General features: G+C 37.6%; 1 protein-coding gene, 2 long non-coding RNA genes and 1 other non-coding gene across 9 annotated transcripts in view; 3 read left to right on the forward strand and 1 right to left on the reverse strand.

Moving 5' to 3' along the window:
- Nucleotides 1-6,175, forward strand: part of WDR72 (WD repeat domain 72) — a 201,282-nt gene extending 195,107 nt beyond the window's left edge. Inside the window, exon 21 of one of the 3 annotated variants that reach the window (XM_039888999.1) lies at nucleotides 1-1,236. This exon is cut by the window's left edge and continues 1,031 nt beyond it. Coding sequence is in view for 1 of the 3 variants with exons in the window: in XM_039888998.1 (XP_039744932.1) it covers nucleotides 3,856-3,911 (56 nt within the window). In the remaining 2 variants the exon portion in view is untranslated. Of the gene's footprint in view, nucleotides 1,237-3,855 lie in introns of those variants that run through there. The other 2 variants (XM_039888995.1, XM_039888998.1) reach the window with 2 other exon arrangements.
- Nucleotides 6,176-37,084: 30,909 nt separating this feature from the next.
- Nucleotides 37,085-96,298, reverse strand: LOC120623078 (uncharacterized). Its single transcript, XR_005658677.1, has 5 exons — nucleotides 96,053-96,298; nucleotides 95,712-95,906; nucleotides 48,721-48,838; nucleotides 43,178-43,260; nucleotides 37,085-38,097 (listed from the first exon to the last, which is right to left on the reverse strand). It is a non-coding gene; the product is annotated as an uncharacterized LOC120623078 (long non-coding RNA).
- Nucleotides 95,832-104,690, forward strand: LOC120623077 (uncharacterized). Of its 4 annotated transcripts, XR_005658674.1 has the most exons (5): nucleotides 95,832-96,143; nucleotides 100,500-100,625; nucleotides 101,603-101,730; nucleotides 103,863-104,024; nucleotides 104,340-104,690. It is a non-coding gene; the product is annotated as an uncharacterized LOC120623077 (long non-coding RNA). The 4 variants fall into 4 exon arrangements; XR_005658675.1 differs by lacking the exon at nucleotides 104,340-104,690 and having other exon boundaries at nucleotides 101,641-101,730; nucleotides 103,863-104,313; XR_005658673.1 differs by lacking the exon at nucleotides 104,340-104,690 and having other exon boundaries at nucleotides 95,834-96,143; nucleotides 103,863-104,313.
- A 9,833-nt stretch (nucleotides 104,691-114,523) lies between these two features.
- On the forward strand, nucleotides 114,524-114,642 carry LOC120581005 (5S ribosomal RNA). The gene has a single exon (XR_005647135.1). It is a non-coding gene; the product is annotated as a 5S ribosomal RNA (ribosomal RNA).
- Nucleotides 114,643-144,179: the final 29,537 nt, after the last annotated feature.

A 144,179-nucleotide genomic window follows, 5' to 3' on the forward strand; every position in this document is an offset into this window, starting at 1 on the left:
AACAAAACAGAAAGTTTAATTAGAAAATATAAGTGCTGATATGGAATCTTAACTTAAAAAGTGAGTACTGTTCTATGCATCGGACATCATTAAACTGGTAATAAAGAATGAATTACTCTGGCTTTTTCCTCTGTCCATTCCTGCATTTTAAGACATCTTGCCTTATAGGCCTAGAAACCTCTGGAGAGTTCACTACTGGTCTCACTGCCTTCCACTGAGAATTTGTGGCTTGGTTGTCATGGAGACATCGTATTTCTCCAAGAATTGCTCATATTGATCCGTGGCCAGGCGTAAATGGCCAAGCGAGTGTGAGGAATAAAGGGGGCTGGGCAGTCCTATAAAATGACCAGGGCTTGTGGGTTGGAAATAAGCTCATAGCAAACACTTAGGTAAAAAGAAAGAAGCAGTTTTATTTTGTTTCAGGATTTCTTTCTGCACTTTGGGCCATTGTCTTCTTTCACTATGAACTGAAAGAAACTTGTTAGTCACTTGTCATGTCAGATCTTTGGTGCTTGTCCTGACACAGCTGTCAGCCTTCCAGCTCTGTGCAGTTCAGGGACACACAACAAAGAGGCAATGACATGAATTATTTATTGCTCCTTGTGTGGATAAAATTCTGTGATAAGAAATTAAGACACTTCTGACAGAGGTCCTTGTTTAGTAAGAAAGATTTCGATGAGAGAATGCATTTTTTGAAGTAAGAGCATCTGAGAAGCAAAATTCTTAAAACTGAACATGAAGATACATGAAATTGGTGGCATAGAGGGACTCTCCTGAACTGCGGAAATATGAGTATCTACTTCTCAGTGTCCAAAAATTAACTTCGAAATATCAAGTCATTCAAATGTAGGGGCTCCAAAACTAGAAACATTATTTTGGCAGTTGTTACCTCAATTTACCACATAGGAGTGATGTTTCTCTGGAAAATATGTTTAACTACCTTTGTTAGAATAAAAAACAAATTTTGAAGTTTTTAAATGATAAGCTTTGGGAAGATGTCTTCAAACCAAAAGAGGTGCTTCAGTAGCTAGGTTAAACTTGCATTAGTGTATTCATTATTCCTTGTATAGAAGGAAGTGCATTTAAATCATGAATGCATCATTCTTACCATTTTCACCTGGAATATTATCACTCATTTAAAATTCCTTTTAACATTTTCATGTACGTGCAAAATCCCCCATTTACAAAGTTGAATGTGGTCAGTCTTCTAGCTTTAATGGATATTGACCTTACATGGTTTTATCTATGCAATCCTAAATGACTAATATATTTATTACATCATTTTTAATGAATAGTCCAGTTGTTTGAACAGCATATAGAAAATAAAAACAAAAAATTATTTTCCCATTCAAGGACAGTTTAAGAATATTGTCTCATATATTCTTCTTTGCAAATAAAGTCTTTTCTTTGTAAATCCACTAAACATCATTCTACCTTAGCTCCTTTATCTTCATCTTGCTAATACAACTCACTTGCATATGCAAAGGGCAAAGGAGCATTGAATCACCGAAAAACTAAAATAGCTTTTTAAAAAGGTGAGGTTGGAGGTTTTCAAACATTGATATAACATTTTTAAATGTCATTGATAAAATCAAATTTTTAGAAATGATATAAAACAGTAAGATTGACTTCACAAATTGATTATATTTGAATACAGTGGATTTTGAACTCCATCTGTAGAGTGTGTTTATTTTTTCATTGACATCACTGCTCTCCAGCACTGAATTGACTGGAATGACCCATTTGTAAATGGCTGGAGTGTGCATATAGGTCACAGTTTGGAGGCCTGGTGCCGTGGTTGTTCACCTCGTCTCTAGAGCACTCTACCTTTATGCATCATGCCACTGTGATCTCTTTATTGGTTCAAGCTGTATATACCCAGGTGAGTGCCTGCAGTCCATTAAGGTTAGCAGAGCAACTTTAGACTGTAGCATTCTTGTTACTCTGACCCTGCTCATGAACCCGGAGGTCTTGTCTGATAGGTTAAGGTCTCCCTCAGCCGTGTCTTTTCTTTGGAATAATTCATTAGCAAAGAGTTTTGCCTCACAGGTGAATCCCAGATTGAAGTTTCTAGCTTAGATTCTCTGAAGTCTACTTGTTTCTTCACTGGCATTTATACATTCCTGAAACCTGTGGGAATAACTTTGATGTCTAGTAATAGAAGCACTGAGACAACATCATGAACTTGCAGTTCTCTTTTTTGAGATTTTAGGGCCATTAGACTTTCTTTCTTCGGCTCTTTAAGGCCTGGTCACTTCTGAATCTGAAGGATGCTATCACAAAAATAGTTCAGTTTCATCTTTTGCTGGTTCACTTCTTGTTAACTATTTCAGGCAGTGATTAAAATTCAATGTTTCTTGCCCCTCATCTTTGCGCTCATGATGATAAAAAGTTTAGCATGACATTCACAGTTTTTACCCAAGTGTTAATGAGAGACCTTCAGTTTCAGTCACCTTATTGGCTTGTAAAATTAAGAATTTTACTTCCTAGTGCACTAGGGACAGTACACTTAAATATAGCTCGAGCTGAAAATAGTAGTGACAAGAAAGAGCTTGAAAGTACAAAAAAAAGGCATTCAGATAAGCATTTTCACATCTTTCTGAAGTAGTTTATAATCAGTATGCTTTCTATCCTTAATAGAACATTTTAGTGGTTTTTATATAGCACCTTATGTGTGTAGTTCTATGTACAGCATTGTCAATCAATATTGCATTTACATGAATCTGATGAACAAAACTAGGTTTCTCACAGTTTCCAGAGGGATACTACATTGTGAAAAGCCAAGGTGGATTTTTTTTCTTTTACTATTCTGGCTCATGAATCACCAGCAAAAATCAGGTAACAGAAAGTAGGACAGATTCAGGACTGGAGTGTTGGAGATGGCTGATGATGATGCATGAAGCAGAAAAAATGTGGAATGTGTGAGCAGCCCATCAATCATGGCCATAGAGAACACACTTCTTATGGTTAGTGCTAAAAAAAAAAAAAATGTTCTAGAAGTAAGAAAAATTTCAGTGGTAAAAAACATACAAGCTCCTTTTCCTAGTTGTGTTTAACTATATCGATATTTTTCAAAATTTACCCAAAGGGAAAAATTTAAGCATCAACCTCATAACTTTTAAAATATGTAAAATTATAGACTAATACATTATTGTATATATTGTATATGGCATACAATATTGGATATTGTTTAATTAAACCAAATAATCAGCTTTTTGAGTTTTTGCCAGTGGAAGTGGAAGTTACTATGCATGGTCACATAATTAATAGAAATGTGTTTAGAAGTCGTTACCTAAGGCACAATGCTCCAACTAGTTTGATAGTCAAATTAATTTAAAGCAAGTGATATGTTTTTAGCCTACAATAACAATGACCCAAGTAGTTTGAGAAATATTTTTTTTTCATTCTATCAATCAAGCCATATTTCAACTAACATTTAAACATTTGACCCTAAAACTGCAGTTGTGGGTTTTTCTAAAAATAATTCAGCTCCTTGAAATTTATGGAAATTTACTCATTTAAAACCCAGTTCATCTCATTGAAAACTTTCATCTTTCTTGGCAGTGAAAAAAAAAAAACATATTAATAATGTGCGCAATTAAAATATTTTTACTTGGGGTCTGGTTTATAAGACAGTATTTTTATTATATTAACGTATTTTACTTCAGGATAGAAAAGAAATGTAGAAATGAATAGGTAATTCCTTCCTTCTTTTCTTTTTTCTTTCTTTATTTCTTGTCTCATTCCTTTTTTCCTCTTTTCCTCTCTTCTTCCCTTCCTTTCTCCTTTCCTCCATTTTTTTTTTCATCTTCTTTATTTCATCATATAACCCAAGATAATGTATTTTCTTTCTAGGTAAGCCAAGACCTCATTCATGGATGGCAAAGATGTGCTTCTGCAAGCTGTGCTAAATGCAATATTATCTGTAGGAACTGGATTTGGATAAATAAGGAAACCAAAAACATGTCATTTGTTTATCATTGTATATAAGCTATGTTGTTATTGATCAAGACATTAGGTAGTAGTAGATTTGCTAATACTTTAGCCAGAGTACATGAAAGTGTAATCACTGATCAAAAATATCCAAACTTATCCAATTGTATAAAATCATTGTCTAAATCATCCTATATTTCTGTTTCTTACTTTTCTTTTCATAATTCGAGCAAGGAATGGTAGCCTACAGAAGCAAATTTAACACCATTTTAGATTTTCTTCTATCTTTTCAGTTCCTGAATTATATAATAAACAACATTAAAACCACCTTGCTTTTAAACAATATAACACAATGCTTTTAATTTTAATATTGTTTCAGTGTATTTAATCTAAAACTTTACCAAATTTATTCGATTTGTTAGGATAGGACATTTTGTTTTAGTAGATACTTTAATTCAGATCAATCACCCTGCAGTAAATCTGATCCCTAAGGATGAAATGTTGTCAACAAATAGCTAGTTCCATTTAGTCGTCGATTAGCCCAAATAAGTGATACACAATATAACTGAGACCGATCTTGTGAGTCAAGTTAATTCAGACTTCTAATAACATAGAGGCTAATGTCTTTAGCTAAAGGATGATCTTGTTGGACATGTAGTTGTGAACTAGGAAAGGGGTATCTACTTATAGCACAGCACAATTGATCCTTATGAAGCATAAATTCTTATAGTTCTCTTCCCAGAAAGAAGTGTGGCTTACAGGAATTCTTAAACTAAAATATGTGAAGCAATGTAAATAGGAACAGACATAAAGTGCCCATCTATTAAGGTCTTTAGTTACCTGATTTATTTGCTGATTTATCTTGTACAATTCCTGGATTTACAGAAAATTATCAAAGATTATTAGTTTGTGTATAAATACAAATGTTGCTTAGTCCATAGAAAAATGGAAATACAAATTTAAATATATGATATCTATATCTACCTATCTGTCTAATAGGGAAGTTCCAGTCACTTCAATTCAACAAACATTTTGGGGACACCAGCATTAACTCTTGTTCTGGGATGTAGTGGTCCAGGATACGGGAGATTAGAGAATAGAAATAGCATGGTCTGTACCCTTAAGAAGCTTATAATTAATGATTGATGTGAATGAATATACCAGAAAATAAACATAAAATGTGTGTGACTCCTTTAAAATAGATGAAAATGTGTGCCCTTTCTTTCCTCTCAGACATGATACCATTGCTTGTAATAACTTTTGAGCTGTATTTCACGAACAATAACACTGATAATATGAATAATCATGGAAAATTATCATCCCTCGAAAATCGACATAAATGCTTTGGAAATAGTCAATCACTATTTGGAACAGGTTTCAAAATAAAGGAATGTAGCAAGCTAGGCAATGGAACACAATCTCTTGCATGCTGTGTACTGGCTCTGAAGGCCATTACAAGAAGGACTCCCAAAAACATCTTTAATGATGGCAATATCAAATAAATTCATGTCCTCTCAAGGGGCAATTTTAATAGTTAAAACTTATTTGGATGCTCACATTTTAGTGTTATATAAAAATAAGCTTTATTTATGTAGCTATGTCCTATTATTCCTTTTTCAAAGGAGAATAAAAATAAGTTTAAACCATTGCCATATTTAGCATTTTTGTAGGTCTAAGAAAACCAATACTGAATCTTTGATAAATATTTTATGATGTCACTACCTATAGGAAATTAGAATTAGCATAACCCTGTCATTACTAAATGAGATTTTCAAGATATTTTTGCTGAAATTTAATAATGCATATATATGACTAATTGAAATCTTTTATTAATATAAATTCTGGAGTCCAACACCATTAAGTATTAAAACTTTTAATTCCTAAAATGAGTTTTAGAAATGTACATTTAAGTAATGTTTCCCAATATCCAGTGCAAGTGTGTTTATGACACAAATCTACTAGTCTGTTTAAAAATGATTTCTTTATATTGACTTATATTCAACATGTTTCAGTAATTTCTTTTGTAAAGAGAACTTTAAAGAGCAAGTTGCCACACAATTAATTGGATCAACCACTTACCCTAACCACTTGGTGCTACAGCTAGAAAGTCAAAACTGACTGCCTCTTGATTACATGTTTGTCCTTCTGATGGCCTAGCCTTAAGTAACAAGTGGAAAAATCGTATTAGTAAATGAATGTGTTCGTATCCAGTCTTCCTTGTCATTCTAATAAATAATTCATTAAAAAATTATCTTGTGGGATTTTTTTTTGGCAATAATCTTGATTATATTAATGATTATATATTTTCTTACAAGGAATATCATATCTTCAAATTTATAAGTGGGGATTCTGTTATTCATTGTGGAGTTACGTACTGGCTATATTGCAATGGAAAGAATCTGGGAGAATGTAGGTTTAAGAGCCAAGGCCTCATTGCCATGTGTCTAGGCAGCATGTCCTTAACTGTGCTTCTCAAAACCTTGCTTCCCCATCCGTGTCGAGCACTCCTTCACAGGGTTTGTGTAAAGGCAGTCCACAAGACGGTTTATGAAAGCAATCTGAACACTGTAAAGCACTTCAAATATAAGGTAAAATTTGTAGTATTATAAACATAACTAGAGAGGTAGCCTCAGGCCTGAAACATTCTGTTGCTCTTTTAAAAAGTAAGTTAAGGCTAACTTTGAACATGTCACAATTAGGAAAATTATAGGAAAACACTTTGCTAAATATTAACATTCTATCCCAAGATGGTAGCATTTTAGGGTAATTTTTATTTCCTTATGTATTTTTCTCCAATGTTCTGTATTAAAAACCTTTTATAATTATTGAAGTGAACATTTTAGAAAATATAGTGTTTCTCTTCAATCTTGAGAGGGCACATTATAATAATTGAATTTTTAAAAATCAAGTTTTATGCCATGTGTTTAAAGGCCGAGAATACATTAATGCAATTGATTTTAAAGTCTTAGTTTCGCAGAACGGACTCATTCATGTAATTTTTAAATTTTTATATTGCATATACTTTGATTATGCAGTAATTTTAAAACAGTACTGTATACCCTTTGATTCTCCACAAAATGTTTTACATGTAAAGTGCCCGAAGTCATGTCTAATTACGTAAGAAAGTCATCGCTTTGTAAATGTGCACATAGTTAGCATTGTAAAATATCTTCAGAATTAACTGTGACCAAAAAAGTTGCAGAGTTAGAACTTTCTTGAGTAGACATCTTTCTGGTGAAGGTACGTGGCTTCACATACGGTGGTTTCCAGACCGCTCTGCTGCAATTCTGTCAACAAGGACTCTACAGATGGCATAGAGGAGAAAAACATAAACCAGAAAGGAACTAAGTCTTTCAGTAAAAGCATGCCACTTAAAACTCCCAGTCAACCTGTGACCCCTGAAAAACAATATGCGTCATTATATCTCATTGGCAGGACAGGAGTTGGGGGGGGGCCTATACTGGCACAACTCTGGCACAACTCTCACTCTTGCCCTCATTCCAAACTTCTCAGATCCCACCTTTATTTAAATTTTTGATACCATGGATTTTTTTTGCATTAATCTGATTTTCATAACTTTTATTAAAATATATTTGTATTCAAATATATTTGTCTTGATTACTGAGAATTTTTGCCGTCCCTAGTCTTGGGCCCTAACTATTAAGTCTGGGATAAAGTCACCTTTATCCTGGAAAGCATACTGCAGGTAAATAGACTGTGACAAGTGCATCATTATGAGCATGATTATAGTTATACAAATGGTGAGAAATAATTATTTTAATACGCTGTGAAAACTAAAGTCATAGACCATTGAAAATGTTTGAAATGGCTTATTTCTATTGGTGTACAAGGGAAATGGGCATATACGGTTCTTCCTTTTGACATTGTTTCACCAAATGCCTTTTTTTTCATTGCACAAAACATGTTTTCCTATCATCAATTTTAGGAATCCATTCTGTCTTCAACACACTACTAATTGGAAAGGTAGCAGTGACTTTTTTTATTCAAGGATTCAAGTTTTTTAAAAACCAGTACACGTTCAGTACAACATTGTGCTTAAATCTGCCAAGTGCAAAATGCCTGCAAAATGTCAGTAGTCATAACATTATGCAACAGCAATAATTGGTTGGTACAGAACCTATCATTTATTCACTTAACAATTATTTTAATTGCTATTATCTGTAAAGTCATCAATCAGCTTTTCAATCTTGCATGTGCGTTTTCTAGGGAGAAGGTGTTTTCACACAGCCTCAGTAACTGAGCATCGTGCCCTCAAGATGCCATCTCAGATAAAAGGACAGACTATGATATGTTCTTGACACATCACATTTCCTTTAGACTTTTAAAGTGATTTCTTGGTAATTCTACAGTGTCAACTGTATTTCCTATCAGAATTAACCTCTCATCTATATCAAAAAAAAATTTACATTTATGTTATCTCCATTTGCATCAATGTATGGTTATAATCAACTGAGGAAACCTTTAATTTTTTCTTTTGTATTTTAGAGACTGCCAAGAAAAAAAAAGGTGGGGAGGGCAAAACAAAACAAAAAACTAGCACACTGGTATTCAGAGCCTTTATCCTCTCTCCCTGAGACAGTCATAGCCACAGGATCAAGTTGCGCTTGGGATTGTTTTTATAAGGAAGATTTCTTTGGATCAGCCTCTATTTCAAATAATCAGTGTATTTCTACTAACCCAAGCAAAACCAGTTAGTCCAATTTCTGCAAAGATTTGAGTTAGGAAGTGAGGCGAAAACTACAAATACTACCAGCATTTCAATTGTCATTGGGATAGTCAAATAAACAAATTCGGAGATTTCTAAAGTATATTTTCATAGAAAGTATACTGCAGCCGATGCCTGTCCAGAAAGGTGCTGGGTTTTGTTTGTAGTCCTTGCCATGTAGGTGGCAGCAACACTCAAGGCTAGAAATTTTCTTTCATGTTCTCTTAGCTCTAGTCCAAAGCATATTCTTACTAGAAGCCTTTGTGGAAGAGAAAAGGTTTAAACTGTAGAGACAAATTTCTCTATGTCCTCACATATCTCTAAAGCACTATTTTAAGGTTGAGCTAAAGCAGTTCCCATAATGTGAAAACGTTCATCATTTTCCTTAATACAGAAGTCATATTCTGCTCTCGTACATGTTGGTAGTATTAGGTTTCCGTTTCTTTATTTACTAGGACCTGACTTCTTCACCATCATCTCTCAGGTTAAAGGCTTTCTCTGAAGAAAAAAGAAGAAAACTGCTTTATTCCACTATTTCCTAAACTTTCCTGGAAAAGAGTAAAAATCTGTCCCTTTATTCTTTATAAACACCTAAGAAGCCAGGTATTTAGTAAATGTGAACAGATTTTTCTTTAGTCTTCCAAATGAAGCCATTTTCTCTGATTGTCCTAACTAGAGGTGACTGCATTCAAGTTAGTTCTGTGTGTAAATCTAATGAAGTCCAAGCAGAGACGCCCAGGGCACCTGGAAGTGGGGCCAGGAGACAAACAGGTCGTGTGCTCTAACGCTGAGGTTGTTGAGCCATTTGGTGGCTGTAGATCGCTCTCTTAGAAAGCTAGTGGCTCCTGAACCCAGGCAGAAATGAAACCAGGAAGCCTACCTTTATGTAAATAATTTCGTTCTTCCTTAGTGTTGGAAACTGATGAGCAGTAAGCTTTTCGTCAGTTCCTGGCAATTAAACAAGCAGCTTTTATGAAGGAATCTTCAGTGTGTTCTTTTTATATTGGGTTGGTTATTCTATCCAAAATACCTAGAGAATATTCACAATTCCAGGCACAGGTAAAGAGGAGAACAACTTCCCAGGTTGTGAGGAGATCATTGAATGGTTTTGGGAAGGTGAGGAGAGGGTTCTTTATCAAATATCATAATTTTTACTGCTCCTCACTTCTTTTGTCCTTCACACCCTTGATGACTTTTCTCTAATATTTATGTAGTTTGATGCAAGTATTTTGCATCGTAGCAGTCACTGAAGATGGAATCTAAGTACCGGCATTGTGCCTTAGCTCCTTCACTTTATTACTCACCATTTTGACATTAGAAAATAGTTTTATATAATACCCTGAACATCAGTTTTCCCCTCTATACATTAGGACTAATAATTCCAACTTCGCAAGCACCATATGCATGTACCCTTATTATTAAATATAATATTAAAAATAATTGAAATTACTGCACATACCCAAAATACCTGATTAGAATCTTAATTATGGACAACGGTAATGGTACTCCAGCATTTGAGCAAACTTTTTACTCAGATTGGAGAGAGCAGTTTGGCATAAACAAGCTAAATAGGTTTATTTAATAAAAGTTTCTGCTTTTAAAATGTTTCATTTAATTGAGTACTCCCAGGATCAAAGGCTTGTTTCAGAGTTTTCAACAGTTTATTTAAAGGTCAAGGCTTTCCCCAGCTCAGTGGGTAATAATAAATAGTAAATAGTTTTTTTTTCTGGGTCCTGAAAGATAATCCTTTGGAAATGTTTTGTGTTTCAGATCAGAACAGGCTACAATCCATCTAAGGGTGTACAAAATGACAGGTAGATTTATTGTTGACTTCAATTAATCTTCTTATTGTGGTATTATGATGAAACTATAGCTTTATGTGAAGGTGCTGAAAGACACCAAAACAAAACACATAAGTCCTTCTAAAGAAGTATCCCCCAAACTTAGAGTCAATGAGTTCCTGAGAGACTGTGTGTAAAACAAACAGTGTATATCAAATTCTACCTTCCTAGTGAGGATGGCATGCGTTAGAAATGTTTTCCTATTAGGCAAAAATCTAAAAAAGTATGAACTAAGAAAATGGGAGTCAAGGAAGGGTTAAAGTAGGGACTGACAGCTGCATCAGGGGCATCAAATACCTGGAGAACGATGCTCATCCTCATTTTTATTTTACTAAATCTTGGTAAAATGTCTCATGAGAACTCCGTCTCTGCTTTTGTTCCCTTCTGTCCCCTCTGGCTAAGTGGAAAGAAAGATTTTGATCAGGAAGCAGAAGCAGAAGAAGAAGGAGGAGGAGGAAGAGAAGGAGAGAAGGAGGAGGAGGGAAAGGAGGAGAAGGGAAAGGACAATGACAACAACTATGAGGACTTTCAACTGAAGTGGCAAATTAGAAACATATTCACCTCCACCCTCTCCTGCAATAATGGGATAAAAGACATAACCCTAGAAGAAAAATAGAGAATGGGAAAATGAATAAGAACGGCAAATTTTTTAAAATGAGAAAGCAAATAAAAGTCATAGGGATCATGCCAAGAAGTGAACTGATCGGTGTTGCAGAGCTCCTTAAGGCTCAGAAATTGGAGTCAACTGTGATCTCTTAAAGTAAGGGTACAGGTGTGACTGAAACAGGAAAACTATTTAGAAGAAACAGTTAATATCGTTGATTTTCACTTTCCTTTCCCTCTCCAGCTGACATCTGGAGAGTCCATCCCTGGACAGGTTGAATAGGAGGGATTCTGGACTCAGAACACAAGAACTACATGAAAGTGGGAACATAATCTTGAAAACAAAGGGTAGATAAAAATCTGCACACTGATGGCCACACTCCCAGGCCAGCTCCCTTCTGCTTTTCTTCCCAAATGTGGATAACCATTCTTATTTGCCTGGACAAGAGATGATTCTTTTCTGATAAAATAACCAGCCTGAGGCCAACAAGCACATGAAAAGATGCTCAACATCACTAATCATTAGGGAAATGCATATTAAAACTACAACGAGAAATCACCTCACACCCATTAGGATGGCTACTATCAAAAAAAAAAAATCACAAGTGTTGATGAGAATGTCAAGAAATTGGAACCCTTGTGCACTGTTGATGGGAATGTAAAACAGTGCAGGTGTTATGGAAAACAGTAGGGTGATGCTTCAAAAAATGCAAAATAGAATTATAATCCAGCAATTCCACTTCTGGGTATATATCCAAAAGAACATCTCAAAGCAGGATCTCGAAGATCATAGCGACATTATTCACAATAATCAAAAGATGGAAGAAACCCAAGTGCCTATGAATAGGTGAATGGATAAACAAAATGTGGTGTATACATAAATGGAAAATTATTTAGCCTTAAAAAGAAAGAAAATTCTGACACATGCTATGACATAGATGAAACTTGAAGAAATTATGCTAAGTAAAATAAACTAATCACAAAATGACAAATACTTCAGGATTCCACTTATAAGAGGAACCTAGAGTAATCACATTCACAGAGACAAAAAGTAGAATGGTAGTTACCAGAAAGTGGGAAAGGGGGAGGAACAGGCGGAATGAGGAGTTGTTGTTTAATGGGTATGAAGTTTCAGTTTTGCAAGATGAAAGAATCTGGAGATTGGTTGCACAGCAATGTGAATATACTTAACACTAGTGAGCTCTATGCCTAAAAATGGTTAAGATGGTAAATTTTATGTTAGGTATATTTTGCCACAATTAAACTCTTTTTTAATTCAGCCTGAGAAAAAGATCTATAGTCGATGACCACTCAGGCTCCTCCAATGAAACATCGTAGCCACATAACCGAGTGGAGAAGCCCTGCACTCTAGTCTCCGCTCATGAGTACAAAATGTTTTATGTGGCTCTAGTTGGAAAGCCAAAGATCACCAGAGATGTGAAGAAAGTTTTCAAAATAAAAGACAGAGATAAAAATAAACAAGTAGAAGAAGATAATAAAAAACGTGTGGTGTTACAAGAAAATTCTAAAACATCTATAATTAATATAAGAGATAAGAGAAGAAATTACCTTCAAGAAACAAAAATTAGAGGCTATATAAAAGAACAGTCACAAAGTTAAAAATATATGATAGCATTCATTTATTCAATTCAACAATTTTTTTCAATTTCTACTTCAAATTTTTTTTTCAATTTCTACCATGTGCCAGGCCCTGTTTAGCCATCGAGAATTCAACAGTAAGCAAAACATATACACATACATTCAAAATCTAGCGATATCTTTTTCCAAAAAAAAGTTTAAAAGATATAATTAAGAAAGTCTCCCAGAAAGCAGAAAATAGGAGAGATAATAAGAAAATTTAAAGATTCTATTAGAGAATGTTCAATACTAATAAATAATATTAATAAGAGTTTCGGAAAGAGTAAACCGAGGTAAGAAAATTATGTAAAATAGAATTGAGCAAACTTTAAGAGCGATGAAAACAAATTTTAGATTTAAAGAACCCTGGTATGATCAAAGAACTTTATGAAAAAGACCTATACCAAGGCACATTCTAGTAAAAGTTCAGAACACTAGAGACAAAGAGATGATCTTAAAAACTTTAGAAAGGGGAAGGGAACGATTGCCCAGTGTGGCTGGCAGGAAATCAGAATGGCATTTGACTTCTCAATTACAATGAAGGATGATAGAAGAAAATGGGGCAATGACTTAAATATCCTAATGAAAACCATTTCCTCTCTGGAAGTCTATACTTAGCCAATCTTTCTCTTGTACTCGTCCTCATAAAACCACTGGAAAGTATGATCTACTTTTAAGATGCAGAAAACCAAGAAAGAGCAGCACATACAACACCAGGAAAGTAGGAAAATTCCCCCAGAGGATGGTGAAGACAGATTGCATGTCCTCTGCTGTGTGCAGGCCTCAAATCAACCAGGTCAGTTGTAGCAAAAAGTAGAAGATTTCAGTAGGGAGATCACCAGGATAACACTGAAACTAGTAGATTACCTAATAAGTCTGACTGTACTGAGAATAATTTCAGAATTCTATCGCTGGGCTCGGTAATGAATAAGTGACCGGTATTATGTATGACAGAAAACTAAGCAAATGAAAAGAGAGAGAAGAAATGTAATCATAGTGTATTATACGGTGCAACTGTGAATAACACAATTAATAATTATTACAAAGTAATTATTACTCTAACTAAAAAAGATAACATAAGTATCAGGAGGATGAAGGAATTGTGTGAGGGGAGTAGAGATTGGCAAAAATGAAATCTAAATCATTCGCTGTAAGTCAATAGAATACAAGATATATATGTGTATAGATAGATCGATGATTGATAGACAGATAGACAGACAGATAGAGAGAAAGGAATCACTAAAACTAAGAACTCAATTAACCTGAAACTGTGAGTAAATTCTGACTTTACGAATTTTGTTATAGCAAGTGTCAGAATATTAAATTTATCTACAAAAAGAGTTAACTGGAATCTTTGAGTATCTCACTTCTGTTTGCCCGTATATGGTCCTATCCTTGCATCTCTCTGGTTGTTAGGATCATAACTCAAGAAATTATCTGTGTCATATGGTTCCTCTGAACTCCACAGTGATGTCACCCATTTGGTGCTGTCCTACCACAGTTGGGCGTAATCCAGTCTGCTGAGTAATTTTTCAGGCATGGCTTCCAGGCAGGGGATTTGCCTGTACATCTGGCCACAGTTGTTAATGATCCTCTTTTATAATATGATTAAAGAGTGTAATGTGTGATTAATGAGGGTGAGATAGTGAAGCTAAACAGCTGAAAATATTCTTTAGTTATTCATAAGGTTTTTTTTTTGGAAAGCATCTAAGGTTATTGGTCAAAAATATTCTAGGCCTGCACATCTGTCCAGTAGACTAGGAAGCCACTACACCTATGCTTCTCAAAATTTACCAAAGTATTCTTAGAAGAAAAGCAAAATAGAACACAAAAGTGACCTCAAAATAGCAGTATAATGCAGCAGCCAAAATTGATGGTCATTTTCAACCCTCCATTTTTTAGATGTCTTTGGCTCTATATACTTTCCCATCTATCCCCATGCTATAGAACTTACTATCATTGCATCAACAGCTAACCTGCATGGTGGAGTTCAGTAGGTAAAGTGTTGTGCTTTGTTGGAGCCCTCAATGTGCTGTGTGTCCATAGTGCTCCCATGCACACAAGGGGTTTTGAGCAGAGAAATGGCCTTTTGAGTTAGAAAAGCTTACTGGAATGAACTTCTTGGCCAGAATATCAAGGTTCTTTCATGCATCATATCAAAGTTCTTCTATGGTGTTTCTTGATCAGAAAAACAACTTAAGGATGATTTCAATTTTTTCAACAAAATTGCTAGCTCAGTTGTCTAAGGCAGAGGTTTCTCAGCTTTGGCACTATTAACATTTTGGGCTGGATAATTATTTGGGAGAAGGATGTCCTGTGTATTGTAGGATATTTAGTAGCATCTCTGACCCCTACCACCAAATGTCAGTAACAGTCCCCTGTACTTTCTTCCAGTTATGACAACTCTAAATGTCTCCAGACATTGCTAAATGGGGACAAATTTGCCCCTAGTCAAGAAACACTAGTCTAATGCAAGAGTCTGCATAAATTTCCAAGCAAACATTTATAAAGTTTATATTGCTTTATTTATTTTAGAATTATACCTTCTAGTCTGATTTCAACATAAAGTTTATTTGGGTTAAATTTACATCTACTGAGAGACTAAGAGAAAGTAATCACTATTTTTTTCCATTCTTTTTTTAATGCTTACTTCCTTCTTGAACTCTTAGAGGTTGATGCCTCCAAATCACGTGTCCCTCATACACATCTTCATGTCAAGCTCCAAACCCCAAAATTCACCTGTCAAATCATCATCCCCCTAAACATCCCTTAGGATCCTGAAGCCAATATGTTCCACACTGAACTCATTCCCTACTTCCACAGATTTCTTCGTTCCTCACTCCTAGTGTATAATTTATCTCCAAATATTGTCTATTGATTTCCTAAACATCTGTCCTCTTGGGATCCCCACTGTCACTTCCTCAGTTCCGATTCATATCCCATTCAAATCACCACAGGAGCCTCCTGACTAATCCTTCCACCTCCAGTCCATTGTCCACACTCATTGCCCATGCTAACTCAGTAAAACATAATTCTCATGCTTTCGCTCCCTTGAATATAGTCCAAAACTCCTTAAGCTGGGCTTGTGAAACCCTTCGTATAATATCCATTGCTTTCTATCATCTTACAATAATAAATTAGTGAGGATTATATTTGCTGCTAGAATAAAGATACTATAAGAACTTGAATAAGAAATTAAATATATAAATTATTGAAACTTCATATACCCTGTTGTATTCACGTAATGGTTTGTGTGTAGGGTAATGGATTCCAAGATGTATGTTCCTGAAGTTTAGGTGCCTTTTGAATTAGGAAAGGCAAATTTCAGTACACAGTCTAATATATGCCAAAAACTCAATCTTATTTTCTCTGTAAATGAATTTAATTTATATTTTTTATTTTTCTCCTCATTTTTCCAGGTAGAATAAACAATCTCAACTGGTTCAGACTTCTTTTTTCTCCTATGTTACATCTAAATTTTGAGAGCTTAGGTAGATGACCACAGTTTTTTAGCGCAAAGTAAGACACTTTCCAGAGTGAGAAGGAACACTGTTAAACAATTATGCATGAGGCAACCGATATAATCAGGAATATCCCAGGCTAAGGAGGTAATTAATGTCAGTCTAGTAGTAGAGGGGTATAGGTGTCTGAGGAATATTCAGTCATCATCTGTATATACTAGATAGACAGACAATATTATATCCAGATACACAGTGTCCAGAGAGAGAAAATATTCTGCCTCATTTCTGTGTGATCTTTGGTCATCTGTCCATATAGATCTCAGCTGCTTCCATGTCTTTTCCAGCAATAGGCATCTCTAGTCTGACTCATTTTCACGTCTTTCCAAGCCCTGATGAGGTGGCAAAAAAATATTTGAATCTCCTGCACTTCATGAATATGGATATAGCTGTCTCAGGCATTTCTACTCAACCACATCGGAGTCATGATCTATGCTGGAACATTCTATGGGTCTTTCAAGACTCTTGAGCTCCACACAGAAATCGAGATAGAGCTCTCTACTGTTGTTGAATTCTGTATTCTATCTCAGGTTTCTATTCTGTACCTGACTCCTAACTAGGAAACAGATGGTGGAAGAGACACAAGATTGCTTTTTAGAAATCTACCTATATCTAAATTATCTGTCTTCTCTTTGTCCTTCCTAAGTAATCTTTACTCCTTCTGCAATAAGACAGCCTGACTTGTCTATTTGCTCAGATTTTTATTTGTTACATAAACATTATACTCTGGTATTATAGAGCTAAGAATTTTAAAATGCAAAGGTGTGTTTTGCTCATGTATCTCATTATCTTTCCCCTAAGACAATAAAGTTACTGACATTAAAGGAAGGAAGTAAAAGGTATAAGAAACTACATAAAGCAGTACAATCTAAATTCCTGATAAGCATAACAACATATTAATTTTTTCATCTATTGAAAGCAAATTAATTCTAAAGTAGAAGTTGTGGAAGTTGTGATGGTTAATATTATATGTCAACATGGCTAGGCGATGGTGACCAGTTGTTTGGTCAAACATCAGTCTATGTATTGCTGTAAATGTATTTTTTTTAGCTATGTTTAACATTTAAATCAAGAGAGTTTGAGTAAAGCTGGTTACCCTCCATAATGTGGATAAGCACCATTTAATCAGGTGAAGGCCTTAAGAGCAAAGACTGAGGTTTCCTGAAGTAGAAGGAATTCTCCTCAAGACTGCAACATAGGAACCCTGCCTGAGTTACCAGCCTGTTGTCTTTTCCTAAAGATTTCAGTAAAGAAGAAAAAAAAAGTAGATTTCAATACTAGGTTAAAAAAAAAAAAAGCAAAGTTAATTTTAATAGTGTATTTTACTTAACCCTATGTATTTGAAATATCATTTCAACATGAAGCAATATATAATAATTGATGAGATGTTTTATATTCTTTTTTTATACTAAGTCTTCAAAACTCTATACATATTTTATACTTATAGTATATTTCAATATGGACTAACTACATGTGACTAATGGCTGATATATTGGACAGTATAAATCTAGGCTAAAATGTGTTGTGAGAGAGAAGGAGGAATTTCTGTGCATTATAGTGCACTTATAGATTATTAGAACGGGGAAATATATTTGAAGTTTAAGCTTTTGATCTGACTCCCTCATTACATGAATAGAAAATCTAAAACTAAAATGATTCTCATGAAATCATTCAGTTTATCGGAGTAGCAAAATCAAGAGAGCAATCCAATATTTATCATTTTCATACTTAGCCTTTAAAAAAGTCACATAAAAATTATAAAGAACAATATATTAGATAGACTATAATATGGAGACTTCAAGGAATCAAATACTCCAATCAAATGGATTTAAACAATAACATAAATAATCTGTTATCTAACATAACGAGATTCCCAGGTCGATTGCTGCAGAAGCTCAATAGGCTCATCAGAAGTCCCAGTTCTTTTCATCCTTCTGTTGTGCCATTCTTTACATGTTAGTTTTCCCTCACGGGGCCCTTCATGGTTGTAAGGTGACTGTGTCAATTCCAGACAAAACCTCCAGCAGGAAAGATGTGCAGAGGAAGAAAGGAGGTCTCTTATTATGCCTGGAGGAAATCTTTTCCAGAAGCTGCCAAGCAGCAGAATTCCTCTCTTATCTCGATGTCTAGGACTGGGAGACACCTCTGTTCCTAATCCAATCACCAACAAGGTACATAGGATTACCAGTATTATCTTAGATTAATCATTCGAGAGTAAAAGAGAACCAACCACAAAAGTTACCACACCTATGATTAAAAGCAATAACTGAAAACCAATTGTAGTTAAAATACAATAACATCCATAACCCCAGAATTCTATAAAAAGCTACCTTTTATTAGTCTTAAACTCCACTTGGGTTTAATAAACTCACAGCTCAATAAATATGCACAAAATGATCCAACTGATATCGTGTTCCTAATATCAAAATTTGACCAAAACTCCCAAATTAGAAGACAGAAAGCTCTCACAATGTTAAAACAGAGATTCGACAAGTCTTTATTAAAGGCTTACCATGCAGCAGTCTATGTGGGGTCTGGTCACTGCTACATACATTGTATTTGATTCTCATGACCGCCTGTGAAATTACTGTTAAAATCTTATCCATTTAGCCTGAGTCTCAGAGAAGTTAATAATTTCCTCAAGGTCACACATCTTTGAGGTTATATAGAGTCCAATTTCAAATCCAAGTTTTTGACTCTAAGCCCAGTGCTATTTCTATTCTATTAATTGACTATTACACTAGTAAATTTTGTCAGCCTAGAAACTTAGGTTAGGAGACAATACAGAAGTTATAGTCTTTCCTTTTCTAATTTTTATAAACTTCATGAAAATTTAACCTGAAGAGAGTCCATAAATAAGTCCTAAATAGAGTAGAATTACAGGGGAAACATTGTGTAAAGCAGAGGCTGGCAAACTACAGCCCAGATGCTGCCTGGTTTGTAAATCAAGTTTTATTGGAACACAGTCATGTGTTTACATGTTGTCTATGTTTGCTTTCTCTCTACAAGGGCAGTACTGAGTAATTGCAATAGAAATACTATGGCATGCTAAGCTGAAAATATTTACTATCTAGTCCCGTATAGAAAATGTCCTAGCCCCTCATATAACGGCAGGCTCTTAGAATTTGAAATCTAGAGACCTGAATTTGAAACTCTTGAGCATGCCTTTTAACTTCTTTGAATTTAGTTTCCTTTAAAAAGTAGGCATCATGTCTAATTCAAGAAATTTTGAGAATTATGTCAGCTAATATATATGATAATGGCTTGTAATTGAAAAGTTGTAGCCAGTGCATGTAATATGAAGAGTAGTTTTGTCAAGTCTCAGAGAGTAAGAAAAAGAAAAATCTCGTTTATCTGTCATACTGAGGTTTTCCTAACACTAGAGTGGAAATCTAAGTTGTAGCCAAACTGGGATGTTTTGCTTTCCAAGATAGGGCTATTTGCTCAGCTGAACAATAGCTTCTTGTGAAGAATTCAATGACATCAGAATAAGGTGATGGGCATATCTCTCTAGTGGCTTCTTACAGATGCTTGATGAATAGATAGAAAGCCAGTGAACACAGGTAAGCAGCACAATTGGCCAATCCAACTAACTCAGGGCCAGATGATTGTCCTAAAAGAAGATTTTTGTAATTGGATTGAAAACATAAAGATATTACATTATATCACATTTTCTACCAATAAAATGTGCACATTTCCAGTTATAATGGTTGCACTGTCAGAATAGTATGTTATGAGTTTTAAAAGCAAAAATAATATGCTCTAGTAATTTTAAAAAATTTCTTGTGGTCTATTTTATGCTGCATTCATTGGAAATTTCTTGACCTTGCTGTTGACCTTGACTACAGTTAAAAAAAAAAAATAGTTGTCTCCCTATTTTAAGCTTTGTCAGCAAATATATTCCTTTCTTGTTCTAGGCCACTCTGGAGAGAAAAAAAAAAAAACTGATAAAATATAGAGCAAAGTATAGCAAAAAGGGCCACTTACACTGCTATTCTGACTGCTATTACCAGCAATAACTATCATCTCTGAGCTGTTCAGCAGTGAGTCCACACCAATAAGTGGAAACATTTTTTATAAGTGCTGTGTAGTAATATCTGTCATGTATATAGCACCTTTTATCTGTAAGAATCCCAAAATGCCATGTGGAGTATTCTGGGATCACCTCATCTGTGAAAGAAATATAGTAGTCTCTGCAGTGCAAAGTGGCAACCCTTTCATACATGTAATATTCCACAGTCTTGGTATTCTTGGGGAGAAGGCAAGAGTAAATATGTTTTACTCTTTTAGGCCCTCCAGAACCTAAATAACTTACGCTCTACTTTTATATGTACAACCTGTGGACACAAAAGATAAACTTTTCCAATTCTTTCTGCTTTAGTGGGAAGGCCAATTGTTGAGCAACTGTCAGGACTTGAAGAAATCTTACCTAAGTGCTGATTTGTTCTGACTGCTCCTTATTTATAGAAGATTTTGTGGAAATTAATTAAAACACAATAAGAGTAGAAATGCCTTTGAAATCTGACCCTTTTCTGATACTTGGTTCTGCTACTTTCTAGCTGTAGATTTGGGGCAGGTTTCTTAATTTCTCTCAGCCTCATTTTAAAAAGGGGAGATGCTAATACCTACTCCAAAATTAGCAGTCAGGATAATGTAGGCACAAAATAAATGTTTTTCTTTATTTCCACAATGTATGGTCCATAGGAAACAATCCATATTCATTGATTAAATCAATGAGAGGGTTACTGAGTGCAGGTTCCATTATTTCTTAATAGAGAAGTTAACTTTAGTAATGGTAATGCTATGAATAAGGAGTCAGGAATTTGATTTAATAATCTTTGGGTGTGTCAGTTACTTGATGCCTCAAATTAACCCTGTCTACTAAAAGGAAAAAATAATATCCCCTAATCTCTTCGCTAAAGACTCAGGATAAATTGAATAGTGTTTGTAATATGGCTCCGTTTCCTTGGAAATGGTGCCATATAAAGATAATGCAACATTACTCTGGTTGTGATTGTTGACCAAGACCAGATTAGAAGGAAAAAACTGGCTGGAAGAAAAAGATTCAGAAAAGTTATATATTAAAGTCGACAAATGAAAAGGTATACAAACGCTATCTTAAAATCATCCCTCATCACTCTTCCACCCCTCATTGCAAGAGTTCAGAGTAATGTAGAAAACCAACGGAGGGTAAGCCACCTGGTTTTTCTAGACTACATAGTATATTAATTTAGCAAATATATATTAAGAACCTACCATGCACAAAGTATGAAAATATTCCATTCTCAGGTCAAACTAAAAGACACTCAGTTCAACTGGTATTCTTTGATATCTACTATGGGCTAAACATCATGCTTAGTTTCAGCACTAATGAGCTGGAAAGATGAAAAAACTTCATCCTCCAAGAAAATGGTGCACAGAGATAGATAAAGCTATGTCATAGAAAACAAGATGCAAAATGTATAACACAACTATAAAAGGCATGAGTTTGGGAGTCAGCTAATTGTTAAACAAAACAGCTTTACCATTTACTAGTTAGTTATTTTTTTCTAAATTCTATTTTCTTATTACTTAATCCAGAGATATTTTAAGCACAGAATGAGTTCATGTGTGAAAATGCTTATAAAAGACCTAGCCTAAGGTATTCGCTCAATGTATATTAACTGTAAAATGTTTTATTTTTATTTTTATTTAGTAATAATTAGGAGTAAAAATTGATTTTGAATAGTGATTCTTACCTGGGGATGATTTTGCCCCCAAGGAACATTTGGTGATAATATATTTTTTGGTTGTAAAATTTGGGGGCTACAGAGCAGGGAAGACAACTATCTAGTAGGTAGAGATTGGCCAGGGATGCTGTTAAACATCTTGCCATAAACAGAACAGCCTCCCACAACAAAGAATTATCCAGCCCAAAATGTCAATAGTTCCAAAGCTAGGGAACCCTGACTTAGAGAAAAGTATCTAGCTGGCTAGCTCTTTACTCTTTCATCCATCTATCAATTAATAAAAATTGGTTTTGAATCAGCTAAACTAATTCAATTGCTGTTAGGTTGATTGAGAATAAAAAGTAAACTATACTTCTAAACTGAAGTTCGGAACAGAAGTGAATCTTACAGGGTGAGAACAGAACATAGAATCCAGAAAAAAATCTTGGTACTGCTGATAATCAAAAATCGAAGTCCATTATTGTTAAGGCATTAAACATAGAAACCAGGGTATTGCTATTGGAAAGCATAACAATATTAATGATACTTGCTACTCCATCAATGAATGGAGAATAGAAGAAGAGAAAAAAAAAGCAGTCAAACTGAGGCCACTAAGGCCAGTGAAACTCACATGGAGAGTGATGTGTTTAAAACCCAGCCTCAGGATCCTGCTGCTTTACTAAAGGGAAAATAAGAAAACCTGAAGGACTATAGAAAGGATTTCTGGTCTGTCTCCTGGGGAAATGGGCTTCTGTTCAAGTAAATAACTCCTTTGTGATATGGAGGCTGAGAAAGAGAAAGATGTGAAAATACAATCAGTCTCCCATGGGGCAGATGGTAGGTAGAGAAACTATGAGACAACTGGTAGCCAAATATCTGGTCCTGGGAAGGCAGGAAGGCAGGAAGCAGAAAGGCAGGAAGCCCCAGGGAAGCAGCCAGGAGCTGAAGGGAGCCCAGTGGAGTCTATCTAACCTGGAAGAGTGAATGCACAGGGAGGGGACAGAATCAGTGAATTGTGTTTTATGTGATGCAGAGAAGAAAGTTGCAGAAAAAAAAGGGAAGCTAAGGTGAGGAGTGTTAGACAAAGAGGAAGTGACCTATCTTAGAATGATTTGTGGTCAGAGCCAAGAACCCCAGTAATATAAACAGACATTAAATAAACGTAGAGATAATTTCGAAGTGTACTTAGAATACACACAGAAGAGGAAAAATCATTTCATCCATTCAAGACAGCGGTACTGAGACACTCCCCAAAATATTTCAACACAGAGACTTTTTACCCATTCACTGTGCTTTTGGAAAGTCAGTAGTCAGACTTAGCAGGTTTGATAATAATTAGTTTTCATATTCACATTTCATAAGAATCTTCAAATGCAGCAAATATTGAGCTTAAACAAGTTACAGTACTTACAGTTGGGGGTACAGTGGGATAGGGTACAGTGTTGGTGGTGGCATAGAGTAGGGCATAGGGAGACAGGTATAAATATCTATTGAACTTCAAGGTACAATAAAGTTAATATTTTAAGTAAAAATAAGACACTGAATCAAGAGAAGAAAAGTTAAATATAACTAAAGGAACTATGGAAAGTATCATAAAGAAGATGACATTTGAACTGAACCTATATCCTCTTATATGATGAAGATATTCTCAAGCAAACCTATTTTTGATTATAGCTTAGTCTAAGCACCTTTCCAAGTTAATAAGTACAACATGAATAGGGCCTGAATTCACAATCTAGAATTCAGAAAAAAGAAGTACCATCAGTATAGCATAAAGTTAACCAAATTGGACAAATCCAGCAACTATTTTGATAGAGTCTACCTCAAGAGAAGAAAATGTCAGGGCAAGGAGTTACTACAAAGATGAGTGCGAATGGGCACTCATGACCTTTCTTCATCAGAGACTCCATTAGCTACCTACCTGGCTCCCCGTTAGAAGAAGCCAAAGAGGCTACTAGCAGTTAAGTCTTTAGCAACCCAGAGCAAGGGAGGAGAAAGAAAAGCTGTACAAAGCCTCTACAACACTTGCAATCTGGGGAAACTTAATGTAGAGGCAAACAAGCCCTCATGCCTAAAGGTCTTATTTTATTTCATAAATTGTGACTTAATTAATTCTCCTTGTAAAGATTCTGAGTCATTGAGAAAGACTTAACTATTCGGCAGTAATTTCTATTTAATAGCTAGGGTAATATGTAATATATTTTAGAAAAACAGTTAAAAGAGACTCTGGTTTGCAGTTCTACACGTAAAGAGCTTGAAGTTGCCACTTTGTCCTAACAACAAGTTAAAAGTAGAACGGATTATATCTATAGACTCATTAAAAACTGAAAAGCAAAGAATAAATACTGAAAACAAAACAAAGCAAAACAAAACCAGAACAGAATATCCAAGGACTATGGGACAACAACAAAAGGTATAACATGTACATAATGGTACTACTAGAAGAAGAAAGAGTGAAAAGAACAGAGGAAATATTTGAAAAAATAAGGACTGAGAATTTTCTCAAATTAATGTCAGACAACAAACGACAGATCCGGAAGCTTAGAGAACACCAAGATGGACGAATGACAAAAAAAACTACACCTAAGCATATTATTGTCAAGTTACAGAAAATCAAAAATAAACAAAAATTCTAAAAGAAACCAGAGGAAAATAGCACATTACCTAGAGAGGAACAAAGATAAGAAAGATGCAAAAATCCTCAATAAAATATTAGCAAATTACATCCGAGAAAATATAAAAAGAATTATACACCACAACCAAAGGGGATTTATTCTAAATATGCAAGGCTAGTTCCACATTTGAAAATCAACTAATGTAATGCATCATAGCAATAGACTAAAAAAGAAAAATTACATGATCATATCAATAGATGAAGAAAAAATGCATTTGGAAAATCCAACAGCCGTTCATGATTAAAATCCTCAGTCAACAAGGAATAGAGGGGAACTTTCTCAACTTGATAAAGAATATCTACAAAAATCTACAGTTAACATCATACTTAAATGTGAAAACTTGAAGCTTTTCCATTAAGATCAGGCACAAGGCAAGAATGTTCCCTCTTACCACTCCTTTTCAACTTCATACTGGAAGTTCTTACTAATGCAATAAGACAAAAAAAGGAAGTAAAAAGTACAGATTGAGAAGGCAGACATACAACTAGTTTTGTTTGCATATGACATGATCATCTCTGTAGACAATGTGAAAAAAGTTGAAAAAAAACCCCAAAGCTTATGGAATTAATAAGCAATTTCAGCAAAATTGAGGGATACAAGGTTGATGTATAAAAGTAAATTGCTTTCCTATATACCAGCAATGAATGAGTGGAATTTGAAACTAAATTTTGATACCATTTACATTAGCACCCCAAAATATGAAATATTTAGGTATAAATCTAACAAAATATGTATAAAATTTATCTGAGGAAAGCTACAAAACTTTGATGAACAATATCAAAGAACTAAATAAAAGGAAAGAATATTCTATGTTTATGGATAGGAAGAGTCAATGTTGTCAAGATATCAAGTCTTCTCAACTTGATCTATAGGTTAATGCGATCTCAATCAAAATCCCAGCAAGTTATTTTTATGAATATTGAAAAACTGATTCTAAAGTTGATATGAAGAGGCAAAAGACTCAAAATAGCCAACACAATATTGAAGGAGAAGAACAAATTTAGAGGACTGACACTACCAAACTTCAAGACTCACTATAAAGCTACAATAATCAAGACTGTGGTATTGGTGAAAGAGTAGACAAATACATCAATGAGACAGAATAGAGAGTACAGAAACAGACCCTTATAGATATAGCCAACCAATCTTGTAAAGGAGCAAAGACAATAAATGGAGCAAAGATAGTTTTCTCAACAAATGATGCTGGAACTGGACATTCACATGCAAAAACAATTAATCTAAGCATAGACTTTACACCCTTCACAAAAATTAACTTGAACTAGATTGTAGACCTAAATGTAAAATGTAGACTTATAAAACTCCTAGCAGTTAGCATAGGAGAAAATCTAGGTGATTTTGGATATGATAATGCCTTCTTAGATACTACACCAAAGATTTGAGCCATGAAAGAAATAATTGATAAGCTGGATTTCGTTAAAATTAAAAACTCCTGCTCTGTGAAAGACAACATCAAAAGATTGAGAAAGCAAGCCACAAATTGGGAGAAAATATTTGTAAAAGACACATTTGATAAAGGACATTTATCCAAAACATTCAAAGAACTCTTAAACTCAAAAATAAGAAAACAAACAACCTGATTAAAAATGATCCAAAGACTTCAACATCAAAAAAGATATACAGATGGCAAAAAAAAAAAAAAAAAAAAAAAAAAAAAGTACTTCGCATTGTATGTCTTCAGGGAAATGAAAATTAAAACAATGATAAGATACCACTGTGTATCTATTAGAATTGCCAAAATGGAACACTAATAACACAAAATACTGGTAAGGATGTGGAGCAACAGAAACTCTCATTTTTTGCTAGTGGAAATACAAAGTAATAGTCACTTTGGAAGACACTTTGGTGGTTTCTTACAAAAATTAAACATACTTTTACTATACTACCTAAGAGTCACACTCCTGGTTATTTATCAAAGCTGTTGAAATTGATGGACACAAAAAACTTTACGTAGACATTTATAGCAGCTTTATTCATAATTGCCAAAACTTGGAAGCAATCAGGAAGTCCTTCCATAGGTAAATGGGTAAATAAACTGTAGTACACCTAGGCAATGGAATGTTATTTAGCACTACAAAGAAATGAGCTATCAAGCCATAAAAAGACATGGCAGAAACTTAAGTGCGTATTACTAAGTGAAAGAAGCCAAGAGGAAAAGGCTACATACCATATGACTCCAACTATATGACATTCTTTTTAAAAAAAAATTTTATTTTTCATTTAGAGTTGACATTCTGTATTACTTCATATTATATTATGTTTTTGAAAAGGCAAAAATTTAGCGATAAAAAGATCAGTGGTTGTGGGTGGGGGAGCAGAGATTAACAGGCAGAGATTTTTAGGACAGTAAAAATACTCTATGATATTACAATGATGGACGCATGTCATTACATATTGTCCAGATTCATAGACTGTACAACACCAAGAATGAACCCTAGGGTAAACTATGGACTTTGGGTGATTATGATGTGTCAATGTAGGTTCATTGATTGTAACAAATATACCACTCTGGTGGCCTTGTTGATAATGGGGGGAGGCTGTGCATGACTGGGAGCAGGGGGTATGTGGGAAATCGCTATATCTTCCTCTCAATTTTGTTCAAAACCTAAAACTGCTCCAAATAAAAGTATTTAAAAAATAGGCAAAGGAGACATTTTTGACATTTACCAGGCTAAAGGCTAGATATGAAATTAGCTCATTAAAAACAAATCATAGCTGAAATTCTGAATAAAGAAGAAAAATTAGTGGTACAACTAATATCTGGAAATAAAATATATTATAAAATATCAATAATTAAAATAGTGTGGTATTGACTTAGGAATAGGTAAATGGATCAATGGAATAGAACAAATTTCTGAAAGAAAACCCAAGTATATAGAGAAATTTAAAATACGATAATGAGGACACCTCAAATCAGGGAGGTAAAGATGAACATTTATTTTAATAAAGTGTGTAGAACCACTGGGTAGTCATTTGGAAAAGATACATTATCTATGCCTCATGTTGCATACCAGTGTAGTCCAAACGTATCAGTTTTAAATGTAAAAATGAAACCATAAATGTATTTATAGAAGACATGTGTGAATTCTTTCATAAACTGAGTAGGAAACTCTGACTTGTATGGCAAACAAAAGAAAAGCCAAAAGTAAAATTTAAACAAATTACAAACAAGGAAAAACATTTGCAACTCTTAGAAATTGGAGTGGGGTTGGGGTGTGGAGAATAACAACCCAACAGAAATAGGGTTACAAAATACAAATAGAGATCACGGAAAAAGAAATACAAATGGTCCTTTAACCTATGAAACAAAAGCAGAATTTCACTCAGAGAGATTACACTGACACACTCTCTCTCAACTATAATATGGCAAAAATTCTAAAATTTCTCACAACACAGACTCTTGGCCAGACTGTAAATAAGAGGTGCTCTCCAGTAATGTTGCTGAGAGCACAAAATAGTGCATCTACGAAAAAAAGTATCCACCAAATTTGGCAACATCTCCCAAAATTACAGAAGCATTTACCTATTGACCCAGAAATCCTACTTTGGAGACTTTCACTCCAGAATTATTTGAAATAAGAAAAGACCGTGCAAGAAAGGGAAGAAAATAAAACAAATGTCCCTATTTCCTTGTTTTTAAATAAAGCAACACTAAAAGTTTGAGCAAAATAAAAATGGTCAGAGGAGGTGGGAAAGAGTGAAATTTTTTAGTGTGTACCTTTTCATGTCATTTTTATGTTATAAATGTATTTATCATTCAAAAACAAAAATTCATTTCTAGACTATTGCAATGTTCTTTTTAATCTGCCCAGTCTGCTGCCATTCTAACCATTTTCAAAGTATTTTTAATGAAAACATAAACCTGACTATGTCAGATTTTCTCATTGTCTTCAGGAGCAAACTCCCAACTTCATATATGGCATATAAGACCCTTCCTGATTTGTTCTCTCGTGTATCGGTGTCTACCTAGTTTCTTTTCTTCCTCTAGAGGGCCCCTATTCATTTTTAACATTCAGCTTTGAGCATCCTTCTTCTTTCTCCCATGCTGGGTTTGTATTTCTCAGTCACAGCGTATATCACATTCTGTTTCTTTTTCTTTCCTTCTGTGGCTTGAGTTCCTGGAGGGAAACGTAGTGCATCTTAGCCCTCAATGTTTGGCACATAGTAGGTAGTAAGTATTTACTGGGAGGGTGGGTGGGCAGAGTAGACAGAGAGTCAGTTATTAAGTTACTGTCTATCAGCTCCACACCCATCTTCCTCTACCGGGTTTTGCTTCCGTGCTGGACAGAAAAATGAAAACTACTTTTAAGCTTCGCCGGAGGCTCCTTATTAGGTGCGTCCAAGAGGGGGCGCCAGAGGGACACCTCAAGGCTGCTGGGTGGGGAGAAGGGACTTGCTCCTGCCTTCCTGTGGTTTACTGTTCTTCTCAGTGGCACCTCAGCCTCATTTCTTCATCCCAGTAAGCTATCTGTTTGTTCCAGTAGCAGCAGCTGAATCCTGTTGGTAGTTTTTCCTGCGCTTGAAAAACCAGCTACATAACACTAAAATCCCCCAGCTGGGTAGTGCCCCTTCCTCAGAGGCCTGACTTTCACTCCAAAGGCCCTTCCTCCAAGCTTCCGAGTTGGAATAACTATAACCTTTTACCTTGTTTCCCTCAACGCAAGGCTTGAAGCTGCCTCTTTCAGTTGCTACCTCCAAAATACCTCAGAGTTCTCTTTTGCCTTGCAGGTCTTCAAAATGTAATTGACAAATCTTTCCATCAAATCCTCTCTGTTAAAATAGATGGTATGGCTTTTGTCTCTTGTCTGGTGCCTGAGTGAAGCTGCGGTGTGCCCACCCTCAGCATCCACACCTGTTCTGGGTGTGACCTCGATAAATGAGTCCCAGCATCATCTCTCAGTTATATGCTACCTTCACGAAATTCTCCATGTATTAAGCTGACGGTGTCTCCATATGGGCATTAGTGGAAAGGAGAACCAGCTTTCAGCAGTTTTATGCATGGCTTTTGTTCCTTGCCTTCTACTGTGTTGTTCCAGGTCATCTCAAAGGACCCACACACATTTTGTTTTAATTCAAGTGTCCAAAGTACTCTCTGCTCTTGCCCATTTTACTTGCTTCCTCTAGGTGCCCTGTGTTCCACAAAATCCTTGCAGTTTTTGAAAATTTTTCTTCTATGTTAACAGCCATAGCAGAGAGACAATAATAACATTACCTATAATTTATCAAGTATTTAGAATAAACCACAAAAGTGAGAGCTCCTCCTTTAATCCTGAAAACAATCTTATTTTATAGGTGAGGAAGCTGAGACACAGAGGTATAATCATTTGCTCAGAGTCATGGATTTGGCCCCAGGCAGACTGACCTATTTCTTTCTTAATGACCATCAGAGTGATATTAACTGGGGAACATTTCTGTTGTTTTTCAAAAGGTGATGGGGCTATGAGGTTTTAACTAGAATTACATTAGGTGTATTGTGTATGTAGCATGTATATAAGCTCTAGATTTTGAGGGGTATAAATATATAGAATTCGAGAAAGAAAAAATTCATCTGTGAGGCTTTTCTGCAGCATTGTATAACCAGAGGTCAAGAGTGGGGGAAGGGCAGCACCGTCATAGAAAAAATATATATAACTGCCCATTTCTCTTGGCAGTACCTGTATGATCGCTGGCTCCTTGGCATTAATCACATGTCAGAAATTACCTTTCCCACACCTGACACTCCTACCTTGACAATTTTTGCCTCCTTGCTCATGAGTGATGGGAAGATGGTTAGACCCAATCCATCATGCATTTTGATCAGACTGTCATCCCTGGGTGACTCACATCTCCTGGCTGGGACTAGGTCCCAAAGATGTCAGCCTCAAAGTGATATCTTGTGATGGTTGGGTAGATGGTTCTGGGAACAGATTGATGGCAGTCAGGGTTTGCTGTATGTAAGTACCAGGTTGCCTGCTGTGACACATGAGCTGTGTGCTCATATAAAAGTACAGCACAAAGACGATGCTGGCCCAGGCCTACATCTTAGCATAAGGATGAGCCTAATTGGATAGGTGCTCAGCTGTGCTTCATCTGGGGTCAAGGACGGGTCAGAGGACAGAATTCTAAACCAGTAAGAAGGCAGAGTTTCTATGTTTTCTGAACAAATGGCTCAGAATACTTATTGTTATCAACTTTGGAAATGAAAGAATTGAAAGTATAAGAGAAGGTTTACGGGGCTCTGAAGACCAAACAACCCCAAAGTAGAAAGATTGAGAGAGTGAAATCATGAAGATCTAAGAGTGGTCTCTGCTTTCAGAAGAAATAATAATTTATAGTTAGCAATATACTCTCTGAGTAATCTCATAATTCAAGGTTCTTAAAATCCTTCTCCAATGGGGAAAGCCCAAAGTCTTTTTTTAAAAACCGTTTTACAGTGTCCCTGATTTTTTATCAACATTAGATGCTGCTGCCTCTCCTTTCTGACATGTTCTCATTATCATCTATCACTTAATAACCTAGACCCAGCTAAAATTTCTTCTCCAGTCCTAAATCCTTACTGAGCTTTCTTACTCAAATCTAGTTTGTACTTTTGGTCTTTATTATATAATTCATGAACTGTATTTTCATAATGTACCTTAATGGGTATGTTTTATAAAAACAGGAGTTTTTATAAACCTGTCATCTACGTATATAGTCATGTTCATATCACTCCCGCCCCCCAGTTGATTAGGAGGCTTTTGAGATTACGGATTATCTTATTTTTGGGGGGGGGTTTCTCTAGTATTTAGCACTAGTGTATGTTCTTGGAATGTGCATTGACTGATGATATTTATACTTTTGTCCTCTGATGCGACCTAGCACAGGGCTAGGTACCTAGAAGCTAAGTAAGCTACTGACAGGTTCAGGCAGGGACTGATGTCTTGTTTAGAACTATGTCAGCAAGTCTTCCACAGGGCACATTCTGCACCTATTTCTGGATCTACAGATGCCATTTCTATTCTTGAGGTCACAGAATCCAATAAATTGAAAATATTTCTTGAGCCTCCCTCAGTAAACTCTTTGCAGTTGAAATGGTATCTGTTTCAAATGCCACTTAAAAAGCCAATAATAATATGAGAGCTTGATCCTGACAGCAGAAAAATGTGTTAACTTTCCTGGCGTGCTGTTTTACTGTAATCTTCAGTGAATTTCACTCTCTTTTTCTTTACTACCTCTACTTCAGACTCTTTCATCTGGGGAGTCATTTCTTTGGAATATTGCCCAGGTTAACGAGGGACTCCCTTTCCTGTTTGGCTCCTAATGTTGTCCTAACCTGAATGCATACATACCTTCTTACTTTTCTAATCCTTACCCCCAATCTTTTCTTCACTCATTCTGTTTACTCCCTCACTGGTTCACTCATACATTCATTCAATGTTTATTAAATACCAGCAGTAGCCACTGACCCTCCTAGCTTTACTCTTTACTAGCTATGTGACTTTGGCTTTCTCTGTGACTCAGTTTGCTCATCCATATAATAGAGAGAATAACAGTGGCTGCCTTATAGAGTTATTGTAAAAATTAAATAGTGTGTTTGTGTGTATTTGTTGTATTTGTTTGTATATGTAGCACTTAGAATAATACCTGGTACATTCTAAGGATTTATTATTTTTATCTTTAGAGAGAATGGCGCCAAATGCATTGAAAAGGAAATTCTAATTCTCCAGAACATCATTTTTTCCCCCTTGAATCCAACATGTATGACAACAATAGATGAATATTTCCCAAATACAAGTGTTAACACATTGCTCTCTCACAAAGCTTCTTGGGCAGCAAAAGGAATAGAATGTTATGGTGGAGGGCTGGCTGATGTGAAAATCCAAAGAGCTCAGCATAAACTCGGTTTCCATGGAAAACTTGCTCATTTATTGATCTGCTAAACTGTCCATCGTCAGATAATTTACAAGTACCTCTGTCTGTGATCATGATTCCCTGCTGGGTTATAGGAATGGAAAATCTGAGATTCAAAAGGATGTAAAGAGACAAAATAATAATTGCTTCTCGGACTTTTAGCTAAGATCAAGTGCAGAGACAAAATAAAAACGTCAAAAAAATGAGTAGATGTTGAGCCAGCATTCTCCAAACTGAATCCTGACAAATTCTTGCAATAGTACATAGGGAGAGAAGAGTCAGTGGTGAAAACATTTGGAAAACCTTAAATTTAGCAGGTTAGCATTCCCTAGTGCTGCCATCCTGTTCCAGGTTTTGAATCGTCTCTTGTGGATTGCTACTATAACCACCCTCCTGAACTCCCTAGCTCTTACTTTCTTTCCCTTTCTGTTCTGACCTTTTCATTCTTGCCAGAGGAATCTTTCTAAGACATAGAATGATCACACCACTCCCTTGTTTAAAACTTGGTGGTTCCTCATTACCGAAAGCATAGAATCTAAATTTCTTAGCATGGTTTACAAAGCTCTTCAGGACATGGGTGGGCCACGAACTGTGTTTCCAATTTCCCCTCCAACGTCCCTCTCCAAATCACCCTGCATTCTGTTCACACCAGAGGTTTGTTCTCCCTTGACATTCCATGGACGCCTGTCACCTTTGCTCATACTATTTTCTCTGCCTGGAATGATGTATTCATGTTCATATGCACGAACTCATTTAATCCTCACAACAGCACTGAGGTACATACCGTTATCCCGTTTAACAGTTGAATACACTGAGGTGAAGAGTTGTTAAATAAATTGGTAGTGGTGACACAAGTCATAACTTAATTGTTTCGATCACAGACAGTGTAGCTCTGGAGTCAATGCCTTGAAGCCTTGGGCTTTCCTGCCTCTGAGTTGACAGAGAAAGATAAACTCCTACTGATCCAGCTCAAATTAAACTTCTTTCTGACCAAATGTACACTCTCTTCCTCCTCCCTGAAGAATAAATAAATTACACTGTTACGTTTTCTCCTACCAAGTAAATACATACAATATTATGCAAACACATAGAACTCTTAGTGTTTTCAATTGCAATGCTGTTTTTAGTTGTTTGCCCCACAGGACTGTGAGTTCTTTAGGAACAGAGACGCTTCACAAACATTCTGACATCCATCTCTAGCCTAACAGCCAGGCACAACACCTGGTTCATGTGAGGTACTTAAATCTTTATAGAGGGGAATTAAAATGAATCTGTTTGAAGGTAATAAGAGGCTATGGTGACAGCTTGGTTATGATTTCTGTCCAATAGTTCCCAGACACACAACTGATAAATGCAAACCCCTTGTCAAAAATGACAGTGTCTGCTAAGCTATGTGTTGCAAGCATACAGTTTCTGAACTGTAATTGTCGCAGCAGGGTTTAAATGGAATTCGAAGTACTTTTGAGAGAGTCCACCTTAGTCAAGAACTTCTTCCCCTGATATGGCTTTGGAAAAATCAATGTGGCTTCCTGTCCGAGATTTTTTGGTCACCTCTAACAGATGTAGGTGTTCTTAGTATGCAGTGGCTCTTTCACAGTTCTTTCAATATCAGAATCAATGCAAGCCCTAGATCTGGCTCCCACTCAGCATTTTATGTCACCTGAAGACCTCATCTCACACATTTGACATTTATTGAGCACTTCTTTTGCACTAGGCCCTGGGCTCAGGCCAAGGATACAAAAGTGTACAAGACATGGCTATTGTCATAAAAGAGTTCATAGTCTCATAGGAGGTGGGCAAGGAAGTCAATATTATGATATGTCATATTGTGGAGCCACGTGACAGACTCCTTAGAGGACAGGAAGGGATCTCAAACCCTGTGGGGATTAAAGGGCTTTCGGAGTAGCTTTGTAGGGGAGGTGATACTTGGGTTGGGACTTTAAGGTAGTAGGAATTAGTCAGAAGAGAGGGAACCTCAATTGTATTGTGAATTCTAGCTCCATCTATCTCTTGCATGCATCCATTGTCATCCTTTTACTGGTCTTTCAGAATAGTCTTCTAAGTAACTGTTCTACTTACTTTTTCTCTTGTCTTTCTCTAATTCATTTATCATAAGGATTCCAGAGCAATCTTATATAAATATAAATGGAGCCATGTTACAACTTTGCTTAAATCCAAATAGTAATTTCTCATTGCACTTGGAATAAAACTCTGTGCTATAAGCTACAAGACCCTGCTTGATCGGACATCTGGCTACCCCTTCGTCTTCACCTCATGCTATGTCCCTCACACTATACTTCAGCTGCATTGGCCTTTATTCAATTCATTGAACCTGAGAAAGTCTTTCACACTTTAAAACTTGCATGTGTTGTTTCCTCTGTCTGGACTTCTTGGCCCCAGGTCTTCACCTGGCACACTCTAAACATCATCACCTCATCTCCCTCGTCCCCGTTTAGCCTGCATTTATACCATACTCTGTTTTTATTTTTCCCTTTTCCAACGCCTATCACAACCTGTAATTATTTTCTTTATATTTACTTACTTATTTTTGGCAGAGAGAGTGTGTTCTCTTTGCTATTCCCACTAGACCATAAATTGCACAAGGCCTTGGATCATGTTGTCTTGCTCATCATTTATGCTTAGCCCTTGGCACTGTGTGTGGCACATAGAAGATACTCCTCAGATATTTGTTGAATGAGTGAAAAAGGGCAGGTGGGCTGTGAAGCTCCACTTAGGAGCTTAATTGTGATATATCTGTAGTGATATGTGGATATACGGGTGTCAAGATATGAGACTGAAGAGGCAAGCAACAGTCAGGCTGTGAAGTATCTTGTACGCCTTTTGGAGTGATGAGAATGTTGTCCTCAAATAATGGGGAACTGCTGAGGAATGGTAAAGCAGCCTCTTTGACACATAATGAGGTTTTAGTGTTCTGTCCAAGGTCAACCACGTAAGAAAATGTGACCTTGGGAACAAAGAATGTGTGACAATTGCCCAGTCTCTGCTCTGTGTACTTCTGCAGGATTTTGAAAGGAAATGCTGCATTCTACCATTGGCCTAAACACAGCAATTACATCCTGTTTCTTGCTAATTGCTACCTATATTATTGCTTTTTTCCTTCTTCCAATGAAAGACAACTTTGGGGAAAAGGAGTAAATAGGGCAGTTTCTGATCTTGTTTCTTAAATGGTGTAAGAATTTAAGAGAAAGTATATCAATTGTACACCATTCTCTGCCTCCATTCCCACTTGAAACATAAGAAAAATTTATATGTAATCATTTATCTTTTTCACACTCTGACAAACCCTTTCCATATTTTTATTACCAAAACACCGTAAAGTGTACAAAATACACATGATATAGTGAAGATTTAATGTTGCTTTCTAAACTGACTCTTGCAAAAGAACTGTGTAGGCTGTCTCCCAGGACATATTTGTATAAGGATTGAGATAAAATGCAGTATATTCTGGATTCTCCCTCTGCCCAACCTCCATTTATTTGACCAATGGGTAGCTTTTCATTATTTGTACTGAAAATGTCCTGTTGATTAATTTGTACAAGTTTCAGCTTTACTCAGGAAAGTCAACTGATATGGATATTTTTTATAAAAAGCAAAATGCTGAATCTGAATAAAAATATTTTCACTGGATAGTATTTATCAAAAAGCAAATTATAAGAAAGACATATATGAATGACTTGAACTGAGTCTTGTTATATTTTTGAAATGTAACTGGTATAAAGTAATTGAGAAGTACTATCTAAAAAGTTGTGTGATTAAAATAAGACCACAAGATAAAATTTCTACCGCCTTTATATCTAATTTCTGACAATTAATTATATTTTTTCTTTTAAGCTTTACCTCAATATTTTTTTAGGAATTCTACATAGTTTTATTTTCTATAAATTTAAACAGAATTGAATTCCAAATAATTAAACAGAAGTTTTGGTTTTTAGTTTTTATTAGCTACAGTTTTTATATCTGAGACACCTTTAATACCTCTTGCGTCTCCATCAGAATCTAAACAGTTCCGGAAAGCTATTTACAAATACTCAACCACTTTTTGCCAACTTAGTCCCCAAAATGAAGAACGTATGCTAATTGTTTGGCCACAATTTCTTTTGGGGAGATCATCTAGATCTGTTCTTTGGAGTAGCGCAGCACATCCTTGCTCTTAATTATCTTATCAGCTCCTCCAGTTAAATGCAGGACAAAGAAAACTCTCCTATATGCAAAGTTAGAGAAATTCAGGATCAAAACATGGAATTCCATTAGGGCCTATTCTCATATATTTTATTTGAGTCCAAATGAATGTTAGATTTTACAGGAGATTAAATATATGCTTCTATTAGGCTATGCATAGCTTTTGCTTTTAGTGCTATGAAATTCTCAGGAAAATTTGGCCATTTCTGCTACAGTAAATATTTGACTGCATGATAGTAGTTCCCACAAGAGAGCTCACTGTGCTTCCATCAACATTGAGCATGCTCTTCAGTCTGGAAGAGCTGGAAGTCCACAGCAGTATAAGCCTTGGTGGGGCGGGGTAGGGGTAGGGGAGGATCCAGACTTCACTTTGCACTTTCATTTTTCAAGAGCAAACCTGTTATTGTCAAGTAACTCTGAAATTCCACTTTGAGATGAAACTGAAATTGAGCTCTGAAAACCTCAATTGAAAAGCACCAAATTACTGGTGAATTTATGTTTAAATACCAGACTCGCTAGCTTTCTGATAATTCCTAATGGGTGAGAAGGGGGAAGTATGTGCACAGAATCTAAGATGTGCATCTAGTCCATTCCCCTTTCTCCAGTCATAACCTCGTTGAGCTCCCCAACATTGTGGTATTTCATATCCCACAAAGTGTGTGTCTTCCGTTGGCAACATCTGTTACTATTATTAATAGCACAGATATTAATATTAAAACTATCTTCCTTACATTTAACCTATCTAATAAAATTGAGTATTTTTATAATCTAAATAAGGTGATGAAATATTGCATTGAATATGAATGTTTAGAATGAAATTAGAAGGCATATCACAGATTTCACCTCAAAAACAGTACCAGATGGCTATGGGAGAAAGAGATAATAAGAAGCCCATGACTGTCTTAAAAGGAGGAGCCATTCAGTTTTCATAAAGTGTTTTGGGCAGCAAAAGATTTTATATATCTCTTCTTATTATAAATCCTTTCTTAAGGGGACCCAAATATTTGATTGCCACTGAAATATTTATTATCGATAAAATTTTTTAGCTCCAGAATCAGAAGATAAACTTTTTCTCATAATTAAAATAATGACTGATTTTAATCCCATTTTAGAGTCAAATGCAGTATTAGTCAATCAAATAAGCTCTGTTAGGAGATGCATTCCGGGCTACAAGGATAGCGGATAGTAAATGGCTACTTAGCTGTGTAGTAGGAGAGAGGGCAGTGCTGGACACTCCATTAGCTTCTCCATGTCTACTCTCCATCCTTCTCCACTCCACTCTGCGGTGTGAGGCCGACCCACGTGGACAGCATCGACAGGTGCCTTTACCCGCTGGCTTCCATTTGGTTCTGCCAGTAAGAGATACTACTAGGTGACAGAGGATGGAAAGAAAAAGAGAATAAGGGAGGTTTCCCTCAGTTTCATCCCTGCCAGGTCAGAGTGGGCTGGCTTGGTCTCTCTACCAGAGGCCCAGCTCCAGGCAGTGTTTTTTTTCTATATAGTGACCCTCGGTGGGATTTTGGAACTGCTCCTTTCTCTTGTGTCTTCAGGGTAGCTACTGCAGCTAATAGTATTAGACCCCTGTATACAATTTATTTTCCTAAACCTTATCCATATCCTTGAAAACATTTCCTATATTATACTCAACACAATTATGAAGTTCGAGTGTGCCATTTCTTTCTTGCTGATAAAAAGACCAAAGGAGCTCATGAAAGAGCAGCACAATCCCCTCTCAGGAACGTGTCAAGGTCTCTACATAAATCACTTTTTAAAATACTTTATTTTTTGGTTGACAGCAGAAGGTACAGAAGAAGGTACAGAGATTTCCAACATAAGCCCTGCTCTTACACTTGTGTAGCTTACCTTGTAATCAATATCTCCACCAGAGTGGAACTAGGTATTTTATTTAAAAAAAAAAAAAAAAAAACTAAACAAAACACTATAATGACAAATACATGTCATTACACATTTTTCCAAATCCTTAGAATGTACAATACCAAGAGTGAACCTAATGTAGACTCTAGTCTTCGGTGATTATATCAATGTAGGTTCATCGGTTGTAACAAATGTACCACTTTGGGGATGTTGATAATGGGGAGGATGTGCATGGTGGGCAGGTGCTACATAATTTCTCTCCCCTCAATTTTGCTGTGAATCTAAAACTGCTCAAAAAATCAAGTCATTAACAAGTAAAAAAAAAAAAAAAACCTGACAATTTACCTTAAATGTCAAGAGTTTATAAGAAATTTAGAGATGTCTGTATTTCCACTGTGGAATAAATCATTTCTTCCTAAATGAGGGGAAAATAAGGAATAAGTGAGAATAAACCCAAAGGTATATTCAAAATCGATAAATTCCTGTTTGCCTATTGGTGGAAGCATTCGAGAAAGCTGGTTTAGGTGGTCTGAAAACAAGAGAAAACTCTGAGCCAGCTGCTCAGCCATGATTCCTAAGACCCAAAATATCTGGAGTAAAAGGTATCTAAGACGTTATTTCCTTAAATTCCTTTCTAGTGCTTGAATACCTGCAGTGACAGTTCTGCCAAAGCATATAGCTCAGTACATTTCTGGTACTTGAGAGCTCTTACCTCCTGAGGCAACTCACGCCATTGTGGACTGATCTGGTAATTTAGAAAGCTCTTCCATCCATGGAGCCTCAATCTGCCTCCCTGTGGCTTCCATCCACTGACCCTAGGTTGGCTCTGGAGGGCAGCACAGAGTGAGTCTAATCTGTCTTCCTCTGGCAGCCTTTCAGAACATGAAGACAGCAATCATGTTCTCCCTACATTTTTTTTTTTTTTTTTTTTATCCCCAGGCCCAAATCCCTAGTTCCTAGTGGCAGAGGCATGAGTCTATGGACACATAAGATATTTATTTTATCAATGTCCTGAACTAAGAGTTGTGTTTGAGAAGTGATCAGAACAGCGAAGAATGGTACTATCAGTTCTACATTCCAAATACTGTATTTCTAGCAATGAAGCCTCAGAGTATTTTTTTTTAAACAGCCCCATAACACTGTTAAATGTCAGGGATGGGAAGGCATGTTTCTTAATATGATAAGAAAACTAGGAAGTTTTACAATATACTTAGCTATTTAGAGTATCCTATCAAGGCAGACAAAAGGTTAAAATGATTACAAAGGCAATAGTAAAAAAGTTATAAAGTTTGGGGATTTCTTTGTGAATTTTCATAAACAAAATTGGTGATAAGGGGACTCACATTTACCATCCAAGGCACTGTAATAATTTGTCTGTCACTCAGTGCTGGATCCCCTTTTCTGGGCATATAAGCTGGTTCAGAAAGTTACCAGCAAAGTCCTGGGAGTCAGAAGACGTGATCTTAATTCAGCTCACTGAACGTAATCTCATGCTTTGGAATTACCCTCTATAAATTGGGGATAATAAACCTCGCTGAGTTGTGATTATGAAATGAAAGAATGCCAGAAACAATGTACTGTGAACTTTAAAGCTCAGTGTGTAACAAGCATATCACATGCAAGGCAAGAGCAGGGACAACTGCAATGGGAGCTTTTTATAAGTATTGGATCGGGGAAGACCCGATACTTATAAAAAGTGATATTTCAAGCCATTACCTCATCCAGGTCCTGAGAGACATTTGTTTTTCTCTGACTTTGTGTAAAATACTAAAAACTTGGTAATAGGGTTAAAATTATTTCATACGATTATGGTATTTCTTTTTTTCTCCCTTATAAGTGACCCATTTACATGCAAGAAGGAGCTTGGTCATTGGTGAGAAGCTGAGCCAGAAAAGAAGGAAATGTGATTATATATCTAAATTCTCTCATTCATTGAGCAACCTCCCCAAACCATCCCTGGTCTAGAAAGAGGCATCTGCTAATGTGCTGGCTACTCTAGTAGTTGAGTTTGTAACTACCCAGCAAGGCTTTTTTAAAGACGGTCCTCTTTGTGTGACGGGAGTGGGAGGCATCTCCATAAAGCATGTTGAATGTTGCACCAGTGCAAGTTGTACTCTGAGTCCAGCTGGACACAAATTGACAAGGCAGAACTTTCTGGAAGTCTGTGTCAAGGAGCAATTCACTGCCATCTTCACTACTACCATGTGGACTCATTTATGAACAATAGGGATTTTTTTTTTCATGTGATTCTGAATCTGATATTTTCTATTTAACTGGGTAAAGAGATCAATGGAATCAGACTAATCCCAAGTGATATTTGATAGTTTTCAAGTAAAATTTAACCACATTTGGAGTGTTGAAAGCTCTCAGAATGATGACTGAGTCTTGCTCCTAGTTTCAATAGTGACTTAGAAGATCAAAGGTGGTTTCTTACTAGTACCACAGTACCTAGACCAGGTTTAAATAAGTAAGGTGAACTTATGTTCATTTTCTAGAAAAAAAGAAAAGTTATATTTGCAGTTTAGATCCTTTTCATACTATCTCATTTGATTTTCTGTATACTCTGTAAGATTGTCAGTATGGGAATTACCATCCCCATATTACAAATGAGTAATCTGAGCTCCAGAGGTATAAGGCAGTTGTTTAAGCTCACAAAGAGATTAGGATATAAGTAGGTTTTCAAAAAGGTGTTTTTTTTTTTTTGAATGATTGAATGAATACAACAATGAATAAATGAGCAGTTAGCAATAAAAAGGACTTGAGGCCAGGTTCCTTGACTCAGGGTTCCAAGTGTTTTCTATTACCCTAGCATTATTTAAACTTGAGGAATATGTGAACTGTTTGCAAGAAAAGAATCTCCATTGGAATTATGTATAATATAATGTTACAATAGACAGTATAGTTCTGGTATTAACTTTCTACCATTCCTCAGTAAGAAATTGGTGAAACCATTTTACCTTTTCTTTTGTCACTAAGGTTTTACATTGTCTGCTTGCTCTGTGTTCTTTGATTTTCTTTCATGCCAGTCTGCAGTTCAGCTACAGCTTCCTCTTGTGATTGGCTTTTCATATGAATGCAGAAAATTCTCTTTCCTTCAGCAATTGTGCCTGGTTCAGATTTTAAATGATTTTGAGCTATGCCATGCTCTCTCTGCTGGCGTTTTTACCTCCACAATTTATGGTACTGGAACAGAAGGATAGGCTCTTAAAGATAACAACTTCAGTAACCTCATTTCTCTGTTTTATGACTAATGCTACAATCCCATTTTTCATTTTTCATTTTGTGATCTACATTTCTGTATGTTTGCTGCCTTATGGAGTGCTAGGGTTGTGGAGGCCATACTCTGCTCTTTCGGTAGGGAACACTTAGAACAGATCTCAACAGATCTCGGAATAAAATAGCCACTTCCTTGTACATAAGTCACAGCAGCATTAACACTACAAGGATCCCCCTCTGTCACTCTATCCCAGCCTTCAACAGTAGGCACACTGGGCGTGTCCTACTTGCCAGCTCACAAACCACTGCTTCCCAACTACATTAAGACTATTAAGAATTCCAAAATGTATCATAAGAAACAGATTCTTCCCTCGAGAAATTTATTACATACTTGGATTTTAAGACTAAGCACATATTACATATATGGAGAACAATCCAGTGCCACATCACGTTATTAACCATAATTTAAAAAGGAGTTGAGAAAATGGAGGGAAATTTGTTGCTGAGGTGATTGGCAATTGGTTCTTGGAGTCTCTGGGGCAAAGCAAGATCTTGAAGAATAAATTGGATTTATACAGGGGAAAAAATAGCAAGGGCCATCACGAATAGATTAGTATCAATAAAGAGTGTCTGGGAAGAACACTGTGTTCAAGGCTCATTGAGCAGTTTTGTCTTCCAAATAACAAATTGAGAGTTTGAAAGTAAAATGTAGAAAGAAAAATGTCAGAAAAGAAAGATAAAGACAAAAAGGAGTAAAATATAGGGAGGAACCATTGTAGTTCCTGGAACAAAGAAGTGACATGATGCCTGAATTTAGAAAGTTCCATCTGGAAGCTATACTCATGCAAGTTCTTTTAATCTACAGAGGATACAATCCAAATTTGAGCAGATAAGCACAGAATTCGTGACTGTTCATAATCTGGCCTAACCTTTATCATTGCTTTCTTCTCATCCTAATATTTGAGATACAAATGACCACTTGGTATCCCAAACATTTCATGAATTTTAATGCCTCTCTGCCTTTACTTCCCCTCCCATCTTCTTTTGTCCTGATTTCCTATATAATCTTCAAGGCTTCTCTCAAAATTCTATGATCTGTGTATTTATTAGCAGTTACTTATTGAGCATGCACTATAATGTATTATGTACCAGATGATAGGAATTTTTAAAAGAATAGATATGAATATAGATGGAGATATAGATGAGAGAGAGGAGAGAGAGGAGGGAGTGTGAGAGAGAGAGAGAGAGAGAGAGAGAATGAATGCAGTATTAGGCTTGGAATTGGCACATTTCCACTTCCAATGCATTCTGTTGGTCACAGCAAGTGCCAAGGGCCATGCGGGGAAACAGGCTTCACCTTTTGATGGCAGGAGCAGCATAAGCTTTCTGGGTTGGAAGGAATCACTGGTGGCAATCTTTGTAGTCAGCCTGTGAAAAACACTGATAGATCAAGTTAATATGATAAAAATGAACAATTGGAGGTCATCAGTGACCATGTCTAAAATATTTTCAGTCAAGCAAAAGCTTGAATGGAGTGAGTTCAAGAAACAATGTGAGGAGAGAAATCAAAAGCATCAAGTGAAGGGGAGCAGAGAAATTATATAAAAGGTGGAGAGAGTCATGAGGCAAGAGACGAAGAAAGTTTTATTTGTTTGTTTGTTTAAGATGAGAGAAATAATAGCACATTAATATGCTGATGGGGATAATTGAGAGGGTTGGGAAATTTTGATGATACAAAAGCCTAAGAGGATAATTGTTGTATGAGGTCTTTAAATAGATAGGAGGGATGAAATGCCATGCACGAGTGGAGGATTTCGCTTTAGCCAGGGGCAAGGTCAGTTCAAATGGAGTAACAGGCAGAAATACAGAGAATATGGATTTAAACACAAGCTGGTGGATAGATGTCAGCTAGAAGTTCTATTCTGATTACTTTTGCCTCTTCAGTAAAACAGGAAGTCAGGTTATCATCAGAGAGTGTGGATACAAAAGGTTTTAAGCTTTAGGAAAAAGGAAAAGATATGAAGCAGTCATGTAAGAGAGAAAGACTATACTAGGAAGCCATAGAAGGATCTGGGCAGCACAATTTAGAGACTGAATTTAAAGTAAAATCAGGAAGTCTGAATTTGTGTATCTCCAATCTTTCCGTTTTGTGTATGCAGCCACAGAGCAAAAGGAGGATTGAACTTAACCAGAGCTAGGGATTTCTAAGGGAGTGTGAGAAAGAGAGAATTGAACAAGGTAGATTGGGGTGCAAGCAAGAGACATTATAAGGATTGGCCATGGAACTTAAGTTGGGTAAAGAGGGAAATGACGAGATGAGGTAGGTGAAGGACAGAGTAGAAGTGAAGGTGATAGGATCAATGGATTAGAAGTCCTCATGTTGCTGAAGATTTGTGTGAATAATAGTATTAGAGGGAATTACTAGAAACAGTAGGAGGACTGCTTGAAATTGACATTTGGAGGGGGTTCAGTTATTGAGGATGACAAGTCTAGTATGTAACCATGGGAATGATTGAGTAAAGTAGGGTAAAGGACAAGATTATTAAAAGACAGGAGTTTAAGTTACTGAGAATTACCAAGGTGGAAACTGAAATCATCAAAAATTTCACACAGATTGTGTTGGAGTCAATGACCATGATCCATATGCTAAAGAAAGGAGGGTGAGTGACATGTAGTTTGTAGATGGCACTCACAAAGAGAAGTAGCAGGTGACGTCTTCCAAGGTCTTAATCTTGGAAGAGGGCAGAAGGAGGGAAAGTGGCCTAAAACTGGCAACAGGGACCAAGAAAGACACCTATTCCATCTCCAAGAAGTGCAAGATAAAACACAGGTGCCCCCTGAGTGGACTGCAGGGAAGCATAGTCCTCAGGGACACCCTAGTCTTTAGTTAGAGCAAAAACAGGAAAGGAAGAATGGGCACCCTCTCAGATCCAGACAAGCAAGGCTCCTGTCCTGGGCCAAACAGCAGAGGCCTCTGCTTTTGTCCTTCACTGTCTGCACCCCAACACGTGCAGCAGGGGATCTGTGGGATAATGGACATGTACGCACAGAGGTGGTGTACCTCTTATAGACCACACTCCAAGTACCAAGACCCAGAATTTCCTGCCCAAACATTCTTGAGCCCCATCTCTGAACCTGTGTGTGCTCTTTCCCAGTCTATCCTCCTCAGGACTGACCAGTCTGCCAGATTGCAACATAGAGACTCTTTACAACACAGAGTACAGCCAAGATGAGAGCAGAAGACGGGTTGGGTTGGCTTTAAGGCAGGAGCCAGGAGCTAGAGGCTACTCATCCTATGACACCATATAAACTCCTAGAAGTCTAAATTCAAACTTGGCTTTTCAGGTGGTGATTAAGTTATATTTTTCAATGTACAAAGATAAAACATGATTTACTTATTGGTCAGTTAGCATGATTTATAACTCTTAAATACTTGGACTATGCTATGTGGGCCTCTATTTCTTCTCTTGTCAGGGGTATATGTCCCTGAGGAAAGGTTTGAGAAGATGGAGGATTTGGCTGGTGTCAGAGTCCAAGAGCCTTTTTCCTATCTCTCCAAGCAGAATTACTGACACGCTCCTTAGGGTTCTGATTAAATGGTGATTGTAATCAAACTACTAACATGGCCCTTAGTCTATCATGTTATAGTCATATACTTATTGTCTTTCTGCTAGATTGTCTTTCTGCTCCAGGAGGGGAGAGAGTGTGCCTCATCTCTGTGGCCTAAGCCCTTAGGAACAATGTCTGGCGTATCATGGTCACTCAAAATAAGAAAAAAGTTTATAATAATATAAATTAGATCAGATAGAGTTCAGAAACATCCAAGAGTCCAGACAAGGTGTGTTTCTGTTTTCCAGAAGATGCTGTTGAAATAGCTCAAATATAGAAATTGAAGTCTACATAAACATTCGGTTCTGTCCACCATTCTTCAGATTTTCTCTTTGGATTGGTATTGAAGTCAGACTGATCACTGCTTTCAATTTTAATAGCAGGTACAATTTAAAAAAGGAAAACTCTTTGGATGATTTAGACCAATTCCCTGAAATGTTGCTTTCCTTAAGGCATTTGATGCTTGCTGCCCTTTTCGTGGGTATCCCTATTGTGGCACTTTTGTGGGTAAAAGATGTTGCCATTTCAGATTAAGATGAAATTTTGGGTGTCAGCTCTAGACTGCTTCAATGGCTGCGATCAGTTGGCTCTCAGTTTACCAATTGTGTTCCACTGAGTTGAACGGTAAAAATTCTTGGTAGTTTACCTGAAAGGCCATTGAAGATGACTTATGGGCCACAGCACACAATATTTCTTTTCTGTACTTTATCTAGACAAATAAGTGCTTATAACTGAATTCAGGAAAGACTGTTTATTCTTCAGAACTGACATCTCATTAAAAAGAAAATAAAATAAGCATCAGGATTAGTTCTCTAAGCTTCCATCGAGTCTTTTGCCATGGATGTCTGTGTGTTTTTCCCCTGTCAGCTCCAAACACCCAAAATGCATTTTTTATGGAAGATAATATCATGTCATTCTTTTTTATCCTCTCTACATTTGCCATTCTTTCCCTACCTCTCTCACAAAAATCAAGCCATAGGTCTTAAAAATAATTATAAGAGAATAAGAAATAAAAGCTCTTGTGGAGTAAGAGTAATGGTGGCACCTTTAGAGAAGAATTCCCTCCCATGCTCCTCTGCCTCCCCACCACACAACACACACACACACACACACACACACACACACACACACACACACACACACACACACACACACTCCATCCATTGCTATTAGGAAAGAGACATGGGCATAGTCAGGCTAAGCACAACGTTACTGTGACTTTAGGGACCAAGTCGAGGGAAGGGTTGAGAGAAAAACAGAACACTATTTTACAGTGTTAAGTGAATTTTACTGGGCTGGGCAGCTTCTTTCTTAATATTTTTCAACAATCAAATCAACCTTTTAGTTATTACTTATGTCAAACAAAGTCAAACAAGAGAAGCAAGAACATCTTTTGGTCAAATAATTATAATGCAGTATGTCTAAGTGTTAGGTTGCGGGAAAAAAGAGAACTTGGAAAATGGCTTGTTTGTAAGGAGGTCACTAGCCAGGATCTGGGGGATAGGTGGCTATTATAGGTCTGGATATCATCTGGAGTGATCTGAAACCTACACTCTAGTTCTTTTGAGATACTTTAAGGGTAAATGTAAAAGGTAGAGCTATTGTGATTTTAACAAGAGAAGCCCTTTGGGATTTTGTATTTTGGAGGAGAAAAAGGTGCCTCTCCCAATCCTTTGGAGTCCACACCTTTAGGCTCCAAAGCCAATGAGGCAATGTTATTCTGAGTGGTAATTTTATGCATCAACCAAGGGATGCTCAGAGAGCAGGTAAAACTTTATTTCTGAGTGTGTTTGTGAGAGTGTTTCCAGAAGAGATTAGCATTTAAATTCACAAACTGAGTAAGGTGGATGGCCTTCCCTAATGTGGATGGGCATCATCCAATCCACTGAGAGCAGGGCTAGAATAAAAAGGTAAGGGAAGGGTCTGTTTTCCCTCTCTCTGAGCTGGGACATCCATATTCTCCTGCCCTCATACATCAGTGCTCCTGGTTCTCAGATCTTCAGACTTAAACTAAATTATACCATTGGTTTTCATCATTCCCCAGCTTGCAAAAGGCAGATCATGGGACTTCTCAGTCTCCGTAATCATGTGAACCAAATTCCTATATAAATATATACTTATTTTTGTAATATAATTATATACTTATATTATTATTTGTATGCCTGTTTTTCTACAGAACCCCGATTAATACAGTTGCTTATTATCTAGCAGTGTGATTGGCAGCTGAGAAACAACTGGTAATGCTCTTGTAAGGCAACTAACAATGTGAGTGGGGGGTGCTTACCTAACCACACCCAACCTACACCCTTCTAATTCTCCCTATCATGATGGAGGCTGGCAGGTGAGTTATACACACCTTATGTGTGTTGCCTTTTTAGCTTCTGAGACTGAGACATAGAATTCTTGTACTGGAAGTAACTCTAGTCAGCATCTGAGTGATCACCTTCCCTTTTACAAGGAGGCACTAGAAGGCCACATTGCTGGTTAGCAGCAAATCACCTAAATTTGTTCTTTCCACTGAACAATTGAGGAAGGACACCTCTTTTATTTAAGAAACGGAATACAGATTTTATTAGAGCAAAGGACGTCGTAGAATATGGACAGGTGTTTCTGAGTGAACTGATTCCAAGTGGATTTGTTGGTCTTATTGTTCATTTGTACATCCCAATTCTTATATAGTTAGCATGCTTCTTTTGTTATTAAAAAGGGTAGAGAAATCCAAATGGATATTGTAAAGTATCTATCATGCTTCAATACTAGTGCCAAATGGAGGGAAATAATTCTCTGTTATTACCAAATGAGAAATCATTCTGATATTTGCTATCACAAGAGCTAAACATCTAAGTTTGAGATCTGGCTCTGTCATTTTTTAGTAATTTCACAAAAAATACTAAGCACTACTGTATATCAGATACTTTACTGAGCCCTGGAGGCATGACAAACATAAGTGGGCCCAGTCTTCATTGACTTACAAGGCATAAAACAAGTGTTCTCTGAGCTACAGTTTCTCCACTTGAAATAACCACATCTTAGGGGATCATCATGGAGATTAAATTATTTAACATATATGAATTTTCTGAGTGTAAAGAAACTACTCAATTAAATGTAGGATCTGAAAGTATTTGAAGGCAAAGATGAAGTATAAGAGTTTAGAGAGACAAATATTAGCTCACTAATAATGGACATTTCATATCAGACCCATGTTTCTGTGTTATGTAGTATGAGTTTAAGAGAAAATGCATTAATTTGTACAAATATAAACTGTTGAATTTAGTTTCTACTTTGATTTACCTTTCTCACAGAGCTGTTGGTATACAGAATCCAAGTGATAGAATGCCTCAGTGCTCACTATTTTTGTCACCCGAGGAATCAGTCAGTTTCTAGGCATTCAAACTCTTCATGGCTCTCTCTAGAAGACCAGATAGATGGGATGGAAAGATGAAAATGTACTTAATAAACCACTCAACCAATACATTCTCATAATTTTAGCCATAGACTCCTCTTTCATGGCACTTTCCGAAAGCTTGTCACAGCAATTTCAAACATATTTCCCTCAGCCCTTACAAAGAACCATGCTCATAGCAGACCGTGAAGAAATGAATGAGAAAATAAAGGCATTTAAAAAAGCAAGTCCATGGAAGGTAGCTATGAAAAAAAAGACTTAGATCTCCCCATGTGGACAATGCATTTTAATTTCTCCAAAATAACTAATTCCACCCTGGGAAATTCTCTACCCCATTTCCCCCTGAAAGTTCTTAAACAATCAAACAAACAAACAAAACTTTAAAAAGTATTTTTCTTAAACTGACTTAGATAAATCCTCTACCCAAACTTTCCTTCTCTGCATCTCCTTTCCAGACTGGTTTCCTTTAGAGAGGAAATTTGTTTCCCAGCACCCAGATAGCTCTGCCAAGCTCTCCGCCCCCCGCAGAGCCTCAGGCACAGGATGACCCTGCCCTCATCTATACCTCAGTTACCTCCTGTGCAGGCTGAGAGCACCCTCTCCACGGTGCAGAGCCTTCGGGACTTGGGCAGACACTGAGGCCGAGGTGTGAGCAGCTGTTAGGCAGTGTAATGCAGTACAGAGAAGGTGGACCCAAGGTTTTAAGGAAACACATGTAGGTAGCAAGCGTGGACAATTACTATGGAGAATTTTTTAAAATCTTAATGTTGCCTGGGACTATGGACTCAATTTCCCATCCCCCCAAATTCATATGTTGAAATTCTAATCCCCAATGTGACTATATTTGGAGATAAAGCCTTAAGGACTAATTAAGTTTAAATAAGATCATAAGGGTAGGTCTTAATCTTATAGGACTGAGGCCTTATAAAAAGAAGAGAAAACAATATAATATCTAATCTCTTAGCAAAATTTTAAGTATATAATACAGTATTATTAACTATAGGCACTACACAATAAAGTAGATTTCTAGGACTTATTCTTCTGGCATAACTAAAACTTTGTACATTTTGACTAATACCTCCCCCATTTCACCCTCCTCCAACTCCTGGCAACCACCATTCCACTCTCTGCTTCTATGAGTTTGATTATTCCAATTAAGTGTTCTTATCACACACACACACACACACACACACCCCCCAATAAATAAATAAATAAAAAATAAAAGAGTGGGAGGAAACTTTTGGAGGCAATGAATATGTTTATGGCATAGATTGTGGTAATGATTTCATGGATGCATACTTTTCCCCAAACTCACTGAGTTGTATAAAGTATGAATGCAGAACTTTTTGTATGTCAATCATACAAAAGTGGTTAAAAAAGGAGAAGAGGAAGGGAGCGAGAGAGAGAGCTTTCTCTCCACTCACTTGGACCAAGGTGAAAGGTCATGTGAGGACACAGTAAGAAGGTGGTTGTCTGCAAGCCAGGAAGAAAATCTGACCATGCTGCACCCTGATCTCAGGCTTCCGGCCTCCAGAACTGTGAGAAATAAAAGCCTATTGTTTTAGTCACCCAGTCTATGGTATTTTGTTGTGGTAGCCAAAGCTGATGAAGACACCTGATCTCTGAAGTCTTACTACACTTATGTTGGTGAATGTTTATTGGATTTGATAGACCATCCAAACTTCCAGAAGATTCCTCAGCTCCCCTTTACATATTCTATCTCTTACAAAGGCGAATGTGCAACACCCCTTGCCATATATACACAGTCACAAATACAGATCCTAAAGTCTCTTTGAGAGACAGAAAGTGGGATTCTCAGGGTCTTACCTTCTCAGACCCTAAGAGCCCTTTCTGTTTTCAAATTGAAACATCCTAAAACATGGTTTGGGTTTTTTGAGCACCCCCTCACAACTTTCTCTAGAGAGTTCTACCTTATCAAGAGAGAAAAGGAATATCTAGACAGGGTTATCATTCATTAGAATTTACTGCTTCAATTTGCGGAGGACTTTTCCAATACCATCTGAAACAGGAGAGACCTAGAGTGTCGTAAAGTTAGGTCTAATTCTCGGTGCGTTGGAAGCGATGCTCATAGATGGAGAATATGCTCCTGACACCTTCCTTCTTTTCTCCGCACTCGTCTGCACAAACAAGCTCATGACTGCCTGCCCCCATACCTGGAATATGAGTAGGGATCTTTCTCCCAAAGACATCAGAGGCTATGTCAAAATTAAGGAGGAAGGTACAAAAAGACAACAGAGATATTTGAGAGGCTCTGAGTCCTGTGGTAGTTTGATCTCCCACAGAATTCAAATGAAAAACTCTGTTACCAGTCTGATATACTTTCATTTTCTTCTCTCTTCCCTGACTCCTTTGCTTCCTACCTCCATTCCTGAGGTTCCATCCCCACCCTCATAAAGTAAATTGATTTGATCAAGTCCTAACCTGCTTGCACTACCAGAAGTTAGAGAGTAAGCATAGCTCTCTTGGTTCTTCTGGGGAGACTAGGGGCTCTTTCCTGCCAGTGTCCCCCAAGGAGAGCAATGCCATCTCTCAGTTCTTAGAGTCTTTCCAGTTTCTCACAGTTGTGAATGGATGTATTGTGAGGATGTGAGTTTCACCTGCTGCTGTTACACATGCCTTTTCATCATGGCGAATGAATCGGAGTACAGCCTTGTGGCATCCAGGGACCTGAGGCTGTGGCTATGCAGTCATCCTAATCCCATCTTCAGCCTTACCTCTCTTTTGTTTCTGAATTAAATGTTACATTGGCTAAGAATTTGATGAGTATCCTAATTAAAGCATCTGAATCTTTTTTTCTGCCAAAATATTCATACCAACACTGTTGACTCCCAGACAAGGTGGACATCACACATAGGAGCATTGTAATCATGCCAACCTACATTGATGTTATGTATTCCAGTGTACCAGGCACGTTCACACCTATTACTGTAGATTATACTCATTAAAACCAACACCAAGAGGAAAGCCTAGAGGCTATAATTAGCCTATTTACAAATAAACATTCTTAGACAGATCAGCTAAGTGATTTTGGCTTATAAGTGGTGGAACAAAATCTTCTGCTGAATAAACGGAGGTAAAGGGCTATTAGGAGGAAAGTGGGAAAAGGTAAATAGGGCCCACTAGAAGAATTATATGGTGTGTCAGACAAAAAATGGGATCTGATTTACCTCATAAGTATCAGACTGATTGAATTAAAGCGTAAAGATTTCTGAATGAAATAATCTCTACCAATCAGCTTTCTGATGTCTTTCAGTTCACTGAAGCTTGCTTATAGTTCTTTTCTTGCCATCACCAACATACAGCAGCCAGAGAGATACAGCCTGATCACGTTATGTCACATCATGTCGTATCACATGTCATGTCGTATTATATCATATTATATCATCACATCATTCTCCTATGAAAACCCTTCAACGGCTTTACATTGCTCTTAGGCTAAAGCCTAAGCCTTCACAGGATTCTTAATGAGTGCCTGCTGTAATGGCCTGCTGAAATGTGAAAGAGTTAAAGAATAATTAAAACCTGAAACTGGACAAAGGAAGTCTATAACTTAGGCCTAGTTTCTGGAACCCCTAACCACATTCTGTTAATCATGAAACTTGTAACAATGAGCTCATACTCTAACTGCCAATTTTAGCCTGTGTAACCCTGCTTGCTTGCGTGGCATGAAAAATAATCAATTGTATATAAGCTGAGAATTACTGTTTGGCCATCGCCCATGGGAACACTGGCTATTGCCCATGGGAACATAGGCAATCACCCATAGGAACATAACATTCTAACACAAGCTTTCTGCTTCTGTACTTCCCGCTTGCACACCTGACCAGTGGGTTGACAGGTAGTGAATAGGAGAAAGATGGACCTTTGTGTTTAAGAATGGGATTTGGGGCTTAAAAACCTTGTATCTTGGCATTTCGAGGCTGCTCCTTTGCAAGGACAGCCGCCGGCTAATAAACTGTCTCCTGGTTAAGAGCACTCAAGTTGGGTCTGGTTATTCTGGACACAACACCTGCATGATCCTGTCCCTGAAAGTCTGTTTCTGCCTTATCTTACTTCCTGTCCATCCTCACCCTCCAATCCAGCCACACCTTCAGTTCCTTCAGTGCTACTCCTCTATATACAAGCTCAATAGACACTTCCTCAGGTAAGTAAGTATTCCCTGATTTTCCTGATTAGGCCAAAAAACCTTATTATAACTTTGCATAGTCCCATGTCCCTCTCCTTCGAGGGCTTAGTAATTTTGTATTTATTTGTGTGATTAGTTGATTAGTGTCTCTTTCATCATCTACACAGAGAAATAGAGGTGCCTGGTTCAGCTGATAGTTGTTTCTCTGGGACCTACCATCACACCTGGCATGTAGTTGGCACACAATAATAGTGAATTAATGAATGGACAAATGAGCAAATGGAGAATGAAGGTGATCCTTCAAACCAATTAATCATCATTAAAATTTAAAGTTCAATAGAAAGCTATGTCCTTCTTGGTAAGTGTCCCAGAAATGAAATGGCCTGTTTGTGTTTTGTTGCAAAATTTTGTGAATAAGATTTTAGTCTTAAAGAACTACTGATGAATTCTTATGTAAATGCATCCTCTTTTTCATTTTCTTTGGGAAGGATCTTTCGACCCTCCTTTTCTTCTCCCCGCTCCTCCCCACTCCTCGTAGCAAGAAATAGCATTAGCTTTTTAAAATGACAATTAAACATTGGTGGTGAATAATTCTTTAACAGGAAGCACTCGAAGGTCAGAAGCACTGGTCAAGTGTCTACTTGTGTGCGGGGCTGGCATCACTCATCCTAACAGGCTGTGGGGACCTCAGGGGATCAGGACGTTGAGCCACTGTCTGAGAGAATGACCACCTTCCTCTTCTAACTTCCAGCTCTTTGTTAAGAACCCCACCTTGAGCTTATTTACATTGGGAAATGCTTTTGCAGCAGACACGCACCTGTTCCCAAACATTCTGAGGGTGAGCTGTGGGATTTCCTGATGAAAGGGTTTATTCACGAAGAGCTCAGTGAGCCTGACTCAGAAAGAAAAATGAGTAAAAGGAACATTTTTTTAAAAAACCAGCTCTGACCAACGGAAAGTACTGAGAGAAGAGAGTTTTAAGGCAAAAGAGGCAAAGCAAATAAGAGGTAATCATCAGAAACCATGTTGAACAGAGTTTTATTTCCTCGAGCAAAAATAAATGTATGTTTTCCTCTCTATCAGACTACTTCAAAGAGAGAACTGTAGCTCAACAGACTAAACTGGCATTTGCACAATGGTCTTTAAGTCACTAACTCTTGAGGGGAGAGGAGCAGGTGGAAAAGAATACTTGAAATCGGCTAATTTGAGGCCGTTGTTGGTTGGTGCCAATATATTTGTGTCAGGAGTCAGGAAAGGATTTAGCTCTCCACTTGATCTGTGGATGTGCCTGAGGGGGCAGCAAAGTTTTGAAGGAAACAAACCAATGGAGGATTTGTGTTTCGCTCCATCAGTTTGGACCTAAGAATCTAAGAAGATGCTTGTAGCACTGTCTTCCCTCTTAGCGGATTTTTTGCTCTGAATCATCGCAACATGTAAAGCCCTGACACCTAGGATATCCTGAGGGAAAAAGCAAGAGAGAAGGATGTAATTGTGCCAATTCATCTGGCCAGGAGACTGAGGGCACAATGTCCTTTGGGCAGAATAAATTGTTATTTTGGGACCTGTGTTGATCATTTTGGCAGTAGTATCCTGGAGGGACAAATCCAGAATTGCAGAAAGATGTTTGGGTGCCTGGGGCAGGAAGTCAATTAATTATAAGGCTCTCCTTTTCTCCACTCATATTTATACAGGGTGAATATCCATTAAAGTGCCAATTTAATGGAGTCTGATTTATATTCTACAGCCTAATTTTAAAAGCTTATGATGTTGTTTACGCCATTGTTATGCATGGAAATAAGAATAAATAATTATATTTTACAACTTGCACTATTTAACACACATCAAAATGCTGAAATAAAAATGTACCTATGCCTGTTCCGTAGATGTCCCATGTCTTGTGATATTCAAGTTCTTGCTCTCTTTGCACCTCAATTCATCTTCTTATATTTGATAAAAAAAAAAAATTCATTTATATTTTAAGAAGAAACTTTTTTTTTTAAGCTGTCTTTCTGTGAGGTCATCTGAGCCTTATTTCTAGTTACCCTTGCAATGCAACCTTGAATTTCCAGACATTGTCTGCCACCACAGTATAATTAAATACAATTCTCAGATATAAAAAACTAAGAAATTCACAATGTAAATACTTTTCAACTCTGAAAACAAAGAACCAAATGCTCTACCCACAAAATATACTTTATAAAATTTTTCTTTTTGGAAAGTGTTACTGTATTGTTTTAAATCCTTTGGACCACTCACTGCAGCTACACCTTACTCTCCAGCAAACCCACTCCAGTTCTGCCCAGGCTCTCACCCTCACACGTGGCCCAGAAATGAGAGATGGCAGCAGCATGCAGGGCATGGACTGGATGACAGTGTCCTGGGCCATTAAGATCTCCAGGAAAAAGGGCAGCGTGGAGACTGGGGTGTAGGGACTGTGCAACTCTCCCTTTTCACCTACTCACCTTCTTTTTGATTCTTTAAGACTGTGGCCTCCAAGCTTACACTTCTTCCTTTTTTTCTTTCTTCCTCCTCCTTCTTCATCTAGATGATCTCTAATTGATAGAATAGAGGATTCACTACAAGGAAAGTGGCGATGGAGGATCTGAGCTGGATGAGACTTAAACAAAGGCAAAGTTCCAGGGGACTGGGGAGGGAGAAAGATAAATGAAGTTTCTGACGCCATACAACCTGGAGAAATGCCACTAACAACAAAAAGGAGAATAAAGGCGACCACAAGAAAATAGACTATTTCTTTTTTGTGTAGTTTAGTATGCACCTTTCATATATGATCAACTGAAGTAAATAATATTTGTCTCACATTTTCCATTATATAATAGGTTTTTTTTTTCTATGTTCATTTAGAAAATGTGTTTCCTTCCTGGTTGGCATAACTGGCCTAATGCGATCTCTTTTATCTGTGTTGGTATTGACCTTTCACCTGAGATACCTTCCTCCTTGTGGGACTCATTCCACGTGTCATTAGAGCATCTCAATAGTTAAATTTTTACATGGTGGAGAATGCATCATTGAAGGGCAAACATTTTTGAGATTTTTCTGGATCTGTTTTAAAACTACAGCTTGAATATTATCAGATTCATATGTTTACACTGTGCTGTGTCCCATGTAACTTGTAAATATTTGATAAATGTTACCTTTTAATTCCTGATAACATTATGAAAGTGTTAAGAAATGTTATGGCTGATAACCTCTTTCCAAGCCTAAGATTCACATTTCCCATGTAGAGTTATTGATTGACTAAAGCAAAATGATTTTGTTTTCAGGGAAACAAAGTCTCTCAGAGGCCACATTCAAACTTTCCTTTCATTTAATTGTACCTTTTCCAAGGACAGAGATAAGATTTTTTTTCCCTTCTGATTCTCAAGCAGGTCAACCTGGGTCTACCAAGACCAAATATTTATGGACATATGTGAGTATGCATTTCCCTAATGACAAATGTGTGATAATATGTCAGAATGAAAGATTTTTGAGACAGTAATGTTGACTGTCTGAGTTGGGCATTTACTTAAGCTGTGTTGCTGGGAAGCAAGTACCTGGCCCTCAGTCAAATAAAGTATTTTCGAATGAATGAATTCACATTCTAAAGTGTAACCTGCAAGATCAGAACATCCAGGTACAAAAAAAGCATCATCCTATGAAGAAAGAGTTGGTAAATTTTACGCAAGCCTGAGGATACTTTTTCCCAAGCTTATGCTTCACAGTGAATCAACTTTTGCTGGCTTAGTTTCATGAAGAAAGTATCAAATAATGAATTGAAATTTGATGGAAAGATGTTTTAAAAATCCGTATACTACCCTATATGGTTCTATTTATATAAACAACAAAGATACAAAAATGCATTTCACACTATTAAATATAAGATATTGGTTACATAAGGTGGGGGCAGCAACTAGAGAGACATGATGGGGAGGTTCTGGGGCACTGGTAAGGTTCTGTTTCTTATTTGCATACTATTTACATAAGTGTGTCCAGTTTGTAAAAGGTCACTGAGTTTTACAATTATGGTATGTTTATATGTGAGTATATATACACTTGACATAATTTTTCATTTTTAATGTTCATATATATTTAATAAAAATTATACACATCCATATTAAAGTCTGCATATGTCTTGGTAGCTACTAGTTGTACTGTTCCTTAAAGAAAAATGTTTTTTTTCTTTCAAGTTCAAAGGGATCTTTTGAGTAAACATATTTGTATTCTCCTTGAAATTGGCATGTGCGCACTTACATTTCTTGAAGGAATCTCTTGTTATATTTAACTTAGTTTTTGTGTAACTGTTTGTATAAGCGAAAATTTATTCTCACTGCATCACCAAGCTCCGTGCTCCCTGAGGCAAAGGGCATGTCCTGTTTATACCCTCGGAGACTGGCGTATGGTAAGTAATCGATGCTTATTGAATCAGATGCAAAAGATCAGGTAGAGCAGATTCCCTGATATTCCCCAACTCTGACCCCCCAGTCCCGTCAGTCTCTTTCAACTTGATAGTTCATAACACTGAGTATGAAAGGGAGTTAAAGCATAACCACTTCTGCTGAGACTAGTTACATGATCTGCAGGGATCCAGCCGCAAATCAGGAGATATTGCACAAGGTCCAGGAAATAGCCAAGGACAAGAACTGGGTAACCTCATCAGAGTTAGGTCAACAGCAGCTAGCACAATGGCCACACTAAACAGGACAAGCTCAAAGTGCAGTGTCATGGCCAGATGTCTCCTTTCACTGGAATGGGCACAGGTGGCCCTTAGAGAACTGCTTTGCAGGAATGATTACAATAAATATTTACCAAGAGATTTATAGCTTATATGCTTTGTCTTTTTTAAATCTTACAATAGTATAGATCATGTTATTCTCATTTTTAGATGACAAGACCGAAGCTCAGAAAATTTAGCAATTTACTTATAGTCACCAAGTAAATGAGAGAATTGTAACTCAAACCTAGTCTGGCTGACTAGAAATCCCATGAACTGATGGCAATTTTATGAAACCTCAGAATTATTCTGATCGAGCTCAGAAACTTAAAAAAAGCATTAAAAGGCTGGGGTGGATATTGGAATTTTGTAAATTATTGTTTATTTTCTGGATGATTTTGTAATAGGAAAGGGGAATTAAAGAGACATTGTCTCTGTTGTCTTTTCAAGGTAATTAATGTCCATACAGGTCCTGTGCTATACGTACCTCATTTTAGCCCTCACAGCAACTCTGGAATGAAGGTACTGTCATTATCTCTGTTTAATAATGATGCAATTGAGGATCTTCAAGGTTCAGTAACTTGCTCAGTGTTGCTCAGCCAATAAGTAGCACTTCCAGGGTTGAGAACTAGTCTCTTCCTATCCGTAGCTGACGATGTGTAATAAATTTTCTCTCCAGAGCCAGCTCTGGTAAATGGGTAGTAGCCACCCGGAGTTCTGTGCTTGTGAGGCCACTGCAGAGCCCCACAGGAAAGAAGGCTGGGATAAATTAGCCATGCTGCTTATTCACCATTTCTGTGCTATACTGTTCCCTCAATGCATTTCCCTTATGCTCTTGGGGATCCACTAGCACTCGATTATCACAAGCCCTGTTATGCTTCTCAATCTGTAAGGCACAGACATGAAGACTACACCCTACTGAGCCATCTTTATATTTGCATGCTGCAAAGACACTACATTTATTCCATAACCAAGTACCAGATATAGAGACCGGTAATGTTTTTACTTAAGCTTTAATTTCAGAAGATATTTAAATCACTAAAGTAAACACAGACTAAAAGTATTCTTAATATAATATCAGTTCACTTAAAAAAAGATATTAAATGCCTACATAATTTCATGAAAATTAGGAGCAGAGTAGGATAATGACAAAGGAACTAGATTGGAGTCAGACCCAGGTTCCAACTTGACCTTTCACCAGTTCTGCAGCCCTGAACTAGCCACTCCAGTGCCTGGGTTTTAGAGTCAGATCTGGGTTTGAATCCTAGCCCAGACACTTACAAGTGCTATGACCTTATGCAGTTTGCTGTTATTCTTAAAGCGTTGTTTTCTCATCTTTAAAATGTAAATAACAATAACTACTTTATTGGATTATTATGAAGTTCATAGATATATTGCCTGTTAAGTATTTAGCACAGTCCTTGTAACATTGATGTCCTCAATAAATGTTAGCCGTCATCATCAATCCTTTTCACTCAGTTTCCTTATCTATAAAACTTGGTTATAAAACAAATCTCTCTATCTCTCACAAAGTCTATTGACAAGTTCAGGCTCTATAAAAATATACATTTTTATTTATTATATATTGTTCATACCCCAGAGAGTTTCCAATCTATTAACAAAACAGGATCCCACCAAAAAACAATAAGAGATAATAATAACATTATGGACATCTGTAAAACAAATGAAAAACAATATGTGGGTGTGGGGAAAATTTTGGAATAGATTAAATAATTAGAACTAAAAAGTTTAGTTAAAATGTGAATTTTGAAGGATGAGAAAGGCATGCCTTGTCTCAGAGCACAGTCTCTTTCTACTGGAAAGAATAGTCTGCTCAGATTCAGAAGATTTGATATCGAGTTTGATGACACTTCCTAACTTTTCTGAAATTCAGATTTTCTCACCCCTGTAGAAAGGGGAAAAATAATAACATTGGCATTACTAATGGCAGAGAGGATAAGATTAGATCATGCATGTGAATTGGCTTTGAAGAGCTGAAAAGCAGTAAAGAAATAATTTTTATTTTTAGTTGATGATATAAGACAAGGCCAGAATTAGAATACAGCAAGTGAGCTGCCTATGGTGCAAATTTTAAGGAGACACTCAACAAGACTCTGAGAGGGTGGCTTTTTAAATTTTGTCATCTCTTCACTTGCCTCATCCTCATCCTGGGTAGGGGACAAAAAGACAGCAAGCAGGTCTCTCTAAATGGAGTAAAAATGTAAAGATAAATAATGAAACATGAGAGCACAGTGATAAATCTAACAAATCACAGGCTTATAAGGCACAATGAGTCTGGACCCAATGAGATAGCAGAGCAACCTCGGGTTTGGGAGCAAGGATGTGGTATGTGTTTTCATAGTTTATTATGCAGCATGTTATGCAGCAGTTCAGGTGGATTCTGAAATACATGACAGATCTATAGAAGGGGTCAATAAGGCTCTGTTTTATTATGGATTTGGGGAGAAAATAAAATTATGTATAACATTGTATGTCAACCATTAAAATTACAAATTAATGAATATCATCCTGCACTTAGAAGAATTAATAATGCATACCCTCTTACCATAGTGTATAGGATAAGTGTGGTGGGGATTGCCAGGTAACTCATGCCAGACAAAGAAACATTTGCTATCTGTCATTGGTACAAATGGGCTACTGAAAAGAGAAACAGCATTTGCATAAGCAGGTACTTGTAGCACAATAATTCTTGAAACATAGAGCTCCTTAGAGGTAAGTCTGGAGCAAAGTTAATCTGGAGCCTACAGAGTGTCAATGAACTTGAGTGCCTAGATATCTAATGAAAGAGGTCTTAATTTGTTCTTCTGAGGGTTGAGAAAGAGTTTGTAGGGTTATGGAGGGTCAAGAACCTAGGAATTCATTTTGCGCTGTAATGGGAAAGTTTTATCCATTATATCTAAACTTATCAATTAGTAATGGCTGCCAGGAGCATTGTTAAGTGAATGATTCTGAGGGCTCAGCCGGGATCAGCAGGAAAGAGCCACAATTGATTGGCCATGTCTGTTATAAGCATTGCATAGATGAGCGGTAGTGTATGTGCCATGTAGAGTCCCCTCATCTAGTTCAACTCTTTCATTTTACATTTAATAAAGCTAAGGTCCTAGTAGGGGAAGACAATCAAAGCCACACAGATGGTCAATGTATAAGCCAAGAATCGAACTCAGATTATCCAATCCAATGCAATTCCTTCACAATACACTTCTCAAATAAGTCACAGAATATTTTTATTTGTTTATAGCTGAATTTATCGGTGCTCTACATTTTGGTGCATACAGTAAGATTCAACACTTCAGAGTAATGCTCTTCTTAAGGATATTTTACTCTAGCTTAAAACAAATCTTTTCTAGGTTACTCGATCAGAAATGCAGCATAATGGGAGGCTTTGCTGAATATGAAACAGATTCCTAGAAAACAAGTGGGCATTGATTTATTTTTATCGATGTGCTTTTACTAACTGACAAGAAGTGTTCTTTGAACACCTCTCTTCCAACCATTCCACTCCAATAAGCCACTGAGTTTGATCTTTTCCAACACATGGTCTATTCAGCTGTCTAGAGAGCTGAGAGCCTCACCAGCCACAGTGCTAAGTGGGCCAACATGCACCCAAGTCTCCCCCACGAGGAGGGACATTTTCCTGACACAGGACCTGCATCCTGGCCTGAAGATAACCCATCCATTTTGGGAAGTGTGAATGGGAAATGGGCTAGGATATGGATACATCAGACAACTCTTGTCCTTTAGAGAGAGAGAGAGAGAGAGAGAGAGAGACTTAGCTAAAAATAAACTTGCAGATGAACTATTCACATATCCAGTGTATAAAAAGCAGGTTTGAGGGAAAAGTTGTAAAATGAATGGGGAGAAAAAATCAGCTTTTTCTCCCCCTTCAAGTACAGATGTTACTTACTTACATGCCATCGAGCATTAGGCATCGTCTAGGATCTTCAAATTCTATGTCACTGTCTCGGTGGAAGTCAACAGCACAGAGGCATGGGGTGTTCTGAAGACTGAGTTGGCAGGGCGCTGAGGACATTGCTATTAGCTGTAGAGTGAAATGGCCTCCTCTGGGCTAGAATGAGCCCATCGGGTTCATTCTATTCCTAATTCCTAATTTACCACTTTTTATTCCTAATTTACCACCGAAGCACTGGATAAAGGTGGTATTAAGAAATTCTAAAAAAATCTGAAAAAAAAATTCTCTTATCGCCCATTCAAAAAAAGCTTCCCAGGGCTTATTTCTGTTTAGTTTCTATTGTTTTGTTTTGTTTTTAGTCAATACAATATCCAAATCAATGCCATTTGGAATAGAAGGGAAAACATATTTCACTTATAATACTATTGTCTTAATAAAACTATAACATTATTTTTAGTATGTTTTTCCGAGCATGCATTTTTCTATAGCTGTAATTTTTTTTGCTTATTGTTTTTTACTTAAACCCATAGTATACTTTTTCATATTTCTTTAAGCATTATTTCTTTTTTCTAAAACCAGTATTTCTAATAGCTGCCAAATATATTACCAAACATACGTGCTGTTGTTTATGTCTTTAAATCCTGTGTTGCTAGATATATAGGTTGTTTTCAATTCTAAATAATACTTCTATGAACATCTTTGTGCAGACATATTTATTTTATCTGTGAGATTCCCTTAGTCTAGATTTCATGGGTTAATTTTCCTCTCATTCTCACTTTTCACTCATTTTCATCCTAAAACGAGCAGTTGGTTTTGTGGGTTTGCTTTTGTTTGTTTGCAGATGATTAACTTATTTAAAATATTTGAAGTCTTGCCAAAATCTTGTCTGCTGTTTTCTCCCTATGGTCTGGGCCCAAATCCACACAGTTTTAGCTTCCTATATTCTCGTGCAGGGCCAACTTTCCTATCAAGAGCAATAACGTCTGGATCCTCTTTGAAGGGCTTTAGCAACATTCTAGGTAAAACACTCCTTTGTGCTGGTAGCCACAGCAGGGACCTCACTGAGAGGCCTGCCTGAAATAAAAACGGCACTTTTATGGCTGTGGATGTGTTTGTCCAAAGAACATTTAATCACTCCGAAGGTTTTTCCCCCTTGTCTGTAGCAAGCAGCATTTTGTAACTGTAGAGTTCGGCTAATGCACACTTCTGCCGGGAAGCTTCCCAGGGTGGGGCACAAAAGATGCTAAGTGGCAGGGGGTGATGGGGAGAAAGCCATTAACACTCCAGCAGCGAGGTCAGATTTGATGTTTCCTTTTGTTTGCAGGATCCAAATTAAGAAGCTGCTTCTGTACTTTCCCTGTTGCCTCCCACCTAAACACACTCTTGGGTCATCTCACTCTGGTCACATCTTTTGACAATTAGCCACCCATTAACAGGATGATTGAAAAGGAGCCAGAGTGGTTTACACATAAAGTGCTTACTCTTTTCCAGGAAGAACACACATCTCTACAGTTTCATTAATGCTTTGGCTGATTGGTACACAAAATAAAATACTTATACTCCAGAAAGCACGAGTAAAGGGAAGAAAGTGGGGCGGGCAAGAAGAAAATTAAAGAACAAAAATAACCCTTCGACATTTTTCTTCATCTTTTTTTTTCCTTTTGGCAAACATGCTTTAAACTAGGGTGGGGGGTGTTATCTTGCTTCTATCTTCTTCTACCTTTAAAGCCAGTATTACCAGCTATTTTACTTGTACTTTACTATTATTATCTGGGTGATGGCTGTGACATGTTGATCATATATGGCAGTGAGAAAATTGATTTCCCTGAACAGAAATGCTTCCAATTTTCCCAGGGCCATAATTTTATGTCCACAACAAAATAAAAGGGTCATTTTCCTAAGATGAGGGGAATTGAAATCTTTGATAAAAGCTATGGTAAATGTTGTACTTTTGATTGCGGAAACTGTAGTTTTCACAAACATCTGGCCTGTCTGATTTGGAGGTGTAGACTAGGGGCAACGGAGAGGAATTTGAAGGCAAAGAATTGTTGTTATTTTTCTTTAAAGAGCTGAATTTGCTTTAAGAAATCGCTGTAAGTCCACGGCTTTACTCTCAGTGTTCATATTCCCATTAAAGAGAAGCTACAGGGGTGCTGCTTTGAGCTACCTGCCAACAAGCAATGGGACTCAAAGAAGCTGCAGTCACGCAGATGGGGCCTGCTCAAAGAATGAACACCTGTATGGCCCGCAGTTCATAGCAAGCTTGTCACAAAATATATTAATAAACTCACTGATATTGCTTTGCAAGCCAAAGATATTTTATTCTAAAGATGACGAAGGGTGGGAGGATTGAGGCCAAGGACACACTGACACAGCATAGGCACCGGGATGAGAAAAACAGAGGCTGTTTTCTGACTGGAGTCCTAATTGTTGCTTTGTTTAGTTAGCAGGCTTTACCCAATCTGATGGCAACTGATTTCCAAGTAGCTGATGGAGCAATATTTACCAACAAATATTTAGAATTAGAGACCTTTGCTTCACCCTGAATCTACATGCAGGGTTAAACTCTAAGCTTCCTAGCCAAATAGTCAAGCGTTTTATTTGATATTTGATTTGCCAACAGAAAAATTTTTATGTAATGGCTATAGATTCATGAGAAAAGGATTTTTAAATCTCTGGTTTTAAATGGCAGTCTTTCTTGAACTAGAAGCAATCTGTGCTCTTATGCATTTTCCATGTAGTCTAAAAAATAAAAAATAATTTTTATTATGGGGTTTTCTATGACTATGAATAACGAGTATTCATTTGTTAGAAAGCAAACTTCACAATCCATTATGAATCTAGAAATATTCTTCTGGAAAAAAGCTTGACTCTAAGAGCAGTAAAAGTACAAGTCACAGCAATCTTTCTCAAAGTACGTATTGTAAGGAACATAGTCTTGATGTCTCGACTTTTTTCTTCTGGATATTCTAAGTCTAAAACAAAATCTGAAATTCCTAGTATGTGCACATTGTGATAGTTGTTTTGTATGTATTTTCATGGTTCCAATGATCTCATCAAATCTGGTGGAATGGGTTCATGTTGATAAAAAACTTCAAAATGAAAAGCAAGCAAAGAGTTTATGTGTCTTATTTTCAAATCTATAGGTTAAAGCAGGGTCAGTAAACTGGGCTGTGGGCCAACTGCAGCCTATCATCTGTTTTAGTATAACCCTGCCAGTGAAGAATGGTTTTTACATTTCGTAATTGTTGAAAAAAATTTTAAAGACTAATATTTTGTGACATAAAGTTCATATAAAATTCAAATTTCAGTGTTGTTCATAAATAAAAATTTATTGGAATACTTTGCACACATTCATTTACACATTGTCAATGGCTGCTTTCACAGTACCATGGCAGAGCTGACGAGTTGCAATGGATCATGTGGCCTACAAAGCCTAAGGTATTTACTGCCTGGCCCTTCGATTTGTATATTCCTTTATCTATTAGGGAAATTTCTTAGATAATTATTACAGAAAACTGTGTGTGTATGAGTTATATAAATACACCAAATATTGCTTTTGTATAAGCATAAACTTTACTTTTTTGATACAGATAAAGCTCATTGATAGGTAAAGCCATTAAGAAATCTTCCCTTTCCAACTCACAATTTGGACAAGTTGAGATCTGTAGATCTTACATGTGGTATAAATCACATCTACAGTAAACCAGTATTGCTGAGGTGTCTGTCTTAAAAAGTGAGTGAGACATTGTCAAGGGGATCCTTCAAATAATAGAAATCCTTAGAGCACTGAGAAATGTCTGTACCTAGAAGAAGACTGAGTGTTTATACTTTGCCAGCTAACAGCATTGACACACTTCTATTCAGAGGTACAGGTAACAGGGGAAGAAACTCACTTTGTTCTATGGGAGCTATCCTTTTCGAATGTCCAGTTCTTTTTGGTGCAGTTTGAATGACAAAAATCATGAATGATTCTGTGGACAGTAGCCCAAGTAGATTGAATGACAAGCCATAAGTAAGTGATGCTCATTTGAATCCATGGTCCCACCTCTTTAACGTGAAAAAGTCTCTGCATTTAGAATAGTAACAATGAGTTAGAGTAACTTGCCTGCCTCATTAACATGTGGTCTGATCTAGGTAAATCAATTCGGAGGATGTCAGTGTATTTAATCCTTCCCAAGGGTGGGTTGTGGCTTTTTCCAATTTGTTGACCTTACAGCTATGCCCAGAAGAGTTTCCTCATCTCCTCTCCAGCCTGCCTTGGATACTAAGCGTGTCTGTGCTGAACAGGAATGTGATTGAGACCCTTTGCACTTATTCTGGCAAAGGCAGTGGGCTAGTGCATGCTGGAATGCCAAGGAAGATGCAAACATTTGTGCAGAAAATTCATCACACCACACTAAAAGTTACCTATCTTTACAGTATAGCAGTGCTTCTCTTTGCTGGTGTAGAATCGGCTCCCTTGTAAGAATTGTACTTTTTTAGGGTCTGAGAAATTGCAGATCATGGTTATGTCTTTAGGACAAGAGATTTACAACTACACTGTAATCTGGGAGGCTAAATGGATTTTTCAGTGTCTCTACAATGCCTCAAATTTGGTTCAGTGAGTAAGTGATTTGCATGGGTAGCCACATCTCTGAGTCCAAATCTTTCAGACTGTTTTGCACATCTTCTCAGTCTTAGGCCCCAAAGGAAGGTGAATACACAATGCCAGTAATAAACAGAGGATGTGACACTCTTGGACCTTCTATTCCCTTGGCTGATAGTACCCCACCCACTAGCAAAATGTTTATAAATCGTGTTTTCTCAAATCAATGCTCCATGATATATTAATAGGTGTTTCATGCAGGGAAAAACTGCTCCATGGACAAATAAGTCCGGGAGATGCTGGATTAAATAATGTAAACAAATTTCTTTACTGTACTATTTCTTGGAGCCTTTATTAGGGTTATACAGATGAAGCATCTCTAAGAGGACAATAATCTGTGCATTTCCCAAAATTATTTGTTCCATGGTACACAACTTAGGAAATGCTGAATTAAGGAGAATAAGAAGCTCTTGTCTAACTTGTCAGTGGAAATTACCTAAACTAATAGAATCAGAGAATGTTAGTGATAGAATGGATTAAGGATTAATGGTTTTCTAACTGAAAAAGTTCTCAAACTATGGGCAGTTCTCAAGCCTGAGAGATATTACAGTTATTGCAAGTTTTACACACGTATGTACTATAATTTTTCAAAAGCATGTAAATTGCTTCTGTGACTAACAATAAATACATTTATTTTATAGCACTAATGAATTCATAAGAGTTTCTTTGTCGTCTATAAACAGCACAACATCTATTATGTAGAGTCTTGGGATATTTTTGCAGGGAAAGGGAGTTCTCTTACTTAGAAAGGTTTAGAGCTTCCTCATTCTATGTAGGAAGGGATTGACATTAACCTCATTATTATGTAATTAAAATGGTTCCCTTAGTAATCTCCATTCTGTTTATGGTTGGATAAGAAAATTTTGAATTTCCATTTTTTAGAACAGCTGAGAATACAGTAGTCTGTAGAGGTGGTTTCCAGCCACTCTGCAGGCACATTGAGTTTAAATCTGATCAAGGAACAAACTGCGCATTGTTTTCTTACTTCTCTGATGGTAAATAGGGTTGTCGGTAATAGTGGAGTTGGAGTTTTTCAGCAACCACACAGATACCTGTGTTATTTGGGCTGCTTGAGCTAAAACAGGATGCATAGGAAGTCCTTGGGTGGTTGGGGATGGTTTAAGACAGCATCGATGATGGATGGATGGATTAGAACTCCATATCCATAAGCCAGTGTGGGTCAAATACAGATCATGAAAAGAAGCATATTCACTAATGTGAACAGACAAAATGAACCACCTAGCAAACATTTATCAAGACATTTAATTTAGATGTTAAAGTTTAGCTCCAATTAGGATAGCTGTAAGAAGCCTCAAATTAATGAAGATAATAAAAGGGAGTGTATTTAGAAACACAAATCTATACTTAGTTAATTTGTCGCTTCAGTAAAAATTACTAATTGTGTCATACATTGAGGCTTCAAGACTATAAAAGATATGGTCATTCCTCACGTTTATGAACTAGTTGGAGAGATAAATAGGGAGATATTTGCAGTAGAGTGTGACAAGTGCCAAAATAGGCATAAGTACAGAATGCTCCATGGAAAGAGACCTCTCTCAATTATGAGAAGAGGAGGCAGGATGGGGAATAAAGCAAGGCTTTTCAGAAAAAGCAATAGGCTAGCTAAGATCTGAAGGATGTCATCAGATAAGTAAAGGTGTGAAACATTAGCAAGTAGAAAAGCTTGGAGGTCACACTGATGGCAATATTAGATGGGAAGACTCAAAGTAGTTCAGGACTTTAGGATGAGTGTGTTTAGGGTGGTAGGGGAGAAGAGATGGCATGTGGCAGGTACACCAGGTGAAGGTACCTGGGTAAGCGGCAGTCAGTCTTTAAGGATATCTTTAGATGGACTTACTACAAAGGCAATAGGAAACTCTTGAAGGATTTTAAGCAGAGAAGTAACATAATTATACCATCTTTCAGAAAGATCATCCAGAACCTGAAAAGAATTGAGTTTGGTAAGTATTAGAGAATCAGTTGGAGAGGGAACAATTAGAGCTCAGCAGTAATCCAAAGGAAAGATTAGTTAGTATAGTGATGATGCAGCTGGAGAGAAAGGACAGGTTTCATAGATAGAGGTAAACTTGACAGGAGTTTATAGTGATTGATTGGTTGTGGAAATTTGAAGGCAGAGGTAGAATTAAAGACAGTACTCATGTGTCTGTCTTGGGCACATGTGTGGATAGTGCTGCCAGGCATTGCGAGAGGAAGAACAAGTGTCTCTTTTGGGGTGGGTTGTGGTGGGGTTAGATAATACATTCTGGTTATTTTATTTATTTATTTATTTTTGCTCAATTATTTATAATCTCTTCAAATGCAGGATTTCAGAGGTGGAGAAATCTAAGTGATCAGAAGGCCCAGAGTGTGACTTTGGCAATTAATGGCTGGAGTGGGGATGAAGGTTATTGGAATATAAGAGATCAAGAAATGGGTTGGATAGGATAGATTATTCTTAAGAATTTTCAAATCCCCCAAGATGACAGCAGAACTTGGTGCAGAGATCTAATTAAGTGATCCGGGTTTAAAATCTTCAATAGATGAGGGGAAGTTACCATGAGGCTAGAAGATGAGAATGACAGGAAGTCAAGAGTGATATGGCCAAATGTCATGAGTAATCTATAAGGATTAGGGATTTTTACACAAGGGTAGAAGTATAATATTTGGGAAGCTGTATATTTTTGAGAGTGAGATATTAGGAATGTACAAAAAATTAAGGCACCTTCTTGAGGAAGTTTCAGGGGTATTGGTGTCCTCAGGAAAGAGCATTTTACAGTTAAAGCCAGCAGTTAGTGGATGCATTTACGAAGAGCCTGAGAACACAGGGGAGTTTGTGTGCAATGTGACAAAAAGCCTAGAGAACTTAGTGGAAAGGTCTGAAAAGGAGAAGAACAGTGGGAGTTTAGATCAGCAGAGGAAGCACAGTGCTGTCTGGGGATGAAAGTCTAAAGTGAAAATGGAAGAACAGAAGGGTGAGTTTTAGGCAATGAACAGGATAATAGAGTGATGAAGAATGTTTGGTTTAGGGGATTAGTAGATTCTTACAGCTGCTGTAACACATGATCACAAACTTAGAGGCTTAAAACAACACAAATCTCTTATCTTACAGTTCTAAAGGTCAGAAGTCCAAAAATGGGACTTACAGGGTTAAAATCTATGTGCCAGCATGGCTGCATCCTTTTGGAAGCTCCAGGGGAGAATCTGTTTCTTGCCTTTTCCAGATTCTAGAGGCTTGCCTTCCTTGGTTTGTAGTTCCCTTTCAGCAATATCACTTTGACCTTCCTTCCATCATCGTTCTTCTCCTCTGACTCCTCTGCCTTCCTCTTTCCCTTATTAAGATGGTTGCGCTTACATTGGGTTCACCCAGTTAATCCAGGATACTTCCCATCTCAAATTGTTAATCACATCTGCTAAGTCCATTTGCCATGTAAACTAACATTCACAGGTTACTGGATAAGGATGTGCCACTGGAGGGAGCGGGGAGGGGACTGTCATTCTGTCTGCCACAGGGCCACAAAGTGCCCTCGTAAAGGGATGAATAGAGCTGGAAATGGCAGAAGAATTTCAGGCCTCTCAGCAGAGATTAATCAAGCATGACCTGAAATGATTGTGCTTCTGAGAGAGTTCTGACGTAGACCAGGTGGTCGATGAAAGAATCATGTGAATTTTAGATTCCCGTCACAAATTAGGAACAACAACAGCCTCCAAAAGTTGTCAGCGGAGACTTGAATTGAGAGAATGAGCATTCAAAGCTGCTGGCAGCTCTTGGAAGTTCCCATCAATCTCCTTGGGAAAGGTTGAAAATGAGATCCATTTATTTATTGCATTTATTCATTCTTGTAACAAATATTCACTTAGCCTATAGCTATGATGGACTTGGTAGAAGATAAAAATGAAAAAGAGTAGCTTAAAAAAAAGTACTTCGGCTAATTGGGGAAAGAAGGGAAGGTATGAAAAAAAAATGGAGTCCAAAGTGATGCAAAGCCTGTTGCAGGGACACTGAGCTTATGTTAACAGTAGTTACTTTATCTTCAAACTATTCCTTACATCTCATCAGTCATTAATCCCTATATTTATTCTTTGGAAAGATCTTGAAAGTACATTCTTTTCTTCCAGTTTTGTCTACTACCACATCAATTCATATTCACTTAAACTTCACATCTTAATTTTTCTCCAAAATAGAAAAATCAGGACGAAACTATTTGGGGGAAGAAATGATGGGTTAGACTTAGTAAATGCTGATCTTAAGAAAATGTCGGGATAGGGGATATAGCTGGACAGGCAGATTTGAAAGTGACCTACACACTAATAGTACTGGAATCCAAGACTGGGGAAATTCTCTCAGGGTGAAATTTTGGAGAAATCAGAGCTGATGAACAGGAACTGAGGTCCCCATATGAAGTGGAAAAATCAGAAAGGTGGGAGAGAACCAGAAGACAAACAGGGGGGCACAATTTGTTAGGAAAATTTTTGTTTCAAGATTCAAATGACTAATCACCAGTGTTAAAAGCTGCAAAGAAAAGAACTAGTGACTAGAAGCCAAATGACATTCTTTCGCTTTAGCCAAAGAGAACCATTATAACTTTGAAAAAAATTACTATGGCAGATCACTGAGGATCCACAGGTAATAGAAAATTTTAGGTTCCTTGAAGATGGAGGTAATATGTAAACAAACCCTGTTTTAGACAGTTCAGGCTGCTATAACAAAATAGCAAAGACTAAGTAGCTTATAAACAAGAGAAATTTATTTATTTATTATATATTAAATTTATTTATATATTAAAACAACAGAAATTTATTATTTACACAGTTCTGGAGGCTGAAAGTCCAAGATTAAGGTGCCAACATGATCAGGTAAAAGTCCTCTTCTGGGTCACAGATTTCTTATGGTGTCCTCATATGGTGAAAGAGTGAGAAAATATCTGAGATTTCTCTTTAAAAATAATCAAAACTAAACTCATTTATGAAGGCTCCACCCTCATGATCTAAGCATCTCCCCAAAGCCCTGCCTCCTAATACCATCATCTTTAGCAGTTAGGATTTCAGCATGATTTGAGGGGACACAAACATTCAGACCATAGCAACCCCAGTTCACATTTATTCTTAAATAAAGTTATTTGTAAGGTGTGATTACACATAACATGGAATGGCAAGTGGTTAGAAGCCATTGGAGATTCCTAGGTAAGAAGCAATTTAAAGGGATTTTCAACCTATCCTCCCATCAGTCGGAAAGAATACCTGAAAAGGGCATGTTTCTCAGTGATAGAGAAAGAAGAAAAGAAATGAAAGTGTCTGGATCCAAGTCATAGTTTTAGGTTCAGAAAGCGAAAGTGGAAGGATGGTTCTTTTTGTAACGGGTCATACATTTTTTCTTTTTTTTTTAACCAGCATCAATGTTGATTTCAACATATCATTGAGTCTCAGACTTAGAAAATTAATTGTCATGTGATCCTCAGCACTGTGACAGAAAATTAAGTAGGGCGGAGTATCATAATGGTGGAACTCATGAGCTTGGTCTTTCTCTGATCAACTTGACACTTGGATCGAGGTATGATATGTATATAAACTTGACCTCTCAGAGTCAGACTGAGTTATGGTCCTGGATTCATTTGATGTTTCCCAAAATTTTGATTTACCGCAGATCAGGACTGAGGAGCTCTTAAAGAAACTTTATTAATCAAAGTTCCCCATCACTTCCTTTAGCATCAGATAGAGTAGCAGATACGAAATCTGCAATGGAAGCCCTGAAGGTCTAGCATGAGGCAGAGGAAAAGGATCATATTAAACAAGAAACCTAATTTCTAGAGACAAGAGATTGAATAAGAAATTGTGGCTCACTGTGTCGAAAGATGTACAGAAGTTCTCAGAAAGCATTCTGATACATTAGTAATGATAACCAGGCAACTGGAAAGTGTGGTTTACAGTGACTGGCCTGTTCAAGTTGGATGATATCCTTGAATGGACAGACACTTAGGCATTACCAGGCTACAGATAAAAAACAGGCCTGAGTGAATGGGGCATGAAAATGGCCTATTTCATCTTATAAAATATAAATCCACTCCTGAGCACATTCCTTCCAACTCGAACATCAACTGGTCTGTAACAATGTAATGGGGGACAAGGGGGCAGATTTAACTTTACAAGAGTAAGAGTATTATTTATATAATGGCTGAATCTTAATTTTAGAATTTAAAATGATTTTTTAGATTAAAAAAATGTTTATACATACTCATTTCTTCTACCCGCACTTTCCCATCATCTCCAGTTTTTTCTGTGTTATCTAGCATGAGAAACTACAGCACTGTGGTTAAGAACTTTTGCATGGTTTTAATATCCATCTCTTTTACCTACTAACTTCTTTGTCACAAGTTACCCAAACTCTCTGAGCCTGAGTTTATTCATTTGTAAAATGACACAAATAATAGCATCATTTCAAGAGTTGTGAAAATTATATGAGATATATGAGCCAAATGCTTAGCACAGAACCTGGAATGTAATAAATGCTCAATAAATAGTTTCTATATTCTTATTATTTTATTAGGTAATAAATAATTAATAGAAAGAAAATTGAAACAGAGAATAAGCTTAAGCTCTAAATCCCAATGAATCTCTTCTAGTCTTTTGACTCCTATCTTTTAAATGGGAATACTATCTATAGCAAGACAGTCCCCAGGCTTCTTCTGTGAACGAATAGACTAATGAGTATCTTTACTTTTTAAAATATATTTAAGTGTAAAGTTTGAAAAGAAATAAAGATTTACCACAGTAGCTCTATCTCTACTTCCAAAAATAACATAAGAGCAAGTAAAATATGATATAAACAATATTTAGTTGAGAACTTATCTGGCTGTCATCATTTATCCAATGGAAACATAATGATTGCTATTCTGCCAGAGATTTTCAAACCAGTTAAATGAGCCCGTTTTAAGTCAATCTTGGATTTAAAAAAAGGAGCCTTGAAGTTGCATTTTATTTAATTGCCTATTGATAATATAATAAAGTTCAATGGATATTTTTAAATACCTACTATGTACCATGCATAATCGAATAGTAAAATTTAGATATGGAGAGTTAAGACCCTTGAATTGGACCTGCTGTAATAATTTGCAGTGACATTGACCTTATAATGTATATGTTTCCATCGAGTCATCTATTAAAAGACTATTAAGATACTTTCTACTATGCAAAGGAACTATAAATTGGTTTGAACGTTAAGCTTTACTCATGAAAAACATTATCTAAGCAAAAGCCTCACTATTGTGTCATTCCTGCTTTTGGTGCCATGGTTAATAGATGCAAAGTACAAACCACTGAATTATGCATTTGCCAGTACAATCCTGCCCCAGAGCAAGGCACTGTTGGAAGCCAGCCCAGTGTAGGGAAGCAGAAAAAGTGCCTGATTTTGAAAAACTGATGAGAAGAGGATATGATAAGAAACGACAAGCACACCCAGAGCAATACACTCTGAGGCTGTGTCCACTGATACATCCCCTGCCAATGGTTAGGAGCCAATATTTTTACAAACTGAGAGATTAAGAATGTTAAGAAAGGGTCTCACAGGAAATGCACACAGACAAACCATTCCATGGGAAGATGATCTGACTGAGGGTAAGCAATCCATGTGTGGAACGGAGAGCAGAAGAGGGTTCAGCTTTGTTTACAAGAGTCTGCTGTATGAATGGAAGCCGAACACAATAAACAACTTTTACACATCACTTTATAGTTTATAAAGCCTATTCACACATACAATCACATTTAACTCTTATGAGTCCAAAGATTCACAGCTTTTTGTATGTACTTACATTCTGGGCCAGCAGAGGGTACAACCCCTGTTCCACTTATGCTTTCAGGTTCACTGTGGTTTTAGTATTTAGCATAAACTCCTACATAAGCCATCACTTTCCTCACCAGCCTGGACAGTATACCTCTGGACTCTGGTTGAGGTCACGACCCTTTGTTCCTGTTAGCAGATGGGGTCATGTTGATAACGGGACACAGGCCATCCTAGGACTTCATTCTTGGCACCTTCAATTTATTCACACATCCTATTTCTCCTGCCCTTTTTCTTATATGTCACAGGGCTATGCAATTCAGCTTCCTGAAGTCTTCAGATTACCTGGATTCAAATGACCTTTTCAAGAGTATCATAGAATCCGAGAGCTGGAAGAGACCTCGAAGGTCATTTCTGCCCATAGTAGAATCCCTTCCACAACACTGCTAACTGCAATGATCACTGATTTGCAAGGCAGCTTATTCCAGCAGATTGCATTTCTCTAAATCACCACAACAATACCTTCTATCCACCTGTTCTTCTTACAATGTGACTTGGAGTCTTTTCTTACTGAGAATGGAGCTGGAGCTTCTCCACTTGAATCTGGACAGAGCTCGGGTCTCTGCCCCTACCAATGGAGTGTAGCAGAGTGATGCTCAGTGACTTCTGAGGCCAGCTCACAGAAAGATGATAGCTTCCAGGTATCTTGCTCTTCAGGATGTTTGCTCTGGGACAGCTGTGAGAAAACCCAAACTCATCACATGAAAGGCCCACCTGGAGAGAAAGTGAGGCCTCCAGCCAATATTCAGCATCACCTACCAGACATGTGAGTGAATGAAACTTCAGATGATTCCAGCTCCTAGCCTTAGAGTCATCAGATGCCAAGTGGAACAGAGATAAACTATCTACTCTGTACTATGTCTCTTTAGTTCACAGGACTTCCCATTAAGAGGACCAGTGATCCAGGACCTGAAACCAAGGAACCTCACTGGAGAGGCTTCCTTCTCATCAGAAACTGATTTAGATGATTAGATCCAGGTTTTCAAGCTGATGCCTCAATGGGAATGAGACCTTAGGAGTCGGAGGGAGGACATGAGCATATTTTGCACATTGGGGGACCTGAATTGTTGTGGCCAGAGGGCAGATTATGCAGATTATGCAGCTCCCATTCAGTTTGATCACCTTATATTGATATCACATCATATCGAGTCCTCTCCTACCGAGAGATGAGGTCTATGTTTTTCCTCTTCAATCTAGGCAGGGGCTTGTGATTGCTTCAACCAACAGAGTAAAGCAGAATACCCCTGCATTGGGTGCCTTGTGTTAGGGTAGAGCCCAGTATTGAAACAGAACCCAGCATTGCGGTACAGTTCTTTATGGGGAATAGACCCTGCATTAGAGGGCAGAAGCCTATATTTAAGTAGAGCCCTGAAATGGGTATATAGCTTAATATGAAGGTAGAATCCTATGTCAGTCAGGAGGCAGAAACACTGCGTCCAGTCTGCCCTGCACCCTTCGCTGGGAGACCTTGGGACATACGTCTAAATGTCTTAGAATCTGACATGCCTCATCTGAAAAACTGACATGACAACTTTTTTCCTCCTAAAAGGAGATACTCTTGAGTTTAAGTTAGATCCTGCTCTAGACTTTATGGTTCTAAATTGCCATTTATTCATCTAAATACTTATTGTGACCTGTCATTCTGATTAAACTTGGGATTTATTTCCAAACTAAAAGTCTCCACTGAAAAATGGAGTAGGAAAATAGCAATAGCTGTAGCACAAAAATCCTTATCACTCACCTTTTTGTGTCTTCTAAATCACTACCTCACCCATACCCTGTCTATATATAAATCTTTAATAGAGGCTAGTTCTACATGATAAGAGCAAATGTGATCCTTGCAACACCAACAAAGTAAATAGTGTATATGAGTATATTTTCCTTTCAAAATAAAGGACTGGCAAAGTATGAGATTTACTCTTCTCTTTGGCAATTAGTCCTTGTGTTGCAAAGAAAAAATCCTAATTTTCCAGAATTCTTGCAAATAATATCCTTTGCCAGCAAAAACCTACATTCCCAAGTACAAAGCATTATTCTCAATAAACAAATTTTTCATCTGGAGATTTAAAGTGTGATGTTGTTTTGCTTAAAATCTCTAATATAACTGAAAGACAAGAGGTAGACTAAGTGGTTTCTCAAAAATGAAACAGAAGGTTACCCCCTCTGAATAAAACTTAGTTACCTAAAGTATGAAGCAAAACTACCAAGCATTTGTGAAATTAGTGGGCTGTACAGAAAGTGTTCTGCCATTGTTTCTGAGTTAGGGGTTTAGATAAGGATATGCCTTATCACATACTGAATTTACTCTCCAAAATAAAAGAGTTCCCGCTTCTCTGTGCTATGCGGCTTGAGATTTACAAAGTGAAAGTGGCACCCACATTCCAGACGACAAGGGGCTCCTCCTCCTCCTCCTGACCTGAATCTCCCTTCTTCTCTCATTTTTTGCACACCTTTAACCTTCTTCTCAAAAGACGGATCTTTAAGATTTTTTTTCTAAATTGATCATTTTGATGTCAGGTCATTTTGGAACCAGTGATTAGTGAATATGATAAATTACCAGTCACGGATTTGCTTTTGCAGGTTTGAAGTTTAGATGCATTAGTTATTTCCACCCAGGAACATCCACTTCTAAATCTCCAGATGGAAAACTAGTTTGTTAAGAATACTGCTTTGTGTTTGAAAATGTATATCTTTTATATTGAAAAGATCAAAACTTGCGGCATTATTGGCACCTGCTATCTTGTAAAATATTTTCCCACATGTTTTTTGCTACTTTACTGAGCCCAGAGATATTTCTTGGAGTTGAAATCAGGTTGATTTTTTTGCCATCTTATATTTCATAAAAATGTCAAGGCATAGGCACAGAGGATTGTGTCCCTTTGTCTGAGGTATGTGTATGATACAGGGTTATTTCTTGGAGGTTTGCTCCAGGATTGGCAAGTCTGCTTTCTCTTTGTCCTCATCTATTTGTCCTCCCTCTGAAAGGGTCTTTGGACAATGGCGTTAACAACCTGCACATGAAGCAAATGCCCAGATGTTTATATTCGTAAGCTGTTGTTTACCCAAATTTTTCAGTGTTTGTAATTATGGGGGTCCCTCCTTGAGATGTGAGAGGTTGGGGTAGGCTTGTTTACGTGAATTCCTCTCTGGGAATACACATGGATTCACATTAGAAGCAGCAGGAGGATTTTCAGGGGAGAGAATTTCAGGACAGTGTACAGAATCGGAGCTGGGGGGGTCGTGACCTTGCCTATTGATCCAGCCTCTCTAATTTCCACAGCTTGCTGAGGCTTGTTCTTCCAGGCTGCTGGTGTACATTAGAGCAGAAATCCATAACATGGCCATGTTCATCCAAGCACAGGAAGAAACTAAATTAAATGTTAAAAAACAATCTGAGGCTAGAGTTGGAGACAATTCATCATGATCCTAGACGCCAGGCAGGTGGGATGACCAAGGATTCCTCAGCCAATAGACCCCCAAACAGAATATGGAAAGGCCTTGGTGCCTCATTTGTCAGGTATACAGCAGAGAGTCTGAAAACGCATGAAGGTCAGCTCTTTTGCTGCAACATATTTTTCCTCAAAATGAGATATTACACATCTGAAAAGTGTAACTGCAGTAAATTAGCAAAAAGAATTGGGAGAAATGAATGGTAATCCTTACGAAATGCATATTTGGAGCTGTGTTTGGAACAAATTCTCAAAGCCAGTGATGCTTCTGCACCGGCCCGGGCTATTTAGATCTATATTGTAGGAGGGAGAATGTCTCGCCAGAGTCATGACTTTACTTCTGGGCGACAGGGATTCAGAACAATAGCACCTCTGGCACCTCGAAATGAAGTCAGTGTGTCAAGGTAAAGGATACCAGACACCTTGATGTTCTAAAACATCTGGAAGATGCATTTCATTGTTCACTTTTCATCTGGATATTTCACCTCAAGTAGACAGGGCTCGAGGCAGCACCGCTCATTGGCGTATTGGACAATGGCGAAACTGCCCTTTTCCACTTCTTCAGTTGATCTCATTTATATTGGACATGGGCTCATGCCATTTATTTGCCATTTACTTATTGATTAATCTAAAATGTTTAACCTGAAGGAGGCATCACAAATGGCAGGTTGTTCTGCTGGGAGCTGCCTCAAATGCTGGGATGCATTTCTCAAAAGGCATTATCCAGGTAAAATCCCATTCTAATAGCAGGGCCTTATGTAGGGAAACTGGCCTCTGTTGGAGTGGTGGTTAGAATGCAGCAAGGATGATTTAAAGCTTGACAGAATTGTAATAAATAATAAGCACAATATTCTAGTAGGACACATCAGGCAATCCTTGTATATGCAGTCTCCATTCACCTACAAAGGAAAAAAAAAAAAGGACTGCATTTGTACTTTAGGCTAAAGTTCTCTTTGTACGCTAATATCTCATTGGGCTGCAACAGGACATTTTACTGAAGGGAGGAGGACAAGGACAAAAGGGGAAGTGGAGAGACCAGTGAATCTGTTAGCACATGGAGATGGAATTAGAATTTGAGAGCTAAAAGAGGCAGTGGAAAAAACTGAGGGTCCAGGACAGTAAACAACTTGCCCCCAGACACACTGGGGTTAGTGACAAAGTATTGTTTCCTGCACTGCAGTGGTTCAGAGCATGGGCTCTGCAATCAAAGTGTGTGTTTTGTCACCTGTCCCTATCACTTACTACCTTCACAGACCTTGGACAAATTAATTTATCTCTCTGTACTGGGGTTTTCTCATCAGTAAACTGGGGATAATAGTTTTCTAATAAATAGTTTTCTGAGAATTAAATGAGACAATGCATGCTATCAGAATGAATGGTTTTGAACCACTGGGTAAGACTCAAACTCTCATTTTCCAGATGGGAGAAATGAGTTCCAGAGGAAATAAATTCCTTCCCTCAGAATCGGAGAGCCAGTAAGTAAGAAAGTTAGAGCTGAATGGAAAGAATGTAAAAGAATTAAAAAGGTAGGATGCTGGTTTTAGCTGGAGCCAAAGCATAGCTACTGGACAAGGGCATGGCCTTCTTAAGTCCAGTCTCTTTGAGCCACAGCTTGTTCCTTAAGAGGACTCTCACTCACCTTGCAGCTCAAGCATCCCTTTAGCAATATAATTGTCCTAGATCCCTTTTTTTGTAATTATAGAACACAATAGAGCACTTATTTTAGTGAAGAGGCAAACATTCTATATTCTGAGGACCAAACATATCGGTTGCCCCTTTAAATATAATTTGAATTTTCAAAAGAAAATTTGCTGTCTGATCAAACAAAACAGCCCCCCTCTTCCCTAAAAATGTTATCTGATGACCTCTCTGGTGAAATAAGATGTTTGCATTTCTTTAAATATATGAAGTTGATTTCTGTGGTCAAGTTTAACTCTGTAGGTTCATTAAGAAATGGAAAGTAGTTTGGTAATGTGATTTGAATCACAAAATTCTATCAGGTCATATGCATAACACCATACGTATTGTTCTATTTCATTGAGTTTATTTGATACTATGCTGAGTAATCTAGTCTTAGAAAATAGAATGAATCAAATTTTAAAAAGAAAGTTTCTCAGTCTTAGTCAAAAGGTGAAGCAGACTTGAACAGTCATCAATGGAATGAAGTCTTGCACTTTTGCAGGTGAAGCAGAAATTAAAACCCCTCTCCTAAAAAAGAATTTTCCTTACTGAAAATCAAGAGAAATGCACAGAGCCCATCAGGAATGGGAAAAGTTGTGCTCTCAACCTGCATTTATCAGTGACATGTTTTTTTTAATGGGAGAGACTAACTACAAATTAGTTCAGCTCCTTTGCTTCTGTTTCTCCACCCCGTATAATCTGATGAAAATTCTCTGTTACCAAAAAGCCCAAATTGAAAAAAGCATATTTTTATCTGGAGATATGTACGTTACTGATGTGATAAATTAGTTTTTATTTTTTCAAATGGAGAAATAGATTAAGTATTTGCATTTCAATGCCTTTAAATAGTTTTTACTTTGCATGTTTCTATTTTCATGATTTCTGTATTTATTCTGCACTCGTATTCTATAAAAATGTACTTTTCTCATACAAAATGTCTTTTTGAATACCTTTTCCCTTGTTTTTCTATAAACTTAATGTTTCAGTATAATTTCAGGCTTTCAAACATTTTTATTCCTAAAATATGTATAATTTAGTTCTTATTTACTTCTGAAAATAATCTAAAGTACGTTTTGGAATTTTGAGTATAAAACACTTTCTCTTCTTCTGAATGAGTAGTGGATTAGGCTTGTTTATTTCTATTTAAACAAGAAACAAATGAACACAAACCAGATAAACTCAAAGAATATATATAACAGGTGCATATATGTTTGCTTTTATTTGAAGCAAAATGGGAGAAGATGGTGAACAATCAGATTCATTGACTCAGCTTACATGTGGCGGATTCAAGATAGTTGTTAAAATTACGGACTAGCCCAGATGCCATTGCCAGTTTATCTGGATTTGAGAGAATAAGTAAAGTCCGTGAGAAATGAAGTGACTATCATAAATTCATGGCAATTATGAGTATTAAAAATAGAAATAGTCCCTTTGACTATGATCACTAATCAAAGGAAAAATTTCACATATACTCACTGAGAAAAGGATCGTTTGACGTAGAGTGGCTTGCACCCTCTATCCCTACATCCCCTACCCCTTCACACACGATTCTATTTCCTGATTATAATCACAATTAGGAAGATTCATCTTTTGGCATTAAGGAAAGGAAATGTGCCCTGGCACCCACCTGAGTATGTCTACATGCCATGATTTTGACACTATTGATAAATTTCCAATCAAATAGGTGTTTTTGGTCATTCTAAGGACTGATTATCATTTATGGTGAAGCAGTCAATGAGATTAATGTATTTCAGGCACCTTAACAACTGAATTGGATCAACCATGCATGAGTCCATAGATAGCTCATTGACTGCCTGTTATTGTGGCTGATAAAACCAAGTCAACTGGAAAAGAGCTCTTTCAGTCTGGCCTTGTAGACAAACTTTAAGTCTTTACTGTGGAGCCCTCCAAGATGATTGGTCCTTTGAAGCAGCAACCGGCATAAGCCTAGAGGGATTATGAACACAAGAAGCCCTAGCACAGAGATTCAAGTCAAAGAGAGCTCTAGCTTTTGCAAATATGCACTTGAAAGCATTCAATGATTGGCTTACAAAGGCAGAACCAATTCAATCCATGGACATTTTAATACTCTTCTTGTGAGACGATAATTGAGAGAGAATGATGCAGGGATGATATACATCAATAAAGCAGTTACCAACCCAAGTTAGTGGAAGAAATCTTGCTAAACGCCCAGGTCTAAGCCTTGTTCTATAGCAGAAGCAACTGGCAAAGCCAGCTATAAAGACTAAACTGTTTAAGCTGGAACAGGCGGAGCACACTACGGCTACCTTCCCAGAACGCTGCCAGACTGACTGCCCAGGAGGAGACGGGAAGTAGAAAGGGTGACTCCAGAGAAGAAGAGGGCGATGTAAATTTATAATTATATACAATGTAGTAAGTCCTATGTGTATATATTACAGGCTTTTAAAACAATGCTTTACATGTAATTCACCTTTCTATTATCCCCATTTTACAGATAAGGAAACTGAGGCAGAGAGAGATTCAATAACTTGCCCAAGGTCACTTCACTATTAAGTTGCTAGATACAAGGTAGTGTGTATAATAGAAGCAGGAATCCCAGTAAGATGGGGAGATTGGTGATCACCAGGGAAGACTCCTGGGAAGAAACCTTGAACTGAGAGTTTGGGAGAATGAGCAGGAAAGAAAAGAAAAAAAATTCTATGCTCAGGAAATTGTAGGAGTGTCATACAGAGGCATGAACTTGTTTGCCATCTAAGGAAAGATAGGTTGCTATAACTTGGAGGTATAGCAGAAGATGAGGCTAAAAGTAGATCAAGAAGTTTCGGCCTCATTTTAGAAGCTAATGGAGTCATTGAAGCTTTTTAATTAGGAGAGTGAGATGCTCAGATTCATGATTTGGAAAAGTGACTCTGTGCAGCTGTGAGAGGAGGGATCAGAGAGTGCCAAGATTGGCAGCCAGGAGACCAATCACTCAGGTGAGAAGCCCTAAGTCTTGAGCCAGGGCAGAGGTTATGAAAGTCAAGGGGAGTGCTCAGAGATATTTAGGAGACAGAATCTACCCGACATGGAGACCGATTGGACTAAGGGTAAGAAGGAGAGGAAAGGGTCTATGCTATTAATTATAAATTTTCTGTGTATACCTCTGTTGAAACAAATAAACGTTGAAAAATATAACTGAGTTATCACTTTCTTTGAACTACGACATTTAAAATGGACTTTAGTGAAATCATAGGTGAAAATAGATGTTGTTTTGTATGTCTTTCATTCATTTGTTTATTATTTATTTATTTGTTTATTTATTTATTTACTCTTTTATCAAATAATATGCACCAAGCACAATGCTGGACACTGTGTTACATTGTGAATGAATGATACTAATTTGGTCTCTGCTCTCACAGTGATATTATGGGTCAGAGCCATTTGATGTGACAGAAACATAGACATAAATAAAATAGGTGCCTGCGTAATTTTCTGAAAGATTCCCTAGGATGAATCTTATCTAAAACTTTATTTCCTATGCCACAAGTTCAACGAACGTATATTGAGGACCCGTAATATAGCAGGGTTTGTGGCAGGGATAAAGCAAACATGAATAGACAAGATACTTTTGAATAGTAATGAGTGCTAAGAAAACAAAAAATGTAATAGCAGTGGCAGGGCAGGAATAAGGTGATACTCTAGTTTGGGTAGTCATCAGGGACAGCCTCTCTGAGGAGGTAACAAAAAACAGAAACCTGAGTGGCAACAACAGGAATCAGCTAGGCAGTATCTGAGGGAAGAACATTCCAGGCAGAAGGTTCAATCAGTGCCAAGGCCCCGAGTTAGCAATGAGCATGTGCTCGGGAGACAATAAAGGTCAGTGTGACCAGACAGAAAGAGTCCATGGCTTACATTAGAGTTCATTCTTGCTGTTGTACATTGTGTGAGCTTGGAAAAATGTACAATGATATGTATTTACCATTATAGTATCATATAGAATAGTTTCATTGCTCTCAAAATCCTGTGTTCCACCTATTCATATCACCCTCTTCCCTCACTTCCCTAAATTCCTGATACCCACTGATCTGCTACTGTCTCCATAGTTTGGCCTTTTCCAGAATGTCATAGAGTTGAACTTATACATTATGTAGCCTTTTCAGATTGGCTTTTTTCACTTAGTAATTTGCATTTAAGTTTCTTTCATGCCTTTTCATGCCTTCATAACTCATTTCTTTTTAGCACCAGATAATATCCATTCTCTGGATGTACCACAGTTTATTTATCCATTCGCCTACTGAAGGACATCTTGATTGCTTCCAAGTTTTGGCAATTATGAATAAAGCTGCTATAAACATCTGTATGCAGGTGTTTGTGTGTATGTAAGCTTTCAATTCCTTTCAGTAAGTACCTAGGAGCATGATTATTGGATCATATGATAAAAATATATTTAGTTTTGTAAGAAGCCACCAAACTATCTTCCAAAGTAGCTGCACCATTTTGCATTTCTATCAGCAATAAATGAGAGTTCCTGTTGCTCCACATCCTTGCCAGCATTTAGTGTTGTCAGTCTTCCAGATGGAAGATTTTAAGTGCGACATAATTGATTTATAATTTTAATATATCCCTCTGGCTGCTGAATGGAGGAAGCACTGTAGGGAAGCAAGAGTGGGAACTAGAGAGATCAATATCCAGAAGCCACTGAGTTATCTACGTGAGGGATGGTGATGTCTCAGAGAAGCGCAGTTACAATGAAAATAAACAAATTGGAGCAGACTTGAGTTATATTCCGCAGATAGAATCAACATGACTTACTGATAAATTAGGTATAATGGGTGAAGATTGAAATTTTCAACCTGAGGAGGTGAGTATGTATTTGGTGGTGTCATTTATGGAGATTCAAGACAGAACTGGTCTGGGAGGGAAAGTTAAAAATTCTATTTGGCCATTTTAAAATCTGAAATGTTTGCTGGATATCCAAGCAGAAAAACCAATTATACTAGTGGATATTCAAGTCTAGAACTTAGTGGGAATGTCTGGGCTAGAGATATAAATGTGCGGACCACTGGCATATACACAATATTTAAAACAATGAGATGAAGACAGTCGCCTATGGAAAATAGTATAAATGGAGAAGAGAAGAGGGCCGAAGGCCAAGCTTTAGAGAAGAAAGCTTTCATATATGCCTTTAGGAATAGGTAGGATTTAACCAAGAGAAGAATGAGTCCTCTGTTGAAGTAGGCACAGTCTACTTTGGAAGACAAATACAGAAGCGATTATTTAAAACTTTGTTTTCTCTTGTAATTACGATTTTGTTTTCCAAACTTCAGTTACAATAGACTATTTTTAAAAGTAAGATTTGACCTTGGGAAGGTGTTAGAGGTTCACGAATAGCCTCTACCTGAATCTCCAGACAAAAATCACTGAAAGCTCAAGCTAGAGTCCAAATTCTAGTTAATGTTTCGCTATTTACCTACTAAGTGATGTAAAAAAAAAGGAGCTGGCCCATGCTCTAGCTCTTCATCTATTCTTGTTGTTCTTCAACAAGCCCTGAGGTTGACGGTGGGCCTCAAAGCCCCTTGACAAAGAGAAATGGGCTAGAACAATGGAGGAGATCATGAAAAAGGGGCTGTGCTGTTTGAATTCTTAAATCACAGCTTTCCTGGCTACCCTGGACTTCGAGTGTCCCTTCTGCTGTGGATTTAGGCTGTAAGCATATTAATTTAGACTCTGGCTCTCATTTTGATCAGATTTGTTTCTGGCTTCCATTGTAGCTTGTCACACAAATGATCAACCCTTTCTTCTTTTATTATGGCTAGAATTAGGCCAATTCACACACCATGCTTTCCTTATGCGGGTGGTTTCTGCCTTTATACTCTCATTCCTGCAAAGATGCCTATTAAATATTCAAACGGAAAGGTTAACTTGATAGAAAGTCAAGGCTGGAACTCAATGAAGAGTTGTCTCTTCATTCCTGGGTGTGCATCTTCTCAAAATCTCCACCACTACTCTTAACTCCTGTGATTTCTGAGAATGTACAAGACAGGAAGTCTTGGGAATGGTCCAAGTGCCTACTTGACCTATTGGGGACCTAGGTTGTCTTTCATTTCAGGGTCCCACTTTACTCGTCATTGGAACTGGTCACACTAAAGAATTTCTCACACTGCACTTGAGGAAACAAAAATCAAACTGTGTAGTGTGACTACTCAACAGAGCTTTCTCACATGGCTCTTATGTAAGTTCTCTCTCAGTCTCTTTCTTTCTCTCTCTCTCTCTCTTCTCCTATACTTGCATACCATTTTGCACCTCTTGAACATCTCATCTCAATGGAATTTGTATTATAGTTTCTCTTTCAGGTATCTCACTCCTTGAAAGAAAAAAAAATAATATATCTTACCAACGTTTATAATTTAATAAATAATAATTTATAATAATTTATATTTACATAGCGGATCATATATTATCTCCATTTTTAAAATATAATAAAGAGAGACTCCATTTAAAGAGGAACTCTAACTTTAAAAAACTAAAGCATTTTTAAAAAATACTTTCCAAATACTGATTATCACTGCAAAAGACATTTCACTTATAACAGGTAAAAATGCATTTAAATATTATATTCAAAATTAATATATAAAATTGAGAAAATTTTATGGAACCCCAGGGGTTGTGTCCATTACTCCTAAAAGACTCTACTCTCAATGAAAGGAGCACCATCCAGGAGTGTCAGTGGCAGAGGGACCAGGTCTGTAGACTCCCAGAGATTGTATCAGAAATACTAAAAACAATAGGAAGCAGTTGGATCTAGTTCAGTGCTTCCCAAACTTCTGCTATCTGTATGTTACCTTCACAGTGTTTGCTACACGAGTACAACCTTCTTCTTATCATGATCATTATTATTATTATTATGAAAGCAATTTTTTTTATTTCAATCTACTTGCTTTTTCTTACTGAAACAAATTTACTTCAAAAGAAAAAGACGTATGACAAGTTTATTACACTAGTAGTTTTCTAATGTTCGTTATAATGAATACATATTTGAAAGTGTTCCTTATTCTACTAAAGTCAGCTCAGGTAGCTCACTTTGGAAACCCCTGGCTTATTGATAATAGGCTTGATCTTTGGAGTCATACAGGCTGGACTTCAGTATTAATTTCTGCAACTTATTAGTTGAGTGTTCTTGGGAAGTTATTTAACTGCTATGATTCCCAGTTTTTCTCATCTATAAAATGGGAACACTCATACCTACCTCAGAGGCTTGTTTGAAAGACTTAGGAAGTGATGTATGTAAGGCATTTGCCATGCAGCCTGCCACATGAAAAGGCCTAAACAGGTGGCCAGCGAATCATGTTTTAACAATTTGCTCTTATTTGAGAAGGACTGGGAAAGGCAGCTTAGTCCGGGTCAGTGGTGGGGAGATATGGGACAAGTGCCCAGAAATTAAGAATTCCCAGAGCCCCATCAGGAGAGGCTTCGAGTGAGAATCACAGCACCAGGGTACTTAGCATTCCCCAGAACTTGAGTCTGAAGGACTTTAATAGAAGCTCTCAGAAAAAAAAGGTGGGGGGAGGATTACTTGACTGACTACATTTTGGAAAAACTGAGTTAAATAAAGATAAATATTTCTATAGGCCAGGCATTTTGAAATCTTTAAGTCTAATGCACAATGAGAATCTTTAAGAAGAGAAAGTAGTATGTAGTACTTCACTTCCATATTTTTTTTCGTGTTCTTTCTTTCTTTCTTTCTTTCTTTCTTTCTTTCTTTCTTTCTTTCTTTCTTTCAAGAAAACACTATGAAAGTAGGGTGTGAAGAACATACTTTAGGAAAGTGTTTTAGACCAGATTTCCCCTGAGACCAGGTAGTGGATAGGTTCTGCAACCTTAAGAAACAATGCATAACAAAACCAATTTCTCCATAGGCTAATTGATATAAACAAGAGTTAAGTCTCGATGGCATCTCATCAACATTATGATGAAACTACAGTTGAACAAAATGACCTATTTGAGGACCTTGAGAATCTCCTGCAAAGTGATGAAAATTAGAATTTTAAATCTATAAATCCTAAGGGTTATGGGGTGATAATGGTAGAAGACTACTTGTTTTAATGCAGCTCTAAAGACTATCTAAAAAGACAGTCTACTTTATATTCCCTGGAAATTTTACTTTGTATTTTACTTTGTATTCCCTAGAAATGTATATGTGAATGTACACTATTGGGTATATGAACCAGGAGTAGAAGAAGGGAAAGATGGAGAAGGAAGCAGGGAAGAAAAGATTCTAGTTCAAGGTTGCATGGCCACCCCATACAAATTGTTTCATCCTAGAGAACCCTCTAAGAACCATAAGAAATGCATCTTAGAAGTGCCTCCTTAGTGTAGAAAGGGGAAGGTATTTATGTATTAGCTCCTATCTCCCATTTATCAAAGGTTCACTGATGGGGTGTTAATTCCCCCTCATTTCTAGGATGCACACAAGAAGTCAAATGGGTTCCTCTGGTGACTCACAAGGCAGTAGACCCAGGGCAGGAGAGAGGAGGTGCAGCATGAGCCTGAGGCACAATGTTCCAGGTCATACTTATGCAAAGCTGGCGGGAGCCCACAGAGAATTGGACCCTGTGACAGTGGCTGGCATAAGAAACAGGTGAGGCTGAGAGGATTGGAACTGCTTATAAACACTCATCCCAGGATCAACATGCTGTCTCTTCCTTGGCTACCTGTTGAAATGCCAACATTGAGCTCATTCCTGCTGAGTAGAAAGGCATTCTACTCAGGAAAAGTCCAGGATATAAGGGAAAAAAAGTCTGTATTTATCTCAAGGCCCTACAATATAGAAATGTGCTCTCAGATTCCATATCTCACTGCAGGTGTGAACCATCTGCAGCCACCTATCTTCCATGGCTTATCCATTCAGCCCTTGTGCCTAAGGCTAGAAACCGTAAAAATGCATTTTTCTCCAATGTACTTGTTTCTTCTGCTCAGCACAACTGTCTCTGTCCTGTTAGTCCTTTAAACAATAAGCTCCTTGAAGACTGAGCCTATACCTTAACGGTCTTTTCATCCCAATCAAGCACAATTCCTGATTCCTGGTAGATTCTCAATAAATATCTGTTGAACTGAATGGAACCATCTTAGGTGATCCCAGTTCTGAGGTCCTCCTGTGTACCCATAGTAGTTCATTTTGCATCTGTTCCTACACCTCTTCCCAGTTGGAGACTCTGAGAAAAGGAATCGAGTAATTAAGAGAGTGGAAAAGAGGAGCCAACTGAAGCAGGGCTCACCTCAAAGGTGTCACTGAGCTCCTCTTAAAGGGAAAGGTTGAGATGAAAGTCAATTTGCAACCTGTTTACAGTTAAAATTACAATTTATACTACTTCTTGGCCTTGGAGCTTGCTCTCTTGCCTCATTGCTGTTAGAACACATCTTATCATAAGATAGCTTGGGTTTTCATATCCAGCATTTCTTGACTCAGAAAAAAAAGGGAAGAAGTAGAAAAAAAATAAAGAAAGATTGATAAGACACAAAGCAAGACCACTAGCTAATCATCAGTCTACATGGCCTTCCTCCACAGTGGCTCTCCAGATCTAATAAAAGTTTCCAAAGGGAAGTCACTAAGAATATGATGATCTGCCTTCTAAGAGGATAAACTTTTTGTTTTCAGCTGCCAGAAGCATGGAACCTCTAAGCGATTGACAGGAGCACTGAGCTCAAGTCTTAGTTCCATCATGTCTGAGCTGTGGGATCTTAGACCATTCAGTCTCACTGGTCCTCAGTTTCCTCGATGATAAACGAGAATCTAGACTGCCTGCCCTACCTTCTTCCATTTTCACTGAGCACATTTAAAGCTCTCTTTATACAGACCTCTTTTAGAGAACACATCACATTGGATCATGAGTATTTGATTATGAGTACTGGATCAATCAGTCTGATTAGATTCTGATAAGCAGAGAACAGTTTACAGTTCAGGTTAGCTCTGAGCTCCCAGTGCTTAGCACAGCAGATGCTCAATAATTATTTGTAAAATAGAAGCTGGGGATGTATGGGACAAGTTACTTAAAAGCTGGGCATCCATGCAACTTTAACAATACTCTTTAGCCTTTTGCCATTTCCATGCTAATAATTCAAACGAGGAGAGAGAACTTTGCGTGGACACTGAAATGAGTTAAATGTGGTCCCCCAAAATATATATGCAAGTCCTTACCCTGGTACCTATAAATATACTCTTATTTGGGTGGGGGGGAACAAAATTTCTCTTCATTTGTAACTAAAAAATCTCAAGATGAGATCATCCCAATTAACTGGGTGAGCTCTCAATCCAGTAACAAGTGTACTCAGAAAAGACAGAGAGGGAAAGGCCATGTGAAGACAGAGGCAGAGATCAGCATTACACAGTCATGCCCAAAGAACACCTGGAGCCACCAGGAGGAGCATCCAGGGGAATAAAGCCCTTAAGACACCTTGACTTTGGACTTCTGTGAGAGAATAAATCTCTATTATTTTAAGCCACTAAGTTTAGGGTAATTTCTTTCTGCAGCCACGGGAACTAATAAAGCCCCACACCTTCGAGATTTGTCCCTGCCTGATCTGAGTTCCCGTTCCTACAGCAGCCATGGGGAAGCGCAGTCTCCAGAGGCCATGGGCATTGTCACCAACAACTGGGGCCCTTGGAAGCCCAGTCTCCCTGCCATGAACATAAGTGATCAAAGTTTCATTCATTGTTTTCAACTACCAGCTTTAGAGAGAGTTAGAAAGCGATGGGGAATTCAGAGTAATGCGATTTGTCATCCAGGGAAACGATTAGATGAGAAGTCACCAATTATTGGCTTGCTCAGCAGAGGGAAATGAAAAATAATTGTTGGAAATAACACAGAAGCCCTCAGAAACTGAAGTGCTCTCATTTGTGAGACACCAGCGTTTGAAAAAGCTTTTGGTGTGAAATTGCTTCTCTGCATATTACTAGAAAGGTCTGTATGCTTTAAATCTGCCAAAGGAAAATTATGTTACATGGATTTGTGTGACTGTTATATTGGTTGATATTCAACATTAACTAATAGCTCATGAGTGGTTAGTTGATTCCCTCTAAGCCTCAGTTTCCCCATCTATAAACCGGAGACAACAATAGTTCTTGATTCACAAGTTTTGAGTAGACATAAATAAGATAATTTTTATAAATGGTTAGCACAGTCATAGAACATAGCATCCAATAAGTGTATCCACTATAATTATTGGTCTTACTATTGTTGTTATCTGTGTCAGAAGATAGTAAAGCAACAGAACAAAGTAGTTAAAGCTCAGGCTAAGAAGTAGACAGTTATGGGTTGAATGCTGGCTCCAGCGCATACAGTGTGGTACTGAAAAAAACCACTACGCCTTTATTTTTTTTATCTATAAAATAGGGTAACAACAGTTATCCATCTAAATCATAGAGTTGTTAGAAATTAAAGTGATGGATGTAAAGCATTTAACGTAATGCCTGGTAATAGTCATTCAGGTTCCATCTTGCTCACTCTTAGGGATTAAATTTTATTTATTTATTCATTCCGCAAATATTTTAATGAGTGCTTATGCTTTATGGCAGACAAGTAGTAGGGGTTTAGCTGTGAACAAGAGAGTCACAGTGCCCACTGGGAGCTTACCTTCCAGTGGGAGAGGCATTAGCTAATCATGAAATAGATGGAGGTGACTGCATGTATCAGAAAACCATTAGAGACAGTGCTGTGTTTTTTTTTTTTGAAAATTCATTGACATGCCACTGGACGTAGAGTATATCAACTGATGAGACCTGAATGTGGGCAGAACCATTTTGTGATCCCTTCTGCCCCCCCCTGCCCCCCCCTCCCAAAAAGGGAAGAAATTATAGATTGCTCTAAATTCAAGTGGCAGGTGAGTGAAATAGATGACAATACGGTGCCCGGGAGACTCTGACATCGGTTGCCCACTCCGGGATTCTTCCCTGACACTCTTCACCTCTTTAATTGGGTTCTAAATAGGGGACCTATTTGAGGGCAAGTGGATTCTCTTTTGGTGCAAACCAGTGAAGAGCCAGTCTACATATTTACATCTAGGTTATAAGAGGCTGGGAAACAAGATGAATAATCTTGACGGCACACCCTAGTGCAAGAAGAGAACACAACAGGAGTAAATGTGGAAATTAGGGGCTGGGCCAAGTTTAACCAGGTCTTTCCAAACCACAGAAATGAGTTTCCTGCAAGTAACAATTTAAATATAATGTGTTCAGTATACTTGTGCTCAGTGTTACAAAAGCTGCCAAGACTTGGTGGAGTGTCTAACATGGTGAGAATCAAGGCAAAGCCTCAGAGGAGGTATTGCTTACATCATGATATAAAGGATGAGGTGGATCAGCCCATGGAAGCCTACCTGGCAGCAGGAATAGCATGGGCTAAGGCTCTGGGACACTGGGAACCGAGTGGTGAAGTGCTGAGCAAAGGGGAGAGTGATATCTGAGGAGATCAGAGATATATGCTGATCATGCAAACATTCGGAGGCCAAGGTAAGGAGTTCACATTAATGACCTCTTAAGGGCAGGACATCTCAGAAACCTATAGAGGCCTGGGATCCTGGGATAACTCACAATGATAAGGTGTCAGAATAGAGTTATAAGAAATAGAGTATACTACAAATATTTCCATGTAACAAATTAACACTTTCGTCACCCAAAATTACGATGATATCTAAATGTATTATTTACAAGATAATGAAAGGATTTATTTTTTAAAATTAATGCATTAATAGTGAACTACAGGTTGTGTGGTCTGGAAATGGGATACATGTTTCAAGATGTATTATGAATGTCTTCGCTTCATCTTATGATATCTCTAAAAGGTTACTTTAAGAAAAAGTCAGAAATCCACATTTGAGGGCCTTAGCTACATGGCCCTCTCATGCAGGCCAATCACCCCTGTTCCTGGCCCTCTGATGGGGCCTCCTTTTAAGGAAACTGAGCCTAAAGGTTTGCAGGAAAAGATGGATTGTCTAAAGAGCCTGTGACTCTGCAGCACTCACCACTAAGCTGTGGCCAGCCACTTGCACAGTGCAGAGCCCACACTAAATGCTCACTAAATGTTTGATGAGTGAATGAGTAAAACTATTCACAAATGACTGGATGTTAGCACAGTTCCTTCCTGTACAAAAACCCATCCTAAGGGACATGATTGACTTCCCTATATCAAAAAAAAGGTCAGAAAGCAAAATGAAAGTCAGACACTATAAACAGTTTGGATGCCCCAGTCATGTCTTTAAATTGTCAGTTTTTCCAACACTGTCTCTATCCCTTTGCAGCTGTAGTTTGAAGTGGAAAATGTGGTGGCCTTAAAGCACCAGCACACAACCAGACAATTCCATTTGGTGTGTCTGCTGCTAGGTGTGCCTGAGCCCTGCTAACTCAGGCCCGCAACCCTAGGCTTCTCACCATATAGGCAGAGGGTAGCTTTGAAAGGACATAATGTTACCCAGAACTGTGTTCTCACTTTTGCTGTGTGGGAGAGGAGGTGAAAAGACTTCAATGTTCAATCTTGGATAATTTATAGGGATATCTCATCTCTGCTCTGAAACTCATTTATAGAAGTTGTATCTTTATTAACTCGCTATGTGAACTTCAGCAAGTCAGTTAACCTCTTTGGAATTCTTGATAAAGTCCAAATTATATAGAATTTACCTCATGAGACTATTGTCAGGTTTTCACGAGAAAAGCATTTAGTAAATGGCTGATAAATTACAGGGGCAGATCCAAATTTCTGGAGACTGAGGTAAATACAATGTGGAGGGCCCTCATTAAGAAAAGGAATTTAAAATCATTAAAATCAGGTACAATGTTTTAGAAAGTGAGAAAACATGAATCTTAAACTTCATGGCAATTTTACCTTGGGGAAAATGATAATCAGATGATAATCAAGAATTATTAGCACAAACTTTTTGGGTCTTCATAGAACGATATGGGCTAGAAGGGGGAATTTCTGACCATGCCGCCATTTCTCAGAGTAAAGAAAATTTGCATTTCCTGAGAGGGTCTAGGTGATTTGTGCTGCCTAAAGTTCCCTTTTTCTCAAGGTGATCTCAAACCTCAAGTTCTCTCCTATGGAGACAAGTCCAGAAGGAATGTCTCAGGGCATGATTTAATATGATTCAATCCAATGCATGTCTCTGGCATACAATGCAAGAAGACATTGTGTTTTTTACTGTGAGGCTTACATAGGGGAGGAAGATCCAGAAGGAGCATGGGGCAGGGTCCTTGCACTCAAAAACTTGCAGTCTGGTTAAGGAGATAACTCTGGTAAACTGGAATTATCAAATTCTCACTCTCTTTTTGGACAAGCTTAAATCACTCTTATAAAGTATGTCCTGACCTCTCAAGCCCTCCACCTCACTCATATCGTGTGAAGAGCACTCATTTGACATGCCTTCTATCTTGTCCTGTAACAACTCTTGTGTTGTTGTCTTGTTATTTGAGCGTGTGTGTTATTGTTGTTGATAATGATACTGATGTCTCCTCAATAAGATGATCAGCTCTTTGAGAGCAAGAACTAGGTTATTCACTTCCGTATGATCCCACAGGACCTGCTCTGTCCTGACAGAGGAATGACTAGGTATCAAATGTTACATAGGACATTCAGACTTAGCTCCTAATGTGCCATGGGCTGTTAGAAAGAGAAAATGGAGATTTGGTCAGAAGAATTAGAGAAGCTCTCAGGGAGGAGGTCAAGTTCAATCTTCATGAACTTCATTTCTCAAAGTTGGTGCATTTCCCCCCAGTTATGCAATTTGTCATTCCCACTTTTCAGCCTCATGTGACAGTTTGGACTTCTACAGAGAAGCTGAGAGAGAGGCAGCAGGGTGATTTGCCAACCTGGAAAGGGCGGTTGTTCAAATCAGAGAGTGACCACGGGAAAGTGGCAGAGGTAGAAACTAAAAGAGGATATGTTATAACCTCATTTTAAGCTTCTTGGGATAAATGAGGATAGGCCAGGGATCCAAGAGTCATCAGATGTGAGGGGGTCTGGTGAAGGCCAGGGCAGAGTCTATGGCTGAGATTTTTAAGGGCACACTACTATGGGGAGTCACCACAGCACTGGACAGAAATGAAAGGGCAAATCGTGTGGCAGTCTAGAGAACTTATTTCAAGAGAGCAGTGCTCCACTTAAAGCAACTGCAGCCACAGCTGTACGCAACGAATGCTGCAAATGGGAGTGTAAATGCTGGGGGTGGGGGGAGGGGAATCATTCTTGTCACCACCAACAGGATTCCATCTCTCCAGGCAGAGCAATGTCCTCTTTATCCTTGGATCTGGCTGTCAGCTGCCTTTCTATGTCCTGAGGTCAGTACCAGGAATGCCTACCCTCAGAGTTTTCACCTTTCAGAGGCACCCTGACACCTCCTGAGCCACCTCTTCCCAGATTCTTCCACCAGCCAGCCCATCTCAGTTTCTGAATCCTGCACTATTGGACTGCCAGCAGGAAAGACAGCTCCCATAGCCTCTACCTAAGAACGAAACTTTTCTCTCATGGAATGGTGCCCTTTCTGGCCAATGGAACAATGGAAGGAAGAAAGTGACACCAAGCCAGCCAATGAGATGATGTGAATCATCAACCCTGGCAGATATGGTATGACTGACAACTCTATAATATGAATCTCCTACCCCAGCCCAAGATTGTCTATATCTCTTATATTCACACTTAATACTACACTTCTTGGCATTGTTATCTAAGTATCTCAAAGTTTAGGCACATAGTAGGTACTCACTGAACAAATTGGGAAGAGGGTTCCATTAGCCTTTTCCCAACAATAAGACCCTAGGGGTTGAATACATCCCCTGCTGTAGGAAGATCCCATATTCTCAGTACGCTGATTTCTTTCTATCACCTTCATATACTTTACCCCACAAGGGCAAAGCTCCTCTTTAATGAAACCTCATTTGGCACTAGGTAGGCTATCAAGGACATCCCTTTTGCAGTATCTTCTCTTTGTGATTGTCTCTTCCGAAGGGACCGCTGGGAACTGCAAGAGAGGATTGTCGACAACCGATAAATGCAGTCTTCAAAGCCACTCATCCATTCTTAATGGACAGCCCGTTAATTTGAGGTCTAGGTCATGAATTTGAATGCTATGCACCGAACACCTCTTCAGCAAGAAAACCTGGTTTTGCCTCAGGGTAAATGGTGATTCATTAATTGTAATTAAATTAGGCTGGTGGCTTAAACTAGATGTGACAAAATGAAAATCCCCATATAAAACCTGAGATGCATATCACTGGCCTTCTGTCAATAACATCTAGTTTTTGTCTAAGTGGATTTAAAAGGAACAAGATGCCTCTTCTTTAAGAAAAAAGAAAGCTGCTTCGGTTAAATAGGAAATAAATAACTTCTGAAAGTTTCTCTATTTCTTATTCACTCAAGTCCTGGTACAAAAACCACAAAGGACAAATAATAAGCGTTTAGAGTCCCCCTGCTGCTGGGAGGGAACCCGCAGCATCTCAGTTTAGCTCCTTCTGGATGATCACGAAGCTGATCTACCCACCTTCATCTGGTCTTGGGGAATCATCAGAGTCCTCTTGGCCCAACCAATATAACTGGCTTTTGAGGCAGTGGATATACGGGTTAAATTCTTGAATGGAAGTCTGGAGTCCTGAGATATTGCACCTTATTCAGCGGCTAGTTGTTCACTTTGGGACTCTTCGTCCTTGAAGTTACCGTGAGTCAGCTGTAATAGCAGCTGGGGGAAAATAAATAAAACAGGACATGAAGTAAGAGAGAGCCAGGGCAGACCGGAACCCATGACTGTCTATCAGTTATTCTAAGCTCGATGAAGTGGGTGACCTGCAGAAGTTGGCACCTTCACCCACGGGACTGAACTCACACCTGGCCCTGGAAAGTGGAGTAGATCCAGTAGGAGCTGAAGGAGCTGCAGGCCTGGGTGCTGCAGGCCTGGGTGCTGCCCCATGCTGAGAAGGTGAGTCAGCAGGTCAGCAACAATATACATAAGCTGTCAGTGTCTACAGCCATCTTCAGAGCATGAAAAGGACTGCCGCTTAACTTCATCTCTAAAATCGTATGTAAATATCTCTTGTGGCCCTAATCCAAAATCATACAGGAAAGATAACTCTGGGAAACACAAATCCAGCTTAGCAAAGTTAACAAAATAGAAAGCTACCACAGTCTACTCCTTGTCAACATAGTTTCCATGCACAGTTGTTTAAATACACATAGTATCCAAATAAAGACGGTAGCAAAATCTTTTTTACAACTAACATGATGCAACTATTCCTCTTGCAATCAAAACATGTTAACCCTCTCCATAAAAGGGGATAGAAAATCATTTTCTTCATATTTGGCTGATGCCTTTTCTTCTTCTGAGTCACACTCTTTTTTGCTAGCCTGTAATTTACATACCGAGCTATAAGATTAGCTACTATTATTAGCTACTATATTTTTCCATATTTATTGAGATACGGTTGTCATATAACATTGTACTAGCTTTAGTTGTACAAGGAAATGATTTGATATATGTAAATATTGTGAAATGATTACCAACAAGTTTAGTCACCTTACATATTTTCAAACTTTTTTCTTGTGATGATATTAACACATCTATCTATGTTAGAGAAATGGGAAAGGGGAAGACAAATTTGTCTAACATATATGCAAATATATTTATATCAAAATATGGAAGAGATGTTTATAACTATTTCAGTCTTTATCCCTGCAACTTGTCACCTGGTTACACTTGGTATTTAGAACTACCTTCTCCTATTACACATTCTGTATTTCTTTGCCTTTGGCAAGCACCTTGGCTAGAGGTGTTCCTTGTCTAGTAGGGTGATCTAAATCTTTATTCCTGAGGAGTTTGAGCCTGTAGCAGTCCTGCCCGTAGTGAATTGTCATAGTTTTCCATCGACTTTTATCACAGAGAAGTCTAGGAGGGGAATTTACAATATACATTTTTGTTAGTGTAGTCATTTCTTTCTTCTATGGGACCTATTCCAGGGGTTCTGTTGTACGGGGCCTAGTGGGCTTCAACTCTCCATTGTGGTAATTCAATCTAACTTTTAGTCACCAGACCCAGAGTGTTTTCTCTTAAACAAAGTAAATAGACTGCTTATCTAATGCAATTCTCGATGACCGTTAAGTCTCTCTTCTCACCACCAACTTCTATTAAAGTAGCCAGGTCAACCTTTCCACCAAGAAACCCCACTCTGATCCCCAGCCTCATACCTTCCTTTAGCTTAGAGTGAAGCATTTATAGAATGCTACTAGAAGCATTTATAGAATGCTACTTTAAGAATAGAGGGACAGCAGCAAGCACAATGAAGCAATATCTCAGGGACAGTTATCCTGACTGTGAATCACCATGATCAATTAGCCAAAGTCAAACATATCCTGCGTTCTGCATTTACAGATAATGTAATGATGAAACCCCTTGTGTATGCATCTTTGCATACTTGCATACTTGTGCAAGTATAGGACACATTTTTAGAAAGGAAGGCACAGAACATTTTCTTTTAGGGCTTCCCAATTGCTGATTATTTGCTTATGTATTTGTTCATCTGTCTCAACAATCATTCTTTTAGGTCTATAGTAATGATTAAAATCATCATCATCATCATCATCATCATTGTCATGTTTAGCATTTACTATTTGCTAGGATCTTTTCCTATAGTATCTCATTTAATCCTTTCAACTAGGCAAATATTAGGATTCCCACTTCACAGATGAGGGAATGCTCACAATTCCAGGAGCATGTACAAGTGTAGAGTCTGTGCTATAAAGAATGTCAGAGACTCGAGTCAGATCTCACAGCTAATGATTGGCAGAGCCAGAATTTAAACTTTCTCCTTCCAAAAACCATTTTTCCTCTATGTTATGGCCCAGAGAAAAGATAAATAATTCATACATCTCTTTTAATAATTTTGAAATTAGTGTGTGCCCTCGTTATGGGAACAAACCTGATTGGAGACCAGATGAACAATGGGAACATTGAAAGTGTGTGGACCAGACAGCTCAGTCAAATGGTTGCCCAAAGTTGTTTCAGAAACTGGGAGGACTCTAGGAATAAGGAGAATAGTAACGTGACAGAATGGAAAGAATGCAGCTTTTACTATTGGTGTAACTTTGCTCATCAATAATTCTCATTTCCTCATCTGTGAAATGGGGAAAATAACCAAATCTATTTCACAAAGATGTTTCAAGGGGTCAACAATATGTCTAAGTGCCTAGTACACCGTGAAGTGCTATATTAAATGTCATAATTAGTGCTGTAGCAGGCCTAAGAGCCCAACCCCAAGTCTGCAGTAATTAGGGTGTCCATATGTGTATGTCCTGGTTTATCTAGGCCATTCCTGGTTTATCGCTCTTGACACAGTGTCCCATTTGGTTAAACACTTTTGGATTCTCAAAAGTAGCCTGGTTTGAACAATAAGTTATATGGGAGCCAAACGATCAGTATGGGAACAAGTCAACTGTTCAGCAGGTGCAGAAGTAAACCGCTAGCACGGTTTCTACCCCCTGTTACTCCTCTTCCTCTGGAGAGAACTAAATCTAAGTGACTCCAACCAAGAATACGGAGATATCAGAAAGCAGACAGTTCAGCTGATTTCCCACTGCTATTTGGTAGACCAGACCCGGCAAATACCATGCATTACAAAATAGCAAATGCTTATGTTGTACTAATTATGTGCCAGGCACAGTAGAAAGTGCTTTATATTATCAACACATTTAATCTTCACAACAACCCAATAAAGCAGGTTATCATCCCCATGTAACGGATGAGAAATGAGGAACAGAGAGTTAAGTGTTTTGTCTGAGATCACATAGCTAGCATGTGGCAGAGATTGGATTTTTCAGAGTCCATGCTCTGCCTCTCACTCGCTTGAGTTTAAAGGTGCAGAACATCAAAAACCATTGTGGGCAGCATGTTAAGAACTCCTCCACTCCTCTGAAGGAAAGTAGTGAAATTTCAACCTTTGGATGGAGAGTGGCAATTCTTTCCCATTAGTGAACATGGTACTCTATAGCACGTGCTCAGTGCCCCCATATATAACAAGACGCTGAGGTGTCTTAACTTTTAAGGATTTGGAGCCAGGGAATGTGCATGGGATAATTCGTGAAAATCTTTTCTGTTTCAATACTAATGAAGGTGTTGCCAAGGTAAGCTGAGTGAGTATTGCTAATCATACTGGTTTGAGGAAAACTTTTGCAACTCACTGCTGTTGAAGGGTTTGTAGGGAGGAGATGGGATAGAAGACAGGTGAATGGCCCATTGCTTGGTTCTTTGAGCAGAAACATTTTGGGTAAGATAAACTCTGGAAGAGATGAGAGAGGTAGCCCTGCCCAGTTAAATTTAGGCCATTAAGGACATTTGGGACATTTGAGTGATAGTGCTATTCTGAGTCGGCTATGTGATTTGATGTCAGATACCCTGTGTCATTTAAGCTTTCTTTGTACTTCCTAGCTCATAAAAGTTTTCTGATGAACGAGAAGAGAGTAGATCCCAGAAGACTCAGAAACCATTTAAAAATGCCCCAGAAATGTGAAGACCCTGGAAGAGACCTTGCAGAAGGAAAAGCATAAAAGATAAATGTATCAGGAGAATTGTAGTACGATGAATCAAAAGGAACTAGGAATCGAGCTGGCACCATTGAAATCCAGATTTTTACAATTTTTTCTTAAATGTTTATCTGATCGTGCATGCCCAATGTAAAGAAATGGAAATTCTGGTAGTCTCACTCAGAGTAATGACTTTGAATGAAGCTCTGTCCACCAGGCCACCTTCGACTACCTCATAATTGATAGTCACATCCCTCAGGTTGTCAGGACACACCTCTCATGCAAGTGATCGTTAAGTCTCTCTTCTCACCACCAACTTCTATTAAAGTAGCCAGGTCAACCTTTCCACCAAGAAACTCCACTCTGATCCCCAGCCTCATACCTTCCTTTAGCTTAGAGTGAAGCATTTATAGAATGCTACTAGAGGAACCTTTAAGAATAGAGGGACAGTGGCAAGCACAATGAAGCAATATCTCAGGGACAGTTATCCTGATTGTGAGCAGCAGCACTAGCTGGCAGTCTGGGAGGGGCTGAAGGGCTGGGAATGTGCCCACAGCCAGCTAACGACCCCAGATCCACAATGTCAGCTTGTTGCTTGGGGAAGTGGCTTCCCAGCCAGGGACTGTGTGTCTGGCATTTAGGTGTGGCTGTGCCACTAATTTTCATGAATGGAAAGTGGTCAGAAGTGATGCGTGTCCCTTTTGGGCCTGAGTGGATAAGAAGTAGATATGCCTTCCCCTTGCTTTGTTTCCCACTTGTCAAGGACTGGACAAGACTCTGAGACCCTAGAAGAAGCAGGAACCACAGGTGGAAGGAGCCTAGGTCCCTGAATGACCATGTGGAGTAAAGCCACCTCCAGACAGGAACATCTCACTGGACTTTTGCATAGGTGAGAAAAATGTCTATTGTGTTAAACCACTGAGATTTGCCAGTTTGTTTGGTTCAGCCTTGAGCTGATACAGTCACTAACATTCTTAGAAAATGAACCCTGTAGGCCCCAGTGGAGTTCTCATTTTTGCCTCTGAACAAATGAGTTCTGAAAACACGCAGTCCAGCATAGGATTGCCTAGCCACACAGAAATGACAGGTACCTGCTTTAAAAATTCCCATTTTCTCTGGCCAGTACAGTGCCCCTTCTCTCAGGTCTCTGTTAACCCTTCCCATGCCACATAGTGCAAAGGGAAGAGGAGGACCAAAGGAACTTGAACCTTTCTGATCACCGGTGGTTAGCTGGGTTTGACAGAATATGCTCCTGGGCAGCCTGAATTAATAGCCTGTCCCGCCCTGAGGGAGACTTGGTGAAGGTCATTCAATTAAAACCCTTCCCATTCTCACTAGATAAGCTGTTTGGGGCCTCATATTTGGGCTTAGCTCATAAAAAGTGGAACAGACCACTATGGGCTTTATCATTTGATTTCAGTAAAAATTGAGCCTGAATGGATGAGTGTCAGGAAGGCGAGGGGTTACAATGTTATTCCTCTGAGTTAATTTTGATTTCGAAAAATGTTCCTGCTGGGGAAGATGTCTGAGCATTGCCTTCCTGGTTTCACCTCCAGCTCCTGCAAGCAGTCCAGGAGCCATCAATCTCCTTCCAGCTTCTTTCCAGCACAGGCCTCTGCAGTACATCTTAGAATCCTGAGACTGGCCCACAAGGTCTGCCGAGGCCGGCACAGGCTGCATGCGTCCAGGTGTATGCGGTGCCCTCTCATCACAGCTGCCCATGATACCCAAGGAAGAGCAGCTGCCTGCCTTTTCCTCACTAATTTCTCTTCTGTGCTGAGCTACATGGGGGAGAGTAATTGCCTTCACTCTGAGCTCTGACATTCCCACATTCAAGCACCTGCTCTCCCACTGTTCTCCCAATAGGAAAACAATTTCTGCCACACTTGGTGTTTCCTTCACAGCAAACCTGCTGATTAGAGAGACACACTTCAGAAGAGACAGTCGGGGGCCGGTGAATATGGCCAGGGCCAAAGCAGCATTTTGGAAATCTGGTTGGTATTTTCCCTCGGTAAAATATGAACCATGGTGGGAATTCCCCAGGTTGCTGGGCAGAGAGTAGGATTCTCTGGAGCTATTCAGCCCCACTGCATTCTCCTAACGTCAGTAGAAACAAATTAAAACAAAACAAAACTAAACTAAACTAATTCAAGTGAAAAGGAAAACCAAGTCACAGTCATTCAATGATACTATGCTCAATTTATCAGAAGATTTCTCCAAGATTTTCAGTTATTCTATTGCTACTAGAGGGCTGGAATTGATTGATTCCTTTTAGGGTGTGCATTTTCATTCTAGATTATAAGGTGTTATTCTGTAGCAGTTATTAATCCTGGCAGGGTCAGGGGGCCAGTGTAGATGCCTCTCCCGGGAGAGGGGCAGGACACTCTAAGACACTAATACTTCCCTCTCTAGAAGTAAGCTAGGGCCTTAAAGAAACCATAGATAAGAGAGAGCCAGCTCTTGTTGTCTCCTTTTTTCACCCCCAAAAGAGCTCTCAGGTCTTAAGATTACCAATATGTCCCAATTGTTTTTATTTTTATATCTATATTTCTTTTCTTTTCTTTTCTTTTTTATATTTCTTAATCAGGCAAGCAATAGACTTTCCATATGGAAACATTAGAGCAGGAGTTGGCAGACTATGATCTGCAGGTCAGTCTGGCCCTCCACCTAGTTTTGTAAATAAAGTTTTATTAGAACAGAGCCATGTTCATTTGTTTAGCATTGTCTGTGGCTGTTTTTACACTATTGGTTGAGTGTTGAGTAGAGTTGAATAGCCATGCCTGCATGGCCTGGAGAGCCTAAAATATTTACCACCTGGAACTTTACAGAAAAATTAAAAAAAGAAAAATAAGTAAAAAGAAAAATAAATCTCTCATAATCCCCTTATATTATATTACCCAGATATAGCTAATACTAATATCATCCATGCCTCTCTTTTATTCCTATGGAAGCCACTCTTTAGCAAGTGTTTGGTACAGATGTTGAGACTGATGATGCCACACACATCAAGAGTGTATAAAAGATTGATTATTTATATAATCAAGGCTTCCCTGGGAGAGTAGGAAAGAGCTCTCAAACTGGTCTGAAAATGACTTGAGAGAGCAAGGGACGGAGGCTGGCTGAGGGTTTTATGATGGGTAGGGGTGGTGCCAAGGTTAGCGTTCCTGAAGGACGGCAGATTATATGGTTTGCATTTTCCACTGGTGCCAAAAGAGGGGGCATGGGGATTTCTTAGCTCTTCCAGGTGTGGGTAGGAGATGAGAGAGAGGTAAGGCTTTAAAAGCTGTCCATAGTCAAACATTAAAAGACTCCTTATAATAAGTCCACATTTCCTGTCTCACGGCTCCTTTGAATCTACCCATCACATTCCCTTCCTGGTTTCTGAGAGCAAATAAATGGTTTTACTCTAAGCTTCCATTTCTCCTGGGAGGAATTCTAGGCTCATCCCATTACCATCTTTTTGTGGGCTGCCTCCTCTCAGGAAGAGGGCATTGAGAATGGGGACATTTCCTGGGCTGCGGCAAAGAGAAGGAGTGAAGAAAGGAGGAAAAAAATCTCAGAATCTCTTGAAGAGTCAGCTCTTTCATGCCTCGTGGTTCCCATGTTCTGCCCTTTTCTGACTTGTCCTTTGAGATCCTGGTCCCCAGGAAGAGCCAGGTACCATCCTTGCTGGGAGTGAGCAGCTGAGACAAGTTCTGCTTTAGGCCCTGGGGTAAAATTGTCTCTTTCTCTCTTCCTTCCCTTCAGTTTACTTTTCCTCATTATGGGTGCAAAATTAAGATGTGGTCCCAAAAGAAAGATTAAGAAGTTACTCAGCTGGCTGAGGCTCTAGTTCTGCTTCTGGCCTGCTTTATATAAATTTCCTTTTATGAAAAGCTTTTTATTATGGAAATGCTCAAACATACACAAAAGCAAAGAGATTAGTGCAATGAACCCCATGCACTCATTATTCAGCTGAAACAGTGACTATTCAATACTATCTTAGAATCTGTCCAACAACTCTGAGAAATGGGCATTTTCCTTTCCCTGTTTTAGTTACTTGTTTAAGGCCACAGAGCTAGTGTGTGGCAGAGGCAGTAGTGGTTCTCTCTGGCTCTAAATCCCACACTCTTTCACTATCATGCAGCCTCCAGGGAAGGCTTTATGAAAGAGGGAGAACTTAAATCAAGCTGGAAACATCACAAGGGAGCAAGAGGACATCTCCAGAAGGCCTGAGAAGTGAGTCCAGCCTCAACGACAGAGATGAAGAAAGGGGTCTGGCATAGACACTGGCTGTGAGCCTCAAAAGGTATCTCCTGGGTCTTCCTTCTGTGATGTTTGAAACATTCACCCCACTGACTACTCCAACCACCATGAAAACATCCAACCTTTATGAAGATACACGACTGACATTTTACAGGTCTCTCTTCCTTATTGCATGGCTGTTTCTTAAGTGGGGTCAACACTTCCTTTTAAGTGGAATTCACATTAATATGTGCCTTGTTATAAAGTCCCACAGTGTATAGCCTTTCTCTACTTCCTGAGTGTACATGTAAGTGATGTCTCATCACCAGCATAATCTTTTTATTTATTTATTTATTTATTTATTTATTTATGCCACCAGATTGAACGCAGCTCAGCCATTTCGGGGGTGGAGGGCTCTGTTTGCTGCTTCCTGCTTTGTTTTTTATTGAGTGCTTCCAAATAAGGAACAAGAGTCCACAGGAAAGGGAAATGAGTCTTTGAATCTGCAAGAGGATATAGAGGACATCTTCAGCAATTTTAATAATAGCTTTGGAACAGATGGCTATATGATCTCGAAATGATGACAAGTAAAACCCTAAAGAGCTTTATTGTCTCAAGGAAGGAATAATAAAATGGGGGAGGATAGACATAAAATATACAAAATAAGAAGCTGAATAGCCCACTTTTGTGTTGGTTTTATTAATTCGTTAAATAAATTAAACATTAAACAAGCACCTATATGTTTACTTTTTATTCCAAAATATAGATATCTTATGTCTTTTTGTATATAATAAAAAACTATTATTTTTAAAAAATGTGGCCGTGTTTATAATATTTACCCTAAATATGTTTGAACTTTTAATACATACATGAAAAATATGTACAACCAAACATTTTTTTACTTTCTAAATTTTGGAAAGAAATTATGTGAATTGTGACTCCTTGGCCTACAATTAAAACAAAAAAATAAAAATTCTCAGATTCAGTTTATTAAAGGCAACCAAAAAATCTCATTAAGTCATCTGCCAGAAGAATTTAAAATTTTTCAGTGCATTTAAGTCAGTTTCCTTCTAGAAAATCCACACACAAATCTAGTCCAGTTTGGAAATGTGCATTTTGGAGTAAAGCGTGAACATTGTTCCCAGATAATGAGAGTGACTTCACTTGACATATCCCAGGGAATGTCAGTTATACAGATGAAGACAAGTGTTTCTCTAGTGACAGGGCTTTGGGTTTGCGATGGGTGAGACACACAAGGAAGAGTGTAGCAGGAGAAGAGGGTAATTTCAGCTCCGAACTTTTTTCCCTTTATGGTTTTGACAGAATAGAAACATGTGAACTTCTAGCTCACCTCTTCACTCTAGTTAGAGAGGAGGTATATGGATAAAGGATAATGCTTTTTATGGCAAGATTTTGATGTTGCTGGGATATTTAGGGATTGTGTATGTCCTTCAAGAGGGCCTTTTCATACAGTCCTCTAAGGACTGAGAAGGAAGGATGACAGGTCGAGCAAAACGATATGAGCCAAAATGACACACAAGAGACAATTTAGCATCAGGCTTATAGGTTTTCTGGTGGAACCGAGAGATTTGAACAATCTATACCAGACAGAGAGCCACATGGGACCAGCATAAATGAGTTTCATTGCTGCTGCTCCCAAATTGGCAAAAAGCTGCAGGTTGAAAGAGATTGAGCCTTTTCTGCCCTGGCAGCTGGTAAGTGTATCTGGCAACATACAAATTTCCAAGTACAGCCAGACTGTTTGAGGAGTGTGGTGCCACAGTGGCTTGATTACAGCACTCTTGAAGAAATGACATCCCAGGTACTCTCCATTTACATGAACTATTCTCTAGTCTCACTCCATGACCCTGGTGTCATGACCCTGCTGTTTCAGTGTTGCTATGACTTTACCATCACATTATAGAATAGTGGATATTGTGCTAAACACAAAAGACTAAATTGAAACAGATATTTAAAGTTAGAATTCAATAATTCTTAGAAAATACATTGCTGCTATCAAATGACTATGAGATGCTATTTTACTGTGTAAATGTGTCAATGTACTTTTTGTTTCTTCTGGAAATAAAGACCCTGGTTTTTGGCATTCTATATTGAATTTTTAAATATGGGTCAATGTGAGAAAAATAAACATTTCATAATAAATATTTAAAAATATTGTTCTACTACAGTAGAAGTATGAGCAAAAAGCAAGATCAAGCAATGCAAACACACACACACACACACACACACACACAAATACAAATGGCAAATATTTATGCACGATGATGTCTAGCCTTCATAGAAATCAAAGAAATGTAAGTAAGTCAAGACAATGATGAAGTATAATTTTTTCCTTATCATATTGGCAAACATAAAAAAACAATAATACCAAGAGTTGGTAGGTATGTGTGGAAGGAATGGATATTTTCTTTTTCTTGCATTTGGAGTACAAATTTTATGCTTCTGAAGGATAATTTGAAAATTTGAAAATAAGTATCAAAATCTAAACATACATACCTTTCACCTAGTGAATTTGCTTTTAGGAATTAATTCTAAGGATGAAATCAGACAAGCATATTCAGAGACTTCTTTACAGAGACTCAACATAGCACTGTCTATAATAGAAAATAATAGAAATGTGTTAAATGTTTATCAGTGGGGATTTCTTAAATTTATGACATAAGCCAAACGACAGACTACTATACAACCAATATAAAGCTATGGAATTATATTATGGAATAGATACGCAATGTATTGTTAAATTAAAAAGAAAAATCTCCTTGTGAAATAGAAGGCACAGGACAACACATTCACTTTCTGGTGGGTGGAAGGCTACACACCAAAATGGGAACATCATAACTGTCTTTTGTGTGTGGGGGGAAGAATTTTATGCTTGTGTTCTTTCTCTTATTTATAGTTTTCTTAATTCTATAGGTTTGTTTTCTTACTTGTTTACTTCTGATTTATTTATTCACTAAATTAAATATTACCATATGCCAGGTACTACACTAGAAAATAGGGATACTAGAATATAGTGAACTGATATCTCTAGATACAAATCCTTATCTTTATAACATTGCAAGGAAGATAGAGAATAAACAAAGTAAATATAAACCCAATAGCATGTTAGATAATGTTAGGGAAAAAAGGCTTTGCTAACACAAAGCAAGGAAAGAGATGAAATAGGGAGCTTATCCACCTGCTTCTGCTCTGGCCCTGAGCCTAGCACAGTGAGTGGTCCAGAGAAGGGCTCAATAAAGTTTGCTGAATGAATTTAAGAAGAGAACTCTAGTCAGGGTACTCTGGCCAGGGTACCATGCTGAAAAGACACTACAAGACCTTCGTTCCTGGCTTCTCCTCTCTTGGGTCTATACAGGTGATCTACCTTCCTTCAACAAACATTCTTTTCTCCAGACTTGGTAACATTTCAGCTCACCTTATTCCACATCTTTCCTCATTTGATCATACGCTAGTCTGGCCTCTCTGAGACTGACATATGTTCCTTGGACTAAATTTGATTCTTTCTCATCTAGTTAATTCCCAATTATTTTGCAGGGGTGATCATCTTTTTGCATAGCCGACCTCATTCCTATGCCAATGCTTCATTGTGTCACATTGTCTGATTACATTGGGGGAAATATTAAGTTTCTCCAAATAATTGCCACAAATAAAAACACATCGGGCATTTATAAATGTGTTCTTGCTGGGTGCCCTCTCTTATTTCCTTAAGTTTGTATTTCTTTAAATTCTGCTCTTGTTAATTCTCTATGACTTTTTGTCCCAGGAAAAATTTAATTAGAGAAAGAGGCTGCAGCAAGTTAGAGAGGGGAAAAAAAAAAAACACCCAGTAAATAATGAGCATTGCATCACATACATAGAACTTCAGCTGTTAGTAAAAATGTTCTCATGTGCACAGAGATAAATATCAAGGGCAATTTGGATCTTTAAGCATGACAACAAAATTTAGGATATAGAAGACAAAGGAATATACATTCAGCAATTATCTTCCACCTGTCTTCACAAATGAAATGGGTGAGGTCTTAATAAGGATTTCAGTTGTTGAGAGTGGCAGATGAAGAATTAGCACATCCATAGATTAATATCAGAAATGATCATGATAAGCTTAAAGTATTAGTAATGATCACAGCCTAATGCCTTTTTTAAGTAGATAAGCATGAATGCAGTTTTGAAATTACATAATAAAGACTGTTTAAGGATATACTCATAGGAAGTTGATTGCTTGAACATTTGAGCTTGTTGCCAAAACAAAAACAACAAAGACTTTATCAGATCCTACAGCCACACATTTAAATAGTGTGTCAGTGGTCTTGGTTTGCAACAATTGCAGTTCTCCCTAATACACTGGAGAGGGTATTACATATTCTCCCAAAATTCTCTATAGCCTCATTTTCAAGTCTTCACTGCTATCTGGTTTTGAGTCTCATTTACCCCAAGAAACTGCTTCTTCGTCGGTAAAATGGATGCATTAACATTTGCCACCAAATCAGCTCTCAGAAATGATTTGTGAGCCAGAGAGGATTCTTACTAAATTGCCTGAATTTCCCTGTATAAAAAAATATTTAAGTAGCCCATGTGATTGAGAAGCTCAGTTTGGACTGAGAAATAAGTTTTAGTGGTGAAGACAATAACCTTTTCCTTAGGTCTCAGAAAAAGACAAAAATATTTATTTATTCAATGCCCTTTTTTGCATACATACATTATCTTATTTAATCCTCACTACACTGTAAGAAAAGTTATTATTATTGCAATTTTTACACATACAGCTGAGACTCAGAGACAGCAAGTAACTTGTTCAAGGTCACACAGCCAGTAAATGTCAGAGTCAGAATTCAAACCCATATTTCATTGATTCTACCTTATGCCCAAAAGGACAGTTTCCGCTTCCTAGACTCCACTTAAAATGAATGTTCCTTTAGATTGTGTCATCTCCACATATTCCTGTCCCAAAATTAAGAGTCAGGTATCTCTATCAGTAGGATATGTGAGGCTTTCAATTAGTTTGTTAGCACATCCCACCCAGCCTTTCTCAGCATATCTATTTATCCACTTGGCCAGGCATTTTTCTATTCCTTATGCCTGGGTTCTTGTCTCTCCTATTAGAGTATAAGAAGAACAAAGATGGCACCAAAACTAAACTTCAGCATGCACTGATCCTCAGAGAAGCACTCCAGTAACAGGAATAAATGGCATAATGTCCCCAGTCTTGAGATGTTAGGTCTGACTTGAAATGTTAGATCTGAGATGTTAGGACAAAACATTAAATACATCTCATTCTGTTTATTGAAGTTTAAAGGCACAGAAGTTTATTCAAACCAGCTTCAAATGAAGGAAGAGACTAATGCATTTTCAGAGAGGTTTCACCAGAATCTGAGCAAGGCTGAGCAACTATGTCTCCAAAAGGGCCAAAGACAGGGCTGCTCCTAGCATCAGTTTTTTTTAACTCTCTTTCTCTTGGCACCTCCTGCTTTCTTGCTGCTTTCCCTTCTCTTTCTGAGTGTAAGCTGTCTCATTTTCCACATGTCCAGTAATGGTTGCCCTAGCCACATCCCTATGAAACCATTTACCTCCAGCACGTATCCCACAGCAACTTCTCATTCTATCTCTCAGTTCAAATGATTGACTCAGCTCATCTTTTCAAGCCAAGACACATAATCCCAGGTCACTGATTAGTTTACAGATGGGGCCCCTCTGGCTCAGAGCCCACCCGTAGTCCAACTGGCTGCAGGGAGTGAGGGTGCATGTCTCCTGTTCCATCACCCACTCTCTTTGTTTCTAAAGAAGATATGTAGATGGGTAAACATCATGAACTTTGATTAATGCACATATGTTTAAGTTCAGGCCTCCCTCTTCATGAGGTGTGCCTATCCACCTCTTTTCCAAAGCGATGAAGATAGATCAGATCCTCTACCTTAGCATGACTTCTAGTGGAATTTATGCCATTCTCGGCGAGGGTATGTATGGAGGAAATGGGGTGACTTTATGAAAGAAATAGCAGATTCATAGAACCTAAACTTTAAAGTTACAAATTCAAGAGATTTAGGAAGGAAATGACTGATACATAATCTCAGTTTTCAGCCTTTTTCTGACAAAAGAAATATCAGGTTTTGTCAATACAGGGCCACTAAAATAAGCACGTGGAACACAATCTGGAATGTTTATGTTGGTTCAGGCTGAGACTTGAGAAATGGATCTATTTCTCATAGGTTGAATTTAGTCAGGAAAATGCCTAAAGAAACTAGCTGCAATCTTAGGATTTGGGGTTATTTTAACAACTAAATTTGATGAACAATGTGTTCATCTGTTAATATCTGAATAGGTCCCCCCCAATACTTCAACCATTAATACTTTATCAATACAACAGTGGAGTGAAGGAGACTTAAAATATATTATTATAACCGAAAATGCACACATCTCACATCCTTTTCAATATTCACTTTGCAATTCTATTACTGATTGTCTCTGACAGCAGGTGTAGTACAACTTTATGGGCAGTCTTTTCATTTTATGAAGCTCTTCATCTGAAATATTAGAGAGTTGGGATTAGTGATTCAATAGACACAAGTTCTATCATTCATAAATCTTTTATCTTAAAATTGAAAGCATTATCTTTAAATGTGTTCTACAAATCTTTCATGAGACTAGATGGTCATTTATGAACTATATGTGAGATGACTGGAAGAAGTATACTTTATGAAATTTTTGGACCATTAACTCTAGATTTTGATTTTTCTTCATTAAAAAAATGATACCTTTGAATGTTTTGAGAGTGTGATGGGAAAATGAGTTTTCTCTTTGTGGTCACTGAGGTAGGTCACCAGGGTGATTGAAGTCTCCCAGAAGACTTTTAAATATTTGAAGCTGAATATACTTAAGAATGTACCAAATGAGCGGTACTTTAATTTTTATTTATATTCTATTTTTGGTGTGGTTGTGATTATAACCTCACCAAGACGGGTGATCAGTAATGAATGTGTCCTGTTGGCAGATCCCTCCAGGGCTCTGATTCAATCTTCTGAGTTATGGGATGAGGACAAAATGAACTATTTTTCAAGCTTGTAAATATGTGACAAATGACAGTGCAAGAACTATTGATTCCAATCACAGTGATACAATGTTTCATAGTCAAGACTGACTCTGGCTTTACAAATTACTTGCAAGTTGAGCAGCAAACCCATGCACAACACGCTTCAACCTGGATCAATCTTCAAGAATATTTGTGTCAGTATTCGCTCCAATTTGAATAAATTCCCAAAGTGAATGGACTTTTTTTTCTATTTTTTTTCCATTAAAAGTTTGCTGTTGTGTTTTCCCCCAATCTTAAGAAAGGAAGAGGGAAACAGAACACTTATAAAGTCTCCAGCGACTCTAGGCACATTTACCTGCTTTTATCTTTATTAATTAGTCATATTCCAAATATGATCGAGAAAAGCCTCTCAAGAATATGAATCTTACAGCTAAAAACTCATAGCTACTGCCTAGTTCAGCACTCATATCTTATTCAAACGTATATGGAGACTGTATATATATAGAATTTGAGACACTGCGGTAGCCATTGTATTCCTGTTTGGGGCAACTTGATCTTGTTATTTTTTTTTTAAATATCCTAACGTGACAGGTATTTGTATATAAAATCCTCCTCACTTGGCTATGAGCACTCCTGTGTGTGAAGAAAACTTTTCCTGAAGGACCAGTACATGAACCCAGTAAAATGTACTTTGGGGAGGGGGCAGAAGTCAATTTTGCAGCAATCGTGAGAAGGCTGCATCCGTACCACCCTACCCCCAATTCCATTGTGGAGCACCATTCTAAACTTGCCCTCAGGTTGTCTTGGTATATTTTATGCAGGACTGACCTTCGCAGAGACTCTGCATGCTGATATATTATTGACCTTCTTCCCCACTGCTTACTCAAACAGGCCATCTGGGTACCAGGACAGTACAGGGAATCTGTCCAACTTTCCAGACCAAGAAAAAAATAAATAAAAAATGGGGGCAGGGGGAGCGCAGTGCGGAGGGAAGGCTCTTAGCTTGTACTGTGGATTTGTTTATTCGGATATAATTGGCGTGGATCTGGCCAAGGCACAGTTTCATTCTTTGTCTAACCCACTGGCCTCTTAGCACCTCCCTTCATTGTTCATCTCCATCGAAGTGTGATGAGCCAGTAAGCAAGAATGGAGGGCAGAGACACGCAATGCCACCACCAGACCCTCATCATGTCATGCTTCTGGGGAGGCCAGAATTAGCCCAGTGTGTGTGGATGGCCAGTGAGCCTTGGCAGACCCCATTTTGGCCCAGTGGGCCCCAGTGAGGCTCACCTCTTCCTCTCGCCCTTTACTCTACCCCAAATGGTGCTGAGGATCTGGTGCCTGGTGAGCCAGGTTACCATTGCTAGGGTAACCTGGCCAGCAGCCCTCAGATCCCGCCTGGTTGAATCACAAAGAACCCATACTTGCCAAGACAGGCCAGCCACATTTATAACATCCCCGGTGAATTTTTCCTGGGCTGGAATCCATTTTTAGCAGCTTCACTTGGTTGATCAATGGCTTCCTTTCAATGGTGGTATTGACTTAGGAAACCAGCTCAGAATGTCAGATTCAGTTCATACAAAACTGTTCTCCAGGACCCAAAGATAATTGTGAGTTCTTCTCAGCACAGAACACGACCAATGGCAAGGGGTTCTGCTTAACCTCTTTTCTTGATCACCAAAAAGCTCCATGTACTCTCCTTTTTTGATAGTTGGTGCTATTTGTTTACAATTTAGTTGAGGAGGATAAAGGTATTTTTAAATATATACATTTTAAAGATTTTATGTTAAAAAATAATTTTTTGCAAAAAATATTTAGCACGGTTTGTTTTGCATTGCATAGAAATGCAATAGGTGTTAACCAAGAACAAGCCGCCTCCTCCCCAAAGCTTTCTCTCTCCCCTGCTCCCATCCACTCCCTCTCCTCTCTTCTGTTCTTCCCCTTAGTAGAGATCTTCACAATATTCTCCATAATAGAATTTGTTGTTCATCTATGTCTACCTTTTTGAGAGTATGAAGGACTAGGGCCATGTTTCAAGCATCTGTGCCATGTCAGCCCTGTGCTTGGCACACAGGATGAATGCAATTAAATATTTCCCAAATAAATGACTAATCATAGCTAGCCTCTGTTTAGAATTCAGAAATGTACTACACACTTAAGTTATAATCATTACAATCAGAGGAAGTAGGTACTACCCTCATCCCCATTGTGTAGATCAGAAAACTGAGGCCTAGAAAGGTTAGGTGGTAACTAGAAAGGTGTGAGTCAAGATTTGTACTCAGATAATCTGACTGCAAGAGCCTGAGTTCTAGCCACAATCCCACACAGTAAGGGATGGATGCTCGCCCATCCCTTTGCATACAAATGAAAAGTTTCTGGTTACATTTTTTTGGATTAAGTAAGGATTGTTCTACTCCATCATTGGGTATATTAGGTTGTGATAATCATTCAAAGACTTTGAGGAGACTGAATACAAACTATAGAATAAACTCGCTCTGTTGTATTTACTTAGGCTTTTTTTCTTTTTCTTTTTCTTTTTTTTAGCAGCAGAATCTGAGAAGCATTAAGCATAGATTTACGAGGTACATTAATTTCACCTTCAGCAAAGTGGACCAATCTAATATCCAGACCCACAGAGGCAGTGGATATTGTTTGAGCATCCAGCCTCTGCAGTAGACAAAACTTCTCCCAGCATCTGCTCTTGCTATCCATGTTACTGAATAAACAATGAAACCTCTCTGATCCTGTTTCCTCATCTGTAAAATGGGACATATAAATAGTCTTTCCTCAGAGGGTTGCTGTAAAGAATAAATGAGACAAGACACTCAGCACATTAACTAGCACATGTTTTAGAGCTTGATCAAAGGTAAATATCCATATGATATCAAAACATCCGAATATCTTTAAATGCTTATTTAAAGTAAATAAAAATTAGCAGGGGTAATATAGGCAAGAAAATGTACAAAAAAATAAAAGAAAAAAATATCTGTTCCATACTACTGAACTGTACACTTAAAAATAGTAAAAATGGCAAATGTTATGTTATATATATATATATATATATATATATATATATATATATATATTGCCATGATAAAAATACCTGACCATTATCTACCATATAATTCATAAGGCAAAAAGTAACTAACTAACTAACTAAATAAAACAAAAACAAAATTGCTACTGCTGTGGAAATTTCTAAACTATGTAAAACAATGTGTTACTTATTTTTATTAATGTTAAAATTTTTAATTAGAATGTTTTTGTGTCAAATCAAAATAGAGGGAAAAAGGTGAAGGTGAATGAGAGGTTCCAATTTCCAGATATAAAACAAATAAGTCATGGGTATGCAATGTACAGCATAGGGAATATAGTTAATAATATTGTGATTGCATTGTATGGTGTCAGATGATTTATCATGGCGATCACTTCTTTAGTTATATAAATGTTGAATAACTCTGGTATAAACTTGAAATGAGTACAGTATTGTATGCTAGCAATATTTTAATAAAAATCTTGTCTACGGCCATGCTACCCTGAATAAGCCTGATCCCATCTGATCTCGGAAGCTAAGCAGGGTTGGGCCTGGTTAATACTTGGATGGGAGACCACCTACGAAGACCAGGTGCTGTAGGCATGAAAAATAAAAACTAAGGATTTGTAAGTTGACAAGGTCTTTGCAATCTGTGAGGTCAACCAAGGGTTGCCTCGACTAAAAAAAGAATAAAAAACTAAAAAAATCTTGTAAAAAGAATGTTTTTATATTAAGTAATGATACTCTGTACCCAATTTTTTATTGGTATTGCTAGGACTCTTTCATATCTTCTTTGTATTCCCAAGAACCTAATAGGCTTTCAAATCTTTTTTTTTTTTTGCAATTATTTTTATTGTTATGTTTTTAGTAAGTAAATGTTTTCAAAGCACATTTTGGTCACATTTTCGTGACCCATCTAGGTTGATATTTCCCACAGACTGGAACAAAAGATGAATTTGAGGTGGTGCCTTGCTGAGTCTATTGGTGCTTGTCTAGAAAAGCCCAGTTTCTTGAGCTCAGAAAAATAAGAACAGAACACAGACTGAGATCCTGGCACAGGCAAGGGGCTGGTTGGTTCCAACTTATGGCTATGGATTCCCAATTTCATGTACCCTGCCTGCTTCCCCTTTAACACACTGACTTGTCTCATACAGAATAGTATTTGGCATCCTGACATCTCTGAGACCTGCCTTGAAGTCTAACATGAGGCAATGTGGGGGATGCTAAAAAGTCCAAGAGAACTTCCAATAGCTGAGAGGTTAAGACCAAGGAGTAGGGGATGGAAAGCTATGGTAAGAGGGGTGAAGGGTGGCCTTGTGGCATGTTGCAAGTTCTGCCTGTGTCCAAAAACAGCATTTCCAATCTTAGACCAGAAAGGGTAGATTCAGGTGCCCTCATGATAAGAACTCAGCAATGCTAGAGGCATTCTTTGGCAGGGTGACCTACAGCAGGGGTCCACAATCTACGGGCCACAGACCAGTCCTGTTTCTGTGGCCTGTTAGGAACTGGGTCACACAGCAGGAGTGAGTGAAGCGTCATCTGTATTTATAGCTGCTCCTCAGCACTGGCATCATCACCTCAGCTCCACCTCAGATCATTAGGCATTAGATTCTCATACAAGCACCAGTCCCTGGTGCCAAAAAAGTTGGGGACCACTGATCTATAGGATGTAGGGTCCTTCATCTTTCCCTTTGCCTTCTCTTTCCTTTGCTCTTCTAACATTATGTATACTTGAGTAATAATGACTGTCTCTTTTCCAATGGGCACGGTCTTCAGGAAGCTTGCGATCAGCATGGGCTGAAAGGAAGGGCCATGTTGCCCCCAGTGGTTGGTCAGCCCCTGGGAGATTTGACTCAGTCATTTTGTGCTTCATCAATTGAATAGAGGGTGTATGAGGTAGGGTGTTAAGGTGGAGATTGGTCATTACCATCTACATATGTGGTATTTCCAAACCTGGCTTGTAAACAAAACTTCCTGAAATGCTTCTTAAACATCCAGAGCCAATAAATCAGATCTTCCAGGGCTATAGCCCAGGAATCTGTGATTTAAAAAATAATGAAAAACAAACATAAGATATTCTAGTGATTGACCAGTTTAAGAACAATTGGAATAGACTCCAGATCCATTCAGTAGAATCATCAAAACAGAACTAAATGTGTTCAAAGTAATGATAGAATGCTTAATGGCACTTCCTGAACATGTCCATTTATTCAACAGCATCATGGAACACATTTCTATTGAATACCTACTATATGTTAGCAATGGTCGTTGTGAATATAAACACAGCCCTTACTGAGTACTTAATGTACTTAATGTAAACTACAAGTGATACCACATATTGTAGAACTCTTGAATTTGGTCTTCTTTTGTGCGAGAACATTGAGACTATATACCCATCTAGTTTAGAAAATGAAAAAAGTCAAACCAACTGCTCAGCAAAATGTATTTCAAATAGCTCTTATACCAATTATATGGCAAACAGTAATGTCTTTGTTAAGTAATATGGGACATTCAAAGAGGAAATAAAAATACTGTATCCTCTCAATGATTTAATAATAACTACAATTTATTAAACACTTACTCTCTGCCAAGCATGGTTTGACATCTTCACATTTAGTCTTCATAATAACGTGGGACCTGCCTCTCTAAAACGCTGTGCAGTGTTGTTCTTCCTTTAGCCACAATGTGTGGGCTTTAGTCTTACACATCCCTACTAACGTCAATCCTCCTCTTACGATCTTGGCTAAGTGACCTATTTTTTCTGAACCAGTTCTATCACCTGTAAAAATGGGGATTATACAGAGTTGCAGAGTTGTTACAAAATGAAATGAAATAATATTTCTGAAGAGTCAAACAGTGGGTGATGCAAATAGCAGATCCTCAGTTAATGCTAGTTCCTCCCTGGGCCTAACTTCTCTTTCAGGTCAGTTTGTACCCACCCTGTAAACTTCAGTCATCTCAAATGGGAAGTAGAACTGAAATTCTCAGAGTTACCCAAAGGCTATATAAATCCACACATGCTACACATGTATATAAAGGAGACACACAATGGGTGTGAGGTTTCTGCATCAGGCAGCATGTAATAAATGCCAAATGAGCGGCCACAAAAATCAGGTGTTGAAGTATGGATAAAAACAAAGACACTGTGGACTTGGTGGCAAGAAAATTTTAGAGTAATAGTGAGGGTTGAAGGACAGAGGCATTTCAGACATGTAAAGAAAAGGGAGAAAGTATATTCCAAGTAAAGAAAGCATATGATTCAAGGTAGACATAGAGATGAAAAAATGCAGGTATGCTCAAGGGTCATGAGATGCCAAGGAGGAGGGGTGTAGGATTTGTGAAGAGGTTTAAGGAAACCATAGGACCTAAAAGTTCAGTGGACCAGATCATCAGTGGTCTAGAATGCTGGTGCAAGGAGACAGGTTAAAGCTATGTGCTGGGAATATTTATCTGGAAGTCATACAGCAGATGGAATTGAGCGGGAGAAATACAGGTAAATTTCAGGTAATGGCTATGCCCACATTTAAAAGATCCTCAGTCAGATTCCTTCAGCTCTAACTTTACAATTTACTTCCAAGCCACCATTCTGGGGTCCGTATCCATCTACTCCCCAACTTTCATTCAAGCTGATATAGGAAAAGCCTTTGTCCTTCAGACTCAAGTTGTCAAGATCATCTTCTACTCTTTCGTAACTCATGGATGGCATCCACGTCCATCCAATTGCCATTCATATTGATGTCACTCATTCATTTAATTTTAATAGTGTGCTTGGCATCATACTAAGAACATCTGTCATCTGCATGCTGTCATCTCCATCCACAATCCCAAACCCCTCATTCTGACCTGGGTCATTTCTCATCTGGTTGATTTCCTTCTCTTCTCTTTGGGTCTCTATTTATCAAATACCACTAACATTCCAGTTAATGTACAAAGCATACAGAATTAGCGTATTAGTGCCAATCAAGTCCTTAAAAGTCATCGAGTCAAACACTCTCAATATTAAAGAGGAAACTTGAGGCTCTGAGAGGTAAAGCCACTCAGGAAGGGAGATAAACTTAAACCCAGGCCTTCTGATTCTCATGGGTGCTCTCACTCTGTGCTATATTGTCACCCTGTGTGTTTATGGTGTTTGACAGTTCCACTAGCCAACAAAGCACAAAACCAGGACCAGCAGAGCTAAAAATAAAACGTCTAAACTTGCTGCTTGATAAAAATAAGAAAATAAAATCTTTTAGAATATGTATACATATCTAGGAAGGTACTCATTGACTTTCTTCCATTAGTGCGTAGGGCCACAGTCCAAAGAATCTTCTGGACAAATTAGAGCAAGGGATGAGAAACTACCACCCATTGGCCAACCAGCCAAGTGCCTGTTTTGTACATGAAGTTTTATTGGAACACAGCTATGCTCATTTATATACATATTGTCTATGGCCACTTGAGCTACAATGGCAGAGTTGATAAGCTATGACAGAGACTCCATGACTCTCAAATTCTAAAATATTTACTAACCAGTCTTTTACAGGATAATTTTGGCTGAATTCTAGATTAGAGGATTTTAGTTTTATGCAAAGCTATAATCGTTCAACCTCCTGGGTGAGCATTTTCTGGGAAAATCATCCAAGGTGGTAGCCAGCTGGCCTAGGATACACGGTCATAGTTAGTTCTTACCTCCACTTCTTTTGGTCCTAATTTTTGAGCTCCTTTGATGCCACACAGTTGAGCCCAAGTGCACTGGCCTGGCAGGCTCATGATTGCTCTTTCACAAGCCACTTCAAAGTCACTTTCTGTTCCCTGATCTAGGTAAGCAGAGGTGATCACCTCACCTTTGAGCTCTATTACAGAGCACCCTATTGTTGGGTTATTTAATACATGAAGAACAAGGGCATTCATTTATATTCCCAGAGCCTAATACTGTACTTGGTCATACTAAGTACAGTAATAAATGTTTTTTGAACAAATTAATGGTTTTTGAATAAATTAATAGATGCAAAGAAAAAGAAGAAGAGGAAGTAAGGGAAGAAGAGGAGGGAGAGTGAGGGAGAGAGGAAAGAAGGGAAAGAGGGGGAAGAGGAAGAGAGAGAAGGTGAAAAACCAGTTTCTCCAGGCGTCAGCAGCCCTGAGCTTACGTTCAAGGTTACAGTGTTAACCCAGCCAGCTTTGTGTGGTAAAGCTAAGAGGGCAGCAGCCCCAGAGACATGATCTGTTCAGTGATTTCTTTTGAAGACACTAGTGTTTATTTCTGCAGTCTTCTTGAAGACATTGCCAAGAGAAAGAAGGAATGGGCCTTCCTAACCAGAACTTGGGGAGATGTTTGAAAACCCCTTTATCTGGGCACTTCCTGATCCTAGACTTGTTAGCATGGTGAAGGAGAGTAGCAGAGAAAAATGCTGATGGGGGCCAAACGGTCTCAAAATTAACCGGCTTCAAATGTTTTTATAAATCTTCTGCTCTTCTCTAAGGCATATTCAAGGTTATCATCTATGTTTTAAATGAAATGTTTTATACTGCCCTTATAATATAGCTAAGCGAGAGACTAATATGGGAATATTTTCCTCACATAGGGAAGCAATGGAAATTGTTTTTCTCCATAATGAAGCATTGCCCTCTCCAGTAAAAAGAAATTTTCACTCAGGCTGGGGATCACAAAAAGAGAGACTGCTTATTGAGGAGCTTGCTTATGCTCTGAAAGGCATTTTGCTTATGGCTATTTCTGATGCTGTAACTATAAGGATATAGCTCTCTATGGATGTGTTTCATTAGTTAAAAGGGTGACATTTCTTCACATTAATGAAATAGAGTTAAGTTCCAATCAGGTGAACCTGACATAAATATCCAAATTTAACTGATAGACTTTTCACATTTTCTTTGATGATAAAAAATGGCTTCCTGATTAAATGAGAAATTCTAGCTGCTTCTTAGAAGAACAGTTGGGGTGGGGGAAAGGAACATAAAATAAAGATGTATTACAGAGGAGAGCAAAGCTATTCAAGTTTCACATTTTTCTTAAATGCACATGACAGGGCTTCAGTGGAAAGCCCTCTGGGAAATAATTTACAACGGGTGAAACTAAGGCTTGGATAAGTTAATTGAACTTGCCCTGAGTCACTCTGCAAATTTGTGGCAGGAATGGGATTTGAACCCAGAGCCACTGAGTTATGATGCTGTTTCTCATCTCTGGAGTGACCACATTACTGCAAAACTTAACATCAGAAAACCTGGATGCTGAAGTTCGATTTCACCGCTGATTCTACAGGGCCACTTCCTACAGTACCCCGGCAGTCTAGCAGGTCGTGCTGCTAATTGGTTTCAGAATGTGCAATAAGATTACAACCGTTTATTTTCACAGCTTTGTGTTTTAATGCAATGCTTTTTTTCTTTTTAATTTAAAGGGAGAAAACTTGCTATATCAAGTACAGTTAAAGTTTTCTAATTTAGGCCCCGTTATATTGATGATCTGTGGCAATTCCACCCAAACTGAAGCCGAATTTTGTGCTGTTTTTGAAGAAAAGATGAACTAAGCAAAGTAATAGTATAAAGGACATATTTAACCTATTTAATATAATTGTGGAGTTTTAAGGGTATTGGTAGGGAAAAGTTTGCAGTGAATATGCTAAATGATCATAAAAATGGCCACATGGTAAGTTTCTGTTGCCAGACCAAGAATCAAGAGGTACCATGATATATTATTGACTTTGGTCTCTACAACAAGCCTGTGTAATGGTTCTGTTTTACAGAAAAGAAAACTAAGAGATTATTTAACTTCTACAAGGTATCAAGGCAGGGAATAGGATTCAAACCCAGTTCTGCCTGGCTTCAAAGCCTGTGTTCTCATCTTCACGCTGTATCGCAACAAATACTGGTCTTCTGGGGATCCTGGGCCACATAAGGATCTTATGAAAGGTGAGAAATGAAACACACTGAAAATGTTGCATATGATTTCAAAGACCCTCAACTCAAGAATGCCTCTCTTACAGCCTATTTGTAAATCTCTTCTCTTTATAAAAGTGGGTCATTCATCTGTAGCCATTTTGTTAGCAATAAATCTTTTAGATAACTGTATTAGAAAGCAACACTTTTTTATTTACAAATAGATTAATTCTGACTTTTTATTATTTCTTTCTTAGTTAACATTAGTAAAATTTTGTTGAATAAAGATGGAGCTAGGTATATCCTTAACACTAATTGATAATTTATACAATGATTTTATTTGGGCAATACCTTGATTGTTCTATGAATTGGTCCAATGCAAAGCTGGCAATCAGCCTGGCAGTGACATGTCAGAGTCCAAAGAGAAGCTGCAAACTGGAGGCTGAAGTTAGTGCCACACAGATCTATATTGAAGCCTGAGGCAATAAAAAAGTAAATAATACTGATCATGTCTTAATTTGAGATTTTGATAGTTTGTTCATCATAATTTTTTTTGCTTTAATCTTGATTTTTAAAATATTGTGGTAAGATACTATTTATCTTGGTTACTTTTGAATTTTGGGGCACTGCCTTAAATTTTGCAGCTGAGATGAAGACCTCACTTATCTCACCCTAGTCCTAGTCTTGAACAAAGTGCTGGATATGGCCCTCAGAGTATTTTTTTTTAAATGGGACATTACCCACGAAAATCAATATTTTGGGCCTCCCTTATGAAAAAGGGAATACCTGGCAACATTGGACCCACATTTCCACATGGCAAAAATCCACGTGGCTTAATCCAAGCACAGCTGCCTCCGGTAGGGGATAAATGCTGTCCTATTCTCTGCAGCCACAACTACTTTCTGGCCAGTTCATTACTGCCTGGTCCCTGTAGGATTTGAGTTGAGCATTCTGAGACTAGACTAAATGTACAAATGTTAGTCTCGAACCTTCAGGAAACTTGTTCTGCCATCGCCCATAACATTCCTTCAGGATTACTGATGTGCCACTCTCAATGTTAAATCACGACACGAGATCACCGGCAGCAAGATCCTGGGGAAAAAAAACTCCATTTGTCAGCATTGAAGCATCATAGATCACAGGGCTAGTGTGCACTTCACATGTTCTCCATACAGAGCAAATTTCTTTTTGCATATCAAGAGCTTAACAAATACCTTTTATCATCACTAAGATTTTTTGAGCACTTACAATGTACTTAATTCTGTGCTGAGAGCTTTACATATATCATATTATTTAATCATCACAAAATCACATGACATACATATCATGGCATACATACATACATGACATTAATATCCCTATTTTACAAATGAGGAAACTGAGTTCCTAAAATATTAAGAAAATTGTCCAAGGATACCTAGGTGGCAGATGGAGGAACTTGATCTCAAACTCAGATAGACGACATTCAAAATGCTACACTCTTTACCATTATGCATTCTGCCTCTCTGTGGCCTGTTAACTTGCTAAATTTGCTAATTGCCCTTTGCTATCAAAGACTCTAACATTTCACAGGCACATGGAATTTGATCTAAGTGCATACAACAGCTGCCTATTGTATTAAATTGATTTTAAGAGCCTATCTTCCTTGTTTTTGTGCCTTTTTTATACCAGATTAATTTTTCAAAGGTTAATCACATGACACTTATTTTAATTATGCCTCTCTAGTCACGACAAATGACAGCATTTGACTTCTTGTTGCCTTCCTTTGTATTCTGTGACCAATGAGATTATTAATAAATGCCTTTTTATTATGTAGTCATGCTGTAGGTGCCCACAGGGCACTGGCTGGCCTCATGTATTTTATTCTGGGTGCAATGTCAGCAAGGCCTTATGGATTTGCTAATGAGCTAAATCCGGTAAGTGCCACATGCCCTGGACTGCCAAAGATCTTTTAAATACATCATTCCTCTCAGAGACTCAGCTGGGTTCAGTTTGAGAGAGATTAACTTCTCATTCCAATTAATGGAGAATCATACTGTTGGGGAGAGCTGCTTATGTAGCCCCAAACCCATGAGCCTCTGACTGATGAACCAGTGACCAGTCAACAACAAACCCAAATGTAGGAAAGGATGGTATCAAGAAAGAATTTTATTATTATTATTTGTTTTGTATATGCCTTAGAGGGCACCATCTCCTTAATGGGATGGGTAGTTAGGAGAAGGAGAAGCTGTTTTGTTTCCCATGTGGAAAATAGATTGACTTCTATATAGAATGATGGAAAGTTAAAAAGAAAGGAAGTGAGACATTTAAAATAAACTTAAAATTGGGTATTTATCCTTGACCAGATTTCTCTATCACAAAACAATGGGTGCAAATGCTATTTTAAATTCGGTTTTCTTTTCTCAGATAATAATAAATAATAATAACAATAATAATAACAGCAAGAATAATAATAATAGCTAACCATTATTGAACACTTACAGGGTCAGTCAGTCTTATAATTGCTTTATGTGTATTAATTAATTTAATCCTCACAACAACCCTTGGACAGATGTATCATTATCTTCCAATGTTGTGCCGCTCCTAACAAAATGTGTGAGATAATGTTTTTGTTCATCTTGTGTTTTGTCTCCTTTCACATCTTGTTATTCTTGAGTTGAATTAACATTTTAAACTATGTATATAGCTACTCCATGTTTTTGTTCAGAGTAAATGAAGTTTTTTGGGTTTTTTTTTTTTTTTTTTTTTTTTTAAGTAGAATGGTTTCAAGGATGAAAGCCAAACCTAAATCAGGCCTCTACAAGGTACTATAGAAGTACAGAAAAATAGGAAAGCTCTATAGACAGAGAGAAGCAAGAAAAAAAAGTGCTTTGTCTCAAGTATAGTTTCTGATAAAAAAAAAGATATGCAAAATGAAATATTCAGGCTGGAAGTCAAGAAAAGAGTAAAAATGCACTTTTTTTCCCATTTAAGATTAAAAATAATTCTGAAAAATAAAATTTAAAACACGTTTAATAGTTAAAAAAAACTATATCCTGTTCATATTAAAATTATCTCACCATAGTTCTATAGGAAGACAAACACACTGGCCCATCTGAAGAGAACTCCAGAGGTATTCCTAAACAGAAGAAATCAATGTGCACACTCTAACCACAAGCCTATCTAAAAATCAGTGAGGTTTTTTTTAAAATAAACAAACAAACAAACAAACAATTTGTTTTACAAGAGAATGTGTTCTCTGTAAGTCATGAAAACCCAAGGAGTTATATTGGGAGCAGGGAGGGGTGATAAATCTGTTTTCAAAAAAATGCCCCAGCTTAAAGATCAAGTAGCATAATCCTTGTTTTAACAGAAGGCAAAGATAAGAAAGGATTCTAATGTATAAATGCTTCCGCAAGGACAATTGTACACACACACCTACATAATGGCTTTAAAGTGGCCTCCCTATCTAGAGGCAGCCAAAGGCAAAACTTGCTGGGGGAAAGGGTTTGAATGAACATGTAAAGTGTCCATAAATGTGTTTTTTCAATAGTGTAATTGCTTCTTTATTCTTACTGTCTACTGGGGAATCAGAGTGGCTGACACTGGAACATATAGCAGAGCAAAGGATCTGCTTGAAAAAATTACAGGTTTGATGGCTGAGTGTTTGCATATATGTCAGTGTATAGGGTTTATGTGTAAAGTTGGTTTGTGGGATGGTTGGAATGGGAGTATACAGGCTCTGACCAACCAAAAAAAATCCTGAGAATCTCAGGTCTCACTTTTTAATGAAAAGCAGCCTCAGAAGGATTCACCAAGAAAGAGGTAAAAATGTCTCCTTTCTAAGGGTTGGCTCCTCCTCCCCTGCCCCCTTTCTTGCCCATGGGCCTGCACTTCATGCTGCCCTGGACCACACAGGGGATTGATAACCACCTCGGGCCCTCACCAAGCTGCCTTAGGCTCAGTGGCCTGTGGGCCTCTAGAGGGCCAGGGCTGGATCTTGTTCATCCATGTGTTCTCTGAATGTAGGACACAGATGCTGCTTGGTCAGTAATGCTTTGCTAAATGAGGAAAAATTCTAGTTAACTTCTAAAAATGTGTTTATTGAACCTGATAAAGAGGAAAACAGAAATGTTTATGGTATCCATTAGGCTACATAATTTTATTTTTTAGACCAGGATAATATTTTTTTCCATCAACAGATCAAATATATATAGATATATATATGTATGTGAGTATATATATATATACATATGTGTGTGTGTGTGAATATATATATATAGTAAACATCATTTTCCAACTAATTAATAAAAATCTAAGATATAAATAATTTTCTTGAAATGTGTTTGGCAACAAATAAGCAAACAAAAATCTAGTGCCAAGAGAGGTATCATTGATGTATTAAAAATGGAGAGCACAGTGCAGTTGATGAAAACAGATGAGCTTTTAGGTTTTCAGGCTAGTCCTTGAGCAATGAGGTTCTGCCTGAAAAGCTTTGGTGGGGGTAATGGCAACTTGGGGTCTGGTCTTGCAGGTCTAGAAACTTCAGGTTGGGACCATCAGAGAAATAACCGAGCTTTGGAACTTGTGGTTTGCCATCCTCAAACTCATGTAACACTGATTTATATCAGAGATTTAATTTACTAATCTATAATACAACATCTCTTAAGTGTTCAGTATTTGCCAGACATTGTCAAATGACCAAGACTAGGTCCCTATCTTTCATAGGGCTTGCAGTCTAGTGGGAGATGGGCATGTGAATACTTATAGGTTGTCAGTGTGTGGTTCCCAGACCAGCAACAGCAACATGAGCTGGGAGTCTGTTGGAAGAGCAAAAATAACTCCAACAGTGAGTCCTGCTGAGTCAGAAACTCCAGGGTAGGGTAATTTGTAGCTTAACAAGATCTCTAGGTAATTCTGAGGCACAGGAAAGTTTGAGAACCACTGTTCTCAAATTACAATTTGAGATAACAAGCAGTGGTTTTCAAGGCTGGCTGCATACCTCCTCTCTCTATCAATTAAACAGAATCTCTATGCATTCTTCTTCAGTTACTTTTTGTTCACTTGGCTTTAATCATATCATTGTCTTAACTATGATCATTCCAGAGATGCCACCGGTAACATTTATGATGTCCGAAGATCATCCTGAAATTGCTCTAATAGATTTTTCTTAGATCCACTTTTTTATTTTTAGCTCACAGTCTAATTGAAAGTCTAACTTTATAAAAATCATTTCACATGTCCAAGAAGTTCTGTATGTCCCTATAGACCTTCCATTTGCAACTTTCTAATTTTCCCTTTTGAGTTTTATCTCTCTAGCTTAAAGTTTTTTTCTCTGTTCTGGTAACTCTCTCTGAGGAAAAAAAAAACCACAATAATCAGTAGTTGCAACTTTTGAGTAAAGAGTCCAATGTAGCTAAACGGAACATATTAATAAAGTTGCAAAGGCTAACTACATTTAAGTTTCTTTGGTTGGAATGATGATGTCAGGTCAGCATGGTAAGCCTGGTTGTCTCGAACTGATAAAATCTGATTGGAAAGAGCTCTGCTCACCACAATACCACCACTGTCACTTAAAATGCAAATTAAAACCACAATGAGATAACATCTCACACCTGTCAAGATGGCTATTACCAAACAAACAAACAAATGAAAAATAGAAAACAACAAGTGTTGACATAGTTGTGAAGAAATTAGAACCATTGCACGTTGTTGATGGGAATGCAAAATGTGAAGTCATTATGAGAAACATTTTGGATTTTCCTCAAAATATTAAAAATAAAACTACCATATGATCTAGTAATCCCACTTCTAGGTATTTATCCAAAAGAATTGAAATCAGGATCTCAAAAAAATATTGGCCCTCCTATATTCATTGCAGCGCTATTCGCAATAGCCAAAATGCAGACACAACCTGAATATTCATTAACAGGTGAGTGGATTAAAAAAAATATGGTATACCAAAGAATACTATTCAGCCTTTAAAAAGAGGGAAATTCTTTAATATGCAACAACATGGATGAACTTGGAGGACATTATACTAAGTGAAATAAGCCAGTCACAGAAAGACAAATATCACATGATTACACTTATATGAGCATCTAAAATAGTCAGATTCATAGAATCAGAGTGAAATTGTGGTTGCCAGGGACAGTGTAGCAGAAGGGATGGGGAGTTACTAATTAATAGGCAGAAAGTTGTAGTCAAGTAAGATGAACAAGTTCTACAGATCTGCTGTATAACGTTGTACCTATAGTCAACAATACTGTATTGTCCACTTAAAATTTTGTTAGAGGGTGTCATGTTAAGTGTTCTTCCCACAATAAAAAAAAAAATCGTATTTGCATTTGTATATGTATTTGATGAATAAAGAAATCTTAAAATGAATTAATAAGAAAGCTTAGTAGATAAAGATCTTTCAAAAATGGCATCTATTGAGGAGAAAGTAGTAAACAGTGTCCTTGGTGGTTAAAAAGGTTATGAAACACTGCTTGACATTATCAGTCACATGGGCCTGAGAGGAAATGGTTCTGAGTATATGATGTATATGTGGAAGAAAGAAAAAGTGCCGATTAAATACTAAACTAGGAGGAAGGAGAGGGCTCTTCCTGCCTGTTTCCCTTAACTCAACAGATGGAAGTTGGGGCTTACGTGGACCTGACCAAAGCAGAGCTGCTGAGCTAGGCCGTGTCCTGCAGCTTGTTGCCTGGGGTTTTAGTGGAAGGTTCTGGGGCAAAGACACTAGGTGCAGGATCTTATGGGAGTGCAAGGTTAGAACCAGGAGAGAAGTATAAGATCAGGTCACGAGTTTATATAGAGCTGGACAAAGAAAGAGAGAGAGGACCCAAAGTCAAACAAGACAGATAAAAAAAAAGAAGTTTAAGCTAATCCTCAGAATAGTGAAGCTGACAATTCTCTTAGGAAAAAAGGTACAGAAACACTGTGGATCCTAAAGGCAAATATTTCCGTTTCCTGTATGAGTTATTCGTGAAATGGCAAGTCTGAAATCTTTTTTTTTTTTTCATTCCTCTCTCACTTTCACCCAGACCTACCTATGGATGTTGCTGTCTTTTCTTAAGGACTGGATATCTGAAGGCGGGGCGTTTCCTCCTACGCGCTCACTAAGCACCCGGGGGCCTGGCCCACGGCCTGGTGGGGAATGAACCGAGGACTTTCTACGTGTAAAGCAGACATGCTAACCACTACTCTATGGAACCAACCCGAAGTCTGAAATCTTAACTTAGAAGAGCCCTCCTCAATGTGGGAAAGATAACCTACACAGCCTTGAGCACCATTTGAGTAGCGGTGGACAAATTTACCAAGATGTGAGCCTTACCTCTAAATGAACACTATTGCTCACTGGGGATTTTTTCTGAAATGACCAGATTCATTTTGCTTGGGTTTGCAATGGCAATAATGGCATTAAAAATACCACCCATAAAACAACTGTCATCATCTGATTCAATTTTTTGACGTATGCTTATATTTTGTGGTAGTTTGAAAAAATAGCAGTGAAGTTAATGCCTCATTACTTAGAACCTCTAAGGTTAGATCTCTCAACCTAAATTTAATCATAAAAATTCACTTACAGCTAATTCACATATTAGGACAATTTCTATCAATCATCATTTGTGCACTTGGAGATTTGCATATGCCTCGTATACTGTCCAAACCCCTGTCACTCCAGCCTTACAATTTTTATCAAAACCATTATAGTTGCAAAGCCAAAGTACAGGAAATATAGCTGGAAACTGTAAGGAAAAGGGAGAACTTGATTTAAACTGGAGACTTTCCCTCAAAGACCAGGAGAGGGCCAGAATGGGGTGGTTTTCAGATCTAAAAACCCAAGGTACACAACTTCTCTGCACCTCAGCCTTTTCATCTGTTAAATCAGAGTATTACTACCTCTCCATGTACATCACAGGCTTGTTAAAATGTCCGATGAGAATTGTCATGGTCCTGCACTATGAAAGACAGTACATCCTCAGAATAAACTACAAGAACAAAGTCTTTTAGCTCTTTTTTTTGTCACGATGTTGTATGAATGAATTCCAGCTGTATTTGAGAAGGTCTGGTGACTAAAACACAATGACAGAGATTGTCAAGTTAGACAGAAAGCCTGGTATTTTGCAGGTGTACTTAAAGGAACAGGACTTCTTTTTTCTTATCTAAAGTCTGAGCAAATGCAAAAGTAAACGTATGAAATAAAGCATTATGGATAAGATTGTATACAACCATGTGGAGCCAACTGTATATAGTTCTTAGTGAGGTAATATTATTTATAGGAGTAGCCTTTACTCAGTATTCACTATGTGGTGTTTATTTAATTTCACCCAGTCTAGGAGGTAAATATGGGCATATTCACTTTAAAAATGAGGAAACAGAGACTCAAAAAGGTGAAGTGACTTACTTAAGGTCACACAATAAGTGAAATGGATAAGTGGTAGTGTTGTGGCTTGACACTGTATCTTTTTTACTTTGGAGCAAATGCTCTTAATTCTTATGAAATTTATCTGTAGAGTTTAAAGTCAGCTATTTCCAACATATTTTCTTCTCAACTTCAGAATGCCTTAAGCTCAAGAATTCTTTGACATATAGCTATGCATAGCTACCTGAACTGGGAGACTAGGCTATGGACTGAATATTTGTATTCCACTCAGCCAAATTCATATGTTGAGACCTAATCCCCAATGTGATGGTTTTTGGAGATGGGGCTTTTGAAAAGTGATTGGGTTATTAGAGTGGAGTTCTTATAAAAGACTCCCAAAAGAGTTCCCTCACCCCTTTACCATATGAGAATACAGAAAAATGAAAACTATTTATGAACCAAGAAGTGAGCCCCAACTAGACATGGAATCTATTAGTGCCTTGACCTTGGACTTCCCGGCCTCTAGAACTGTGAGCAATAAATTTCTGTTGCTGCTCATATCCAGTCTATGGTATTTCACTATAGCAGCCTGAATGGACTAAGACACTCTACCAGCTATTACAGTCAGAATTCAGGTACATAGAAATTCTAACCTAAAAAAAACCCCAAAAGCTGGATTGATCTGTGAATCTGTCTCCTCTTCCTCCCTGGAGTCTCACTATAAAAGTAATAAAGGGGAAAAAATAAAGCCTTAGCAACTAAGAAAATGGGAGAGTTCATCAGTGGGAAGTTTTCTAAAAGTTAAGTAGATGAAGCAGTGGTTACCTGATGATGCAAAAGGAGAAAACCATACCCCAGAATGAGCACAGAGGGTACAGCTAAGGAAGATACCAACAGTCTGGCAAAATCACAGAAAGGTTCAGTGTGAGAAACACCAAGAATAACAAAGAGCAAAAGTGAGAGCCATAGTTACATGCGGAACTGCAAACACTGTAGCTACTTCAGTGGAAGAGTGAATCATCACCTCCAGTGTTTCCTCTGCTCTTACATGCAGCACCTGCAAGAAAGTTAGGCATCTGCCCCATAGGCAAATATGTCAGAAGGCTTCTCTTTTAAGAAATTCTTTAGATGATCCCAAGAGAAGTCCTTCAGTTAGTTTTTTTAATTTAGGAATTCCCCTGTTACTGTGAGTTCTGTACTTTATCACCCTTAAAACAAACAAACAAAAAAAATCCCCAAAGTTAAACAGCTCCATCATAAAAACACAAATTCTCAATCAGACTTTTGTTATCTCACTTTTAAATATGAGCAAACAAGCTAAAGTCACCAGATATTTGAGGACCATCCTCCCCCGCCCCAGAATGTTAAAGAGAAAAATAAACAGTAGGAAACATGGCCCTGGAAAAAAAAAAAAAAATTAGGAGGCAGAGAAAGCTTTTTTAAAAAAAAAAAACCCCCACAAACTTGAATCAAAACACTTAGAGAAAATAATGCATCCATAAATCGATAAAAAAAAAAAGAAAAGAAAAAAGAAAAAGAAAAGAAAAGAAAAAAGAAAAAGAAAACAGAAAAATCAGGTGTCAGTTTCTAGAAGTATGTTAAACAAAATATTTTGGAAAGGCTTCCCTCTGCAAAACCCTAAACGATGTGTAAACTACAAGATATATACCGATGCATTACTGAGCTCGGTATATACAAAAAAGTGAGGGAACTCCCCTAATGGAAGCTGAAACTAGAATAAGTGAATAGATCCAGAAACCAGAAGGTTAAGTGAGTAGAGGTTCCCCAAATGGCAAGTGCCACAAAGAAGAACCCAGAACTTGGGTGGCTAATGGTAATATGTGGAATGGATGACTTATACCTGTGCAAAGTTGGAGATGAATTTGAAAACTCCACATAAAGCTGGTACCCTGAAGGTGGTGCAGACTCAATGATGATAGCTAGATAAAAATTTTCCCGGTGCAAAGTGATCTAACAAAGAAACTTGTATTTATCACACTTCTGGATAGAAAATAACAGTAATGAAAATAATAATAGCATCTCCTGAAAATTTTAACTATAGACCCACTCTCAAATGAATTTAAGACTCAAATTTCTACTATGTGTTCAATCATGAAAACAGCATGCCAAGAAATTAAATAAGTGGTCCTCGTATTAAAGTGTCCCTGACAGTTGTCAGAAGCGAACACTCATTTTTATTTTGAAGAATGCATTATGAACCCAGGCCACTTGAGATATCAATTAAGTTCAGCCAAATACAAGCTTACAATAAAAAATACTATAAATATAAAGAAGTAAGCCACAAGAGCTGAGAGTCAGCAGAAACAATTAACCACAAAACTTATAGACTCAAGAATCTCAGATATTGGAATGATCAGACTGACTCTAAAATAACTGTGAATAATTTTAAATTGGTATGAACAAAATTTGAACAAGGAGCAAGATATTATAAAAAATGATCAAGTGACTGGTAAATAAATAGCATTAGCTTCAAAAAAAATTTTAAAAATGGAATCTTTAAGATTTAAAACTCACTGAATACCTTAAAAACCAGATTAACATGGTGCTGGAACACTTGAACATCCACATGCAATAAAAAAAGAATCTAAATATGGACATTACATTCTTTATAAAAATTAATTCAAAATGGATCATAGATCTAAATGTAAAACACAAAAGTATAAAACTCCTAAAAGGTAAGATAAAGAAAATCTAGATGTCTTTAAGTTTGGTGAGGACTTTCAATACATCACCAAAGTCATGATCCATGAAAGAAATAATTAATAAGCTAGACTTTATTCGAATTAAAAACGTATGCTCTGTCTTCCTCCAGAGATCCCTGTCAAGACATGGTCAAGAGAATGAGAAAAAAGCCACAGACTGGTAGAAAATATTTACAAAAGGCATATCTGATAAAGGACTATTATCCAAAATATACAAAGAATTCTTAAAACTCAACAATAAAAAAATGAACAACCTGTTTTGAAAATGTGCAAAAGATATGAACAAACACCTTATCAAAAAAGATATATAGATAGCAAATAAGCATATGCTGTACAGGCTTATAGCCTAGAAGTAATAGGCTGAACCAGATAGCCTAGGTTTGTAGTAGGCTATACCATCCAGGTTTGTGTAAGTGCACTCTATGATGTTCACACAATAACAAAATCAACTAATGATGCATTTCTCAGAATGTATCCCCATCGTTAAGCAGTGCACGACTGTGTAAGTTACTACTTTTATCATTTCCATGAAAATACAAGGATCTTAAGCTCATTAACACCTACATTTTCTATTTTTGACATGTATTTTAATTTTGTGTTAGAAATAGCTACCATGCCATATGTCTCATATACTTTTTTCGATATCCCTATTCATTTTTTTCTCTTTTATTTAAGTCTGGATATTTTCTATAGATCTACCTTCTGATTTCACTATTATGTCTTCTTCTGTGTCTAATATCCTATTAAATCCTTCAATTTGGTCCTTAATTTCAATTATTACATATTTTAGTACTAGAATTTTTATTTGACTTTTCTTTAATAGACTCAAGTTCTCTGGAGAATTTCTCTATTTTGTCTCTTCTTGACTTATTAATCACAGTCATTTTAAAGTCATGTCTGATTTCTCTAATATCTCCATCACTTGTGGGTCTAATTCTACTCTCTGATATTTTCTCTTAGTTTTTGGTTATTTGATGCTATATTCTGCTATGCCTGTTAATTTATTATAGAATATTAGAAATTGTGTATTTAAAAATTATAGAGATAATTTGAGGCTCTGGTTGGTGTTATCTTTTTCCAGAGAAGATTTTTGCTTTCAGACAGGTGGTAAAACAAGAGAAGAGAACCTTAATCCATGATTGGGTCTAAGCTTCTTTGAAGTTCAATTGTACTCTTGTCTGTTTGCTGGTCTATTTCTGGTTCATGCTTACTCCTAGAGCATAGCTTTCTAAGAATTCCTAAATGGAAGTGTGAAATTATTAATAGCACTGCTCTCCTTTGTCCCGCCCTGAACTCTAATTTGTGCTTCCCTAGGACCATAATACTGATAAAACTGCATCTCAACTTCCCAACAACTGAGCTATCACTTTTTGTTCTGCTTTGCTCTTGGTCCCAAACCCATTACAAATCAGGAAACTCCACAAAGGGAACAATACTGTAAAATCTTCTCTTTGTGGTCTTTTCCATTCTGTGAAATTTTTTTCTCCTTAAATCCTTGCAGGCTTGGAAGCTCTCTGAGGTCTTCAAATTGATGCTCTTGCTTTTTGTCCAACTTTTCTAGTTATTATTCATAAGAAAACTCATTCACAAAAACCAATTCCACCATTAGTGGAAGTCATTTAATAAAGCTGAAATACGTCATAAATTTATTCTGATATTTCCCATTCAAATTCAGGAACACAGTATTTTTCCTCAATATCATTGATCTCATATCTGTATCTCCTTTCTCCCATGACAAAAATTGTAGTCGTTAATAATACTAAGATAATTATTTACTTGGTTTATTCTATAATATATATATCACAAATAACAGTTGGATAATAAAAGCACTAATGCAGTCAATAAAAAAATGATTACTAAAAACATTTTAAGGATTTTAAAAATGAAATTTGTTTTCACCTAATTGTGTTTTATAATTATATGAACTATTTACAAGATTCTAAAATCAAATCTTTAAAGCAAAGTTTATTACAAAAAATTCTACCTTTTATTTCTGTCTGTTCCATCTTATTCTGTTTTTTTCCCTATTTTTAAGTTTATTCTTTCATTGTTTTATAAAACAAAAAATGTGTGTATATTTTTATAAATCTCCTTTTCTTAAATAAATAACATAATATATACACATTTTACCTTAATTTATTTCGCCTGCCAATATGTCCTAAAGATTATTCCATTATAGTATGTAATGACAGTCGGCCTTCATTTTTACAGCTACATAGGTCTCCTTTGTTAATTTTCTCAATTGGTTGGCTGTTTCCAACTTCATTTGTTATTTATTTAAATATTTATTATTTTATTACTTATTATTACTATTTAATTTATGTATTTGTTATTTTCTTTCTTTTACTTACTTTGATCTACTTTGGTCTTATTTATTTAGTTTCTTAAGGTATAATTTTGGGACAGTGGTTTTAAAGGGTACCAGAAGCCTCAGTCAGATTAGAATGATAGAGTAGATTCATCATGTAAGAACTTCATTCACCCTCTCACTATGTCCTCTGGGAAGTTCCAGAATATACATCTTTTATCAAGGCTGTGAGAACTAAATTTATGAAAGAAGTCCCATTATCTTTGAAGGGCTCTGTGCAATTCTCTGTAAGTCAGAAATGACAGTGGGAAATGATACCATCAAATGGGGATCCTTGAATTCGATGGGGATGAGTTTCTGGGTGGCAGAAGCCAAGTGTTTGGACTTAATTGCCAAAGTCTATGTGAGCATGGTTACTGTGACAGGCAACACAGTCAAAGCAATAATCAAAAGGTTTGAGCCACAGAGATCAATGCTGGCTTACTGATTATGGTGTTCCTAGAATTTAACTAGAGAGGCCAACAACTGAAGCCTTACTTGATTGGTGTAAGTGGAAAAACTCTAAGTCTGGTGAACGGGAAGTTTGACTTGATTCCCACAATGAATTCTCAGGATTGGGGCAGTTCACAGACCTAAAGCCCCTTAAATGAGAGAGAGGCTGGATCCCTTTGGGGAAAGATCCAACATTATTATACCACCAACAATTTATACTGTGTCTTCCTCTTCAGCCTTCTCCAAAAAAGCTGTGTCCATTTACCAGAGTAACTGTGCCTTGAGGAAGGGGATTACTGAACAATAGCTCTGAGATGACAGTAATTCCTGGAGGCTCAAAATGCCAGTCTGAGAGACACCAGTAACAGTAGGGCTTATGAAGGTCACATGATCAATAAAGTTTGGGTTCAGGTCCATATCACTGTAGGTACAAAGTGATCTATAGCAATCCACAGTGATCCACCTGCTTCTCACAACCAATAAACAAGTGTATGCGTATGCATTCACACTCAAAGTGCAATTTTTCAAAAACAGAGTATAAACTGAAGCATAGGATACATGGTTATGATATAATAGGTAACAGTAGTCAAACACTCATGTATCCAAATATCCAAATGATGAATTTTGTATTAGAAAATCCTTTGGATATAATGACCGGCATTTTTTACCTCCCCACCAGATTTCACAGTGATGGGAAGCACGCTGATTGAGAGGAGCTTTCTTTCAGGGAGCAAAGGAAAAGCACCAGAAATCACAGTTTCAGAGCTTCCCCGTATTTCACTGTCGCAAGGATACTAAAATATGCCATAGATAGGAAATAAGATTCTAACTCTTTAATTAAACATAATATGAGAGGCACAACTTGCCCCCTCCTCTTCAATAACAGTGCAGAACTACCGTGCTTACCAGTAGTTGTGATTTTCAATGGTGATCTCCAAATCTGATGCTTACTTTAAGCCACTGTTTGAAATGTACTTTGTTTCCTCAAATTTTTCTTTATCTAATAATCAGGATACCCATATATTCTGATTTTTCCATGATGGTCCTACATTATGTCTATGTTTTGACATCTCATCCAAATTCGGCACTTACCACTCTATCAAAAGCATCACTGTCTGGAGATAAATTAAGCAACCAGCCTATATAACTCAGGGGAGCCTTTATCCATGTGAAGTCTCATGATCTTTTTTGAAAAGCGGAAAATAAGAAATGTAGGAGTCTTGGCTATGAGATTGATAAAAGATCAAATCTTTTTTCAGTCAAATAAGATAAGGTTAGAGACCTACTCTTACCCTCATGTTTCTGAGTCCATAAAATGTGACACAGGATGAGATTCTCACCCTAGTTGTCCATAAGAATGATTTCTTATTGCAGGAGATGGACTTCAACCTCATGGTAAATTAAAAAAAAAAAAACTGCTAAAGTCTGTTTTTGCTCTCACTTTTAAACCAGTTTAGCAATAAATTAATCCCATGCTTGTCCTTTTGGTAAGTTATCTTCAAGTCAGAAGAATGAGGGCTCTTAAGTGCTGCAGAGGTGCCAGGGGTCCACGTTCAAAGGTCTCCTTTTCACTAATCTGCTGTAGGTCTTGAAGTGACATTACAAAGCACCCATCATTGCCCATGTCACAAACTCTCGTATATCAACATCTGGAGCAGAAGCAGTGAGGTCAGATGCTTCTGGTGGGAAGGCAGCTACCAGGTTCAGACTAGAACACTTGTCAGCACAAACAAGCCGTTGCATGAGATAGGGACCTTCAAACTGAGAGTAATTGGAGAATGGTCATATCAAACTTGGCTTTGTTTTCCTTCTAAAATGATGGTCCTTTTCCCTTTCCACTTCCCCACTATGTCTGTGAAATCTCTTCCCATTCTTCAAGGCTCAAGTAGACTGCTACCCATCCAGGAAGTCTTATCCTATTTTCTCAGTTATGCCCTTGTAATATTTTATGCCTTTTTCCTAGCTCTTATCCTTTCTTCCTAAAATGAGTCTTAGCTCTGTGCACGCCTGCTTCCCATTACCAAGTGTAAGCACCTTGAGAACAGGAGCATGTTTTGTTCATCTTTGAATCATCTCAGCTACAAAAACACAGTCTACTGTAACAGTAAATATTACATTTGATTGAGTGATGTTCACTATCTGATGCTCTTCCTTTTATTAATTTTTCTTTCATTATAAGTCTAACCAGTGTATCATCCTGCTGTTGAACAGTTTGAAAAGATTCTCTCAGGTATCTAGTTGAGTGCTCAAGCTAGAGGCATGTCTTAATGTGTAGAGCAGCTATGCCTAGATTTTCTTTGCAGTGTCTAAGGTCTTCCAAATATAATCCATAAGACATCAGAAGAAGTAGAGTCATTAGAAGGCAACATTCAGTGCATTTAAACATTGCTGTTAACAGAATTATGTAACACTTGATTTAGAAAGTACATGGTCCATGACAAGTAAAATAATCAGGTTCTGCTGCATTCACTGCCTGGGGTGACCTGTTTTTGCTTTTTTCCACTATTGGGGTATATAGTGCCACAATAAACAGTAGAATGTATCATCCTTACATGTGTAACTAGATGAACAATTACATCTGAATACTCATGTAACTATGATCCTGATCAAGAGGGAGAGTGTTTCCAACACTGTAAAAGCCTCCTTTGTGTTCCTTCACAATCGACAACCAGTCCTCCCCCAGAAAGACAACCACTCTTCTGACTCTTCACCATAGATTTCAGTCTTGTCTCAAATTCATATGAATGAATTTATAGGATGTACTCTTCTTTTGCTTGGCTTCTTTCATTCAATGTTATGTCTATGAGATTTATTCATGTTGCTGTGTGTAACTGTAGTTAATTCATAGATAGATGATAGATAGATAGATGATATAGAGATACTACCGAACAGTTTTTCAAAGTAATTTTTACTACTTTACACTCCTTCTAGCAGTATATGAGAGTTCCTTTATTTTCCATAAACTTGCTAACTTATGATCACTTGTTATTGTCAATTCTTTTAATTTTAGCTATTCTAATGGGTAATACAGCTATCTCATTGTGGTTATAGTTTATATTTACCTTATAAATAATAAAGTTAATCCATTTGCATTTGAATATTATCTTGATACCCGTTTTTGTGAAGTGCCTGTTCAAGAAACAGAGGTTTAATGTTGAGAAGTAGGGGACTAGATTAAAGACAGGAATGAAGGAAAGGGAATTCGCGAAGGATGACAGCTGGAAATGCTGAGCACCGACCTCACTGCACAAACCAAATAGAAGAAAGTATCTGATTATTTAATTTAACCTGATTTTTGCAAAGACAAACATGCATGACTGCTTGTACATAAAGCTCCTTAGAAAAGTAATGTTATAAATGTTGTTGCTGTTTCAAAAAGAAAATAAAAATTAAAAAAATGTTCCTGGAAAGAAGGAGAAGAAGTTTTCAAGATAAACACCAGATAGGCTTTCAAAATAGTGGCGGAAGAGAGATTGGGACAAATATGAAACGTAAGAGTTTAATGAGAGCAGATGAAAATTACTCTTCAATGAGCCATTCCATCCAAGACAACTAGTGGGTTTGGATATGAGATCTTATGCTGCAGTTCTTTTCCTAAACTTTTTCTCTCTAACTCAACAGGGAGGTATCTATCCTACTCAGAAACCTACTGGACATGATTCCTTACCAATCATAAGTGCCATTTAATAATTTTAGGCTGCAAGTGGGATGTGGGCACTAGAAGTAAAGAAATAAACAATACAGACTAGCATCTCCTAAATATTGAAGGAGAGAAAAAATCTCTTCTGGGAGAACAATAGGTTTGATATCCACGTGTGAGCTATATAAAAAGGAGCTTGCTGAAATCTTGCTCTGTGTGTGAGCACGTGCATGCGTGCATATGTGTATGTGTGCATGTGTGTACACGCATGCGTATGTATTTCTCTTGTACAGACCTGTCGCCTCCTTGGTCCTGACTTGCTCACAAGCTGCCTGAGCTGCCTCTTCCAAGTTGATCTCCTCCCAGAGTTCCACTGAGTGTCTGAAGGCGGTGATGATTTCCCAGAGTCTAGTTGCTTGTCTACTGAAATGATCACTTCCCCAGGGCTCTGCAGCCTCTCTGGGGTTAGTTATTTGCTTTTCCAGTTTCACTCATGAAAACAGACTTTTGTGTTCGAAGGCATGCCTGATTGTAATTATTATCTGCTTTTATAGGATTGCTCATCTACAAAAAACAGTAGAATATCAGAGCCTGTAGGACCTGATTGCTCATCTAGTCCAAGACCTTCATTGGAGAAACTGAGGCCCAGAGAGGTGAAGCAAACTGTCTAGAAATTAGTGACAGAGCTAGAACTGGAATCCACATCTCCCAGCCCCCAAGTCTCTGTATTTCCCTCTCATATTATGATTATATTGATTTTGTTTTTAAACTTCTCACACTCTTCCTAAATCTTGCCCTAACAACTTGTTAGCAAATAGTAATACAGATTGAAATAATTGTTTTATAGTTTAGTCTGTTAGCCAAGTATGAGTATATCCAACCCAAGCTGGCAAATCAGGAGATATCTCTGAATATTTGCTTTCAAACTAGAATGAGAGTTTTAGTTTCTCTACGTGGCTGCAGAGGAAAATACTTTAAAACATTTGTGTTTTGTACACAAAATACAATGAATATTTTGCCAAGTTATTCCTTGAGTTTGCCTTAAATTTCTAGACAGAACAGTACTATCTTTATGAATTGGACAATAATAAAAATGGCAGTTTTGAAGGTAAAGTTTGAAGTACACCAGGAAATAAAGGGCTCCTCTTCAAATATGGGGATCATTTCAAATGGTCGAGAAATTCAGCCCTTCTTTGTGATTTTAGGCATAACAGCAAAGTGCATGGAAATAGTGGTTATCAGTTTCCGTTCAGCCATTGTTTACTTGCCCTACTATTGAAGTTATTGTAAGGAAGAAAAATATGGCTTAGGAAATATAGTTATTTTAATAGGTAAAGTGGTTCTTAGATTCTCTGGCAAAGTAATATAAGTCTGCATTATTAGAATCCAAAGACTGACACAACAGTGAAAGTGAGAATTGAAGTGAGGGAAAACAAAGAGAGAGAAAGACACAATATTGAAATAAAGTTCAGTTCATCTCATTATCAAACTTTAGTACTGCATGAGGTGTTGTAAGTTTACATTTGCAAACATTCCTGCCCCTCAATATTTTCTATAATATGACAAATAGCCATAGTTTGAAGTAATAGAGTATAAGATGATTCAGCTGAGTAATAGAGTATAAGATGATTCAGCTGAGAAAACATCTACTGGCCTATGTAGGAATAATTAGACTGGTAACCCCTTAAACAAAGATAGGATAGGTACACTGGGTTCTCTAAAGCCCAGGAATCCTGGGCCCACAGGTAACCATTAGCTTCCTTCTTCAGACGGATTTTATTTCCCACAGATGGCTCCATATCTGGATGCTCCCCAGTAGTACAGCACAGCTATTCAATCAAGGTTGTTGGTGGCTATTTCTTTAAACTCGTTAAAGAGCTGTTCCCTAGTGAGTGGGGCAAATGTCACCTATAGCAGATCAGGCTATAGGTTACTATTTCTCCCTCAATTGAGCACAGACAGTCCTTCCATTACAGCTTCATAATGCACCTTGGGTAGTGGGACAGTCTGGGGCTCTCAAATAAAGGGACAAATAAATATACTCTTTGCTTCTAAACCAAAATTTGAATGCGTTCTTTGGATTTCTTTATCTCTACAAAAATGTGTTGGCCAGTCACGAGTAGTGTTCCTATTTTCAAGATTATCGATTGCAACTTTAAAAATAAAACAACTTTCCTCTCAAACAAATAAACAAATGAGATAGACCCTGTTGATTTTTTTTTTTTTGAGAAAAGAAAGGCTAACAAGCAAAGATGGCCACTATTGTTTTTTCTAAACATTGCTATGATAGACATAACTGATGTTCTAGCTTTCCTGTGTGTGAAACTGCATTCCTGATGCTGCATTACCACTTTTATTACATTTATCTGAGGGGCCAATTCATCAGAGAAAGTCTCCTCTGCTCCATTCATTTCAATGGACATACGTGCAGCAGCTTTGTGCAAGACAGCTTCTGATTGCTACTACATTTTTCTCTAAGAACTGAGTCATTGGCATTTTAAATGTAAAATATAATCTCTGTTATAGTATAACATGGAGGACAAGAAAGAGCACTGGGTTGAGGAATAGAAGGATTCAAATCTGATCTGTTACTACGATGTGAACGTTTAATGTGATTCAAGTACTCTGAGCCTCAGTTTCCATATCTATGAAATGTGACTAAACATCTTTGAGAACTCAATATGTATATGGCAATGCATTCTAAAGCCTAATGTCTTATGGAAAGACAGTATTAATATTACTTTATTACTATTAGTTATTACTAGCACAATCGATGCTCCTAGTGATTATGATCTTCAAGTTTCCACCTGCATATGTGAAAACAATGAACTTCTACAGTCAGTGAGGTTTTGGGTGGTCAATAAGCAATACTCAAGGACAAGCACTCTGAACTTAATCTACAGTTTTTCAGGAGCCAGACTGGATGGGAAAAAAAGGAAAAGTTTGAGGTAAGGAAATAAGCTGGAAGGCTGTTGGAGGTGATCCAGGAGTTAGGTGATGGTCTGAACTATGAGACTAGCAGTGGGGATGGAAATGAAAAGTAGAAGGAGTAAGAGATAATAGAGTGGAAGGTAGAATTGAGAGAACCTGCTGATCAACTGGGTATGAGTGCTGAATGAAAAGAAAGGAGTGGGGTAGAGTACGCCCTTCACTGAGATGAGGGGAGAAAATGTGGAGGGGACGACATAAGTTCAGTTTTTTACTTTCTGAGTTTGACAGGTCAGTGGTACATCCAAATGGAAATTCCAGGAGGTGGCTACATATATGGGTCTGAATCTCAGGAGAGAGATCTAAGTTAGAATTATAAAGAAATGAGTGTGTAACTAGTAATGGAAGCTAGGAAATTGGATGAGAGCATCCAAAGAAATGAGAGAGAGAAGAGGGCTCATGACAGACCACTGAGGATCTTCAATATCCAATGGACAAATGAGGGAAGAGAACTCTGCAAAGATACTTAAAATGAATCACTAGAGAAAAGCACCGGGAAAATGTGGTATCATAGAAGACAAGGAAAGAGAGAATTTCAAGAAGAAAGCAAGTCAGCATTGTCAAATGTTATATAGAGTGCGAATAAGAATAGTGCCACCGCATTTAACCAAGACAAAAAAAAGGACACTTGTGATTGTTAAAATCAGCTTGATTTTAAACACACAATTCTATGAGCTTTAACAAATGTATACAATCGTGTAACTACCATCACAATCATGATGAAGAAATAGTTCCACCATTCCAAACAGTTTCCTCATGCCCTTTTGCAGTCAGTCACCTCCCCTCACCCACAACAACCACAGGTTTGCTTTCTGTCACTGTAGTTTTGCCTTTTCTAGAATTTCACATGAGTGGAGTGATATTAGTATTTGTGTCTCCTTCTTTATTTAGCATAATTCTTTTGAGATTGAATCATGTTGTTGTGTGCATTATTCTTTTTTATTCTTTATTAGCATTCCATAGTATGGATGAACCACAATATATTTATACAGTTGCTACTTTTTGGATATTGTGAATAAAGCCACTACACACATTCATTTTGGTGTGAACATATATCTCCATGTCTCTTGAATATTAGGATTAGGATTGCTGGGTCATATGGTAAGTCATATGGTATAGTTAAATTGTAGAGACACTGGCAATTCTTTTCAAAAGTGGCTGTACCATGTTTGCATTCTTGTCTGCAACGTATGAGCGTTCCAGCCACTTTACATACTCACCAACCTTGCTGTTGTCAGGGTGTATTATACCAGCCATTCTAATGGGTGTGTAGTGGTCTTGGCTTTTGTTTTCATTTGCATTTCTCTAATGATGAATAATGCTAAACATCCTCTCCTGTGCTTATTTTTCATCTGAGTGTTACCTTTGGTAATGTCTTCAAATCTTTTATCAATCTTTAATCGGGTTGCTTGTCATTTTATTACAGACTTAAAATAGTCCTTTATATATTTTGAATCAAGTCCTTTATCAGATATAGGTTTTGCAAATGTTTTCTCCAAGTCATGGCTTGCCTTTTCTCTTTATTAATAGTATGTCTTTTGAAGGGCAAAATTCTTTAATTCTTAAGAAGTACAATTTATTAATTTTTTCTTTTATGATCTGTGCTTTTTGTGTCTTAACTAAGAAATAGTTGTCTAAACCAAGGTCACAAAGAAGTTCCTGCTAGATTTTCCTCTAGATGTTTTTTGTATTAGCTCTTATATTAGCATATGATCCATTTAGAGTTACTTTTTTGTGTACGATTAGATAGGGTCAAAATTAATTTTTTGCACATGTATATCCAGTTGTACCAGCATTATTTTTTTAAAAAAGACAATCTTCTTCCACCCCCATTGAATTGCTTTAACACCAGTGTAAAAAATCAATTGCTTATATATGTGTGGCTCTACTTCTGACTATTTGGTGTCATTGATCTATATGCGTAATCTCATACCAGTATCATACTGCTTTGATTGTTGAAGATTTTTAGTAAGTATTCAAAGCAGAAAGTGTAAATTTTCCAAAAGTTTTCTTTCTTTTTCAGAGTTGTTTTAGCTATTCTAGGTACATTTTAGAACCCGCTTGTTAATTTTAGGAAAAAGCATGCTTAGATTTTGAATCTATAGTTCAATATGAGGAGAATTAATATATTTATCATAATTAGTCTCCTAATCCATGAATAGAGTATATCTTGCCATTTATTTAGTTTTTTAAAAAATTTCTTTCTGTAACATTTCCAAGTTTTCAGTATATGAATCTTACATATTTTGTTATAATTATCCCTAAGTAGTTTATTTTTTGATGTTACTGTAAATGTATTATTTATTATTTAATTTATGATTTTATTACTAATAAATAGAAATATATTTGATTATTGTATATTGTCTTTATTTCCTGTGACCTTGTGTTATGTTTTGAATTGTGTTCCCCTCAAAAAAGATATCTTGAAGTTTTCTCTATTTGTATTTCATTTCGCATAGTTTCTATTGGTGTTTTAAAGTCCATAAATTTTCCTTTCTGTTGTGTCTAATTTGTTTTTTAGTTCCCTCCAGCACATTTTTTGTATCAGGCATTGCAGTTTCTGTCTTTCAACATTCTATCTTTCAACATATGGGTCTTTTTTGTATCTTTTATATCTCTACTTAACATGTTCAATTTTTCTTCTAGCTACTTGACTGTATGAGAATAGTATTTTCATGTCCTAGAATATAATTTTATCATCTACATCATTTCTGGAATGGTTTCGATTTATTGATCTCTCTCTTCATTGTGGGTTATACTTTCCTTTTTCTT

Source organism: Pteropus medius, unplaced genomic scaffold (assembly GCF_902729225.1).
Source record: "Pteropus medius unplaced genomic scaffold, Ma_sr-lr_union100, whole genome shotgun sequence".
Classification (NCBI taxonomy): Eukaryota; Metazoa; Chordata; class Mammalia; order Chiroptera; family Pteropodidae; genus Pteropus; species Pteropus medius.